The sequence below is a fragment of the Calonectris borealis genome, chromosome 19, assembly GCF_964195595.1.
Source record: "Calonectris borealis chromosome 19, bCalBor7.hap1.2, whole genome shotgun sequence".
NCBI classification, from domain to species: Eukaryota; Metazoa; Chordata; class Aves; order Procellariiformes; family Procellariidae; genus Calonectris; species Calonectris borealis.
This window is the reverse complement of record NC_134330.1, coordinates 13,011,426-13,116,366: the sequence shown is the minus strand read 5'-3', so window position 1 is coordinate 13,116,366 and position 104,941 is coordinate 13,011,426. Positions and strand designations below refer to the sequence as shown.

The window sequence follows — 104,941 nt, the reverse complement described above, 5'->3', positions numbered from 1 at the left end:
TGCTGAACAGCTCATCCCGCCTGTCCCCTCGTGGCACTGCTGTGGCCCCACGGCTCGGCTCTCTCCACGTTGCCTCTGCTCAGGATGCCGGGCAGATCTCCAGTACTAACATCAGGCTACCAGAGCAGGGACCCCTGCTAGCAAGACAGGTCAGCACCTTCCTCCATGCCAGACATTGAGCAGGACCACCCCGCCTCCATCTGAAGTACCCTACCTCGGTCCCATCAAAAGGCTCCCAAATAAACATTTTCCGCCGCTCCTAAGCTCCACAGAGTACCATGGAAGCCAGCATTCCCACTTCGCAAACTTCCCTGCCTGCTACACAACAGCCTTTCCCATTTCCAGTCCCAACAGCTTCTCACCTCCAGTGAGGACTGCAGGTCCCCTCTCCCTTCCAGCCAGCCCCCGTCCACGCGCCCTCCCTCCAGTGCTGGGTGCCACCACCCATCTTACACAGGGCACTAGAGAGGGCTGCAGGAGCTTTGCTGTGTGGTCAGAGCAGCCTCTGACCTCAAGAATTGAGACATGGCTGCAGGGAGACCGGCTCCCCAAGAACCCGGGAGATGCAGGGACTAAGTGGAGGAGGCTCAGACAGCTCTTCATTTGTGCTGCAAGCAACAGGGACTGCAAAAAAAAGAAGTCAGAGACACACTTCACTCTAACAGCACCTGTGTCTGCAGCACTTGATGTATTTACGAGCTTTCAGGTGAGTCAGGAAGCTGACAGCAACTGAAAATGCAGCACAGAAACCCGAGGAGTCACACATGCTCCACTTACACATGAAAAATTACAAAGGTATTTTGAGCGGAGGTTGCAGGATGGCTGGTGAAGTCTGCGGCTGATCTAAGATCAATCCTGCTGTTTCTGAGGATCTCTTCCATCAGGAGAGACTGGACTGCAACTGCTGATGGAAGGAAGAGCTCAGACGTGCACAACAAGGGGGTGCAGAATTAATCCTCACCAGAAATGTAGAGAAAAGCAAGCCCTTGGCCCCAAGTGAGGCTGACAGCGTGGACATGACTGAAATCCAGAGCTCAGCCAGGCTCCACGTGACACGGGAGCGGGGGCTGCAAGACTTGCAGCTTGACTACAGCTCAGAAACCACCTGAAGCTGTTCATTCATTTTGCAGCCACTGCTGCCACTTCAGGGACACTATTCCCTTTGGTGGGACAGGACAGAGATCCTGGAGCAGCTGCCAGAAGTAATATGTCAAGGAACAGACTGGAAAGCTGTTCAGGGAGGGCAAAGACCAGAGCCACTGAGCAGTGCTGAGGGAGCCAGGGAGACCTACTTGCTGCCAAGAACACAGGCCAAGTCTTGTGGCATGGGAAAGACAGGACCTCAGAGGCAACGCAGGGATGAGCTAATTAAGATGGGCTACTCCACACCACCTCCCTGCACGGGGAGCCTCACCCCAGCACCCCGCTGCCTGTGCGTGCCCATGTCAACACAGAGATGCTGGGGAGGGGAGGAGCGGTGCAAGGAAAGGCGCATATGACCAGCCGACAAGCTGCAGGTTCCCTCTCCCCGTGCTAGGGGAGCAGAGATGGTGCCAACAATGATTACTCCAAATGCTTGTCTCCATGCCAACAGTCATTAAAAAGTTGCTTTTGAAAAGCTAGTATAGTCTACTATCTCATGTGCCCGAGCAACAGGAGGACGCTTTGCCATCACTTCTCTGAGGACAGGACTCCTGTCTCCACACTGCCTGTGGGGCAAGAGTCCAGCCCAGCCCCGTAGGAGTGGGGGATGTCAGTAAACAAGGGAGATGACGTTAGGAGCGAAGGGAAACGGTGCTGTGACTTGCAGAGGCTGAGGTAGGGCACCCAGAAAGGCACCTGACTGTTGTGGAATACAGGGAAGAGCTGTGCCCTGTGCATGGGGGGTTTCTTCCCAGGCTGCAGTTTTGGCCAGCCCAGGTTGGTAGGGCACGCCGCACCCACACCACCCAGCTGTTCTGCACGCCTTGCACCACCTCAGGGTGTTTCTGCTCAGCCCAGCATGCCTAGCAAGGCCAGGAGCCCCGGGAAGGTGGGGATGGCACAGGCTGGTGTCATGGTATCACAGCTCAGCTCTGCTTTCATGGGGTGAAGGGCTGCAGGGGTGCACAAGGGAGCACAACAGCTTTTGTGCTAATAGTGAGGGGCAAGGGGCATAGGCGGGTGCAAAGAGAAAGCAGGGCCAAAACTACATCCAGGATTAAACTACAGAAAGGAATAAACACACAGATCTATACGCATACAGAGATCTGTGTGTGACATGCACACAAAGAAGAAAAAGTCAAAATGGGACAGGAGAGGGGAAAGGATGGAGAAGGAGAGGTGACCGAGGGGAAAAGGGAGGGAGTCCAGCCCTTGCAAGCACAACTGCGGTGGAAAATGTTGGACATTGCAAGCAAAGCGTTGAGAAGCAAGCTGGGCTCAGAGTTTCCAGCAGCAGCAGGAAAAGTGGCCATTCACTTGGGTCTACAGCTTGTCTGACCTCTCAGACTCCCAATGCCATCTCCAGAGCTGTAAAAGAGCATCATAGTGCTCACAAGGAGACCAGCAGTAGAGAACAAGATATTACAGGCACTGGCAGTGTGGGACAGGAACCCCCCAGAGAAACAATAACCACCTGGCAGGAATCACACGCTTCCTCCTCCTCACACCTCCAACAGTCGCCTGACAACAGGCTTTGCTCAGCTCATGCACAAGCTGCCACCGTCAATTGCTCTGTACAAGAAAATTTGCTACAGCAAAAAAAACTCCAAACATCTGGAAGGGATGATCTGTAGTCTCCATCTTCATGTAAAGAATAGGTTGAACAAACATCTCTCAGGCTTTGATTAAGTCAAGGTGATGTTGCCTGAAGGAAAGCAGTGGACTAGATCTTGATATCCAGCTTGACCTTTCTGGCTTTCTAAGGCTGGATTAAGTCACTGGAAATCCATCTTTCCCACCTGCCCAAAGGACCGATCCTCTCACTCTCAGATCTGGAAAGCTCGAAACAACTCGGAATCGCACACCTCCAAGACAATTTTCTCTTTCACACATTGGAAAAATTCTCCCAACTGTTTTGAAAGTCAGATATATTTTTTTAAGAACTTGTGAATAAATCATAGAGAAGTCTGAGTCTATCAGTCCTTTCTGAGTTTTTGTGTTACTCTAGAAAAGGATCTTGACAGATGAGAGAGAAAGGGAAGTACCTCCAGTCTACATGGCATTAGGGTTCACTTTAACCAAAGCAGTGATTTCAATGCAGGAAAAGGGGCACAGAGACACTTATTTTTTGACTGATCCGATGAAGTGTGATTTTGCTGGGGTCAGCTGTACCCTGCCTTGCATTGAAATATTGACATTAGCTCTAGAGAACACAGGCTGCACCTTGAGAAGACAATAAGCATAATAAAAAGGCAGCTGGGGGTGAAAGGCAAAGCAGCCCTCTCCTCCACTTCACTGCCAGGAGAAGGCCTGCAGAGAGCTTTCCTCTGATACTCCAACCCAGTGGCTAAAATAAAAATATATTGAGCCAACATGCAGCCTCCAGTAGTTGTTTAATAATGACCATTTAAACCCCACAGTGCAGATAAAATACACCTCTCCCTCCCCACGCACCATGCAGCAACAAGACAAATCTCTGTAGGACACACGCCTGCTGCAGCTCCTTCTCCCCCAGAGCTGGCAGCTCCGCTTCGCACGCAGCCCAACGTCCTTCCCAAACACACCTCCTCGGTGCGCATTCTCGGGCTGCCGGGACAGCAGTATGGAAGGTGGGCAGCACAGCCCACCCTCCCAGGCCAGAATGTCCCCGGCAGTCACAGCGCTGTGTCCCTGGCCCATCACAAGCACTGGAATGGGACCAAGCCAAAGGGGTGTTTGAGGTTTGCCGACAAGGCTCTAGTTTGAAGTTATCACAGCCCAAATCTTCCCCAGTTGAGAGCAAAACTCATTCCTGGGGTCTGACTTCTTTGGTGGAAAGCTGTTCCCCCAGTCACATGAATGACTCATTTCTAGGTTTTCTTTTCCTGTTACATTTACACTGGAATTTCTAATGGCTGCTGATTTGCATCATGCAAGCTCTGCCAACTGCCCACAGCCTTTTCGTCCACCAAGCCAACGTTTCTGCAATTACCCTTTGTTTGCATAGTTTATTTAATGAGACGCCCAGAAGGCCCCTAGGGACTTTCAGCTGGCTCCTGCCCCCATCCAGACCACATTACTGGTAAGGTTGCAGGATTCAGCCTCAGCATATGCCCGTGCAGCTGGAAGTTCAGCTGGCACTCAAAAAACCATCACAGCTCCAGTCTGCCCTGAAGGAAGAAACCAGCGACATTGCTGCAGCTGAGTAGCCAGAGCTGGGGGGCTGCCGGCCATGCACCGGGGACAGCACAGACCTCCGAGCCTCACTGCTAGACCCACTCTGGTACCCCCAAGAGTCTGCAGCACTGCCTCGCCTGCGCCTGCTGCAGGCTCCTCCTGCCCTCCAGCCTCCCTCCACCTTCAGTTCACAGCCTGCCAGGCACCCCGTCCCAACTGGTGCCCTCCCACCCCAAGCTCTTGTGCACCCACAACGGACCCTTCCTCTCCCTTCTCCCGCTGAGTTTCACTGCAAAGACACCGCTCCGGTGCAAACAGCAGGGACACTTCTGTACAGGGGAAATCCTCACGGCTCCAGGGAGATCACTGGCCTCCCCTTCTGCCTGTCCCCGTGGGCCATCTGCTATTTCATCTGTGCATACCTCGTGGATGCACGACCCCCATTCCAGCTGTCTGGGCTCCTTGGCAAGCTCAGAGCACAAGCCCTGCACCAAATGCCAGTTTTGATTAAAAGATCAATGACCTTTTCATACATGTACACGTATATGGAAATCTGCTAGTTTAATTTATAAAAGGGCATATTCAAAGAACATTTGCTGAAGGCTTTCTCCAAAACATCTTTTATGAGCACCACTTTGTCCTGTCAGGCCAAGGAGGCTGCAAGCACAAAGGTGAAAAACTGTTAACAATGTCTTATTTTGGAAGAATTGCTTCTTTGGTTATAATAATTTTTTATTTTAAAATTTTGCTCTCTTGAGTTGCTGTAACATCTTACACTATTCAGAGTTTTGACTAGCAAAACTAGCATCATTATGTGAACCTTACTGCATCTCTGTGTAACCTTAACACTCAATACACCAAATCCTATAAATGTGCTGAGCAACGAGGATGAGTCAGGAACCTGATCTTCTAATCAGAAGAGTCCACCCTCTAACAGGATCTGCCTTTGGCATCATCTCAATCAGAAAGGTGTTTTGTTACTTTATGGATAAAAAGAATATTCTCTTAACCTTGTAACTCAATCCTGAAAAAGGCTTCAGAGACATGCAATTCAGCTATTAGTGATAAGCACAACAGAAACACCCAGAAGGAAATTAAGTATGGCTTAGATAGCACGCAATAAACATACAGGGCCATGACGTGAATTATGTTAAAAAAAAAGAGAGAGCGAGCACTACATACTCACTGAACACTTTTCATCCTGGGTACTGGGTGGGTCAATCTCTGTGAAACGTGACTGTATCATTAAAGACCATGACAGCGCACACACGTCAATTCTGCTACTCCAGAACGGGGCGTTTGCCTTCACAGCCATCACATCAAAAGCGCAAGTGGAGACCTGACTCATGCACAAGACACATCATGCAGCTCTAGGCCAAGGACACTCTGCTCTGCTTACAGGCCACGCTATCTAATACATGCTGGCAGCCTCTTCCATCAAAAAGGAGGGGTAGCAGGCAATGAAGGTGAGCAAAAATCCTCTTTTATAATTGAAATTGCCAGACACATTCAAGCTGCCGGACAGATCTAGGAATTACAACAAAGGTAGAGGAACAAACCCGGGATTTTGGTTTTCCCAGTGAAGGCTGGGACAAGATCAAAATAGCAAAAAAGGGAGTGAGGAAGACAACAGAGCACCAGGGAAGAGGGGGATGGTTCTAAAAATCACACACACGGCTGCAACCGTGAGTCTCATGTTCCCTGTGAAGGAGGAACGTGCAGCGCAAGAGGAGGAAGGCCAATTCCTATTTCATATTCTCCCTGTGAATTCTAACTTTACAGACACATTCAGGCCTGCATGATCTCAACCTGAGATTTTTCTTCCTATCTCTTGTTTTGGGAGCAGAGGTGGAGAACACATGGAAAAGCGACTTGAGCACAAGTCAACACAGCACTGTCAGTCTGCAGGTAGCCTCGCTCCTGTGAACTTGAGACAGGAACAAGAACAGGGAAGAAAAAAAACCAAAAAGAGTCTGAGAAAAGAACAGAAGAAACTGGGTAAAAACTGGGTACACACACGGTTCCCCAGGAAGCAATGCAGTGTACTGCAATCAGAGGTGGAACAATGAACCATAGCTCAAATGAACAGCTTGAACAGTTCAAAGTTCAGCTGCTGAGTAAATGTTATAATCTGCTCTCGTTGTCTGCAAACCGTCCAGTCCAGCCAAAGTTCTGCTATCAACTAAGGGGAATGCATGTTTTCAGTTGTATTCTTGAACAAAGAATCCTCCTGCTCATCACTACAGGGCCAGAAATGTAATGGGCACATACAAGGAAATACAGAATGTAACCTTTTTCTCCAGTTCTCAATCTGTCAAACGTCATTCCCTTGCTTTGATTTTGTGTATTACTGGTGGCAGAGAGCTCTCTCTAGGAATGAATCATTCTTAAGGCACAGGTGGACAGTTTCATTTTACTATTGACTGACCTATAGCTACAGATGCTGACAACGATTATCAGCACTTCTCAAGAAATTATCTACTCATTAAATCTCAAACAGCATTCATGCCTTGACCTTCAACATCATGCTCTTCTTTAAGAAGAAAACTAAATTTACCAAGTCATGTAGACTTGAAATTTTTCTAATCATTTACTATTTAATTCCTGAAAAGGTGTTAAAGGGTTCACAGGTCAGTATTTCAGTCTGCTCAGCAGAAATGTGAACAATTAACTGTATTGTTAGGGCCTGGTAACAAAATGCCTTGAAAAAATGGGGCTCCTTCCACAGGAACCTGTGGAAATGCAAAGATTCTGGGTTTGGATGCGTTACAGACTCCTTCCCCCATCCAGGGAAAATGACAAAGGGCCAGGTTCAAAAGCTTCCAGGCACCAGCATGGAGACTCCTGCTGAACAACGGGAGCTCGTGTCGGAGAGAAGATGCCGAGTGCTCCCAGGCAGTGGAGGTGGTCGATCATGGTTCCTGAGACTGGTGCACAGTGGAGGCAGAGGTGCTGATGAGGTCTTGAGGAAGGCTCTCGCGTGCTTCCTGCATCCGGCGCCGTGCCCTCTGGAAAGCCTCTACAACACAGCAGGTGACAGCAAGCCAGAATGCATCAGACAGCCTCAGGGAAGGGGAGGGATGAGTCTGTCCAGTGAACATCATCTCTGCCGGAGCAGGAGTCCCACTTCCTATTACTAAGTTCCACCAACAAAGCACCTAGTTCTTGCTGCTCTCTTCACCTATTTCTAGCACTGTCTTTGCTCTGTGCATAACGGAATCAGAGGCAGAGCCTCTGCATCAGCGCCACAAGCGACGCTCAGTGCCATGCAAGACTGGGCAGCCCAGCCTAGGCTTTGCCCTCACAGAGTGGTTATCCCTCCTGCCTGCTGAAAGCTGATGCTTCCTGAAGTTTCCAGCTCAGATCAGAACATTTAACCTCTGCTATGGACTCAGAGAGCTCATGGGGGGGGCAATTATCCCCACAGTAATGGATTCTCCTGAAATATCCTGCCCACTCTGTAAAAAGGGGGCAAAAGTGAGCCAAAGGCTCACCAGGGAGAATGACACTGAAAGCCCTACCCAAAACGTTGTAGACAGAGCTCTGCTGGCTGAAGCCTCCAAGCCGGTCCAGTACACTCTGCATGCGCTGCCTCAGGGCACTGGTTTCCAGAAAGGCTCTGCACAGAAGTACAGTAGGAGTTCAGGGCTGCCAAAACACAGCACACAAGATGGAGCTCGTACTCACTTTGCTGCACTTACTTAGACTGCTGCAGGCAGTAAAGCCTGAACGTGACGCTCCCTGTTGTCTCTGTGCGAAAACCAAAGCGGCTCAGACGCTCTCCCTGCAAAGACGGCACAAGTTAGAGTAACTGCAGCCTGCAACCTGCTGCAGCAGGCTGACCCTAGTGAAAACAAGCATATCCCACCAGGAGCATGCACTCCTGTGGGCACAGAGTCTCTCCCTTCCCTGCTGCACACAGAAAGTGAGGTCAGAAAGAAGGGCAGACAGTTCCAGGCTGTGCTGAGGGCAGGACCAAAACACTAGCAAGCTGATAGTGCAGTGCTGGAGGAAGATTTAAACAACTGCATCAGGGCTCCTTCCCACACAAAGCTGCTACTAAGATCAACTTGCTTATTACACCAGCAAGCACCTCTTTAGAATGTGAAAGCTTTCTTTAGAATGTGAAATTTCTGCCTGCCTCACACCCATCGGCTTCTTGATTCGGGAAACTGTTCCAGGCACAGTACAGCCCAAATTCCTTACAAAAACACAGGAAGAAGTTTATAGCTGGTAACAAATGCTGACCTGACAGACACTTTTCGGACAGGACCAGCACAGGCATGGGTAAGTCAAGGCTTTTGTCCACGTTCACCCACTTCTCTAAGCGGCAAACACCTCAGAAGTCGAAAGAGCTCTGCCTCAGCGTTTGCCGTTCCTCTGTTCATGATTACAAGTCTCACAGAGGAAACATTTCTTTAGTCAGAGGGACAGGACCATCAGTTCATCCTTGTTCAAATCTGGTCCAGGCTGTCCACAGACGTCTGAAGCCAAGAACATAATCTACCATCTCCCAGCAAGAGCAATGCCCTGCAGCTAAGCCCACCTTGAAGGTTGATGGTATCCTGATGTAGGTTATGTCCTCCAGCTCAGGAGATCCACCAATGAAAAATCTCCTCAGCTCAGCGACTGTCCCCAGCTCCACAGGGCGCCAGGTAGGGATGGTGAGCACGTGGAGACCTGACCCAGGACAACAGGACAGCTTAGCAGCTATGACCAACAATCCATTCAAAGTCACAGAGGACAACGCGGTAGATGGATACCTGCTGACCCAAACCACAGTAGGTTGGAAATGGAAACACTGCACGGTATCTCTATAACATTTTCCCAATGAGTCAGCCCCATACAGTCTCACAGCAGCGCTGGAAGTACCCCCTGCCCATGAGGAACAACTCCTTACTATATGTGGGTGTCAGAATAGCTGTGACCCTCAGATTCCACGTGGGACAGAGAGGGCTATACTACTATTGTAAAGATGGATATGCAGCATCACCCCAGAGCTTTATCACACAAAATCTTGTGACAGAACCACTGAAGGAGCAAGGACAGCAACGCATGATGCATCTAAACAACAAGGAAGAACAGTGCAGGATGCATCAAATCCTTCTTTGCTGCCCCACAGACAGCTAACTATCCCCTTCAGTATGCAAAGGCAAAGCCTCCCCAGGACCAGCTGAATCCATTCCCAAGAGAACCACTCAACTCATTCTCCCAGACAATTAACATAATGCCCCGAGTATGTTTCACCTGGAGATGCTGGCAGCACCAAAGAACCATATCCTTCAACACGATACCTCTGCCAGAAATCCAGGGACAGGACCTCAAAGTAGAGAACAGGCCACTGAGGGAGACTGTCTGCAAGGAAGGGGAGCAGATCACAGCTTTGTGAGGGAGAATATTACAGAGAAAAAAAAATGCTGAATGCCTAATTCCACTAGTAGGAAGTCCCTTCTATACTTCTTCTACAATGACTAACCTAAATGTATAGGTGATTATTTTCCCTTGTAAAAGCTGAACCCTCAGATTTGAGGATGAAAACAGAATTACTGATAAGATGTTAAAAATTCGGGAAAATTCATTGTTTTGAGAGCAAGTCCAAACTGGTTCCTCAACTATCTTTGAGCAGACAAGATAATTTTTTGTGAATGATCTGATGCCAAACAGGGGAACCTTTTTATCTCTGACTTTTCCCACCGTTATTGGGGGATTATTAACTTGGACTCTCCTACAGGTCTCCAAGCATTTCTTTTCTCCACGGTGAAACAAACTCATTGTGTTTATGATGAAAATTCATTAGTGATGGTTGAATACTCAAATTCATTAGTGTTGGTTGAATACTCAAATCCAATGCGTACATTGGATTCAAGTGGCAAGGCATGCCACAAAGCTGTCCCTAGCAATTGCAATCCAAAGAGCAATGGGGTTGGTGAGGAAGCAGCAGTAGCGTAGTGAAGCAACAGGAACAGGCAGCAGAGAAGCCCAGCTTAAAAGAGAGCTGGAAGTTTCAAAGTGACATAAACTATACAAAGATTATACAGGTCACTGAGTCCGTCTACAAACATAAGACTCAGAGTTTTAGTTGTGTACAACAAAGCTGCCTGTTTCTTCTGCTGCAGAGTCCCAGGGTTTTATGCAGTACACCAGGCATGGCAACACGGACCTGCATGTCAGGCATTTTGAGACAGACAAGCTAAGATCCAAGTAGTTTTGCAACCGGATAAAGCTGACTACAGCCTGAAAGCAGAGCAACATCAATGAATCCATACAAATGCTAATGCATTGCTGGGCAGGGCAAATATAGCATGTGTCCAGAGGTTGTGTGGTGACAGGGTGAATATTTGCTGAATGAGCAACATTTCCCTTTGTTTAAATCTGTCCTTTCATCTTGGCGAGGGGCCAACGTGCCAGACAGCATGATGCTTACACAGTGATCAAAAGATTTCAGAGTTTCACATTTCAGAGCAACAAGGAAACACACCTTCTGATTCGTCTCCTTGGGTGAAAAACATCTCCAAAGTGAAGGGGTAGCAGAAGTATGCCACGTTATCCTAGAAAAGGAACAGGACAGAGAATCAGATTCCTGGACAAGAGAATTCATCACTAGCATTTGCAGGGGGCACAGAAAGCAGGGAGAAAAGAACTACTGGTGGAAAAGAGGTAATGATCCCCAAACAAGATCAATCACATCACACTAACAAACATCTGACTGCATGATGGACTTGCAAAATACGTCAAATAATGGTATTACCGAAATGCTGTATGATAATTAGTTTTGTAATATGCAAACTAGCTCACATAAAAGACATTAAAAAGTTGATAAAATTCAAATTTTGTAAGAGAAGAGCTGGAGACAGCAATGGAACCAACTTCCCAGATAGGAGGAGGGGTTCATTTTGAGAAATCAATTTAGAGACTGTGTGCCCCAGGCAAGCCAGAACAACGCTTCGTTAACTCTGAGCATTTGAGAACACAAAAATCAAAGCTCCAAAGGCAATCAATCAGCCAGAAGGAAGAAAAAAATGAGGTTCCAGAAACTGCTTTGAAGCAGTTTTATTTGGACACAGTGGCACCCTGAAAATGGCAAGTATAACTAGAATGAGGAGAATCCCAAACACGCTCTGTCCTTGAAAGGAGCTCTCGTCAGGACCTATGCTGAATATATCTGTAGCTTGTTCCACATGTTCCGCTTCAGAGAATGCCTGTTCAAACTGCTCTGCAGGTCTGAAAGCGTCCTTACCCAGCCCACTGTCTTGGTGGCACAGGTCTGGGTCACTCCTGACAGCTGCTGAAATGCGGGGCTTGACCACTCTGGGAGAAGAGAACATGAGCACAGTGGTGAATGCTTTGGGTGAGAGCGTGGACTCACCAACCAGAGCAGCTCAAACGAAAACTGTCAGTCCCAGATGACTGGGATAACAGATAACATCACCCACACTGAATTTCCCTAGGTGTGTCCCACCCCGTCTTGTTCTAGGCAATGGCTGCTCCCCAGAACACCCTGAACTGTCAATGAAAAGCACCAACTCTGTCTTAAGAGAAAAGTAGAACCTCATCTATATGTACTGAGTAGCAAAAGCGGTACTTCTTCAGACAAACATCAGGGTATAACCAGAGAGGGGAGCCAGAGCCACAGCTTCAGCGGAATTAAACATGCAGCAGGATGTGGATGTTAGTGCTGGGAACCTTATATATCAGTCAAAATTTAAGATGCTAGTGTCAGCACAAAACACGAGAACATGATGGTAAGCACTGAAATCAGACAAGGTCACTGCTGAGATGGAGAAGACATGAAGGCTTTTCTCTGCAGTATAAGGAATAAACTTTGGGTAAACTGCTGGACACCATCACCACTGGTTGAGAAGCCAATGGACCTCTATGTCCCAGCCTGATTTGGAAGAGACGAGGGGAAGATGCTACTTTCTCCCAGACATGAGTTTAGTTCGAACAACTGAGTTCTGCAATTTTAGCTCTGAAGACCTCTGACTAGATGCCAGCCCCGACACTAACTTTTACTGACTTTCAGCAGAGCTGACCTAAATGGACGAGCCAAAGTATGCTTCATTCCTTAAACTGCTGTAATATGGCTGGAAACGTGAATACTTACGGTTAGGCAGCTCCAGGAAGAAATGTACATAGAGGTTGTCATACTCATAGCCTTGAGCTGAAACTGAGAAGAGAGAATGAACTTCAGCTGCTTGTTTCCACACAAACTCCTCCAGTACTCACTGTAGACTTTTGGGAGAGCCAACACCAATAATCTCAGGGACAACCAGTTACTGCTGGAAGCTGGGCAAAGCCAGGGTCTTCAAAGTAACAGAATACGACCCTCAGAGAAGATTCCTTCTCTAGACTAGCCCTGTCCCATATCACTAACTAGATTAGGGAGGTCACACATTTAATTGCTTTCTTTGCTATAATCTCTATTAACTTCCCAATCTGCTCTCCTTTTTCAGATCTGTATGTCTTCCTAGAGCAGCTGCAGTATTTGTAACCTTCAACCTATAAACGCCACTGAAGGAGTTAGGCCGCAAAAACAGGGGAGGAGAAGGAGGGAGTAAAGGATTCTAGGGAAGAATCACCTACTCTGGACCGGCCTGTGATCCAAGAATCCTTGGACCCTTTATAGCCTCAGCCATCCCAGCAGACCCAGATTTGCCCCTATAGTTACTGTTTATAATAAGGATTCACCTATTTCTCCATTCACAAAAAGCCGCAGTGTACCAGGAAGAGTCTGTAAGAACAAGCAGATAAACAAGATAAAGAGCTCAATGACCACTGGTGGAACCTCATACAATCCCCTCCCAACAGGGTCTCACACAGATATTTCCCAGATGTTTGTACATGAATAATTCACTCTGCTGGCCAGGTAGGAGTCATGACTTCTCACATCACTTTCTAGAAGTGAACAGTCCCTCTGGAGAGAGGCTCTCTAGAGACACCAAATTCCTAGATTGCAGGAGTTTGCTATTCTGTAAATCAGTCTCTTACAGACTTCAAGATGTATATAAAATGTAGTGAGAAGTCACTTGCAGAAATCACAGCCCTGTTTCTCCTGTAGTGTTCCTGCACTTGCCCAAGGTGGGGGGAGCAGGGGGAAGCATAGGACAAGCTGAGACACTCTATCGAAGAACACGAAAGTACAACAACTTCCACACTTTGGCAAACAAGATTTGAGTAAAAAAGATTGCAGTCTAGGTAATTCAGTGAGAAGGGAAACTGTGCATGAGTTTGGGGGTGGGAGGGGCTGTTTACTTGAACAAAGTGGCACATAGATGTGTTTGACATTCAAGAAGTTAACAGCAATCACCATCCCAAAAGACAGTGATCCCGTTTCTTCTTAAAGTGTTATAGTCAAAGCCTTCAGACAATACATGCAGTCTCACAGAGACTGCAGCGTTCAGCACGCTCTGCTGCTGGTCCGACAGATGCAGGATGGATCTCTGCAGGCCCCATATCCATTGCAGCCTGTCCCTTTTGAGCCAATTTTCTATTGGAAGCCACAAGGTAAAAGCTGCCAACACACCCCCAGAATGAGACAGTCTTTGGAGACTGTGGTACAAACGGCAGCCATGCTAACCAGGTCAACAGTCTCCAAAGGCAGCAGGGCTCCAGGTCCCTGCCGAGTGCTGCTGGTACTCACCATTTCAAATTCTGAGCCTACGAGACCACTGAGGTATTCCTTGTGCCGACCATACAGCTGAAAACACAGAACAAGCGGATTAGAAAAAGTGTCCTTTTGATTACATATGTTTTTACTTATTGCAAAAATTGTAATGGATATAACTTAAAACCAATTTAAACTGTTGACAGGCTTAGCACACAGGGGTTTTTTAATTGTTATAGCAGATATAAAGAATATAAGAATCTAATAGAACAAAGATGCGTAACTGCTAACACTGCATGGAACTTCAGAGAAGATCTCGTCAAAGGCCAATCTAAGGGAAAAAGAAGCTCTGAAAAATCAGATCTTAAATGACATGTTAAAAACACAGGCATAAACTATTCCAATGAAATCAACAGATGGCAGATCAGTGTAGTGAAATCATGATTTCCTTCTTGACCACAAAAACAGTAAGGAAATGTACAAATGAAAAACTAAAACATTAAGTACCTTTATAAAACTGCCACAGCCAAAAAGGCAATTCAGAAAGATCAAGACATAAAATGAGATCCAAATATCCTAGGACATTATGGGTAACAAGAAATCATTCAATAAGTACAGAGGCAGCAAGAGGAAGACCAAGGAAAGAGTTTGCCCACTGCTCAAAAGGGAATGAAAACCATTGGCAGGTGACACTAAAAAGGCATGAATTTAGGTGGTTTCTTGCGTCAGTTCTCACTACATAGATCACTGCAATCAGAGGCCAACACACCTAATAACCAACAAGGCCTCTACCTAGAATAAGGAATGAAGCGGTCAGGGAGTATTTGTTGGAGTTCTCAAATTGCTGGGCATGAGATGAGACTCACTGCCAGTGACATTAATTTTGTCAACTTCGGGTGTCTACAGCACTAACATATCTACATGAGGGTCTGAGCTCCCCCTGTCAAATCAGGAGAACTAGTCAATATGATCAGTGGAGGCCGGTCCTTACGTCTCTGAACACACGCTGCTCGCGTTCCTCCTCCTCTGGCTGCACTTGGACAGACGCATTCTCAATGGTGTATTTCCACACCTCTCGCTTCTCTCCATCCAGCTCGATCCTGCAAAACTCCCCCATTATGCAAGAGAATAGGCACAGGCAGCAACAGCATCCACTGTGCCATCCTGACCCAGCAGTCCCCCCTCCACCAGGCCTGTGCAGTAACACAAGGGCGCTAACGGCCCTCTCCTCACTCCCAAGTGCCTGCCAGCAGCAATGACTCAAAAAGGGAGACTCGCTTGTGTCCAGCATATGCATAACCTGTATCCCTAGGGACTGGCACCAAAGCCCCACACATCACATATGCAGTGACACCAAGCACAAGTACACAATAATCTTGTCTTAGAAATCTCTGGAATAAAACTAAAAAAAAATCCCTCAATTTAAGTGCTGATCCTGAAGGGTGACCAGGAAACAGCCATTTCAGCCCCCTGTATCAGTCCCACAAGAGGTACCAGCCCTGTCCCACTCACCGGTAGGCTCCTTTGGTGCCAGTAAAATCAGGCTTCACTGTGATTACCCCATTACCGTCCACCTTGATTGTGCAAAGAACATGTTCATACTCCCTGTGACCAAGCCTAATGGAAGACGACAAGAAACAGTCTAAACAGAGAAGACGGATACTCTCTTGCTCTGGAACAGCAGAGCTGGTAAAGGCACATGGGGGTATAGAAGGGAACAAACACACCCACACTTTCCTACATTAGTTTAAGGAGCGTTTGGGAGGGCTACACTCAGTTACCTGCCAACTGAGGAAAGTGGCAGAAAGAAATAGCAGCCCAAGTTACTGAGCTCTTGGAATTCTCTCCCCTTAACTAATGAAAGAAACAGATTTGAGTAAGGAGGGAAGATGGGTTTCCTGCTGGGAAATTAAGATCACTTCAGGATTTTACTTACTTCCCATAAGGTCCCAAGTCTCCCATGATATACATGGTCTGGACAGGGGTGTTAATCACATGATTGTTCTTTATAAATTCTTCTGAGGGTTCCCAGGTGATGATTTTGGACTTTAGAGAACTTGCTTCTCTGTCAACAGAACAGCACAAGTCACAGCTCACCTCAGCAGCCCAGCACAGGCAGCACTGAACCCCCCACAACAAGGAGTCAAATTGCCAGATTCCAAGTGCAACACAGCTCAAGCCACCACCTTCCATGGACCAGGCTGCTCCGCAGCTGGGGCACCAGCACCGGAAAACCTGCATCAGCAAGCTCCGAGCCCCAGTTTGCACTCACATTGGCCTATGGTCTTGTCTTCTCCTCCTCACATTGGCCATCCTCTCTGCCAGATACGATGGCACCTCATGATCTGAGTCAGTTACCTTCTGGCAGTGCTGGAAGAGAGAAACAGACCGGAACTAGCTTAATTATAACAGGACACCGTTCCCAAACACAGCTCCACTCTTGGAGGAGAGAACAGGTATGTATGCACCCACGTGCAAGGAAAAACTGCTAAAAGACTGTAGATTTCATTCGCTGTTCTTGTGGCAAAGCACAGCTAAACTCCACCCAACAAGTTACCTATAGAGCAATGCTACAAAGCCAACTCCTTCCAAGCTGCCCTGACCATCGTTCTGAAACTGGGAGATCTCATCCCAGGTCTGGGGCACCAGGTGAAGCTGCTTTGCAGAAGCAGTATGTTCTCCTGCACACAGGATGTCTGGCTTGCTTCTGCATGGCCAAGAACTGACAAATGTTCCCTCTGCAGCAGGCCTGGTTTTGACAGACACTGCTACATAGATTATGTGTAACTAAGAGCTGGTACCTCCTCTAGGTTGGTGAATCGGTCATGATCAGTGTAGGTGAAGATGCGACAGTTCTTCCGACCTCCAGCTTTCTCCAGTTTCAGGATCTCCTCATGGTACTGCTGGTCCAGGGGAGTCTGGCAGGCTGACTCATTTTGGTACAGATCCACCTCAAACTGAGAGCACCACAGGTAAAGCGCAAAAGCTGCCTTCCACCAGCATTGTCAGAGCCACGAGCACTTTCAGCTAAGATTTCCAAAGCCACCACAGAGAAAGACAAGATCCTTTGGGAATCCCAGCAAACAACCCGAGCTCCGGAGCAGCTCTGACACTGCTCAGGCATGCGGTGGCCAACACCACCCGCCGCTGCCCATCTGGAGGGGCTCGGGCACAGCAGCTCACCGCGAAACAGGAGACCCTCCAGGGATGCGCGGCAGGGGGGCCGTCGGGCGGCACAAGGAGAAGAAACTCCCCCAAGCCCCCTCCCGGCCCACCCCCCGCTCCCCCGCGGCCCGCCCGGCCCGCCGCCGCACACCCACCTGGCTGAAGAGCTTCTCCTGCCACCCTACCTCGGCCTCCTCCTCCTCTTCCTCCGGGGGCCGCCGGGCACCTGCGGGAGAGGGCCCGGTCACCTCCGGCGGCGCTGCCCCCGCCCGCCCCCCCCCCCCGGGCGCCCCACGTACCGGTCGCGGCGCGGTCGGCCAGGCCCAGGAGCTCGGGGCCGCGCGGGCCGGCGAGGGGCGGCGGGGCCTGCGGCAGGAGGGGCCCGGCCGACGTGACCCGCTGGATGCGGACCCTGAGGGAAAGGAGGGAGGGAGCGTCACGGCCGGCCGGGGGCCGGGCCGGGCCGGGCCGGGGGCGGCCGCTCACCTGAGGCGCAGGTTGCGCACGGGGTCGCGGGAGCGGTAGACGGCGCCGCCCGCGTCCGCGCTCCACAGCGGCTCCGCCATGGCCCGCAGCGCCGCGCGCCTCACCATGGAGACGGGGCGGCGCGAGAGACACAGCGCCCCCCTGCGGCCGGAGGGCGCCCGCTCCCCCCGCTGGGCGGCCGCGGGGCACGGGGGGGCCCCGGCTCGGCCTCGGGTGGCCCCCGGCTCGGCCTCGGGTGGCCCTTTACCTCCGGTCCCCGCTGCGGCAGCACCGGCTGGACGCGGGGCTGCGCCCGGCGTCTGCGCCAGGGCGGCTTCCGCAGCACGGAGCCGCCCAGCCTCCACGTGAGGGGGGTTCTCTCAGATCCGTCCATGTGAGGGGGGTCCCCCACATCCCTCCGTGTCAGCGTCCCCAGGCCTCCGAGAGGGGGAGGGGGGTCTCCCACGTCCCTCCACATGAGAGTCCCCCTGGCCTCTGGGGGGGGTCCTCCATGAGCTCTGTGTGAGGGGGGTCTCCCACACCCCTCTGCGAGAGGCCCCCCAGAGCAAAGCCCCCCCGTCCCAACAGCCCCGTGGCGATGCTGAGGGAAAGGGACACGCTGTGGTGCCCCCAACACCCCCCGCACAGGGCTCCAGGCCAAAACCTGTGAGGAACCAGCTGTGAACCTGCCCCTTTCTCTGGTTTATTGCCTACCCCTTTCCTTATCTTTCCCAGCGTTTGACTGTTTGGCTGCCAGGGAAAGACGTCTTCATGGAGACCACCGCCACTGTCACGCCAGGGCCTCGCTCCCGAGCAGCAATGAGCCTGTCCCTCCACGGGCGGGCCAGGGTGGCAGCCCCTGTCCCCCACACACCGCACCTCAGCAGCCATTTTGCTGCCAGTCGCCGGGTGCCACCAGCTCTGCTGCATTCCCCAGCCCTTCCCTGCTGTGCCTCCTCCTGCGCGGGGTCTTGTGAAAACATTCTGGAGATCCACATGCACCGTACGATGCAACCTCTTTGCTCGAAGAGGTGTCCCTGGGAACGTGTATCCTTCCTCCTTGCACACCATCTCCTCAGCCAGCATCTTAGCGTCTCTGGTCCTTTCCCTGGAGCCAGCCCCCAGAAGGACTCCATTCCCCCCAGCAACCTGGTCGCCGCCTGGTCCTCTTTGGAGTCACTCCCCATAAGGTTGGTGTGCCCGACGGCTTTGCAACCCAGCTCTGCCTGCTGGGACACCCCCCCTCCGAAGGGTCTCCCTGCACAGGGTGCTCCCCTCCCATACCACTCCTGGGATGCTGGGCTGGGAATTGCTTCCCCGCTGCTACTCCGGGAATGTTTTGGTCAAGGCAAGTTTAAATACTGCAGGAGGGCATATTCACTTAAGTGCGCTGCAGTGCTGATGTTAAACTGGCACACTAACAGCCTGAAGTATAAAACCTGGTAGGAATTAGATCTTCCTCCTTCTCAGACCATTAGCTGCAGTGGAAATTCCTTGGCGGTCCTGCAGGTATGGCAAGGATCTCGCATTTTCAGGTCTGGAACACTGGCCGACACAAATACTAGAGATCCCAAAATCAGAAAAAGCCATTTATTACAGAAAAGCAGAAAGCTGATACAATTGTACAAGAGTCACAGTGAAATATCTTTTTTTTTTTCCTGGGCAAATATGACATTATCATGTCACTATTTATTGAGCTTTTCAAAAGCTAGTATCAGAGTAAGCAATAGTAGGAACTACATTACTAGACAAACATTGGCAAAGCTCTGGCAACAGCTGGCATCTGAGACAGAAAGAAAAAATGTAATTATGTGGTAGCTTCTCAACAGGTTTTTGCACAATCAGAGTCTGAAGAGCCATACTGCTTATGGCAAACTTGACATGACAGTAAGAATTGGGCTGTCAACATACACACTATATTGCAACAGCTTGTTGACTTCAATACTTCAATAGTCCTTGTCAGAATGAGGAAATCTTGGTGACCCACTGCAGTTTCTAAACAGCTTGAGTGGGTACAAATGTGTGCAGCTACCAAAAGAGAGGAGCACAAGGGAGAAGCATCAAGTGATGGACCTCGACAGGCTGGAGGAATGGGCTGCCAGGAACGTCATGAACTTCAACAAGAGTTGCAAAGCCCTGCCCCTAGAGAGGAACAACCCCAGGCACCAGTATATGGTGGGAGCTGACTGCCTGGGAAAAAGCTCTGCAGAGAAGGCTGCTGAGGGTCCTGGTAGACACCAAGTTGAACTTGAGCTAGCAATGTGCCCTTGCAGCAAAAAAGATTACCAATGTCCTGCATTAGGAGGAGTGTTGCCAGCAGGTCGAGGGAGGTGATCCTTCCCCTCTATTCCTGGTGAGTACACCTGGAGCACTGTGTCTAGTTCCGGGCTTCCCAGTACAAAAGAGGCATGGACATCCTGGAGAGAGTACAACAGAGGGCCATGAAGATGATGAAGGGAGTGGAGCACCTCACATATGAGGAAAGGCTGAGAGAGCTGGGACTGCTCAGCCTGGAGAAGAGAAGGCTCAGGGACATCTCATCAATCTGTATCAATACCTGAAGGGAGGCTGCCAAAAGGATGGAGCCAGGCTCTTTCCAGTGGTCCCCAGGACCAGAGGCCATGGGCACCATCTGAAACATGGGAGGTTCCCTCTGAGCATCAGGAAACAGTTTTTTACTGTGAGGGTGACCGAGCACTGGCACAGATTGTCCAGGGAGGTTGTGGAGTCTCCATCCATGGAGATACTCAAAAGCCATCTGGCCATGGTCCTGGGCAGCCTAGGTGTCCCTGCTTGAGCAGGGGGTTGGATGAGATGACCTCCAGAGGTCCATTGCCACCTCAACCGTTCTGTGATCCTGCACGGCCTCCTTCTCCAGGAAGCACATTCCTGCTACCCCTCATGCCAGCACTAGCACTTGGGCAGCTGCATGACAAGGTGGAGCTTACCTGGCTGAAGACTAATTCGCGGAAAAAAACCCAAAACCCACAAGTTCCCAACTCTCCACACTGTTGCACACCTGAGCCTGCTTATGAGAGGTTTGAGATTGTACTGCTGGGGACAGAACTGCCTCCATGGGCAGAAACCTGCGTTCAAGATGATTCAGTATGACTACAAAACCACAGCCCCATTCCCAGCAGAGGTGAAGACAGTCACCACCACTCCCAAAAGCAGGCTGTGGCTCTATGTTTTTATTGAGAAAAGAGATGATTTGGCTGAAAATTCACAAAAATCTCCCCACCATTGAAAAAAGCAGAATTTTGACCATTTGCACCAGCACCAGCAGGGACATACACAGGGATGGCCACTGTTGCGTTTCCAACCAGTGGTTCCACTCTGGTAGTGCTGAAACAACTCAGAATATGCAATCAGCTTAAAGAGCAGAGGAATTGAAAGGACATGTCTCCAAACTGTTCTATGATTTATCCAAGTAGTTTGTAATTGTTAACTTCCTTCTGGAATTGCTATTTTGAGCAATTTTTTCTCTCCAGGTGGCGATGTCCTTTAATTAAGATCAATTTTATGACATCCTACAGGCCTACACATGATGAAACATGTATGTGAAACTGCATAATGATTTTTTTTTTTTTGCATAGGCTACAGAAAGGGCACCAAAAAATCTTAAGGGTGCCCTATAATATCACCAAACAAAAAATTAGCAAAGCATTCTAGTGTCCATAGCTCTAGGTAAGACTAAACTGTCGTCTAAAGATGTCTCTCTCAAGAACATCTTTTCTTTGTGATACAGCAAATGGAATTTGGTGTTGGCTCTGGATGCCACGCAGAGCAAAAGATTGAGAGATACCTCCTCTTGTAAAGGGACAGGGTGGATGCCAAACACAATCCTCCTTTCTAGGCCTGAGAAGCGTCGGATGCTGTCAATAACAATAACATTTTCTAAAACATTCTCCGCTGTCCCCAAGACCAACCTCATCCTGCATTTTCCTTGTCTTTTTAGCTCAGGTTCCAATATCTGACTGAACACCTGGGCTGCATGCTGTGTACTGCACAGGATTGCAATATCTTTGAGGGTATAGCCTTGCTGGATATAGCTGGTGCACTGCCTGGTCACATACGTTGCCATTTCAGATGTTTCCATATTTTCTGTTATTACGTAGTCACCTGACAAAGAATGGGCACATTCAGCCTGTTCAAACAACTCTTCCAGCACCTTATAGGGCATACATGTGTTACGTACTTGGAGGATTTCCTCCATTTGCTTAGACATGAAATTGTATATTTGCTTGGCATTACGGACCACTTTGGTCAACCATTCCTGAGGATATAGCTTTGAAAACTTAAGACCACAACCATACGGGTGAGTGGACTGGAAGAAATCCAGGAAGACCCAGAAAATGCCATTTTTTTCCTTGACTAGCTTCCGGGCACGTTTGTGCCAGTTTTCTTCAGGACGAAAATTCTGAGCTTCATCAACCACAATGTGTTTCACTTCTGGGAAGTTCCCAAGTAAGAAGGTAACACGTGTCACAGACTGGCAGATCTCATTTCTAAAAAAAAACCAAACCAAAACCCAAAAAAACATATAGTAAATAAAAAGAAGATGTGACCAGACAAATCCGTATTGACTTCCTCCATTTCTCGGTGGGTTCTTCCTTGGAGGGCTGTTGCTGCTTACTGTCTAAAAACGCAAAACTGCCTATCTCAGCTGCAGCATACTATATTATTTTCCTGGTGGAAACATTTATTCCAACGGATTGGCTGTGCGCAGGCATTGCTGCAAGCCTGCACAGCCCCCACCAACTGGCTTTGGCTCTACCCTAAGAGAAGACTCAAGCCCACCCTTCCTACATGGGGACTCCATGGCAAGGCTCCCCAGGGGTGTCCCTCTGCCCTGCTCTCCCTGGCCCAGGGAAGGCAGCATGGTGCCTGAGCTCCCACAGGAAGGACGGGTTCCCTTTTCTCCCCAGGGTGAGCCGGGACTGGCAGCACTTCTGCCAGGACATCTGCCTGCTGGGGACAGGACCTACTGCTTGGGCACTGAGCTAGGCTGCGATTCCCTGATGCAAGGTGCCTTGTCCACCCTGGTGGCCTCCTGACCTCTCCGTGCTGACGCAAGTGGAAAGGCAGCGAGAACAGGACCAGGGAACTGCTCTGCCTGAAATCCTCTACCAAAAGGGCATTCGTTTCTGTTCTCTTTGTCTAGATGGCCCAGGTCCAAGGGCCAGTTCCTAGCACAGCTGCACAAGAGCTTGCATCAGGCCCAGCACAGGCAGTGTTGAGGCAGCAACACAGAAAGGCAGGTGGGTATTTTTGGTGTCAGCATCAGCCGTAATAGACTGTTAAACTAAGGCCATCGGCTTTTGAAGGTCTAACATAATCCAGCAATCACTGAACTGCAGTCAGTGAATGCTGGATCTGGGCCAGAGCTCAGCTCCATAATACTTTCAATACTAACACCTTTCTTGAGATGATTATTGTGTGTTTCTGTTAGCCAAAGTTACATATTTGGCAAATAGATGTAAAATCAGCAGGGCTTGTGCTGTATAGACAGAGGATGGAGTGAAAGAAAAAAGGCGAAATACACATTACTGCTTACCCCACAAACTTCTTCAAGGGTTGATTTTCACAAATGTAGAGTATCTCATTTGCAGAACAGTGAAAAATGTTTCTTATCCTCTCAATGATCTTCAAAGCCATGATTGTTTTCCCTGTTCCAGGAAGACCAAGGACAAACTGCTCCTTGACTTTCTGCAGGTTCTTAGAGAGCAGCTCATACTGTTTGAGAGTGAGAAGGTTGAAAATCTCACAGCCAAGATGGTCACTTAAGTAGGACTTAAAGCGCAGCACAACAATCACAAGTGCACGCAGGAACATGGGGATGTCCCTGGAGGTGAGGATGTAATTCTCTGGGTACAAGCTGGTGTAATCACACAGGTTTTCTTGGGTTTCTTGCTGGGGAACGTCCTCCTCTGCAACTTCCATCTGGTTCTTTGTGTCATTCAGGTGCAGTATTTGGGGAATCACACACACTTTTGAAGCGTATCCTCCCTCATTGACTAGTTTCTGCTTTAATGCATAAGCAGTTTCTCTCAAGTTTTTATACTCAGCAGAAGAGGCATCCTTGACTACAGTATACAATACTGGATATGCATTTTCAGCTACTAAGAGAACATCACACAGAACATCCTGTTTTTTCCACAATCCAATGTCAACAGCCCAACTCCTTGAAAATATCAGTACCCCCTTGTTAAGTGGATGGATTTGTTTTTTCATTAAATCCTCTAATCCAGGATACTCAGAGAACAGATCGGTGCAGATGGTTTCTGGCTTCCATGTGATTTCATTAGAACCCACTAGAAAAAAGAAATCAAAAATTAGAAGAACAAAATACAGCAAATAAGCTACTCAACACATCAGTTACTGGAGGAATATATGACCCATGGGGTCATTAAAGTAAATGATTTAATGTGAGTAAAAAATTCAGCATTCCCATGATACCTGATGGTAAATCTGTAAGGATTTTTTATATGAATGGAAGAGGTATAACCTCCATGCTTCAGGCATGCCTGACTTCTAAATGGAACAAGGAAAAGTCTCTTTGGAAGGATCTACCTCCTTTCTATCTGCCTTCTCTTTATCTAAGTATTCCTCTGAAGGACATGTTGCTGCCACAGTGAGAGACCAGCGGTTGAACCAGATGGAGCAGCCCGCTTGCAGCATCTCCTACACTCCTGACTGGTAAAACACAATGCATATAGGAAAAGGCACCCAGGAGCATCATCTTGATGTATAGTTACACATTGCTATTAAATATAGGGGAATACATAAAGATACCTCTCATCCCAATGCTAAACTTGGTACTCCTCCAAAATAATGAGTAACAGTAATTTTAAAAAATATTAACACAAATCGTCTCTTAAATTTACAGGTTAAAATTACAGCTATGCACATTCATAACACACAGACGAATCTCAAATGCAAGCATACATTTACACTGAGTGTGTCACAACCTTCCATTTAAAAAACACATTCTCATCAAGAAACAGCAATTGAATATCCTGTACCAAAACACTATTAACCGATCCGTAAATCAATCATCTGAGAGTAATACTGAAAATAGATGTGAAAAGATAGCAAAATTACAAAAATAATTAGAAAAAATAGCAATTAATACATACATCTATAGGTCAGAATTTGGAAAAAAAAAATCCATCGATTATGTTTAATGAGAAAGTATCTGTTTGCTCCTGATTGGAGTGGTTCTGATACTGGACAAGGACCTGGAATTCCATGTCCCTCCCGTGTGTCTCAGAGCTTGACCTCAAGCCACAGCCCTGCTCTGCAATTATAGGATTTACATTGTCCCCGGCTACTTCTATTCCCTTGTCTTTCAGGGCTTGGTATGTGGGAGTATTTGTTGCTCAGCAACCATTGCTGCTTTTATAGCTGAAGTATTTCTGAAATAATCAGTCTTCACCCAAAAAATAAAACGAAGACAAGGTTCTCCACCCCTGCATGGTAAGGGCTGAGCTTTGCTTTCCTTGTGTGTCCCAGCCTGAAGTTCCCCTCTATCAGTGAGCAGGGTGGCAGAATTAACTTCCTGGGCGAGATAAATGTCTAAGCTAATCAGACATCCGACACACAAATACTTGGCGCTTAGCCCTGCAGACCAGCCATACAGCACTGCTAGTACCAAGCCATGGGGAGTGTACTGAGCTTGCAAGGCCTCAGGTCAGAGGCTTGTCTGGGTGCTTTGTTTGGAGCTTTGTTCAACTGTTTGGAGCTTTGCTTTCACTTGGTTTACCTGCAATAGCATTTTTTCTAATAACCAGGTGGCTGTGGATAACAACCATTAATTTACACAGACAGCAGCAACAAGCAGGTCTTCTGCACAGGGTGAGATCTTTCTGCCTATAACATGATGATGCAGAGTGCAAAAATACAGATCTGGTAGGACAGAGAGGTCTTGAGATGTGGGGTACAGGATGCAGGGCTGAATTCAGGTGTGGGGCGGTAAGAGATGGAGCACAGGAGATCCCAAGACCAGAAATAGCTCTCAGATGGTCAGGTAAAGAAATGCAGCCCCGGAGCAGAACAAAACTGGTTTTAAGGGTAACAGAGAACAAGTAACGAACTTCTGTGAAACACACCGTGTTTACTGAACTCCACTGGAGCAGTGAACTTGCAGACCAGTGAAGAAAGAACAAGGTGTAAAAGTGCGTTAGCAAATGTACAGCAAGTGACCCCAAGCGGATCCTGGAGTAAAGAAAGAAAAAGAAAGAAAAAGAAACCATCAACATCAACTAGGTACTCCAGAGGAGAGAACCGGGATGCTCATGACTCTCCCTAACAACCCCCGGCAGACCGGAGCCATCAACAGTAGGATCCTGAGTGGCGGTGGAAGGCTGAGTGTAATGCCAGGAACAGGGGTGGATACTAGGAAATGTGCAGGTAACTATTTATTATTATTATTATTATTATTATTATTATTACTACTACTACTACTACTACTACTACTTTTTTCCCAGTGGTACTCATTTATTATCTTTTTCTTTCTTTATCTGTAATAATTATATCTTGACTAATAATAATTCCTTGATTAGCCTACTTAGATTTCAGTTATGCTAGAAATAAATTATTCTCTCTCTCTCTTTTCTCTGTCCATAAGAAGATTTTTGAGCCTAACGGAGGGCAGACAGTACTCAAATCCCTGGGACACTAGGTATATTCTCAGCAATTGTGTGCACTAGGTATTATACTTAGTGGCAAAAATGGGAGAAGAGATCGAAACACCTGAAAAATCAGGGAAATCAACATTCTTGGAGCAGTTGCGTCTTTTAAATACCCTAACAGTTGTGTACCTAAAATCTTATATTTGTATCACTTAGCTTCCTAGAAGTTCTGTCAAATACAATCTTAAATTCAAAAAAAAATCCAGAATAAACAGCTTACCTGGGTAGAGGCATTCTTGGAGTTCAGACACACAGGGGAGACCGGCTTTTGAATAAACTGGCTTGATAAGAGGAGGACCATTTGACAAACTCAGCTCGTTCTCAAATTTATCAGCCAGATTCGAAAGATCTTGGGAGAAGAAAAAAGTATGTTATATCCATCAAAATCCTTCCATATGAACTTTTAAAACCCAGCACTAAAGAGTAACTAAAATGATTAATTTAAAACCTCCCTTCACAATCCTACTCAAGAAAATGCTGCCTACATAGTTAAGAACGACAGTATTGCATCACAGAACGGTTTGCCGTTGGAGGCCAGTTACCGTACTGTCACCCCCCAGTGCCTGTGACTGTGCCACGGGCTAAAGCTCCTTTTCTAGGTTTGGTGAGAACACAGAACAAAAGAAGTTGGTCTTTCCTCCTGCAAGTTTACAAACCAAGGCAGAAATTAAGTTGGCACTGATGTAAATGCAGATTTTACCCGGGTCTGCATCTGTCATGAGCTCCGTCCATTTCCTGACGCTCAGTTTTTCGATCCTGTCACCCTCAACAATCCAGGATTCAGGTTTATCATGGAAAACAGCGCAGCAAAATGCTTCAACTCGCACAACGCATACGTAGCCCTGCAACTGGTCTGCTGTGCCATAAACGCTCAGGATGTAAGTCTTAAACTGCACGCCAGCCTGAGAGCCGCAGAAGTGATGGATGGGCATCGAGCCTATGGTATCAGCTACTGTTTTTTCTAAAGCTTCTTTCTCCACTTTACTATGGCTTCCAATGACTTCACTGTTGTCATTCACTCCAAAAAATAAATAACCACCCTGAGTGTTTGCAAAGGCAGAGACATAATTTGGAAGGGTTTTTCTAATGTATTTCAAGATATTCTCTGTAGAAAAGTTCTTAAATTCAATATGTGTTGTCTCTGTGAAATCCAGGACCTCCCCAACCATCAGTTTGTCTTTCTTTAAAAACCTGGCAGCGGCATCTCGGATGTTGCACTCCTCGGTTCTCCTCGTCTCCTGTGCTCCCCCATCAAAATTCAGCAAAGCTTTCTTAGCTCTTGGCCCATTCTCATCACGGTGCTTGGCACAGCTTTCCTTCTCCCTCAGAAATTCAGCAGCATCGCTTGAAGTCATAGGGACAACCGAAGTGAAAGACCTACGGGACAAACCAGTGCTCAAGCTACAGATACGCGGCTTTGTGGATGCACTTTTCTGCTCTGGACCTCCACAGCTCCATGTTTTAACAAAAAGCAGCAAGTGACTCCGCTGCTGCATCCACGTGAAGTATTCGCTGGTCTCGGTGCAGTCGATGCACCCCCTGAGGCTCTGCTCTATGTCCAGACCGATGCCGTGCTCCTGAAAGCAGTAATTCTTGTCTTCACTCTCCATCCTCACTACTCCTCCTCCTGAATTCAGCAACGCACACACTGCTATAGAAAGCTCCTTTCGTTGCCTTTTCTGATTGTCAGAGATCTTCTTTCTGGATCTGTCTCCTAAAATTATTTTCTTAATATCTACCACCATATCGGGATAGTTCGTTTTCAAATTAATCAGCAGCTGCCTTTCTTGTCTGGCCATCCTGATCCTGAAATGATAAATTATTAAAAACACCTAACGATTATACACGGCAGCATGACAAAGGAAACCATATGCCTTTGGCTTTGGCTAACATGCTAGATTTAAGAAATGAAAATGAAAATCGTTATTTGGAACACATAAGGAAATGAAAACACACTACTGCAAAGACACCCACAGACGTCATGTTAATCAAGCTAATTTATTGGGCTCTTTTGCATATTGGGCTCTAATCGTTATCTTGAAGCTACGTACAAAACATATCCCAGCTATCTCGACCAGGCGGCAGCTGCCCGGTTACCGGAGCCGTTCCTACCGACCCCCCAGTGGCACAACGGCCTTCGGCCCCCGCGCCCGCCGGCACAGCCGCGCCGCGGGCGGAGCCCCGCGGGCGGGCAGGGGCCGCGGGCGGGGGCCCGGCCGGGAGCGGGCTGCAGGGCGGGGCGGGCCCCACCGAGGGACGGCGCGGCCAGGCCGGGGGGTGCCCCGCTCGGCGGGGCCCTTGCAGATGGCGGCGGGGCCGTCCCGGGCTCCTCTGCCCGCGCCCGCCTGGTCCCGCCGCGCGCTGCCGCCGGGGTCCCGGGCCGTGCTCCGCCTGCCCGCTGCCGGGCAGCGCCGGGCACCGGCCGAGGGGGCGGCTGGGGGGCATCGGGCCCGGCCCTACCTTCCCGGGGGTGGACGCGGGCACCGGACTGGGTCTGGCGGGTGGCGAGTCCCGGCGTTGCTCTGCCCTTCACGGCGCTCCCGCCCGGTACGAACTTCCCGCCGGCGGCCCGGCCCCGCCCCGCCCCGCCCCGCCGACACCGGGCGCTGTATTTCAAATAGTTTAATTTTAAAAATATTCTATTCAGTGCTAAAATAACTTTCCACTTCCACGCGCGGCCGCGCCTTCGGCTTCGCCAGGCTCGATCACAGACTCTGCGGGACATGCAGTGGCGGCGGGGGAGGCCGGGAGGGGCGGCCCGGGCGCGGGGCGGCTGTGGGGCTGCGGGCCGGGGCACGGGCGGGGGCGGCGGCAGAGCCCCGGGGCGGGAGGGCTTCCTGGGGGGAGGCCGGCGCCCTGCCGCATCCTTCCCCGTCCCGGGGACGGGGGGTACCTAGACCGGGCAGGGGTCCCCCGGCTCTGCCGGCTCCGGGGGGCTGGGGCAGCCACGAAGGGAGCGGGCTGCAGACCGCGCCGGGATGGGGGTCTGTCCCGCGGGGCTTCGCCAGCGCCCGGCGGCAGAGCAGAGGCAGGCCCGTACCTGCCCTCAGCGGGGGGAGCGCTCCCGTCTCTCCCAACACTAATGGCTTAAACTAGCAGCTTATTGCACGGCGTCCCAGCGCGGAACCCTGCCGCGGCAGGGCAGGACTCGGCCGCTCCCCCCACGCATCCCACCTCCTGCCTACGCTCACAAGGGAGCGGACAAATCACTTCGTGCAGGTGGAAGTGCTCTCCCCTTCCCAGTGCCCAGGGGAGGGCGGGCAGGGGAGCCAGAAGCAGGCAAACAGCATCTGCCAGGGCCTCGGGGGCCACGGGGAGCTGGGAGCCCCGCAGACAACTCCCCCTGCGCGTGCAGACCCCGCGTCGGAGACCCCCAGGCTCTAGGACCGGTCAGCAGGGACAGAGGGAGCCAATAAATAGAGGCAAATTTGCAGGGACTGGTGGCAGCCCCATCCGCCCGGGCTGGCGGGAGGCTCCTGCCCCCCAGGGCAGGGCAGGGCAGGGCAGGCTGGATGGCGAGTGGCGGGAGCGCCCATCCCTGGGGAAGGGGCAGGCTGGAGGGAAGCACCCCGTGCCCCAGGGGAGGGCAGGCGGCTCTGCGAGGGGCTGGCGAAGGCGCTCTCCCCGGGACGGGCAGGCTAGCTCTCCGAGGCCGTGTGGCACACAGAGTTCTGATCGGCACAAAATCTCTTCAGAGGCGGCGCACCGGAGTCCTCCTCCTCTTCAGTTACCTGCAAGAGCCAGAGGCAGAGGTCACGGGCAGCGGCAGGAGCTCAGCGTGCCCACCAGGCCATGCGGACCTAGACAAGGCTGTCTCACGCTGTGGGGACACCCCAGGCTTTCATCTGCAAGGAAGCCCCAGGGGGCACGAGGAATGGGAACCCACTTCAGTCCCGGTGTCAGCTAGAATCGTTGTTTTACTCCACCTCCACGTCCTTTCTCCACACTTTTAAACACCTGAACCGAACCAGGGGACAGCTTGGGAAGCCGGGAGGTTTGGGGAGCGCCTGGAGGGCACTTTGGGACTGCAGAGCAAGTCCATCCATCGAGATGATTCTGCTGCAAAGGGCAGCAACGATGGTGAAAGAGCCAAGCTGGGTCTGTGCACATTTAGACATGGTTTCAATCCCCCTTCCCTTACCTGAGTCTCAAGGGGGACTGGCTCTTCCTTTGTGAGAGTAGGAGGCTCGTCTGCAACTTCCGAGGAAGGCAGGGAGGGCTCTGAGGAGAACAGAAGGGTTAACGAAACTGCCGACCCAGGAGCATGGCAGCACCCAGCTCAGTGCTGAGCCAGGAGAGGAGACCTCCAGCAGAAGACACAAGTCTCCCTGTCCACTTCCAGCAGTGCCTCAGTCACCCACCGGACAAGCAACGGCTCCAGCAGGGCCTTCCCCGGGCCCAGCCATCCACCTCCCCCCTTCCCAGCCCAGCACCCACCTTCCAGCGTCTCCTGCCCCAGTGTGGGTGGCTGCGAGTCATCCGTGCGGAAGTCGGACGTGTGGGCAGGACTCATGGACTCGCTCTGCTGAGGACTGGGGCTGGAGTTGGGGCTGCTGTCCACCTTGAGCTGGTAGACGTCCGACAGGGAGCTCTGGTTGCTGTTCTCATCTGCAGAAACAGCACCTAGTGAAGAAGAGCACCTTGACTCAGGGGCACAGGCAGCCAAGGGCGGCACCGAGGGCCGGGGTCTTGGGGAGAAGGAAGAGCATAGTCAGAGGCAGTTAGAGTACAGTGTCACCCGTCAACGTAAGGGCTGCCGGGCACAGGACTCCCTGCCAGGACACAGCTGGCATCAGATACACAACTGGCCCACAGGTGAGGGGGGGCTTCTGCCCAGGGAACAAGTCTGAGCAGACAGAGAGCAACCCTCGGCTATTCGGAAAGAACGAGCAGAAGGCACAGGGGTGATACAAAGCGCTGCGCTGCCAAATCACACGTTTGCAGCTTGCGAGGGCCCCAGGCATTGGAGGGCAGGAGACCTCTTGCCTGTGTACCAGGGTTTTGTGCCTCTCCTGTTTGCGAGGCAGCAATCTGACATCAGGAGCAACGCTCAGCACCTGCCTCCGGACAGGGAGGCAATCCTGGCACACATACGCTCCGGGCAAAGCGGTCCCAAACTGCAGACCTGCAACGCTAACCTTCTCACCGCATCTACTGGAAGTGCCAACGCATTTCCCGATTTTCCCTGGCCGCACCGAGAGCCGAGTGGAGAGGCTGGGGACAGGCATATGCTCTGCTCCAGCAGTGACTCTGTGCACTGTGCTGAGCCTTGCTCGGCTCCACCACAGAGCCTGGCCTGCTTGCAGCTGGCTGCAGTGCTCTGGGATCAAGAGCAAGGTCAAGGGGATCCTCTGCCCTTTCATCCTAAAGTCCACGCAAGTCACTGCTGGAAGCAGTGGGCTCAGCTGCAGGCAGCTACTGGCCTCTCCCCAGCAGGGACTGCAAAGTGGGAATGGGAACCCCCACTCCTCCAGTAGCATGCATAAGCCAGCAACATCCCAGCTTCTATAAGGCCTTAGAGTCTTTCCCCAGCTTGAAGGGGGCTCAACCAGACTCACCTTGGAACTCCAGGAGGAGAGAGGAGTTGGCAGAGGTGTCAGCTGGGAAGCCATTGGGTTCTCGGGCAGTGCTGCTACTTGATTTGGATTTCTCTTTCTTGAGAGAAAGAAAAACAGAAACAGAAGGTTAGAGGAGCCCATCACTGGCAAGAGGATGCAGAGGTGCACAAAATGCTCCAGAGAAGCTAATCCCCTTTCTCTCTCCCAGCAGCCCAGAGAGATGTGCTTGTGCAGGCTTCTTCCCTTTCCTCTTTGGGCACTTTTCTAACTGACAGGCAAAACTTCAGCTGTGAAAGCTTCGGAATCAGGAGTAAAAGGAGGAGTGAACACCTATCTAGGAGTACCACCGAATAAACGCAAGTCCTCTGGGGATTAAGGCAAAAGAGATCACAGGCAGCAAGAGGGGATCACCCGAGAGCGTGTGAGGTCAGGTGCAAGGGAGAAAACCGGCACAGATCCATCAGCACGGCTGCGCCGCTGCAGGGCGACGGCAGATGCAGATCAGTGGGAGACATTACAGCCCAGGCTCACGGGTGAGCAAGCCTGCCCCGAGTCACAGCCTTCGGTAGGCCCCAGCCCCGCTGGAGCGGCCAGGGGGTGCGGCAGCTACCAGAGCCGCCCCGAGCCTGCACCGGGGAGCCTCGGGCCTCTCCCCTGCGGAGCGACTGAGGCGACCTGCCCAGCCGGGGCTGGGGGCGGCAGCTCCCGGCGCAGCTCCAGCCCCTCGCCGCGGAGCGGGCCGGGCCCGGGGCGGCCCAGAGAGAAAGGGCCCCCCCCGCGCGGTACCCACCTCCTTGCTGTCCGCCACCGGCACCCACTTGAATATCCGCAGGGAGGTGTCGCCCACCGTCACCCACTTCTTCTCCCTGCGCGGACACAGCCGTTAATGGCGCCGGGCCCTGGGGTACCCTGGCAACAAGCCCCGCCCGCCCCCAAGGCTCCGATTGGCCCTGGAGAACGCCAATCCAGAACACGGCCGCAGCCCACCCCTTCACCCCGCACACCTCGTTGTGATTGGTCGTGCCGCCCGCCGATCACCCACGCTTCCGGTCCCCCCCACACTCCCGAGCCCACAGGGCGAGCTAATTGGCTGCTGCCTCGCTATCCCCGCCCGCTACCCCTCGCAGCACGCTGATTGGATACTCGCCAGAGGAGCACCTCCACCGCCACCCGTGTGGTGCGGTGATTGGCTGCACGCCGGGCAGGCCCCACCCCCCCCGCGGCCCCGCCTCTCACCATCTGCGGACGCGCTCGATGGCCGCCATCACTTTTTTGATGTCATCCTTGGCGCGGCTGCGGGTCTCGGCGCGCACCGAGCGGCCCGACATGGCGCCCGCAGCCCCGGCAGCCCCGGCTCCGCAGCACCCGCCGCCTCTCTCCGCGCATGCGCGCGCCCCGCCCCGTCACCGCCCCGCGCGTGCTGCGTCACCGCGCTCGCCACTCCCGGAGGAAGGGAGCGGGGGGGGGCGGACGGGGGAAACGCGGTGGCGCGTAGTGCGCCTGCGCAGCTCGCCCCGCCCTCCTGTGGGCAAGGCGGTGACGCGAGGGCGGGGGACGCCGCCGCCGCCATCTTACGTTGGGGCAAGTCCCGCCCAGCGCTGGGCACGACCCACGGGCCTCTAGTCCCGGTACAGCGGACCGGGGAGGCTGTCGGTCGCTGTACCGGGACTAGAGGCCCGTGGGTCGTGCCCATGCCGGTTATGCATCACCTCAACTCCCCGAGCCGGGTGGAAGGAGCCCTGCCTGTGTGCAGGCAGCAGCCTTAAAGCGCTGCCCGTTCCCGCGCAGATACCCCAACGTTTAGCATCAAAAATTGAGCTTGGGCAGCCTCTCTGCAAAAAACCTGCACAAAAACCCCCTCTCTCAGCCCAGAAAACTTCACTGGCCCTGTCTGAGCAATCACTCCCAGAGGATATCGATGAGGCAGCAGGTGGGGACAAGCCCTTGGAAGGAAACAACAGTGTCACCCCGGGGACCCCTGGATTGTCCCCCACCTGCCCCAGGCAGACGCGCTGTCCAGCTCTCCATGGCTACCGTCAGAAAGCACGCGAGGAACGCCCTGGGCTCGCGCTGTCTGCGCACTCTTTTATTACAAGTTGTTCAGTGTTATTAAAAAAAAAAAAGTCCCCAAAGGCAGAACGCGGGTGCCTGCGACTGCGGAGAGCCGGGATGTGCCAGTGTGGGGGGAGGATCAGTGCTTCTTTCCATAGATTGCGGCCAGCGCTTTGCGGGCACTGGAGATCTGCTGCTCCAGCCTCTCTCGGGTGGCTTTGTTCGCAGTTTTTTTCAGCATGGTCTCCATCTCCTCCACCACTGCCCTGTGACCGGCGGTGTTGTGGAAGACGCGGATGGCCCGGTCCCCACACGACACCAGGTAGCGGCTGTTGGTGTCAAAAGCCAAGTCTGTTATGCACTGTCCATGCACACCGAGAAAGCGCTCCTCCTCCTCTCCTCTCCTCGTGTTGTACACAACAATGTCTGTGCCGCTAGAGATGGCGACGACTCGAGCATCGGGGGACAGGGCGATGCGACAAGGCTCCGTCACCTCGCACTTCCCTGTCAGAAGCAGGTACGGATCCTGTTGCTTCTTATATTCCACGTCTGTGTCCCAGAACTTCCAGGTCCCGTCCTTCGAAACAGTCGCCATCCTGCAGCCAGGAGACAGAGCACAGGTGAGCACGAGGAAGTTGGGCAGCACCTCTTCCCCCGCTGCGCCTGCGAACCAGGAATCCTGTGTGGCCAGAGAGCTCTTTTGAGAAGCGTGAGTGTATACACACACGGTCCTCGTCCTCTTTCCAGAGCACGGAGAACAGTCACCCCCAGGAGGAAATCCACAGGGAATACGCAGGCGGCACGAGCCAGTCAAGGTTTTGCTGCCCTGGGCTCCCAGGAGAGCGCACAGGGCAGCATTCCCCCCCCACCGCGCAGGGGAGCAGCCCCCCGCACAGGCTGCTGCCGTAGGCTGGAAGGGGTGAGCGCACGTGTCCCGCGGGCGAGCCAGAGCGTGCTCTTTCAGGCAGCGGATCACACACTTACCTCCTCGAGTCATTAGAGAAGGAGAAGGAATGCATGCCGGCGGTGTGGCCTTTCAATTCAAAAGCCCTGGCCACCTCCCGGAAGTCTCCGTTCTTGCCAAAACACACCTCCCACACCTTTACATCAGGGGTAAAGCCACAGGATGCCACAAACCTGGGTGAAAGACACGGGGTATCTGTTACAGAGCACCTACCTCCTCCGGGCTGTGGGGCCAGCCCTGCAGAGCTCTCCTCTGGCCTCCCGAGCAAGGCAGGGGCCAGGGGCAGCCCTCCTGCACAGAGCGGTGCCTCAGAAAGGGCTCTGTGAAGGCAAACCTACCCAGACACCTACATCCAAATCTTTGCCTTGGTCAGCAGAAAAAGTTTTCCCTTTTCACTGAAACCAGGCTGGTAGAGGGAACACTAAGGAAGGCTGCCAGAGACCGGAGCAGCAACTCCACAACTTGGGCATGAGAAACTCCCAGGCCAAAATAAAAAAGCTAAGTGCTTTTGATCTCCAAACTCACTGAGCTTGGAGCTTAGCAAGTCTTCCTGCAGCAACAAGCTAGAGACAAAGCAGAGAACATGATTTTCCTGTCAATCTCTCAGTAATAAAGATTTTAATTTTATAATTGACCTTTAAAAGGTTAAAAACAAGTTAGAAATGCTGTTTGCTTTGCATATACAATTTGCGTTGTCCCACCTCTGCTGTCTGAGGCCAATGCTGTTCTCAGCTCTTCAGGAGACGGTTAACAGGAACAGCACTGCTGAGGCACAACAGCAACCCACTGAGTGTGCGAGACTACGTAGGCAAGAGTCAGCACTCCTGGAGGGGCTGCTCTCGGGGGCCGGAATCACTTTTTAAAATGTGAAATCCTCAGAAAATTGCATTAAAATAACAGCTAATTGCCTATGGTCTGAACTGATGACGTCCTCTGGGAAAGAGCGAGGTTCCTGTTCACTCCTGCAGCCTTCCACTCCGCAGCAGGAGCAGCCTGGAATACCTCACACCCCTCACCTTCCGCAGGGCGACACCGTGGCGTAGGCATTGTTCATCTGGTTAGTGTTAATGCTGGCCAGGACTTCACCCTTCGGGCTCCATATCAGGATGGTAGTGTCACTGGAAGCTGTCATGATAAACTTTCCTGGGGGAAAAAGGCAAAGATCAGGAGAGCTCCCACGCCTAACGCTGCCTAGGGACCTGGGAGGGTCCCTAAGCAGGGCAACCTCTCCCTGCACCTGGACAGCCAAGAAAACCAAAAGCTGCACCAAAATTCAAGGAGTGTCAATCTCCAAGGACAGAGCAAAAAGCAGTATCAGAAGACTCGGCTCCTGGTGATGCATTAGTGCACCCTTGGCTTCAGCAACCGTCAGCTGGCAACGGGCACTCAGAGACCACACGTGCATCTCGCCCTAGCACCCCTCAGATCCCACTTGCAGAGCTCGGCACTAAGCTGCTACCGCAGGAGTAACACAGCGGACTCGATCTTCCCCAGATGGTTAAAACACAACGCGAGGTATCTGTAGCTTTCAAGTCATCACTTACAGGCAGGTAGCTGACTTACAAGTCACACCGCTATTATCCCTGATTGCTGTTCGTGTCAGCATTTTGGACTCCTGCTTGTTTCCATTTGCAATGCCTTCCTTTTTCATCTCAGACAGGGAGTTGCCTGTTTACCCTTCAGCTACTTGTTGCAGGTTTAAGTTTTCACTTCCATGCTGAACAAAGGTCTCCGTTAACATTTTCTCTGCTCTACTATTACAGAGGTGAGCTCGTGTCCACCCACTTCCAACTGCCCGCTGTCACATACCTGAAACATTAATCCATCAAGCCCTCACCACTAACACATACCCACCCCAGCCTCTGTTCTAGAAAATCCCAGAAGTCCAAGATAGACCATATGAACTCACTAGAGATATTTTTGACTGGTTACAGACAGACTGGTGGGCCAGAGAACAGTGATCCTCTCAATATTGAGACCAGTCCTCTTTGCAGCAGCATCCCTGAAAATGTAAATTAAAAGACTGCATATCGGGGTGCTAATTCTGTACTTACAGGGATATGGTCTGTCTGAAAACGACATCTTTCAGTTCACTCAATAGTAAACAAAGGCTAAAAAGTAACATCTATCAAGTACTGGTGCAGAAACGGGCCTTGAGAATGCCAAACACTCCAACACTTTCAACCCAGCAGCTCTTGCTTTACAAGGAAATCAAAATCAATCTCGAGAGTCTCATCAAGTGAGCAGCTCTGTCATTTCCATACCTGTCTCTGCAATTCCTATGTTAATGACAGGAGCCTTGTGCTTCTTTGGGAAGTCCCCAGAAGTTGCAGTGAAGGTGAAGCTGCCATCATCCTTCTTAGTCATTTTGTAGACACGAATAGTCTCGCCATTCGCCAGCCAAACAATGAATGCCCTAAGTGGAAGGACAGACACTCTGAACCGTTAAGAAATGGGTGACCTCAGCTCAGCCCAGCTACAACGGGTAAGCTAATAGGTCATTCAGTGGCACCTGGGGAAAGGGATACACTGGCAGATAAAAAGCCACGTGCTTTATGAGGGCACCAAGTGCTCTCGCTCTGTTAGCTCAACTGCAACACTGAATGGAAAAGAACAGAATTTATTACTCCACATATGGAAACGAGATCCCTTCTTCTCTCTAAAAGAGGCCACTTCACAAAGTGCCACGGCATGCTTTCCAACCAACCTTCCCAGCCAGCCAGAGCTCTCTCCCCAGCTCCAGAGAGGCCCAGCTGCAGGGCCTCTCTGGAGACCAAGACCAAGACCAAGACCATAATAAGCCCCTTCCACGGGGGTGGCAAGCTGGGCACTGGGATATTTGCTCTGAGCAGGACATTAAATGCCCGCTGCTTTCATGAATCAGTGGTACTGATGAGACCCGATGAGGGGTGTAGCCTCTGCGCAGCCCAGGCCACAGGACACCCCAAGTGGTCCCCGGGCTGGGGATGGACAAGGCGTGGGGAGGCCTGGCCTGGCCCTACCGTGAGTCGGGGCTGAGGCGGACAAGCTCGGCGTGGTCCAGCCCCACGTTGGCGCGCAGACAGCGGTGCTCGCGTGCCGTGAAGTCCCGGGTGCTCCACAGCCGGACCGTGCGGTCGTCGGCGCACGACGCCAGGTACTTGCCACTGCTGCTGAAGTCCAGGCAGGAGACAGAGCCGCTGTGGCCCTACGGAGAGAGTGCGGTCACAGCGGGGGCCGGCGGGCACCGGCGGGGCAGGAGGCGCCAGGCCCGTCAGGGCACCGGTAGCGGGGCACACACGGTACCTTCAGGGCGGCGACCAGCAGCCGGTGGGCGAAGGTGTGCTGCTGCGGTTTGTCCCTCCGGGCCCGCGCCGGCAGCTTCGCCTTCCTGTGCTCCTCCGGCCTGGCGGCCGCGTCGCCGTTCGCGCTGGGGCCTGTGGGGAGCGGAGGGCCGGGTCAGGTCAGCGCCGCCCAGCCCGGCCAGCCCGGGCCCCCCCGCCGTGCCCGCGGTACTCACCGTCCGGCGGGGCGGCGGGAGGCCTCCGCGGGGCGGCGCGGCGCAGCGCGGCCGCCAGCAGCAGCAGGACGAGGAGGAGGGCGAGGGCGCCCGGCAGCACCGACCCGCCGAGCGCCGCCGCCTCCATCTTCCCGCCGCCGCCGCCACCTCAGCGGGGCGGCACCGGCCACCCCTCCCCCCGCCCGCGCGGTCGGACCCAGCGCGCATACGCGGCCAGAGGGCACGCGCGGCTCCACGCTGCTCCCCCTGCGAGCTCCGCGCAGGGCGGCCCCTGGCGGCGGAGGGGTGGTGCTGCCCCGCTCCGGGCCCGGCCTGGCCTGCCCTGCCCTCCCGCCGCTGCCCGCCCCTGCCCGCCCCCTGCCCTCCCCCCTCTGCCCGCCCCCACCGCCCGCCCCTGCCCTCCCCTGCCCGCCCCCACCGCCCGCCCCTGCCCGCCCCCACCGCCCTCCTCCTGCGCCCCCGCCGCCCGCCCCGCCCGCCCCTGCCCCCCCCCGCCCGCCCCCACCGCCCGCCCCTGCCCGCCCCCACCGCCCTCCTCCTGCGCCCCCGCCGCCCGCCCCCCCTGCCCTCCCCCCCGCCCGCCCCTGCCCTCCCCCCCGCCCGCCCCTGCCCCCCCCCCCCGCCCGCCCCCCCCCGCGGAGCCCTGCCTCCCCCAGCCCTGCCCCAGAGCAGACCCGGGCGGGAAGAACCACGCTGGGGCCTGTGGGCAGAGCGAGACCTTTATCGGGCAGCGGGGCCGGGCCCCACCAGGAGCTCCGCAGGCCTGCCAGGCTGCCGCTCTGGGCTCTGGCAGGCCCCGCGGTGCAGGACCGGGCGGCCGGCAGCAGCCCCCGCCGGGAGAGTAGCCCCGCGGCCCCGGGCTGCTGCCGGCCAGCGCTGCCCCGTGCTCCAGCGGCCTGGCGGTGCTGGCCCCGCCGGGGGCTCCTCGCTGGCATTGGTGGGCTCGTCTGGCAGCACCGCGGGTCTTGGCAAGGCTGGGGAAGCCCCCCCGGGGGCAGCTAGGAGGAGCCGCCGCCACGGCCCATCCCCGCCACCGCCCTCGTCGCCTGCTCGGGGATGCAGGCCGGGTCGCTCAGGATGGAGGTGGAAATGCTCAGCTGCCGGAGGGAGCTCAGGACGGCTGCGGGGAGACGTGGGGCAGGTCAGCTGCCCCCCATGCCTTGGGGGCTGGAAGGGGCCCGCGTTAACCCATCCTGGGGGAGGTGGCTCTTCGCGTCCCCACTCCAGCCCTGCCATGGCCCCTGGAACGGCACCACGGCTCCCTGCCACAGCCCTCAGCAGAAAGGGCGAAGGGAAACCCACCCTGTGGGGCTTCGGGGAGGGCTGAGCCCTGCCAAGCCATGACACAGGCTCTCGGGTCAGGGCAGCAGCAGCTCAGCTGGAGCCTGGGCGTGAAAGGAGCACGGAAAAGCACCGAGCACGCAGCCCCAGGACGTCCAGCGGGTTCTTCCCTCCCGTGTGGCAGAAGCGTGGTGCAGCGCCAGCCCCACCGCCCCCAGGACACCCCCGTCCTTTTCCCCTCTGCGTTTCTGTCAGTCCGAGCCAGCTGGCCAGCCCGGCTTCTTCAGGGTGCCATGGACAGGAGCAGGACCACCTACTTGGCCGAAGCGCTGGGAGGGAGCAGTGCTGGTCCAGCCAGGCGAGAGACGTCTGGGTGAGGCTCTCCATGCTGGCTGTGGAGACCATGCCGTTGAAAGACTCAAAGAGGGGCCGGATGATGATGCTGAACTGATGGGAGCAGAGGAGTTAAGGACCAGCCTTGCCAAGGCCATGGTCTCCCACCCGCCAGGTGTGGGCAGCACCCTCCTACAGGCAGCAGGACAAACCTCCTTGCCTGGCCATGGAGCAGACCTGCTGGGTGCCTTCCCCAGCGCAGCAGCACACTGGGCCCCAACCCGTACTGCTGGGGTGACAGGGACATGAGTGTCACCCGGGGCAGGCAGTGGGAGAGCTGCATAATCCCCGTCATGACTGGGACTGCCAGAAATGGTTGTTTAGACACAAGACAACTCTTCCACAGTAGATCAAGGAGCCAGCTAGTGCAGTGTCCCCTGAAGTGCCCAGGAGCAGGGCACGACACCCGTGTGTCCAGTGTGCTCCCCTGGTGCTCCCAGCCTGCAGGGACCACTGCTGGGGACTGGTGACTTTGTGCATGTAGTAATCCACAGCAGATGCCTCCACCGTGAGCATGTCCTGGAGCCCATGTTGGCTTTAGTATACCCAGTGTCCTGTGACAGGAGCTCCACAGCGCTCCCAAACTGTCAGGAGCCACCTCTGCCTTGCGCAGGCTGCCTGCACTGGAGTGGACTGTGGGCAGCAAGGCCTGCCCATCACTCTGCCCCTCGGGATTTTCTAGACCTCACAGTCTCTACAGGCTTGACGGTCCCAGTGTGTCTAATCCTTCCCTGCTCACAGAGAAGCAGGCCCAGCCCTTTGACCACCCCTCCATCCTCTCCACCATGTGGAGCCCTGACTTGTGCCCCAGGCATGGGCACACCTGGGTTTCCAGGATGTGCCACGCAGCCACCAAGGCCAAGCCATCATGTCCCCAGCTTTGTCTCTGGACTTTTCCTAATCTCTAGTTGATGGCTGCTGCCTCTCAGAGCCAGTTCCCATGTCACCAGGAGCTCTTCCCTGCATGAGCTCAGCTCCGCCAGTGACTTTCCTTGTCCCCGAGGACTGACCATTTAGTTCTACTCCGTTTGCTCCCTTGTAACAGGAGCTTCCTCCTAACCACAGCATCTCGGTGTGTTCCCACCATGTGCCCTTGGCTGGGAAACATCTCCCCGTTGGTCCCCAGAGCCTCTCAAGCCGGAAGGACCCCACAGACCTGGGAGCAGCGGGTAAACCAGAGGACCTGGTGTTTGGTGGAGGGGTCAGAGCAAGCAGCAGGCATTGGCTCCAAAGGATACGATCCAGAACTTCCAGTTCTGCAGTGTGGAGGAACGGACGTACTCGTCGAACATGCTACGCATCTGGTCGAAGCGCTGGCGTGTGATGGGCACCCCTGTGGCCGGCAGCTGCTCCTGGCACAGGCTGTGGGGCACAAGCAGTGCCGGTGGGTCCGTGTTCAGGAGGCTGGGAGCCGCGGGGCCTGCCGCCGGGGGGGCCGCCCAGAGGCTCTAGCAGGACCTCAGCTCTCAGCAGGGGTGGGCAGGCAGTGTCCTCCTCCCAGGGCAGCTGTGGGGCATGGCCCCATGCTCTGGTCCCACACAGAACAGTGCCTCTTGAGCATCCCCCCCCCGAAACAGGGTTTGAGGGGGGACAGAGGCAAATGCAGGTCCTGGGAGGTGCTCAGAAGACCTGCTGTGTCCTGCTGCCTCCCTGGTGCTACTGCTTGCCCTGTTTGGCTACCCCGATGCAGGTAGTGACTCCCTCCTGCCTCCCCCAGCCATGCCCCCCTTACTTGATGGAGCCATTGAGCTCCTCGATCTGCTCCCGCAGCCGCTGTGCCTCGTCCTGCAGGGCTGCCCGCTCCTGCTGCAGCTTGCAGATGTACTCAGCTGTCTTCTGCAAGGTGGTGGCCTTGCTGACCTGTGGGGCCACAGGGTGAGATGGCGACGGGACCCCCCAGGGTGGGCAGGGCGTGGGCCACCCAGTGCTTTGTGCAGCGGGGCTGGCAGCACAAGGTGCCATGTTTCCTGCTGCCGAGCCCTGGCAGCTTCTGCCACAGGCTGCAGAGCCCAGACCACCCTGGCACGGCTACACTGCACGAGTCTCCATGTGCCTGGTGTGGGCTCGCAGCCTCCTGCCCCATGGGCTGGGGTGCAGGGCAGGAGCCCCGTGCACGGGGGCGACCAGGGACGCAGCGTCCCCGGTGACACACCATGTCCCTGTGTGCCCAGGGCCGGTTCCACGCAGCCCTAGGCGCTCACCTTGATGCTGGGCTGGGCGCTCAGCGTGCTCACCAGGCTGTGCAGCGTGTCAAAGCCCAGCTTGATGTTGAAGCGTCTCTTCTGCTCGGCGGAGATGTGCGTGATGCGGCGGCTCTCCATCTGTGGGCAAGCGCTGTCAGGCACCTCCTGGCAGTGGGAACGGCCCTGGGCCACCTGCCCCATCAGAGACGGGCTGGCCCAGAGCTCGCAGCAAGGGCTGGGAGTTTGGGGGGCAGCAGGAAAGTGGCGTGCATGGAGGTGGTGCCCCCATAGCGAAGGCAGTGCTTGCTCCTGCCGTACCTTGCTGGACTCAGGCCTACCCTGACGGGACACGGGGTGGTGCAGGGAGATGCCAGTGCCCAGCCTCACAGTGGGTCCCGGGGAAGCCTGGCCGGGCTTGGGCCAGTCGCTGCCTGGAAAAGGAAAGGTGATGCTCTGGGGAGAGGGGCAGCAGCAGCAGCAGCCCCTCGTGACGGGCTGACACCAGGGTCCTGCGCTGGGGCAGGCAGAGAGGAGCAGCCTGCAGCACTACCCCAGCCCCGGGGCAGCCACCCCGCTCATCTGGTCCAGCATCTGACCACATCTTACAGTTTTGTCTTATTCCAAATCCCACTCATTTTACAACTGCTCAGAAATGGGAACATTTGGGATGTGACATTTTAAATTCCTGGCATTTCTTGGGGTGGAAATCACCAGGAGAGAGTCCCGAGGGCAGCAAGGCTGTGGTCTGCAGCACCAAACTGAAACTGGGAACGACACTAGAGCCTGGTTTCCAGCCGCTGCTCTGGTTTCTGCAGATGAAAGCAGGGTGCTTCCCACTTGAAAACCAAGCTCTGGGTTTTCAAAACCACAGTCCGACATTTTGCTCCTTTTTGTCTTTTCCTGTTTCTGCTTTTGCCCCTGTAGAAGGAGGCAGGTGAAGGGGCTGTGCCCTCCCCTGCAGAAAGAAATCATCCATGCTCAGCTGGGTAAATGTAAATAGCTGGGATTGAAGCCGAAACGAAACATTCCCACAACGTTTGGTCCAAGCTCCCTGCAGAAACGCAGTGTCCTGCGGAGCTCCTTGGGATGCCCCAGACTCACCACAAGCCGATGTGGGGGACAGCCGCTCTGCCTTGGGGACCAGCAGTGGGCCCGGCTGGGTGCCCGCCAGCGGCACGGACACCGGCACTGCTTGTCCTGGGCTCAGCTGGGCCATTCTGGAGAGGAAGGTGGCAGGGACGTCGGGAACAGCGCTCTGCTGCTGGGAGAAGGCAGAGGGAAGTGGGAGGTCGGGGGCCCAGTGCCCTGTGCATGCCAGGGACCAGGTCTTCCCCTTTGGTCAGTCAGTGCCCCGACACTGGCAGCCAAATGCCCGCGAGGGGACCAGGGAGGTGGACGTGCAGCCCCATCCCCATGGGGCATCCCACCATCTGCAGGGGCAGCCCCAGCCCCATCGCCCCAGGGCAGCATCGCCAGGAAAGGGGCCCTGCAAGTGGGGTGTTTCCCACCTCTGCCCTGTTTCTTTCATGGGAGAAAACATTCAGGTGACTGCTGCCACCCTGGCACCCCGTCCCCATGCGCTGTGCCTGTCCAGCCCCATATTGCAAAGGGTGACCCCAGAGCCCCATGTCCCCACCTGCCCCACCTTTACCCCTGCCCCAGCCACCAGCAGAAGGCACTTCCTGGCTTGGGGGGACAATTCCCAACCTAAGGCGAACGCTTACCGGAGAGACAGGGGACGCGGGCATGAGTCCTGCGCCCATCGGGCGTGGGGCATCCAGGGCTGGCTCCTGCTTGGCTGCAAGAGGGCGGGGAGCAGAAGGGTGCTGCTGCGTGAGGGTGCTGGGGTTTGGGTGACCTTTCCTGCCCCACGGGACAGCCAGCCCCCAGCACCGGCGTTGCTGCAGCCCCTTCCCTGCCCATCTGTCCCGGGGAAAGGTGAAGCAGCCCCTGGAGAGAGGTGCCTTTGCTCCCCGCAGTGGGGACGTTCTTGGGAGCCTTGGTGCAGGCAGAAGCCCCCAGCCCCTCCCCAGCCCAGCATGGGGCTGGACACGACAACTTCTGTGGGACCTGTCCCATCGCATGGGCAGGACAATGGTGACCCCTCAGCCCATCCATGGAGGGCCATGGAGACCAGGCTGGGGACACGGGGACTTTGCAGTGGTGCCTGTTGCCAAGCCCTGGGGCTGCCTGGGCCCCATCTCTCTCCTGGGGCTGCTGGAGCCAGGGGTGCTCCCCCAGGCACAGCTTCACTTCTGGGTGCTGCTCTGCCGTGGGGACAGCCACGCGCCCTGCTCAGCATCCCCAGTGTCCTAACCCCAGGGGGAAAGCGGGGTCCCCCCTCCAATAACCCCCATAGCATCCCCCCGCCACTAGCTCGCCCCTGTGCCCCCCCACAGCCCGCCGGCCCCGTTACCTGTGGTCAGCAGCTGGCTCAGGCAGGGGGTGGGCACAGCCAGGTGGGGTGGCGCGGGGGGTCCCGGCAGCCTCTTCGTCTTGGTGACGCTGGGCTTTGCCTTCGGCCGCCCGCCCTGGGGCAGCCCCTTGGGGGTGGCAAACCTGGGGTCGCCCAGCAGGACGGGGGGCAGGAGCTGGGGGGCGGCCGGGACAGGGTACCCGGGGGGCACTGTGCCTGTGGAATAGCCCAGCCCCGGGGCATGGGGGGCGAAGCAGGGTGCCGAGAGGGGGGAGGCGGGGTGGGCGAGGACCGAGGGGCCAGGAGAGCCAGCATAGGGGAACTTGGACCGGGGGGCCGAGGCGGGGGAGAATGGGGGGCCTGGGCCCAGCAGTGGTGCCCCCGGGGACAGGATGGGGGGGGTGTAGGGGGGTTCTGGTGGCTCCAGGCCGAGGCACTTGCTGGGGAGGCCATACTGCAGCAGGGGCTTGTGTCGGAGCTGGGGGCTGAGACCGCTGGGCGCCGTGGTGGGGGGCTCAGGGGGCAGGGGGGCCGAGGGGAGCTCGGGGCCCAGGAAGGCGCCGTGGAGGCCAAGCTGGGAGGCACTGCCAGGCTGTGGGAGACACGGGAGGGTCAGGGGGGGTGGCTGGGGCACCGGCAGCCGCGGGCCGTGAGCTGGGGTCCCGCTCACCTGGAGGAGGGTGCCGGGTGGGAGCGGGGCCTCAGGGCTGGTGGGCAGCCCCCGCGCACCCATCAGGGACCCCCCGCCGCCGAACAGGGGCTCAGCCATGGGCACGAAGCAGGGCGGCTCCTGGTAGCCCGGTTGCATCTGTAATGCTGGTGGCCGGTGGCCAGTGAAGATATCTGCAGGGCCAAGTGGAGACAGAGTGACGGGCATGAGGGGACCTTCCCAGGGAGGGGGTGGCAAGCCCCAGGGCATGCCGGAGGGAACCGTACCCTGTTACTGGCACTGCCGGGGACTTGCCAGTCCCACCTTCACCTTGCAGTGCCAGGGCAGCTCCTGGCTCCGCCAGCAGATTTGGCACCCAGGTTGTGAAATGCTGGAGTATGGAGGGAAGAGGCAACCCACGCGCCTGGGGCCAGCCTTGCCACACGCATGGGGACAGGAAAACCCGCCCGGGGTGCCACCCAAGGGTGGAGACCCCGTCTCCATCCCCAACACCCAGCTGGGAGCCACGTGCTCCGGCGCCGGGGCTGCTCCCAGGGGGGGTGCGTGGCTGTACCGCTCCTCCTGAACCAGCCCTGGGCTGGGGCAGCGACCAGGACACCCAGGCTGCGGGGCAGCCACAGCGGGGGGGCTCAGAGGAGCGGGTCATCCCCGCGCCGCGGGGGACAGTCCCCTGGGGTCGTGGCAAGTGCTCATCTCCCTGCCCCAGCGCTGCCGTGCGTGCAGCCTGCGGCTAACCACATCCCATGGCCTTCCCGAAGCCGAGCCCCGTGACCTTGCCACGACTCCCTCTCCCTTCCTCTCCCCTTTCCACAACCCTGCTCCTTCCGCAGGCCCAGACGCCACGGCGCAAAAGGCTGGTCTGACACTTTGGGCAGCCGCCTCCCCGGTGAAACGAGCTCCCTGGGCACATCAGCCCCTCACACGCCTTGGCTCGGTGCCAGCGTTGCTGCTGCCTGTGCCAGTGCTGGCTTGGGCACTGCCACCGGGAGGGTATTCCCTGCAGAGTATGACTGTGGGGCAGGGATGAGGCTGCCGGATGCTTCCCCGTAGGATGGAGCAGGGGCGCAGGCTGGGTTTGCAGGTAGCTGACCGACAGGCCCTGGCACAGGCTCTGTGCCCGGGCAGCCGCCTCAGGACACAGGCGCTCGCATCCCCTCTGGGGAGCACCCGGCCATGCTCCCAACCCCTTGGCTGGCACAAGCATCGCTGCCTCCAGACCCTGTGCTGCTGCCAGGCAGGGTCTCAGCCTCCCCAGGGCGTAGCGCCCAGCTCCACGCTGCCCCCAGCCCTCTGCCGTGCCCACGCCAGGCTGTCCCCTGCCACTGGCACTGAAGCTCTGCGGGTATTTATAGGCATTTCTGGTGCCCAGCTCTGCAGATTCGATTCCTCTTGTGTCTCTCGCTGTGCTGCAGGGATGGAAGGTGGCTGGCAGCCCCTGAGTGCCCTGTCCTCCCTTTCTCCTGCCCCTTCCCCACCCCACAGCTCTTGCCCATGCTCCTCTCCACTGTTGCATCACCCTGACCTGCTCCCAGGCCACGCAGCATGGCCAGGGCATGTCGCTGCTCAAGGGAGAAGAGCCCGTGCGGTCGGCACACCACACCTTTGGCATCCCGTTCAAACCTGGAGCTGCTCTCCAATGGGATCGGGGCTACAGAGACTGTTCCCAAACCAAGGACCCTCCAGCATTGGCCCCAGGCTCTGGGAGAAATCTACAGCGTGGCGGGACGATGCCACCCCGGGGGACAGCCAACTCAGCCCCCAGGTCCCTGGTGCCCGGCGCAGGTCCTACCTGGAGCACGGTGCCAGCAGGGCACAGGGCTGGGCTGCTCCCTTGCCTCTGCCATCAGGACTTCTCCATCCACCCCACACTGCGCTCCAGCACCCGCCGCGGACAGGAGGTGCTTCCTCATTTGGGGATTGGTTTGCACGCACTGACTGACAGGCACCGAGTTCTGCCACAGCCGCCAGACACGGTGACAGTCCTGTGACCCTGCGGGAGCCCTGCGCTGACTGTCGCGGTGCTCACCCCGCACGCTTGCACCGCAGCGCTCTGCAGGAGGCTGCTGGGGGGATCCCCGCTCCCGAGCCACAAAAAGCCATCGCACGCCCTGCTAGAAAAGTGGCCTTGGGGACATCATTGGGTTGGCTGGCACCTGCAGCTCTGGCACCCAGCACCCAGCAGTCATGCCCCATCTCCTCTCCCAACTCCTCCCATGGCCCTGTGGTCACACATCCCCAGCGCTGCCCATCGCATGGTGTGCGCACACCTCTCTGCTCCTACACCTCCACCCCGCACACCCTCGCCGCCCAGCGCACACCTGTGTCCCGCCAGCACTCACACGCAGCGCTTGGCTGTCGCAGGACTGTAACCTCTCATCATCGGGCGAGCTGCTCCGTGCAGCATCCCAGGAAATGTCACGTCCAGGACGAAACTCCCAGCCGGGAGTGCTGCCCTGCCCCAGGGCACACCAGCCTCTCTCCAGCTGTGCTCAGCAGCTGGCGCCTGGGCTGGCTGAGCCATACCTGGGCCATACCTGGGATGCTGTCCCTGACCCCAGCTGGGCTTGGGACCCTCCCCAGCCCCAGCAGTCCCCCCATGTGGAGCCACTGGGCACGGGCAGAACAGGAAGTGATGCTTTTCTGCAATTTAGTGGCTTGCAGTAAGACTCATCCCATTCCCAGGGAGCACCCTGGAGCAAAATGCAGGTCTTTTCCCCAGGAAAAAAAGTACAATTTGGCTGCTCATAGAAATATATTGGTTCAGATGGGCACTGCCGTGCCCCTTGCCATCTTCTGCTGAGCACGAGGCCGTGCCACACTGGTGGCACAAACGGCAGCTGGGCCCAGAAAGAGAGGTGCTGGGGCTGCTGCTGTGACACCGTTGTGGCGAGGTGCTGCTTGAAAGGGGTTGGTGCAGCTTTCCAGCACCATGCAGGACCTCTCGGGGGAAGGGACACTTGTCAAGTGTCAGTTTGACCCATTTGGAGCTGTCCCACCTCCCAGGGACTGATGCCCACATGGAGCACCTGGGGACAGGAGGCAAAGGGGGACAGACCCTCTTCCCAGCACGGCTCACGTTGATGGGACCTCTGGAGGGAACGAGCCGAGGAGGGCTGGCAAGAGCCTTCCCGCCCCATCCATCCCCGGGGCATCCCACCGCCTGCCCTGGCACATCAGAGTGCCCCAGCCTGCTCCCCGCCACCATCTGGTCTTGCGTCACCCTGCAGCCGTATGGCGCAAGCACCCTTGTTTCCTCCCACCGAAGGAAGTGGAGACCAGCCGTGGAGCTCGCAGGGCGCTCACAGATGCGCAAAGGGGTCTAGAGATGCTGGTGCTGCCCGAGGCTACCTGGCAGGGCTGCAGCCACCAATCCACACCAGCTCCAAAGTGTGCCCAGGCCACCGGCTCCGGCACGTTTGAGGGCAGAGCTGGTCCCCAGTGCAGCGTGCACCAGCGGTGCCTTGCCCTGGCATATGGAGACACTGCACTGCACAGCTGGGACCAGGACATGTCCCAGCTGACTCCAGGGCGCTCACAGACACTGATGGCTCAGAGCCTGCATGGCAGCGCTGGTGGCAGCCCCATGGGACGAGGCTGCCATTGCCCGCTTCCAGGCATTCCCCTTGTCAGCACCCTTGCCCCAGCTGGACACCATTGCCAGGTTTGTCTCTGGGTCAGCCTGGCAGGGACAGTGGCTTGTCCCCAGTGGATGTAGCACAGCCCAGCACGGGGTCCCAGCTCCGAGCCAGCCCCCTGAGCTGCTCAGCCTGGGGCTGGCCAGGGAGTGGGGTGAGGAGGGGGACACAGCAGCACAGAACCTGCTCTCTAGAGGTTTCCTCTTTCTTGTGGGGGACAATTGTCCGTCCTCTGTCTGTAGCTAAAATGAGGTGGTTTGGCACTCCTGGAAAGACCTCTGTTTGTAGAAATCCCCTCCTACAGTTCCTGTCCAGGCCCTTCCTGACCTGCCGTGGTCTGCCCCAGGTGCAGGCAGGCATGCCAAGCCCCTGCCCCGCAGCCAGCCACAGCACCCTGGCCCATGCATGCTGCTTTTTCCATGCCAGTGGATGTCCGGTGCTTTCTGGCTGCCCCAGCAGCTCCTACTGCTGCCTGGCCAACCCCATTTTGGCTGCCTTGGGGTGCAGAGCATGCTGGGCTGTGTGGGATGTGGTACCGCATCCAAGCTGGCTCTTACCTGAGATCTCCATCTCATCCAGGGTGGGCTGCAGGGGTGCCAAGTCCGGCTGTATCATGTCAGCATTCCCAATATACGCTGCGAGAGGGCAGAGCTGCAACGTCAGGGCCCAGCCACTGCATGCCCAAGACCCCTCTTCAGGGCTTCTCCCACCTCTGCCCTCACACCTGCTTGGCTGCCACCCCTCTATGGCACCCCAGAGTCACCCTGTGTCGCTAAACCCTGCCCTGCAGCCATGTACGGCAGGGAGATGAGTGCCCACCAGGGAGATGACCCAGGGCCATCCTGTCCCCACCACCCTGCCCACCAGCACCTCTGGGATGTCATCCAGCACCCAAGAACCCCAGGGAAAGGCTGATCCTTGGCACAGGACCTGCCTGATGCTGCAGGAGCACCAGGGACCTGGCCAGGCAGGGACAGCAAAGAGTGCCCGTGGAAGGCAGGACCTGCCCGCTGCTTCCCAGGGCTGGCAGCCCTGCCCTGGGGTCTGGTGCAAGGTCCTTCACGGGGCTAGCGCTCCCTGAGCAGCTCAGCCCATCCCACCTGGGACAGCCTGGGCTGGTCCATAGGGAGCCACCAGAGGAGGAGATGCTCCCGCCCTGCCCAAACAGTGAGAGCTCCATTTGGGCAGGGCGGGAGCATCCCCTCCTCCTGCCCTGGCAGGAGGGATCCTGTCTGCCTGCCAAGAGGCAGCAAGGTGCCACGGTGTGTGCTGCCCACCTGGACCTCCTCCTCCACATCCTGCTAGAGCATGGGCTGGGGCACCTACCATCCTCGGGGAGTGCCTGGTGGGCGCTGGGTGTCTGTGTCATGGTGAAGAGGGTGTCAGAGATGTCTGAGAGGAAGGTGTCCAAGTCGAAGTGCTGCCTACCCCCCGGCTCCTCTTCCTCATCCCCAAGCAGCATGGGCACCACGTTGCAGAAGAGCTGGTTGCACCATTTCTCTGTTGGTCTCCAGACATCCTCATCCTGCATGAGATGGAGCAAAGCAGCCAGGTGGGCACCTCTCATGGGTAGGGTCCATGCTTGGAGCTCTCCTTGGCAGCTCCCATGCTCCCTGCAGTATTTATCACTTCAAACCTTCACACCTGGCACGTTGGTGCTTCCAGAAGGGTGAATCCAGCATCCCAAGTGCTTGGCATCCCACCCCATTGGGCTCGTCATTCCCTGGGGCTTTTCTCCACCCTTCTCCCAAGCTGCCCAGTGCAGGGGTCTGCATTGCACCCCCCCTTCTTTCCCCCTCCCCACCCTTCCCCAGCGGACTCACCCGCTTTGGGCTGGAGAGCTCTCCCTCCCGGGTGGACTTTCGCAGCTGGAAGGAGAAGACAGCCTGTGTCAGCCCCCAGCCAGGGCGGGCACGGCGTGGGCCAGAGCCAGGGGCAGGGCAGAGGGGGGCAGTGCTCAGGAGGGGGGTCCCTGGGGGGCTCAGTGTGGCCACCACGGGTTCACATCCGCCTTTACTCTACAGGGTCTGGGCTGAGCAGCCGCCGCAGTGGTGGGACCAACGGTGTGTGGTGGTGTGAGGCTGCCAGCACCCTGCCCGCCTGTGGCACCCCTGGATTTTATCAGTCACGAGCGAGCAGCTGGGGAGGAGGCTGGACCACGCTCTACCCCCGCGTGGCAGGTGGCCAAGATCGTGGTGCCAGCATGCCCGACAGTGGGCATCTGGACTGATGCGGAGCCATCCAGCCTGCCCGGCAGCATGTGCTGCTGGGGTGAGAGTGGCTGCCAGCGGCATGCCCGCAAATCCCAGCCCAGCCGGAGAGCAGTGGGCGAGCCATGGCCCTGCTTGACCTACCCCAACATGTGTGCTGTGGGTGCGCTGCCAAACCCAGCCCCGGATCATGCACCAGGCAGGGCACAGTCCCAGGTCGGGCTGCCAGAGCACACCGCAGCACCGCGGGCGGCTGGTTCACACCGAGCTCCCTTCCATCCATGGGGGCAGCCAGCATCCCCCTCCCAATGGCAAGAGCCTGCCACAGCTGGTCAGCCACAGCTCCACATTGGGCACGCTGACGTCCCATCCCAACGCCAACACCACCATGGGACGGGGAGCAGCACAGGCAGGGCCACTCACCCGCTTCTTGTAGTAGATCCTCCACTTGTGGTACTCCCTCATCACCACCTCGATGCGGCGTTTCCAGTAGTTGCCCTCCAGTACGACAGCCTGGGGGGGCATAACAGGGGTCACCGCTGAGCCCCCCAGCCCCAGCACCCCACAGCCAGTGTTGGTTTCCTTGTGCCACACCAGAAACACCTTTCCCAGCAAATCTATGAAATACAACAAGCTCTGCCCCCCGCGTGTACCCAGCTCCCACCTGTGCCACCCAGACCTGCTCCTGGCCCAGAGAGCTGCGAGGGACCATGCCCTACCTCTGGTTTTCGATGCTCATCCGCCTCCGACCCCTCCAGCGGGGTGATGAAGCCACACACAGGGTTCTTCCTCCGCTCCACATCTGCACAGGGGAAAACACAGCTGGCTTTACCCGTGGCTCCCGTCCCTGGGCAGGGGAGGGTGCCTGCGCACCCATACATCGCAGTCCCAGTGCCAGCCCCATCCCACTTGACATTGCCCAGCACTCGGCAGATGGAGAGGGGTCTGGCCCTGTACTTACACTGGATGTACCATGCTCTCCAGATAGCGTTGTTGAGACGGATTTTGTCCCGGCAAAGCAGTCGCAGCCCCTTGAAATTCTTCCACTTTGGAGACACCAGCTTCCCACTAAAATATCAAAGGAGAGGCTGAGAGAGCCATCCCAGAGCCCTTCCAGTTTCGGGTCTCCCAAGGGGGCTGTGCCTTGAGAGATGCCCGGGGCCACCAGCCTGGTGGCAAGTCTGGAGTGGGTGCAGCCACGTGGCTCTGCTGCAGGCTGCTTTCCTGGCACCCATGGGAGCACCCACGGGAGCACCTTGAGCTCCTGTTCACCCTGAGAGCAGCACAGACCTAAACTGGGACTTCACAGACCCATGCGAGGCTTCTCGAGCCCCTGGGATTAAAGCACAGCACATGGAGGAATTGATTCATTGAGGCTCGAACCCTGGGTCCAAGGTGGGACCCCCCTGCCCTCGACTAGGACGGCTGCACCCTGGCCCCAGGGTATGGGAAGGGAAGTGTCCTGCCCAGGCGAGACACCTGGGGACACGTGTTGCTGTGGCTCTTGCTGCATCGCAGCATTTGGGCAGCTATTTCTGACCCTCCTTTTAATGCCAGGCAAGGCTTGGAAATGGTACCTTCAGCTGGGGGCAGGCGCAGGCAGCGGGGCGGGCAGGGGCAGCCATCTGCATGGGTCTGAGGAAGGCAGGACAGCAAGCTGGAGGATGTTAAGGACGTTAAAGGATGCTTGTCTGTGCCCCAAGAGGGGGAGAGAGCAGGACCAGCCCTGTCCGCAGCCCAGTGCTGCCCTGGGCTCCTCCCTGCACTCATCCCTGCAAACCTGTGCCCCTCGCCCCGGTCCCCAGCCGGAGCTGGGCTCCTTCCTTCCCGTTTCCTGGCTCCTGGAGGCAGCCGTGTTTGTTCTGCAGCTCATCGTGGTGGCGGTGATGTCCCTAATGGGGTCTGCAGTGCAGACAGCCTCATTTCACTGATCGTCTTGTTTCCTTCCAGCCGAGGGACACGACCCTCTCACGTGCACCCACCAGCGAGGGTCCTGCTACCCTGGGAGCTCCGCAGGGGAGGCTGGGGTCCCTCTGCCTTACTTTGGGGTCCTTTTCACCTCTCCCTGCGAGCCCAGTGGCTGCCCCGACTCTCTCACCCACCAGAGCATGGCCTCGGGGCAATGCTGACTGCACAGAGGGGTCCTGTGAGAGCAGGCTGGGGGCTGCACGGCATCCCTCTCTGGGAAGCCCACGTCCCTCCCCAGCCAAGAATTTGTCCCTTAAAGATCTCGGTGCTGCTTTGGGTCCCACTTATCCTCGGCACATGCAGGGAGGAAGAAAGGTAGCGGCTGGGCTGGGTGTAGGGGTGCCATACCCCCCATTGCCAGCATCTCCTCGGGTCCACCCCAAGGTGCCATCAGGCCGTGTCCCCAGGGAGGTGCTGGGGATGAGAGCAGTGCCCGGCTAATGCTTTAAGAAGCGCACACTTGTTCATTCAAGCTTGTGAAACCCTCAAACAAAAACTCTGGCCGACTCTGCATTAACCTGCCTTGAAATCTGCCTCCCGTTGCATGGCATGGCATGGCGTGGCAAGCGGGGCTGCCTCCCTCAGCGGCTGTGCCGGCTCGGCTCGGAGCTCGGCTCGGAGCTCTCTGCAGCCCAGCGGGCCGATGGCTTGTGGCAGACGGGGTGCTGTCCTCGACGTCAGCCCGAACAGGCAGCAGTGCAAGCAGCGAGACCCCTGTGCTGGTCCTGCACGGTTCTGCGGCTGGAGGGAGCGTGCTGGGGCAGAGGGGAGAGGAGAGCGCTGCTGTCCCATCTCACTGTGGGGGACAAGGACCAGGGACCCCTCCAGCTCCAGAGCCTGATGCAGGGACGTGTCTGGGGGCGGGTGCTCCCACCCGCGGGGGTGGACGGGGACAGCCTCCCCAGGGAGACCCAGCCTGACCATGGCCCCAGGGGCTGGGGGAGGACCCCTGTCCCCGTGCCTCCAGCCTGCAGAGAGTTAAGGACTTGGCTACGCACTGGCCACTCTGCTATCACCAGGATTTTGAACTTTCCCCAGTGGCACAAGGCAAACAGCGCAAACAGTGGTGCCAAGCAGAGGAGCCAATGGAAGGGACAGGATTCCCAGGCGCGTGGCCAGATCCTGCCGGTCAAGGCTACCTGGCCACGTTCCTCGCCAGTGCCACCCGCCCCGACAGCCAGCTCAAAGGAGCAGCCCGGCCTGCAGACCGCAGCCCCGCGGCCGCAGACGGGCACCTCGGCCACGCATGAGGCTGGTGGGGCCGTGGCCACGGAGCTGCCGAGAAGCCTTTTTTCCCCATTAATGATCCTTTCAGTTTTGGGGCTTATCAGGCTGATCTTTGCTCCCCGGTTTGCCTTGAAAATGGCCCCACCCTTCCCTGAAATTATCTCCCCAGCAAGATGGATGCAAACCCCACGCTGAGCCGTGAGAAAGGTTTGGGATGCCCCAAACAGGAGATCCCACTGCCCCACGCTGCTGGAGAAGTGGGGACACAGACCCTAGTAGCGGCTAACGGGTCTCTGTGGGATGGGGTGAGGTGGGAACAGGGCTCAGCCTGGGACCAAACCCGGCGTGGGTCAGCACTGACTCTGTTTTAGCCAGTCGCGGCTTGTTTGCTCCGTGATTCATTTAGCCCGTCCAGAAGTTCAAGGTGTTGCAGCCCCTGCTTTCACGGAAAAGGGAGTATTTTGCTCTCCATTAACAGCAAGAGGGGGGAGGAGGAATGATCTGGCGAGATGCAGGGCTGCACGAAGAGAAACGGGCGGCAGCCGGAGGGGAACAGCTAAGCTGAGGGTCCTCTGGCAGGGTCCTCCTGCTCGGCCTTCCCAAGTGCAGCAGGAGCAGGGTCCCCCGAGGGGATCCCCCCTCACCCCCTGGGCTGCCAGGACACAACCTGGCCCCAGACTGGCTGAAAGAGGACAGCCTTTCCTGGAAGTCCTAAAAGCTCATGTTCAATTTCTCACAAATTTTGCTACCAAAGTCATGTTTTTTCTTGAATTTTTATGTTTTAAAATCCAGAGTCTGGGAAAGAAAGTTAAAAATCTTACCACAATATTCCTGAAAAGTGCCCCAAACCAAAAAATGACTGTTCAAATCTGACTTCAAATCTCTACTGTCTGACTGAGCTTTTTTCCTTACCGCGTTGTGCTGATGAAACGGCTGCTGCGCCGGCTCGGCTGCTCGCCGCTGCCTCCGAAGGGAGCGAGCTCTGCCCCGGCAGGCGCTGCGGCCGGCATGGGTGCATCTGGGGTAAATTGAGGGCAGTGTTGAAACAAAGGTGTTAACAGACTGTACTGGGGATTAGATAGGGACCCGCTCTGTGTATTTACTCCCAGACAGGAGCGCCTCTGGCCTTACAGCTCTGCCTCTCGGGCAGCCATTTACCTCCGTGCAAAGTGAGCATGAAGTGCTCCGGATGAGAAGGGAAGTGATTTAAATCCTCTTGCAAACAGTTGTCTGGGAAGCTGGATAGCTGCGAGCCAAGCTAGGTACATCTCCACAACCAGTTATTTATCTCAGGTATGACCCTACTGTGCATCAGCATGGGAACAGGCTTGCACACCAGCCCAGCTCCTCTGCATGCTGCTTGGACAGGACCAGCCCCAAATCCTTGGGAAATGACAGAGAAAAGGCGTGCAGCTCCCTGCCACTACTGACAGCACAACCACGCTGTAGCGTGGATGGCTTTAGCCTGAGCGTGAGCCTTTCCCCCTCGCCAGACCCACTATTGCCCATTGTGCAGATAATTCATAGCAGAATTGCCCAGCCCGCCGCAAAGCCCCGAAGGGTTCTGCTGAGCCGGGGCTGCCATCGGCACCGAGCTCTGCTCCCCTGGCCGAAGTGCCCCGCTTCCTTCCAGCCAGGGCACAGGCAGCGCCCAGACGGTCTTAGGTCTGGATGAGACCGAAGGCTCATCAAATGGTGGGGGTGACCCAGCAATCGCAGGATGTGGCCACATCGGTGTGAGCCACTGTCTGAGCTAGTGCACAGGGCTGCGGGCAAATGCTGCTGAGCTGTAGTGAACTGAGGTGAGCGATTTGCCAGGAGGGCAAAGGAAAGTGCAGGCTAATCCTGAGAGAAGGAAATGGGGAGAGGGCAGCTCAGCATCACTGGGGTCTCTGCCTGGTGCCTGGTGCTTGCTGCCCTGTGCATGAATGTTTAAGGCACTGTGAATTCAAGAACCAATTAGAAAGTACGGCAAAGCTATAGCAGCAATTCCCTTTCTTCTAGGAAAGGCTCAGAGGCTGCTATCAGCTTGCCAGGAGGTTGAATTAGTACCAAATCAGCATGCAAGGGTGTAATTGAAGCCTACCTTGTTTTAAATAACGAGAGGGGCAGAGTTAATACTCCACATCACTTACCAGTCTGATGCCCCTACCTGCTAAATCTCCCCTCCCGGTATTTGCAGGGGAGAAGAGGAGGTTAATCTACATCACACTCTGGGAACAGCTACAGGAGGCTTCTTCTGAAGCACAAGATAGACATGTGCAAGATAAGGCCACGGGTGTCTGCAGTTTGCAGTTCCCACCTGCACCCAGTTTTTCTCCTTTCAGGAGGACAGTTCCCCAGGTCAGTCACCCAATGATTCCCTGCAGTGGGTGACAGGAAGGTGTGTGAGCCCAGGAGACCAACTCTGCAAGGCAGGACACCGGCGGATGACACTGTGGTGACGGGGAAAAAGCTTGCTCAGCTGGAGAGATCGTGCTAAGGCGATAGCGTGAACAGTTCCTGAAGGAGCTTGGGTCCACATGCTCAGCTTTTTGGGGGAACCTGGGGAGGCCATGTGTGCTGCAGAGAGGTCCACCCACGGGAGAAACAGCAGTCTAAGGAAGGGATTCAAGAAATGCAGCAGGTTGCAGGAGAAGAAGGAGTGGAAGAGAATCATTAAGTCTTTGGCAGGAATGCTGCTGGAAGGAGAGTAGTGTCCTGGAAAACGGGTACAAAGGGCCTGGGAACTGCTTCATCCCAACCTCCAGCACCAGGAGGAAGACCTCGGGGGGGGGAGTTGCCTCTCTTTGAGGGATCTGAAGAAACAAATTACTGCTAGAAGCAAGCCTTTATGTGGAGAGAACGTTTCTTTCCCAGTGAGGGGATGATGCACAGTCCAGCCCAAGCGAGGATAAAACAACAAATCCTCAGGGCGATTGCTCAAGCTGAGACAGCACTGCCATAAACGTCTGTGAAAAGCTGCGGAGGAGTGCTGGGGAGGGGAGGAATTACAGCTACCTAAATGACTGTTCAGCTACAGCCTTTGAAAAACAAGTGTTTAGAGAGAATTTAGTGTATTTGCCTTTGAAACGGTGCAAGCCAGGCCTCGGACAGCACGGAATGGGTGGCTGAAACAGTCACAGCTCAGCCAGCAGGTCGAGAGAAGTGATAGTCCCTCTCAACTCAGGACTGGTAAGGCCAAGTCTGGGTATCGTGTCCAGATTGGTCCGCCCCGGTAAAAGAGTGAGGTTCACAAAGTGGAGTGATTCTGGAGGAGGATGTTAAGATGGTTGGGGACTAATGTACCTGACAAAAGAGGACTGTGAGTGATGGGTTTGTTCAGCCTGAAGAAGAGAAGGTGAAGAGAGGATCTACTTACTGTCTTCAACTACCCAAAGGAGGCTATAGAGGAGATGGAGCCAGACACTTCTCAGACATGCACCATGAAAGGACAAGAGGCAACGGACACAAGCTGAAACAAGGGAAAATCCAATTAGAGCCATGGACAGCACTCTTCCCTGTGAGAGTGGTGCAGCTCTGGGACAGGGTGGACAGGTGGTGGGCTCACCATCCTTGGTCTCCATCCATCAGAGCGATGGCCCTGAGCAACCTGATCTGGCTTTGGAGTTAGCCCTGCCCTGCACAGGGCTTGAACTATGAACTGCAGAGGTGCCTTCCAACCAATACCTTTCTGTGGTTTCTGCTTTGTTAGGGAGTTAGTCTACAACATAACTGCGGATGCAGTCCTGACGACTGGAGGACATTTGGCTGGCCACTCCAATTGAGGCTGTTCTGCACCAACACCCCTTCCGAGGAACCTGGCTGGGAGGGAAGCTGTGAAATGGCAGATGATGCAGAGAAGTATCAAATCAGGTAAGACTAAAAATAGAGGTGTGCCAAGTATCTTTAAACTCCATTTGCGCCCTCTGATACCTTCCTCCAACTACCGCTTACAAGTCTGTCAAAAATGTATTAGCAAAGCTGCCATGGGTTTCCCAAGGGAGAAAAGAAATGCCCAAACAGCAGCTAGCCAGCAGAGCAGTCAGCTCTAGAACCAGAGTCCAGTCCCACCTGTGGAGAGGCATATCCAGCACTGCATCGCAGGTCCAGGTTCACCTGAAACTGATCTCTGATCAATAGTTGTCATCCTGTTTTTAGGGTGCTGGCAAGCTGCAGAGCATGACAGCCGAGAGGTGGAGGGGGAGAGAGTCTAAGGACGGAAGGAACTCTGAGAGAGAAGAACCGAGCATGAAGTTTGGAGAACGTCCAATGTCAACGTTTCCCTGGTTGGGTCCCACGGCCTGCAGCTACCCTGGCTCCATGGCAGATGAAGAACTGCTTCCACGGGTGCTGAGCAAGACCTATTCTTGCACCAAGGCAGCCAGGAGACGTCTCTAGTGCTCTGGACTCTGGGGTGGCCATCAGTGGTGGCACTAATGCTTTGTAGCTGATGTGGATCCTCCTCACTGAGGGCTATTGTCCAACTGCAGCTATGGTTTGCCATGGTGCTGGTTTTGGGGCTGGTGTGTGCATTATCATGCTCAGTGCAGGAGGGAAACAAGGCCCTGAAAGAGTCCAAGGGGTAGAGAGATCTAGAGTGATGGAGCCCTGTCTGCAGTGTAATGGCCAGCATGGGTGGCATACTGCTGCTGTGGTCGCTCCACCTGCCAAAGCACTTGCACCCTGCCCCTTTCCCCTCTGCCTGGGGAGGACCAGAGTTCAGGAGCACACGGAGGCTGTGGTGCATCTCAGGAGTCACGAGCTTGAGCACCCTGAGGTGGAGAAGTGTCTGCTTCTCCAGCCCAAGCTGTAAGGATCAGAGTACAGCAAGTATGGAGCTGGGAGACCAAAAGAGAGTGAGGCCACCAGTGCCTCAGTGTCCCCTGTGCATGGCACTCGGGGTGACTTGCCTGACCACAAAGCATGACCCTCAGCTGGGTCACCCCACGCTGAAGCTCACTGAGCTCCTGTGGAGCGCCAGCTTCACCAGCACCTTGGAGGAGAGCTGTTCCACACCGGCTGTGAGCAAACCATGCAATCTGGGCTGTGGCGATGGGCCAAATGTACACAGCTGTGTGGCAACTAATACCCTTGGAGTGCTGTCCCAGTGCCCGGTGTCACGAGGGCTACTCTGGCAGTGACGACGTATTCCATTGTGTTGAGCACTCAAGGACTTCAAGGCATACCTGAGAGGTCAGCAACTGAACGAGACCCTGTGTGGAACAAGGCAATGGGCAACTCTTCAAGGCTGTTTTGCTGAGGTTTTGTTCTCATGTGGCATCAGTAGGACATCATCATTCCAGGTTTTCACCTGGACATTTTGGGAAAGCTATGCAAGCAGTTTTGCACCGGTGCTAGTAGAGCAAGTCACCCTGATGCTATGCTTGAGAGAACTCAAAACCTTGGGGCCTTGGCAAAAGAGGGGAGCTGCCTCCAAGAATGTGGACCAAGGCGCTAAGAGACACGATGTAGGCTCTCCTGTTGTCACGGTGGAGCTGTGGGATGAGCAGGTCCCCAGCATCCTGAGCTTGGGTGATTTGTGTAGTTGGGGGAACGATGCAGTCAGCTATCTGATTTTGCAGGAGAGAAGGGGGGAAGCTTTCAGGAGGCCCTGTGCAGCCATCCAGCCCTGAGTGCTGCCCAATGTCCTGGAATAACCTTGGGACATGTGGGCAGAGTCAAGGACGAGAAGACAGGACGACTGTTCTGGGCTGGATTGCCAAAGACTGAGCGTTGGCTGCCCACCGGGTTATTGCTGCTCTATGAAGTGTACAGGACCTGGCCATGAGGGTGCTACAGCCAGGTGCAGTGACTCCAGATCTCATGGGACGGTGGAGGAGGGTTAAGAGAGGAGGAACTACACGTGAAGAGAGCAGGAACTTCTCATCTGTCTCCATGGCCAACAACCCAGTACCAGCTCTTTCTCCCTGAAACCTCTCAGGATGGTGGTTTTTGAGCAGATTGCACATCACAACCCAACGGACAAGAAGACGAGGACACTATCAGTTGGCAATTAGCAGCAGGTTCCTGGAGGGGCAGTGGGGCTCAGACAGCCTCATGCCTTTGAAGAGCTGGGGCGGGTCTGTGAGATGCATGCCAGCAAGAGGGATCTCGTACTCACCTGTACTCCAAGCTCATGCACTCAAAGAGCCGGGTGAGGGTCGGGTCGATGCTCCGGGGATCAGCTGGTTCGGGCTCGGTGTGGTGGTGGCGCCGGCGGGGCAGCGAGTCGCTGTGTGGGGATGACACCATGAAGTGGCCACTGTGGATGACCTGGGAGGGGTTCTGTGCCCCGGTGCCAGGTCCTGTGCCACCTGCAGCCGCGTCCTCAGAGTCCGAGTCCGAGTCAGAGACGGGGCATGGCCCAACCGGGGGCTCCGGGAAGGGACCCGGGAGCCCCACCTGAGGTCCTGCCATCTCCTGGCAACTGCTGGGGAGCCCTTATCAGCCTGCCCTGGTGCTGTGGTCCACGTCCTGGTTGTGCCGGAGCCCTACGGGCACTGCGTTGGCATCGAGCACATGCCGTTGGGCTCCCCAGCACAGGACACCCACACCACACCTCCTCCTTGGCGCCGCTCGCCCTGCTCCAGACCACACCGTCTCCTCCACGCTCCGAGGTTCAGCTTTCGGTTTGCCGGGGCGGCTCGCCGTCAGCCCTATTTATAGTGGTGGCAGCTGGTCCCGCCCATGGCACACCGTCAGCCAGGCCATGGCACCCTGCCACCGGCCACCGGCCACGGGAGCTTCAGCTCCACGCCACCATCCTGCTCTTGCAATGCACCTGACGGCCCTGGCTTTTATTTCCTCTGCAAACCCGGGGAGGAGTGGCTGCGGGTCCCCTGTCCCCTCCGTCACCAGCGGCCACGGGTTCGCTGGCAGTCAGCTCTGTTTACCCGGGGTTAATCGCTGCTCCCGGCGCGCCGGCGGGGAGAGGAGCGGGCGGTATTTACCTAGTGCCTCTGTCCTAATGTATCTGCCTGCACTTCCAAGGGAACAAATACAGATTAAGGGACACAAACAGGTAAAATTATAGCAACGGGCACTCAGCTCAGCACAAAGTGCGCCGAGGCACTGAGCCGTGTGCCAAGCTGAGAAACAGCCCAGGCAGAAGCCTGCTCTGACATGTAACCCCGCAGGAGAGGGGATGCAAACGCTGAATACAAGAGAGGACAATGATGAGCTCAGGTGTGGTGTGACTTACACACCTTGTAGTCATGCAGTCCTTAAGATGGATTACCTTCGCCTCTGAGGTGTCCTCAGAGATGCAGGAAGGCAGGGCTCGCTGCACCAGCTCCCTTCCCTGCTCCGTGCCAGCTGATTTTTGATAAATACTGAGAGCTCTTGCCAGGGCTTAGCATGTGCCATGCCAGCCAGACCTGTGTCACAAGCATCTCCTCGCTGACCAGAGCCGCAGGGGGACAAAGTGGATATAATTTCAGGCTTAAATCAGACTTTCTAGTTTCTGGCAACTTCTTCCCCAGCTCCACAACTTGGCACAAGCACAAAATGCCCGGAGAGCACCCAGGCGCAGCTTTCAGGCATCTCTGATGAAAACATGGGATGAACGGTGGCATAAAGCTGACATAGATGACTGCAGGCATCTGAACTTTAATCCAGCTTGCAGGTGAAGCAGAGCACCCTCCGTACCACACAGGTGGGTCCTGCTGGTGATCCGGAGGAGTGAGCAGCCATCCAGGGTATTTTTCAAAGCTGGGGGAAGAAAATGCACAAATAGCTCTTTTGGATAGTTTTCACACTGATTGGTGCAAACCTCACTTAGGAACCATTTCTTCATTTTTCAGCCAGATTTGCATTGCTCCGAAGGTCTCTTTCCCCGCTCTGTGATTCATTACAACCATGTCAGCCTGTCCCAAGCTGCCTGTCAAGATGCTTGAAGTGAGAAGTAATTTTAAAAGTACTGTCTGCAGACATTTTAAAGCAATAACGGGCATGTGGGTGTCCTGGGAGACTAAGAATTAGGCAAGCCACAAGAGAAACAAAGATATCAGAGATACGCAGGCTTTCTGGGAGCACTCCTCTGCGCGGGGTCATGCCACACAAAAGGGACTTTGCAGGTTTTTGCCCAGGATCATTTGCCATCTGTTCACCGGCTGCAGGCAGACTTTGGTCCCCTGGGCCAACGTATGTCTGAGGGAAGCTGAGAAATACATCAGTGAGTCTTTTAGGGACATCATAACTCCCTCATCCCCGGTCCAGCAGCTCTTGTGCTGCAGAGGAGGGAAATTTCATGGGCGAAGGGCACCCAGCCTGGGGAAGGGAGTGGCAGATCCTGCAGAGGAACCTTCCCCAGCAGACAGTGGACCGGAGCAGGGGTCCCACACAGGGACAGCAGGATGCAGCGCTGAGGGATTTCGCAACTGGCTGTTTGGATCCTAAAACGTGTGATGACAGGTACATCCATATGGATGCAACACAGTCTCGGAGAGAGCGCAGCAAGGGAGTTGTGGTTCTGAGTGCAAGACAAGATGGATGTCCCAAAGGTGACCCAAAAGGTGCATTGTCATATGGGAGGTTAGAGGTCAGAGTCCCCAGAGCAATTCTCCAAAATTATTCCAACACCGTGCACAGAGGCAGAGAGAAACAGTCTCTGTGTCTGGGACAGAGAGGTTGGATTATTAGTAGCTGAAGAAACTGGGAGCCGACAGGATCTACACAAGCACGGAAATCTCCATTTGACCCAGGCAGAGCCAGGACGCTGGCATGTGCGGTCACAACAGTGATGGATGGGTTGGACTCAAACCTGAAGGGTATTCAAGAGATGCAGAGGAGCACACAACTCCCAGCTTAGTCCCTCGAGATGGAGATCCTCTGAAGTCCTAAAAATTCAAAATCCTGAAAAAAAGGACTAGGACTGAAACTGCTACCTTTTCTACCAGGAATAAGGTAGAGAGGAGAAATATATTGTGAAAGCTTTATTATCAACCAAGCAGCAAAGTTGGTGGCCTGAATATGTCATGTTCAGGGAGACCAGAGAAACTCTATGGGTAGGAACAGTGGGAAACATCCACTGAGAGCTTGATAAAAGGAGGTTAAAAGGAGCAGGCAAAAGGGTAAAATGTAGGGAGGGCATTTACAGGCACTGTGGTGACGGTTTGGAACAAATATAATCAACTTAACCACAGCCAGATACCGAGAGGGTCAAAAGAGCCAGCAGGGACATCAAACAGAGGAGATGAGACTGTTGGATGCCATTCAGAAGGAGGAAATCACCTTCAAAGAACAAGAAAAATAGAAAACATTATGAATTTCAGCAAGTGGAATGTAAAACCACAAAAGGCGGGCCAAAAATAATTTTACTAAGCAATTTGAGAAAGACAAAAACTAATATTAAAACCTTGTTCACAGCTATCAGAAGTGGAAAGTCTGCCAGAGCATCTGTAGGCTCTGTGGAAGATGCACCAGGGATGCTGAGGGCAGGGAATTCATGGTGGTGCTGGCAGTGGGGAGCCTGCCGAGCCGAGGCTGCCATGCCACGGGAGCAACGGTGCGGAGGGTTTCCACCTCCAAGCCCTTGTGGGGTTGGTGGCAGTAATTAAAATTGAGAAGTCGGGGCACAGAAGTTGCAGACCTCATCCATCAGATGAATAGCTCCAGACCTCCAGGACCAGAGGCCGTTGCCCAGGAGCCCTTGCCAAACTCCACCAGGACATTTCCAATCTGCTGACAGCAGGCTGTGACCTGTTACTTGCCTACCAAGGGAAAGGAGGTGGCACAGACAGTGTCTGTTTTTGAAAGGCTCAATCAACTCATCTAAGGATCTCCAGAGTTAGAGGTCTCATTTCTGCACCCAGTGAAGTGGTCGAAATTGTAATAAACATGGAATTTGTGGGAACTCATGGATAAATACAAAAACTTGAGGAAGAGTCAATATAGCTTTTTAGAGGAAAGTCGTGGCTCAGGAATCTGTTACAGTTGTTGGAAGGAGAGGCAGTGTATGTGGACAATAGTGATCCGATCAATATAATGTAATCCAAAAAAGCTTTTAAAAAGCTCTATCATAGAATTTTCAAAGACACTGAGCTATAACAGATCAATAGCTTGCAAAGCTGGGAAGCAAAGATAAGACTAATTGGTAAATTTTCACAATGCAGACAGATTGCCTATTGGATGCTACAGGTATCTGTACTGGGGCTGGACCTTTCAGCATATTCATAAGTGATGGAGGAAAGGCAGTAACTAGCAACATTTTCTGGTGGAGAAAATAGTCATATCTAAAGGTGGCTGGAGAAAGCTGCAGAAGGATTTCAGGCTGCAGAGTGAGTGGGTGATAAAATGGCAAATGAAATTCAGTGTTGATAAGGATAAGGTGAAGTACATCCCTAACTGTACGCAGTGGTGGACTCTAAATTAGCTACTCAAGAGGCCTATCTGAGGGTAATTGTATGCATTTCTCTGAAAACATCGGCTGAAGGTTCAGGAGCAATTAAAAAGTAAAAAGGCTTTAGAAAAGGTAAGGAAAGGAATGGGCTTTCACCAGAAAACATCACTTGCCGCTGTACAAACCAGAGGGTGCTAATACCTGTGTGCAGTTTTGGTGCCTGGCTCAGAAAAGATGTAGAAGAACTGAAAAAGGTCACAGACATGAGGAAACTGGGTGATCAGAGGTGGGGATGGCATCCCTGCAAGAAAAAGCTGAATAGATCAGGACTGTCCATGTTAGAAAAGAGACGAATGAGGGGTAAGTGCTAGGATGTAGACACTGATGCATGGGAACAGACAGCGGTTAGAGAATGGTTATTCAGCACTTTCCACAACAGAAGAGCTAGGGGCACCTGGCAGAGGAATGGCCAGCAAATTCATCTCAGGATGTTGTGAAACCAGAAGTCTAAATGGACTCAACAAGGAATCAGGTAAACTGATGGAGGACTAGAACTATTAAAATTCATGGTCCACATACTCTGTGTGTACAAAGAAGAGCTCACTCATGGGAACTCAGGACGCGGGTACAACTCACCCTCAGCATCCTGTTGCACAGATGGGAGTTGGTGAGCACAGGATGACACCTTCCAAACCCTCAGGGTGAGAGGCATCTCCAGCTTGACATCTGCACTGACCATGGAGATCTGTTCCACAGGTCCATGCAAGAATCTGCAGAGAAAGTCTTTGCGCTTTCCTTCTTTGGCTGCAGATGCATAAAAGATCTGCAAAAAAGCAATTTATATCTTTCTATCATTCCCTTTTTCCCTGTAGAAGATATGCAGCCTGCCCTCTGTCTCACACAGGACATGAACAAATAACGGTGCTGTGGAGGCTGTGGTCCTTCAGAGCTTGTCCCACCCTTCGCTGCCTCACTGAAGAGAGGGGGATGCCTGGGACAAGCAGCAAGGCACTCCTCCACCTCCTGCTTTGACTGCTTTAGTGCTGCCTCCCCCTGCCAGCCACCCGCTCCCCCTCTCCCTACCCAATATAGTAGTAGCAGAAGATAGCGTACGATCTGTATTCCTGAACCCCATCATCCCCGCTTGTGCAAGCTCACCGCATTTCCTAGGAGATGATTCTGATGCCCACATTTTCCATCAGGAAGCAGATGAAGTTCCTGTAGGTAGGCACCATCCAACAGAGAGGACTGGATTAAAGCTAAAGGAATGGACTGCAGGATGTTGGCACATGAAACACGGATGCAGTCCAACTAGCAGTGTGTGCAGTGGTCCTTACTTTGCAGGGGTGGGTGAAGGAAATGGTGCCATGCTGGTGGTCTTGCCAGATTTCCCTTGGGGTCACTGGCTCTTCTTCGTCAAGGCAGTTGAAGAATGGAGGAAGAGACTGAAATCTCTTGTCATGGGCTCACTGTACCCACTTCCCTCTGGAGCTGAGGCTTTTCACCAGGAGCTGGCATGACCATTCCTTAATTTCTGGGAACACCCGAGCCCTCCTCAGTGCTGCTGCATGAGGCCACAGGTGGTGGCAGGAGGGAAATCCTGACAAAGGCGTTACTGAGATGCAGCCCCACCTTGGAGGTTGAGGACCCCTAAGTGATGGCAAGTTCCAGTGTCACGATGGTATGGCCATCTGCAGTCTTGCTGCGAAAATGTTCATTTGGGAAGGCTGGATCTGCAAATTGCTGCAGCAGAAACCACACACACCCCAAACGGCTCAGAACAGATACAAGGTGCCTGTTGTTGCCTGTTTCTTAGGATTTTCTGTAATCAAAAAAATGGCAACAACTATCCCAAGAGCCATTATTGTCCCAGAGCTCAATTAGTAGATGTTGGAGGAGGTGAAGCAGGAGGTACTGGTGCAGTTTTGCCACCTAGACTGCAGCTTGTTGGCTCAATGCTGTGTTACAGGGGTCAGATTTAAGGCTTTAATCTTACGACACACTCCAAAGTCACTGAAGGGTCCAGGTGCCAAGGCAAGCTCTGCTTTGGTGTGGCCAAGTCCCATGTACGTGAGAAGGTGACTTCACATGATCTTTGCATATCACCAGAAAGGGCTCCAGGGACTGCTTGGAAACGCATGGCTATAGGGTCCAAACAAAGCACAGCATTCCTGCGAGGAACATAGAGCTTGTAATTACGAGCAGTGAAAGTGAAATATGGCCTTAATGAGAATTAGCAGGCAAAGGAGAACGGCTTTGTCAGAATCACTGGTGGCTTTTGCTCTTAAAATGTGAAGATGTGTGACTCACCATGGGGATCTGGCCCTGTTTGTCTCTGTCTGCTGCTAGAAGCGCTCCCTCCTCTGCAAGCAAGGCCAGCTGGGGAGGACTGCCACTTGTCACAGCTGTGACAGCCCCAGTTGTGGCGGTGCTGCCGGATCCTGCCTACAGTGCGTCGCTTCTCTGCTTCCTCTGCCTGCAAGTGGGGCCAGTCCTTGCTTGCTCTGAGCGCGCAGGTGCCCATGGAGCTGGATTTATCGATCTGGGCAGGATTTCACCAGGGTGCTGTGAAATGAAGGAGAGAGACGACCCACAAGAGGCAAATTTAGGAACTCCAAATTTAGGAAACAGCTCTGTTCCCAGCAGGCAGACAGACACAAAGAAAACTGAGCAGCCACTTCAGCCATGCCAGGAGGCTGGGTATTCCCGCAAGCCCACGACAAGGAGACCCTGGGGATGGAGTCCCTGTGCACAAGAGCACTACGGCAGACACAGGCGGACGCACGGCACGAAGCATCTGCATCGCTGTGCCTCCCTCTGCTCGGCCGGGTGCCAAGAGACGGTCCTCGCACAGACATCACCAGCAGAAACCAGGGCCAAGGGTGCGCTCGCAGGGAGAGGCAGTGCCAAGAGCGGAGTGGAAGCGGGTCAGATCACAAGGGAACACTAAGGGAAAGTAGCAAAGGCTTTTGGGGGAAGGTAGAGTATCAGTTTCTTTTCCAAAAGAGATGGTGGCATCCCAAATAATTAATCCTTCGGAAAAGGTTGGAAAACACTAGTTCAGGGAAAGATGATTGAATTCCCTCTGCCTGGAAAGAAATTTTCTGCTGTATATCCATGCAATGAGATTCTTGGTGCTTTCTTCCTCAGATGGCCTTGCTCACGCTCTCCCACGTGTACAGCCTGTGCTGATGGGCTCTCAACACTCCTTGCAGCATTAGGACAGAGCAACGAACATGGAAGAGAAAATTGCAGCCTGCAGCTGGACTTCTTAGGCAATATTTCTGGGTTCTCCTTGCTTGTAATGCTTCCTTCACGCTGGAAGCTGCCTGGCAAACCCTGGGGCAAGAGCACCCTCTGGCACCAGGAGAAATGTAAACAATGAGACTCTACATTTCTCAAATCACTTCTTTTCACATTGCCTTTCAATTTTAAGTGCATTTCATGATGGTGACGTGTGCTAGCTTGCTTGCCCAGAAAGAGGACCCTGCTGGAGAGGGCTAGCTTGCCACACCGCGTCTCTGTTACTACAGGACAAGCTGTCTGAGCCTCTCCGGAGAGAAGAGAAGAGACCTTAGGACACACAACAGCCTAGAGTTTGTAGAAAAAGCAAAAGTCACACTGTTTGGGGATAACAAGTGGACATGATACAAAAGAGACTTTTCTGCATCTAGCTAAGGAGACTCACCGTGAGGGTGGTATCCTCCTTTCCATCGTGGAAGGGGAAGGTGCTGATGGAAACACAGTGCAGGTGGGTGCTGCTGCCTCTTTGCTGCCTTCCACCATATCAGCGGTGCATGGCGGGTACACAGCCATCAGGTCCTGGAGGGGAGGGCATTAACAGAAGGTCACTTTAATCACACATCTCCAAATCTATCTTAAGACAAGAGAGTTAGCCAAAAAAAGATTTCTAAATGCATCAAGAAATTCCCAAGTTTGACAGCTGAGAACATTTTATTTAAGTTATTATCTCCTACACTGAGTAGAGTCTTCGTCCTCTTGCCTGTCATGCACCTCATGACTCACTGCAAAGGGGGCCTGAACAGGAGGTGGTAGGAGGCAGGAAGAGAAATACCACTGTAAAAGGCAGACGCGCAGACCCAGTAAAACCATAGTGTAAAAAAATCCCACACAAGCATGACAAGATAATGAAAGATTTATTTTCACCAATTTTTATTTGCTAACCCATCGTTCTCCATTTATGAGGAAGGCAGCTCTCATCTCACTGAGCCAAAGACACTCTGAAATTCATATGCTGTTGTAGGCATTTTTAGCACGTTAATACCACAGCTGGAAGCTGAAATGAATGGCATCTGCTGACGTGCTTCTTCCCTCAAAGAAGGGAACATATCATAGAATCATAGAATCATAGAATCATTAAGGTTGGAAAAGACCTCTAAGATCATCGACTCCAACCATCAACCCAACCCCCCCATGCCCACTACACCACGTCCCTAAGCGCCTCATCTACACGTCTTTTAAATACCTCCAGGGATGGTGACTCCACCACTTCCCTGGGCAGCCTGTTCCAAGGCCTGACCACTCTTTCAGTAAAGAAATTTCTCCTAATGTCCAGTCTAAACCTCCCTTGGCGCAACTTGAGGCAAGTATCGATCCTTTCAAGAAAAATGTAAAGCCATGATTTTTGTGGGAAACATTGTTTTGCATTGGTGGGTTGATGGTCAGTGATGGAATCAGTGTGTCCATAGGCTTGATCCTGGCAGAGATGATAGATCCTGCTTGAAGACTTCTGCATTTTCTGAGCTGTAATGTTGAGTCCTGACATAAATCAATGCAAATGTTGGTGTGTTCACTTACCTTCTGAGACCTTGTGCCAGAGCTCTTCTGAGCCCTTCCTATGCTCCCTCATTTTGCTGAGATCTGAGTCCCTCCTTCACAAACAAGACCTCTCACACACAGTCTTAAAATCCCTAAAGACATAAAATACCTCACATATATCATCTTTCCTGGGACATGTTAGTTATGCATGAACTGTGTTAAGCCTGCAGCCTTTTGTGTGCTTCAGCTCTTGGAAAGCCCAGGCAGTGTTTTGGGTGTGCTGTTAGAAAGTCCAGGCACAGGAACGAGGGGCCATGCAGATGTTTTTGAGGCAGGCGGCTTCCCTTGCTCACCTTGGGCTTGAGGGCTTCCAGGTGACATCCTCCTGCCAGGGGAACATTAGGGCACCAGTGGACTCATCCTGCTTCCCCTCTCTGCAGGCGGTGACGGTGGAAGTCACCCTGTGGTAAGCAATGGGAGCGCAGCAGTGCCTGCCTGCAAACCACGACACTGGCTGACACGGCAGCAAAATCCCCAGCCTGTGAGGAGCAGTCCTGCGGATGCCAGAGGGATGGACTGCAGGAGACGGGGGGTCTTTCCACACAGAAATTTTACAGCACTTTGAAATCTCTTTTCAGTTTCAAAATAGCAAAGGCAGGATGGTGCCTTCCCTCCATGCTGTCATCTCTTGGAAGTCATCGTGGCCCTGGCTCAGGAGATGGACTCCCCACAGTGCTTAGGGATGCGAGTTGCATGGACAACAAAACCTAAAACTCACTGTTGCTGAGAAAAGTGAAAACGTTTTGACATTTCCTATGCTTATACAAAACTACTGTGTGCAAAGGCAGAAGTCTGCATGCAGTATTTCAAGCTTTATCTATGCATTGCTTTTGCCCTGCAGTCCCCAATGTCTGTCCAACAGGAAAGCTGAGCTTCAATGGTGGAAACCTTGGAACACTTTAACCTCTGTGAACATTTCAAAGATTTGAAATAGACTTTTACAACGGAGACAATTTTTTGAATACAGATTTATTTGAACATTTAACAACTGTTAAGCCTGAAATGTAGAAGGTGCAGAGTGGGAATTTGACTGTGCACATTAATATCTTGAGCAAGATCTTCAGCAAGTGAAAATTAGTTTGCCTGAAGTTAAGGATTTATTAACTTACACAGCCATATAGATCTACTGGTGTTTGGCTGTTTCACATTTTATCTGAAGCACAATACATGTCTGGAAACTCCAGATTTTGCAGGAGACTGTTCTGATTATTAACATAATTAAAATAATCTGACTCTGAACAAAGGGATAAAGACACAGAAGAAGAGTAGAGGGAATCTACAGGAGGGAGAAGTGGAAAATGCCTTATTTTCTTCAGTACCTAGGATATGACCAACCTCAGCAAAGACCCCTAGGACACTAGGTTTGGCCATGACATGTTTTGCCTTTTTCTGGCAGAGCCAGAATTAGCCTTAGGTTGGACAGAAAGGAAATGAAAATGCAACTAGCAGTAGGAAGCTGGTTTGATGAGGATGGCAGAAGCTCTGCAGTTCCCGTTGCACAGGCTGCCCCACGTCATGCCCCCCTTGACGTTCAGCCGTACAGAATAACACGCCGAGTACCACCACCCGCCCCCGTAGCTGGAGGCACAGTTCCCGCTGGAAGTGTCCTGATCCAGATCTTTAGCAGAGAACTTCATGTTGTCGTGGAGGCTGGAAGCACTGTTTGAGGTCATGGCATCCCCTGCCAACCCCGAGTACGTTCCCAGCCTCAGCCGGTAGCCCTGGGACTCATCTTCCACACCGAAGAGGTTGTAGTCTGCAAAACTGATGTTGTTTGCAGCATCCCAGATGATAAACCTGACCTGGTAGACCTTCTGCTTGGAGATCTGATGGATGTACTCGGTGCCCAGCCAATACTCGGTGTGCACATTCCCAAAGCCGTACTTGTAGGTGCTCCAGGACTCAGCCCAGGTGATCTCCGTGCTCTGCCGGTTCCTCTGGATGACCGTCCAGCCCCCATCGGTCACGTTCATTTCGCAGTACACCACGATGGGGTGCAGTCCTGTGGGGTAGATGACGTAGACGCCGCTGGGGCTGCCAGCAGAGACCTCGCTGCAGTCCTTGGGCCAACCTGGGGCAGGAGAGAACATGGAGGACCAACAGGCACAGCAACACCCCAATCTGCTTGTCTGGCCCTGTGAGAGGGATTTCTAGAAAATGGGCATATGTGGGGTTTTGCCAGGGTAGTAAAAAGTCTGTTGCTGTGTTTCTTACTGTAAGTGTAAAAGCAGAAAACTTCTGTAAGGGAAATACAGTGATTAAGAGAATATGCATCTATTTTGAAGGTATAAACATAGAATTTGCTTCTCCTTCTGGCTCAGGCTCTTGCTTCCTCAGCCTTTCCCAATGTTCAGATGTTTCTCTTCCCTCATAACGATACACGGGTCCAAGCTTGGTTTGGTGAGGGCTCCTATTACATAGTTATGCAGAAGCTTAAATGAGCAAGTGAGCTGTTCCTGCAGCCCTGTTCCTGGCATCCACTGCATCCCTGGGGTTGGGAAGGAGAAAACCTCATTCCCTTGGCATTGGGCCCCTTGGCCAGCCGTGAAACCCCAGCAAGCGTTGCTTGGGAGGCACATCCTCTGCTTGCCCATTGCAGAGCTTCACAGCAGAGGAGAGGACTTGTGGCATATAAGTAACGGTTGCAAAGTCCTTTGGGATCTTGTAAGGTTCAGTGTGAAGCTATTGCTAGTAGCGAGTGATGTCTGCATGGCCTTGGCACATCGAGTCTTGCCCCTGGCACTGAGCTGGGTTATCCCCAGGCTCATTGCCCACCACCGCTGTTCAACCCTCGTTGCCTACACCTTTCCAAGTTCCCTGCGGGGTGGCGGGGGCACTTACTGCGGTCTGTCTGCTGAGGGTCACCGGCTCTGCTCTGCTGCATGTTCTCTCTGCCTTCACCTGCATCGGGAAAAACAGAAGGAGTGAGATGAGCCACCCTGTGCCACAGCACAGAGGTAACTCCAGCCTCCACAGGCTGAGTTTTTTGTAGGGCACTTCAGCAATTCCACTGGGCTCATTTTTCTTCCTGTATGGTAGTTTTTGGTTGTAAACTCCTAAAAGGGATAAGATACTAGGAAGGGTAACACTGCAGTCATTGAGCCGCTGCCTATTTGGTCCACTCAGCGTTATGGCTTTACAGAGTTGCATGGAGCGGACTGCGTATCCAAGTAGTAGCGATGAGTACCAGGAGATACTGCTAGAGAAGAAGGATCAAAAAAGAAACAGACTGTGTGTGGTTTCAGAACAAGATTAAACTGTTGAATGATGTTGCTGTAAGCCTGCATTGCTTTTCAATGGTGGCTAAAGGGATTCGTGTGTTCATTCAATTCATAAAGAGCTTCAGAAACCTTCAGAGAGAAAAGGAGCTCAAAGCATATAAGATAGCAATGCTCTCTTCAAAGAGAATCACAGCACCCACCTTCCTAAGATAGCATTCCCCGAAAGCCTCCGGTGGTGTGACCTTTATCAGCGGTGTGACGAGTTTTTTATATCATTTAGCCATGTGCAAGCTTCAGAAAGCATTTTGATTGCTGACATTCAAAATTTCTCTGAAGTTTCAGAGATATAGATAGATTATAGATGGACTATAAGTAGCAAGAGAAAAGGTCTTCCTTTGAATATCTACAGCTCTCTAGAAAAAGCTGCCACATATGGTCTTGTCAATAAAAAAGAAGGTTGAACTACCAAATCCTAGGATGTTTGGTTAAGATCTGAAATTGGAGGAAGATTTGATCAGGTTCCTTTTATTTCTGAGTGTGACTGCCCTTTCCCAAGATTATTTTCCACGTCTCCAGGGCTCCTGATGTTTGGATGAACAGAGTATAGGGATGTAAGAGAGAAAACACATACCATGATGGGGCTCATCTGAATGGAGATTAATGATTTCATCTAAATTTGCTTTCAATCTTTCCAGGTTTTCAATGTCCAGAGCAAGAAGAGGGGCTAGCAGGGCCAGCACGGAGGTGAGGAACAGAATGGACTGATGAGCAGCTGGAGAAAGAAGACACACGGTGAATCTGGAAATGCAAACCCTCTGAAAGAGAATTGGCTAACTAAATTCAGCAGAAGTTAAAATAAACTTACAGAGTAGACAAATCCACAACATTAATTATGCTTTTGCTGTATTGAAGAGCAGAAATATAAAGAACAATTTCCAAAAATAAGCATTCTGCAAAGGCATACATCCCCAGAAAGAAACGATTTCTTTGACTACAACCTACAGGTCTAAATTTGCAGCTTCCAAGAGAGGTGTCATCCCCTTTGGCTGTGGTCTGAGCTAAAGCAATGGGCTCTGGGCCCCAGAATCGAGATGTTAAGCCAGCATCAGTGTGCGTGTCTTGAGAAAAATATCTCCTGCTAGTGCAGGATGGCATGCGGATTTGTAGGTACTGCTGTTAGCTGAAGATAATCAGGAGCTACTACAGCAGTGATAAACAAGGTGCAGGGACCTGAGATTTTGGAAGAAAAGGAGCTGTTGTGGCCACAACGCTGATGGTACCCTGAGGGTCAGGAGCTTCACTTAATTGTCCCAGAACTGCCCCCTCCCACCAGGGCATCGTGCAGAGACTGGAAGCTGCCCACTGCATGAAATGCCACAAAGAGAGCATCCTGCAGGGAGCCAGCAGCACTGATCCAGCATCAGACCCCTGCTACATGTCACGAATGGGCCTTCTGCAGGGACATGCCGAGGGTCCGTGCATCCCAGCTGACATCTGGGCCAGGACATTCTATGCTTTAAAGGATGGTTTCTGCCAGCGTCTGAAAACCTGAGCAATTTGACTCCTTTGGACCATACCAGATCAGGACGTTCCCCAACAGTTTGTTCATGGCCAGCTCCATAGATTTGTGTCTACCCAGCTTCAGTACGCTGAAGGACTTATGAGGATGATGGGTGATTAAAGCATTAACTAGCTTCCATTCCAATTTTTTTTGTTTTGGGGGTGCTTTCGGCTCTGGCACAAATATAAGTTAAATAGATGTTGCCTTTACAATACCACCCAAAACGGAATGGTTTTGCCTGTGGTCAGGAACGGAGGAGAGAGAGTGAGGAGCAGGACAGTCACAGAGTCCTGGGGGGTACAGCAGGAATAGGGTCGTTCCACCGTCCTGAGGCCAGAAACGGTCGGTGGGAAAAGCAGAGCTGCAGCGCGGGCAGCAGAAGCCCAGAGGCAGGCAGAGGAGGCCCAGCCACAGGCAGCAGTGCCGTCCCCTCCCATCCCATCCCACACTCACCCATGCCGTCTCTGCGGGGACCCTGCGGAGCGGGAAGCGGCGGGTTTGGCCAGGCAGCAGGGTGGGCAACCCTGCCGTTATATAGGGCTCAGCAGGTGAGGTGGGGCCTCTACAGCACTTGCTCTCCAGTTGTCATCAGGGCTGGAAATTTATGGTTTGTTTGCCCTCCGTCCGTAAGCGCCTCTGCTCATGCACCAGCTGTTGCGCTTCTGTGATAAGAGGTCCCAAACGAACCTCAGCAAACAGCACCTGATGTTCATACAAAATTCCACCAAAATGACAAATGCTCCTGATAAGGATTTTTCTTGAGTTTGTTATTACTTACGGGATTTGATGCCAAACCCTGTGGGGACATTCAATGACCTGGGCCATGCTGGAGAGCTCTGTTAGACACCCTCTAGGGTCTGCCTACCCTAGCATGGTGCATCACCCGAGAGGGAACCATGCTCTCTGACACTGCATCCTGGTTCCCATGCACACCAGGGCAGCAAAGGGGCCTTGTCGCCAGCCCCGACCCCGCCACAGCGATGCAACTGCCCAGCTTGGTGCCAGCCCTCCAGCAGTGAACCCGTCCCATGAGGCAGCCATGCATGCGGAGGTGCTGCTGCTGCCCCAGCGCCGATGCGGGGCAGGACCCGCAGCCCTCCCAAGAGGTCCAGCGCTGGCACCTCAGGAAGCCGAGGGGTCTGCTGGAGGGTTTAGCTCTGACTTCACAGCTCTGGGTAAGCTGGGGAGCAGACCTCACCACAGAGCTGGTTGCAGACTCAATTAACAAGGTGGCTGTGGGTTAAGTGGAATAAACACTTAACGGATGTTGAGTGGTCCAGTCGGAAGCCAGCCTGGCAAATGGCACAGGAATGGGGGGGGAGTGCTAAGGAGGGCAGTGGCATAGCCTGGCAATGCTGGCTTATAGCTCAGTGACACCAATCTGGGACTGCAGTGAGGTATTTACTGATGGCTTGATACCAGCAGCTGCTGAGCTGCCGGAGTGCGTCCCTGCGCTGGGCCCGGGATGCTCTGCTGGGGACCCGCACGGGCTCTGCTGTCCCGAGGCTGGTGCTGGCTACTTGGCCCCATGTTGCCTCCATCCTCAGTCCTTCATCGCCAGGTGGCATTACCACCTCTGCTGTCATCCAGGAGACCAGCAGGTGGTGGTGAAGGTCCCAGCACCAGCACACGCTGCCACCGTGCCAGCACCTCGCTGTGCCCTGCCTGGCCCCTGCTCTGGGTTACTCCAACACTAAATGACTCTCCTTTCAGTACAGCGAGGAGGACATTTTTCAGCAGGGGACTAACCTTCCCCCGCCCTACACCAGCCCCTTGTAAAGTTACCAGCTCCAAAATTACACATATATTCACAGAAAAAAGGATTCTTGCCAACTCCACTTTGCAGTAATATTTGTTGTGCTGTTGGACAGCAATGAATGATCCAAGACTGTCCTCAGCAGTTTCCTCTTAATGAAGCACCTTTCTTTTTACAAGAGCTTCCCAAAGTCCCTTGATAGATAACCTGGGGCTGTAGCATTTGTCTTTGATACACTTCTGGCAGCCAAATGTCAAAAAATTGAAAAGGGTCTTCCCAGCCCTTTCAGCCAGCCCCCCCATGCCGTGCAGGAGCAGGGCTGGCTCTGCACACCCACCGGCGCATCAAGTGTCGGCACCAAAGCCGAGGTGCCAAGCCGTGGCTGACATCCCAGTCTGTCACTGTGTGTGACCCCGGTGAGCACTGGGGTGGCCCTGCCTGCCGTTGCCCTTCAGTGCCTCCTGCCACCCTCACTCAATAGCCATAAAAGAGGTTCCTGAAGCAGGGACCCCATCGTGAGCTCTCCTTGCGCTGCTGGCCCTCGGAGGAGCAGCGATGGGGCACGAGCAGCCTTAGAGCAGCGAGCCCAGCCGAGGCAGGCAGAGGTGGCAACTGGAGCTGAATTACGGAGCGAGGGAGGCGAGGCAGAGGAGGGGACTGAGCCTCCTGTGCGGACGGGGACAGGCATCTGCCCCCTCACTCCTCCCCTGCCCTCACTCCCCCTCACTGCCAGCGGAAGCATCACCTTCCAGAAGACAGAGTGTACCGCAGCCAGACAAAGACCCACCGCTAGTGACACGCAGGACTGGCCCAACAGGACTGACGCAACGTGGGTCCAGCAGAGTCAGCCGGCAGGTGATGGGTGAGGACCTGCTGATGCCTCCCAAGGCACTGTATGAAAAGAGGCATTGAAAGAAGAGGAGAGCAAGGAGGAGACTCTAACCCAGTCCTGAGGGTTTGCCAAAACACCCTGCGGCAGTGCGTGAAACAAGTTAAACCTCCCCTGACTGATGTGGCTACAGCTGCAGCCACTGCTTGATGAGCTGGCCACGAATGCATTCAAGATGCTCCCCCAGCCAGCACCCAGCCTGGACCCAGTGGGGTGCAGTGGGGAAGAGCAGGAGGTCAACAGAGCCTTCCTGAGTCTGTTCCTTCCCACCAAGACGTATGGGCCAAGGAAGAGAAGTGTAGGGGAAGGAACACTGCGTAGACACCCCACCGACCTGTTTTTGCTCAGAGCTGCCTCAAGAATCTAGGGGACAGGGATGGCCCCTAGGAAAGGCTGCTGCCTTCAGCCCTCAGCCTCTAATGATCGCGGGCAAAAAGGCATCAGTATTTGCAGTCCAGCTCTGGGTCTGACTTCTTGGCAGCGCTCTGCAGGGAAGGAGCCCAAGACAGACCTCCGGCCATCGCAGAAGTGTCGTGACATGCCGGGAGCTGGTAACTATTGACAAACCCTTGCCCATAGGTTTTACACTCTTTGATCTCTGGATGATACAAATCCCCCTTGGTGTTCACACTCCTTTCCTTCTGTTTGCCTTTCCTCTCTTCTTTAGCTCCTTTATTGCCCTGCAGCAGTTGGTAGATCCCTAGAAAGATTTAACTTCCTGGCAGGTCCAGTATATTGCAGTTGATAAACACCCCACAGCTGGGAGGTTTGGAGTACTGTATTTTTTGTCAGAAAAAAAAGCTTAGGGCCTCTTTGTGTAATCTTGAGCAAAGAGAAGCCACCAGATGGGCACACAATGATTAACTTTGTCCATGCAAACAGGGGGGCTGAGATCCTCACACGGAGGAGGTGTGTATAGGGAGAGACCCAGGTATAAAGGGACAGAGGCCAGCATGGAGTTGAGAGCAGCGGGACTGACTGCTCAGGCTCCCGACGTCCGCTCTGCAGCACCGCGGCGATGGGTGAGTTCTCCTCTTCCTGATGGCTCCTTTTCTGCAGCGCTCGCAGCTCTGGGGGATGCAAGTAAAAAACCAAGCTAAGTGACAGCAGTGGGGGACCACGGGAGCGGGAGCTGATGAGAGTGTCTAGTGTCCATCCCACTCCTCCCCTTTCCACCCAGCTGTTTCTTTCTAGTTCTCTGCTGCTGCTGCTGCTGGGTTGTTTCCTGCATCCCCGTGAACCGCATGCTCTGCAGCTGGAGCACCAGGTTGTATACACCAAACTCAGCTGCAGTGCTTTGAACTATTTGCTCTGAATGCCCTTAACACAGATTTACTTCTTTCCCATAAAAATATCCTTTTGCATCTAGAACTGTAGAAAAACAAATAAACCACATTTAGGAGAAACATGAGAAAATGTGACCGCAGGTTGCTGTCTGGTGCAGGGAAGGGGCTGACCAGGAGGGTGACAAAGCCATTTCTCACCTTGCTTCAGCCCTGCAGGGCAGAGCCTGCACTGAAGCTGCAGCTCCCACCACCCTGGAAGCCCCCTGCTCTGTGCGCCGTGGCTCTGCCTTCCCTGGTCTGCGCTCCCCAGGGGCTGGGGGGCTGCCCAGGGATCCTGTCGGTGATGGGCACTTTTCTCCCCAGAGCTCCAGGCTGGGACACATCGGCTCCATGGGGACCTTGTCCTCCTGCCTGCGGTGATGGCAATGCTTCTCCTATGCGTGAGCCCAGCACATGCTGCCAGCTTCCAGGGTGGTGAGTACGGGTGCCAGGGGGACAGTCAACGAGCTGCCAGGTTTGGGTGCAGCCAACGCTGCCCATCACTGAACGCGGCCAGGCTCCGAGGTACTGGGTGCAACTGTCCCCGTACCAGCAGCCACATAGAGAGCAGGTCTCCACACTCAGACCTAAGCTGCAAAGTAGGGTAATCCTTGCCTCTCGTTACCAGCAGAGGTGTTCCCAACATGTTCCACTGGTTGCGGAGCACCCAGTGAGATCCAGCATCAGCAGCGTCAGTACAGCTGCCCCACAGTAACCTGCCAGCACATTCTCCAGTACAGGTCCCTCATGTCTTGCTTGATCTGATGCCACAGGGTTCCCCGCAGACTGCAGCCACCTCACCAGCAGCAGCCCCAGCGGGGTGTACGTCATCCAGCCGGCAGGGTCACCCCCACGGGTGGTGTGGTGCGACATGGACACCGAAGGCAAGGGCTGGACTGTTGTCCAGAGAAACACTTACACCACCGAAATCACATGGAAGGAGTCCTGGACCACCTACAAGTACGGCTTCGGGAACGTGCAGGGCGATCACTGGCTGGGCACCGAGTACCTGCACCTGCTGACGCAGCAGGGCACCTACAAGGTCCGCTTCGTCGTGCGGAATAAAGCCAACGTCACCCATTACGCTGAGTACGACATCTTCAGTGTGGAGAGTGAGGCTGGCGGGTATCCGCTAAGGCTGGGCCGGTTCCTGGGCAGTGGGGAGGACTACCTGACCAGTTATCACTCCAGGTACGGGGGCATACATGACAACATGAAGTTCAGCACGGCCGACAGGGACCAGGACCAGCACAGCGGGAACTGCGCCAACAGCTACGGGGGCTGGTGGTATGACAAGTGCCAGAACGTCCTGCTCAATGGCAAGAGGTACATCTTCTGGCCAGGAACCTGCTCAAATGGTGACTGCACGTCCTCCCTCATCCTGGTCAAACCCACAGACGTGTGCTGACCGTGCCGCAGCGTCCAGCCTTCCAGGAGCTTGTGGGATTGCCACTGTCCCCATCTCAGTGCTCTGCTCCCGTGCCTGCCAACAGCCCTGTGCCATCTCCGGTGCACGTCCTGCACTACCCACAGCTCCCGCACCATCACCAGCTGAAACACAGCAGCTCTGGGGCTCAGGAGCAATCGCTCGGAGCCCCGGGCACGTGGGCAGCTTTGCCCAGTACCGTGGTGCTGGTCGGCACTGGGACACAGGCACTGGTTTGGGGTGGGTGCTCCCTCTCCTGTCCTGGGGAGGGGGAGACAGTGCAAGTTCCCTTCCCTGTGCAATCGGTGCACCCCTGCTTTGCTCAGGTCCTGCTCCTTCCCTGGGCCCCATACGCCCCACAGCTCCGCTACCCATGGTGGGAGAAATCAGCTGCAATAAACCCTGAAGCCAGACTTTGCTGCCTTGTGTCTACCTGCTGCCGCAACACTGCATACACACACATGGGAAGAGTCGAGTTCCCAGGGTGGTGGAGGATGCTGGGGGGCGTCGTGTTCATGGGGGTTCCCATTTGCTGCATCCCCTGCCTCAGACTCACCCTCTCCTTGCTCCGCTCCGTGCTGCAGCCGGGAGAGCTGGCGCCCCAGCCCCATCCTGCAGCAAGGGCTGGGGGGGGGGGGGTCAGGGTGCCCCTGAGGGGCATCAAGTCACCAGGAGGGGGATTCATGCCATGGGGGATCCATCCCTGGGGCAGTCCCCAGAGTCCCTCGGCAGCCCAGGGCTGGGGGGTGATGGGGGATGATGCTTCGAGGCCCCAGGAGGGTGGGGAGCCCTGGAGTGAGCTGGGGTCTTGGGGCAGCCCCACAGCCTTCAGCCGGGGCTCCCTGCAGCGGCGGGCCAGAGGCTGCAGGGCTCCCGGGGGCGGCAGGGCATTGCATCATGGCCAGTGCTTTCCCACCCTGGAGCGGGTGATGTTGGGTGGCTGGGACCCACCAGGACCCGACTGGCCACAGGCGACCCATGCCTGCGTTTTGGCCGGAGGCCAGGGAGCACACGGGTCCTAGGGACGGCACCTCCTCCCCAGTGAGCCAGAACGGTGTTTGCACAACCCACCCTGCGGCGATGGTGCAAGCCGTGGTGGGACTGTGCTGGGACGGGCAGTGGGAGCACTGGGCACTACTGGGAGCGCTGGGCGATGCCCCGTGCAGACGGCCAGGCTGCCCCGCAGGCACCGACGGCCCCTCTCCCCTCAGGGCTGGCAGTGCCGTGCAAAGCACCTGGAGCTACCTGTCCTTCCCAGAAGCTTCTCCCACATCAAAAACTAGCAGTTTCTTTATTTAAATGTAGCTGTGTTTTATTAAAATTAATTCCCTATTTGATATTTTCCCTGCAATCCCACAGATTTTTTTTGTAAGAAAGACGGCTGCTCATTCCATATTGGCCTGTACAAAGATGCTGGAGACAGGGATATGCAGGTTGTAGGTGTTGTTTTAGACACAGGGTTTTACCGCAGATTTTAACAACCACTGAGCCGAGAGACAGTGTGGGTGAAAACACCTCTCCAGGTGTAGGTGTCAAGGCCACATCTTCAGCCAGTGGGGTTAATTCAGATTTACTAGGAAATAAGGAATCTTTATCCTTCCCCCACCCTAGCTAATGAGGGGCTGACGGAAACCCTGAAGAGAAAGGGACTGATTATTTATATAGCTAAGAATAAGGACATTTTCCTGTGATGCTCATCCAGACATTATGTTTCTAAAGCACATTTTATTCTCCAGAGCAGGTATGTTTCAGAAGTACAGGGTTTGATTATAATGCAATTAAAATGAAAACGGCTCAAAGGGGAAGAACCCAGCAAGGGAAACAGAGGAACTCTGCAAAAGAGGCGAAAGAAAAATCTCTTGGCAGCCCAGGGTGTGCCCCGCTGCCACCCGCTCCACTCCCCCCAGCAAAGGGGCCCGGCAGGGCACTGGTTTGGCCACGTGCCCAGTGCAGACAGGCAGCGACGAAGCCCTAGCAGTAGGTAATGGGTTTGATGAGGATGGCAGAAGCTTTGCAGTTCCCGTTGCACAGGCGGCCCCACGTCATGCCCCCCTTGACGTTCAGCCGTACAGAATAACACGCCGAGTACCACCACCCGCCCTCGTAGCTGGAGGCACAGTTTCCACTGTAAGTGTCCTGATCCAGATCTTTAGCGGAAAACTTCATGTTGTCGTGGAAGGTGGAAGCACTGTTTGAGGCCATGGCATCCTCTGCTGTCCCCGAGTACATTCCCAGCCTCAGCCGGTAGCCCTGGGACTCATCTTCCACACTGAAGAGGCTGTAGTCTGCAAAACTGATGTTGTTTGCGGCATCCCAGATGATAAACCTGACCTGGTAGACCTTCTGCTTGGAGATCTGATGGATGTACTCGGTGCCCAGCCAATACTCGGTGTGCACATTCCCAAAGCCGTACTTGTAGGTGCTCCAGGACTCAGCCCAGGTGATCTCCGTGCTCTGCCGGTTCCTCTGGATGACCGTCCAGCCCCCATCGGTCACGTTCATTTCGCAGTACACCACGATGGGGTGCAGTCCTGTGGGGTAGATGACGTAGACGCCGCTGGGCCTGCCAGCAGGGATCTCGCTGCAATCCTTGGGCCAACCTGGGGCAGGAGAGAGGGTGGTTTAATGAGACCCTTGTGCAACAAGACACAGGCGCATCCCATGGTCCCCTTGTGGCTGGTTCTGCAAGACCAAGACGTTAATGAGACCTGGATTGCTTGAGGAGCACAGACCACGCGAACACCATCCTCACCTGAGCACACAACGCCTGCGTCCTCGCTGTGCCTGCAGTTGTGCTGTCCCCAAGCCTGCAGCGAGCACTCAGTGAGGAGCTCCTCCTCCCCATTGCAGTTAACGTCGTCCAGCCAGATAGGCCCAGATCCGCTCCCGAAATAAGCATTACTTGGGGCTGATACTGCCTCTCCACAGCCGAGCTGCCTACACACCACAGAGGCATCTCTCATGTCCCAGTTGTCATCACACACCGTTCCCCACTCATTGCGGTACCAAACCTCCACCCGTCCAGAGCACTGGCTGGAGCCATTCACTAGCCGGAGCTGACCTGGAACATGGAAAACAACGGTAGGGAGGAGATTTGGAAATGGCGGGGGGACGTCACCAAAGAAAGCTGAAACCCAGATCAGGAGGTACTTTCTGGCTCAAGAAGTGGAGTCCAGGCAGTAAGAATGTAAGGCCTTTACACCTCTGATCTTGCTCCCGGATGGGGAAGGTACCTAGGAGCCATTGTCTTCTGAAGTTTCCATTTCCAACTATTTTTGGTGTGTTGTGGCCCCAGAGGCTGGGCACAGGTTTGCCATGTGTTCCCTCAGCCAAGTGGGCATCAGCCATCCTCTCCCACCACTGCAGGAGCTGTGTTTCACCCTCCTGGGACTGTGAGTACCCCAGGAGCAAGGCTGAGGGTGAGATAGGAGATGGTCCAGTCTGGTGAAGTACCGTCAGACAAGGGTATTTCACAGGAGAAGACCACTTAGTTCTTAGCCATGGGACAAGCAAAATAGCTGGGGGTGCTGGTGGCAGGAATCATAGAATCATAGAATCATAGAATCATACAGGTTGGAAAAGACCTCTAAGATCATCGTGTCCAACCGTCAACCCAACACACCATGCCCACTACACCATGTCCCTAAGGGCCTCATCTACACGTCTTTTAAATACCTCCAGGGATGGTGACTCCACCACTTCCCTGGGCAGCCTGGTCCAAGGCCTGACCACTCTTTCAGTAAAGAAATTTCTCCTAATGTTCAATCTAAATCTCCCTTGGCGCAACTTGAGGCCATTTCCTCTTGTCCTATCGCTTGTTACTTGGGAGAAGAGACCAACACCCACCTCGCTACAACCTCCTTTCAGGTAGTTGTAGAGCGCGATGAGGTCTCCCCTCAGCCTCCTCTTCTCCAGGCTGAACACCCCCAGTTCCCTCAGCCGCTCCCCATCAGACTTGTGCTCCAGGCCCTTCACCAGCTTCGTTGCCCTCCTCTGGACACGCTCCAGCACCTCCATGTCCTTCTTGTAGTGAGGGGCCCAAAACTGAACACAGGATTCGAGGTGCGGCCTCACCAGTGCCCAGTACAGGGGCACGATCACCTCCCTGCTCCTGCTGGCCACACTATTTCTGATACAGGCCAGGATGCCGTTGGCCTTCTTGGCCACCTGAGCACACTGCCGGCTCATGTTCAGCCGGCTGTCAACCAGTACCCCCAGGTCCTTTTCCTCTGGGCACTTTCCAGCCACTCTTCCCCAAGCCTGCAGCGTTGCCTGGGGTTGTTGTGGCCGAAGTGCAGGACCCGGCACTTGGCCTTGTTGAACCTCATACAGTTGGCCTCGGCCCATCGATCCAGCCTGTCCAGGTCCCTCTGCAGAGCCTTCCCACCCTCCAGCAGATCAACACTCCTGCCCAACTTGGTGTCGTCTGCAAACTGACTGAGGGAGCACTCGATCCCCTCGTCCAGATCATTGATAAAGATATTGAACAGGACCGGCCCCAGCACTGAGCCCTGGGGAACACCGCTCGTGACCGGCCGCCAACTGGATTTAACTCCGTTCACCACAACTCTCTGGGCTCGGCCGTCCAGCCAGTTTTTTACCCAGCGAAGAGTGGACCTGTCTAGGCCGTGAGCCGCCAGCTTCTCTAGGAGAATGCTGTGGGAGACAGTGTCAAAGGCCTTACTGAAGTCCAAGTAGACCACATCCACTGCCTTTCCCTCATCCACTAGTGGGTCACCTGGTCATAGAAGGAGATCAGGTTGGTCAAGCAGGACCTGCCTTCCATGAACCCGTGCTGGCTGGGCCTGATCCCCTGGTTGTCCCGGACATGGCTCGTGAGCGCCCTCAAAAGGGAGAACCCTTCCTTTCTTCTGCATCTTTCTCAGTGACTGTCCCTAGTGCGGGGCAGGGGTTGTGCGGGGAGGGACAGCCTTGGCTTTGGGAGGAGATCAGAGCAAACCCTCTGGCTTCTCCACACCTACACACGAGCAGAAAGGCCGGTGACTGCAAGGTCCCACCAGACATTTGAGGAAGGGCAGGTGACTCAGGCTGGGGCATGTATCTCTCTTGAGGGATGCTGGGGCTCTGCTGACGGCTTGGGGGGAGCACCAGGCTGGAAGATGCCCTCCCCGCCAGCCCGCTCCAGGGTGGTCCTAGCCGTGTCCTGCTGGCAGAGGTAGAGTCCCTCCACGTACCTACCATTCACTAACGTGTTCAGAGCAGATACGGTGTTATTCAAGACGGATGGACTGAAGAGGGACAGGCTTTGGATGCTCTTGGTGAGATGTGGGGCAGGCAGGGCCAACAGACAGGCAAGGAGCAGGAGGGGAGCGCACTGGGCAGCTGGGGGAGGAAGAGAGAAGATGAGAGTCAAACAGAGCATCCCACTGCTGGTGTAAAACACGCAGCGAGGAACCAGCTGCAGTGAGGTGAAACAGCTGCAAGTCACCCCAAACCTGCGGGGTTGTCTTTCGGATACAAATCCTGTAGCCGGACTCTTTGCTGTCCCCAGGCTTCCCAGCAGAGCCCGAAGTGTGCAGAAAATTTGGGGAGCAAAATCAAGCAATCACAGGAGATTCCTTTGCAGATCAGAAGAAACTTGACCAAAGTGTTTATCTAAGCACAAACTTTAACAGAAACCTTGCAGAATATTTTCTGCCCCTCCAACTCACTAAACAGCTAGATGGTATTTCTACACTCTGGAAAATCCAAATAAAAAAACCCAAGTTATAATCAAATAAATATAATAATGTTATTAAGCTGCACCTCTGGGGGTTACAGCAGTGCTGGATTGCGAAACATCTGGAAAGGGACAACTTTTCCAATAGTGCCTCTATTTTGGACACCCCACAACGATGGACCCTTGGTAGCAATTGGAAACCTACGCTTTTTATACACTTGTTCAATCTTACATTTTTAACACATTTACACTTAGATTTATGACTCTGCTGGGCTAGAAATAAAGCGCAGTGACTATCTGCTAGAGATGAGCCTGTCCCTTCCTCTGAACCTGTCCCTGCTCTGCCGGGACAGAGGGGTACTCCGAGGAGATGAGTTGCTGCAATGTTTTTCTTTGTTCAACGTCGTCTCTGCCCCCACTGTCCCATTTGCATGGGGAAAGGCCCCTCTGACCTTCCCTCCGTAGGTTTTGCCCTCCTGCTCCTGAGCACAGCCCTGGGTAGACCCTGTTTGCAGGAACCTGCCCTCGCTTTGCCTGGACCCTGAGCCTCGCTGAAGCTCTTCCCGATGCGCTCGCAGCCATGCGAGGTGCGGAGAGCCCCTGTCCCTCTGGCCAGAGCGGCGCGGTCACCGGGTCTGCAGGACTGCCAGCAGGTCTGCACCCCTCGAGTATGACCCAGCGCTGGTCTGACCCTCCTCTGCTCCCCGCTCTCGGGACAGGGTGGCACGCAGGTTCCCTCTTCCCCCACCCGACCCCTCCCGAGCTCTCCTCTGCCCTGACGCTGCCCAGGGAGCTGCTGGGCTGGGCTGAGTACAGACCCAGGGACTTGCACGTCCCTCTCAGACTTTCTCCCTTGCCCTGGGAGAAGCAGCATGGACCTTGAGTCTGCCCTGCTTTGTGCCCTGTGTCATCTCCTGCCTCTGTGGTAAGTCCTCCATCCACAGGAGCAAACGGACAGCACAGCTTCTGGGGGTCCGCAGGCCGGGGAACCCACCCTGCCCCGCTCCCAATGCTCACACTCACCCATGCCGACTCCACAGGGACACTTCGAAGTCCAGAAAGTTTCTGTAGATATGCTTTGAGTCACAAGATTTATAGCTGTGCCGTGCCAGGGGAGGAATGCAGCTGACACCGCTGCCGCTGGTCCCGTCCTGTTGTCTTGGGGCGTGTTAATGAGCTGCCGGCACCAGGGCTGTAACCTGAAGGGCACTTCCCGGCAGCAGGGATGTTCATCTGCTCTGATAAAAGCCCTTATCAGGACCTGAGCAAATACAGCCCAGCAGCGGCAAAGGCACCCAGGCACTTCCCATGTGTCAGGCAGGACTTTTCCTGGATATGCCACCACCAGGTGTTTGGAGACATTTGCTGAGCTCCCTCCCGTCACCTCCACAGGGCACAACCCTGAAGATCCAGCCCCACTCATCACCCAGCTGAGCAGGGTCCAGGATGCCTCCTACCAGATCCGTGCCGAGGTGGACAGGAGCTGGATGCAGCAAACCAGCACCGTGGAAGACCCCAGGGGATGTCCCTGCTTTCTTCTGGAGCAAACACACTGCATAGCTCAATAGCGGTCGCAGGCACAAAGCAATGGTGGCAACCGCCCAGCTTGTCACGTCTGGGGCTCATGTCAGGAACAGAGGTAAAGGGACTGGGCCGGTTGAAACATGAGACTATTTCTGTCTGATTCTCAGGTGAAAGCAGGTATTATTCCAGGGAGCATCTGGTGCTGGGAATATCTCCTGCATCTTCCAATTGGGAGTGCAGAAATTGTGTGGTGCACAGCATGTCCTCTGCATGGGGCAGCCACGTGCCACCAGCCATCGCTGTGCGAGGCCCCTGCTATCTACAGTACCACCTACAGTGACGAATGACACTATTTGCCCAAGGGAGCTTTGAGCTACGGTTGCAAAAAAATACTGAGAAAAACATTTTCCAAAGTTTCACATTTGAAAAACGACTGAGTAATATCAGCAGCTGCAAAATGTCATCTACTGAGAGAGCAAGAATTTCAGGAGAGAAGGGGCTTCCCCCAGCAAGGCTGAGGTGAATGTGAAGGTGAAACACAAGTTGTGTTGCTTGCACAGAGAAGTTCAGGTTACCCCAAGACACTTCCAGAGTTACTCTTGGGCACTAACTTGCAGCTCAGCCATTGGAATAGAGCAAACAGGGAGATAAACTGGATTTCCAAAAAAGTTGATAAGTTAATCAAGAAAATAGGAGATTTTTTTCCCCACGTACACTGCCTGTTACATGATGTTTCAAAAATATTTTGTCTCGTAACTCATTTCTGCAGAGACGTGATGCTTGGACCATTACCCTGGGAGGGATGGGATGTTACCCCATTCCCCGCATTTCTGTTTCATGACAGGTCCATGTAAATGCCACAAGTCAGCCAGAGCTGCGGCCCCTGAGGTGGCCACGAAGCCATGCTGAGCTCAGAGGAGTCCTGTCTGAGAAGTCGGGGGTGTCTGACCTGTGAAGTGGGGTATCGCCAAGCAGACGATGCTCTTTCAGAGCTCCGAACAGACACTGTGGACCCACGACCGTTGATCACTGCCGGGGTGGACTCGCACTCGCAGACCTCCCCTGCACCTCCTGGCTGCAGAGCCCACCCTGGTGTGGCTGGAGCGGCTTCGTGGCAGTGTGGAGCTGCCCTGATGCTGATAAAAAGCAGCCCCCAGCAGCCACAGCCTCCCCAGCCCTCCTGGGGCACAGGCATGGAAGAGGGGCAGCCTCGGTGCTGAGCAGGCAAGAGGCAGCTGCCACCACCGCAGGGATGCCCTCGTGTTGGTGTGGGCTTATTGAACAGCTGCTGCATGCTGCTAGCAAGCTGTTCTCCGCCAGTTTTATGGGCATTTGTTTCTGAGCAGATATTTCTACCTCTCCCCTCCTTGCCTTTTTTCTTTTCCGTATTGGCCTCTGGAGCATTGCAAGACGGGAAATGTTTGTCTCCCAGCTGTGAGGTATGAGTAGTGTTTTCTTTTCCCAGCAGAAATCTCAAAGCACATCCTGAGTAAAGAAAACACTAATATCTATTCTGTCATGTACCTGTGCACACACATAAAATTTTGCTGCAATGAATGTGTTACTTTTGGTGCCTAGTTCCAGCATCATAAACTAGGATTAAGTTTGTGTAAAGCAAATATTAATGTGTTGGGAAGACTGAACTCAAAAATCTAATATCATCCAAGTATGGGCAAGAAAGAAATTCTTGTAATAGCTGATAAACTCATCTCCACGTTCACCAGGAGAAAGGGGCCTTGGGTTTCCATCTTATTGATGGAGGAACCTCTTCCTCCTTTTTAGTTTCAATGGCTTCAATGCCTGCAAGTGAAGATACCAAAAAGCACCATTTTATGAACACTTTCCTGCTTGCTGAACCCTAATTCAGAAGCCAGGACCTTCCTGATGAATTTGCATTTGTTTTTGCACAAGTGATCGTGATCTTTCCTCTGACCGTCATCCTTTCCTTCTGCCGCTTGGCCAGTTCGCCCTGCCACTGCCTGTGCCTGTGCAGGAGCTCCTCCTTTCCTCCAACACTGCCGGGGAATTTGAGGCTCTTCCAGGATTTTGAGCAGTGCAAGGGTGGCCCCTGCTTCTCAGGGATAACACACCGGCCAAGCCGCTTCCATTTGCTTTCATCCAGGCCTGTTACAAGGATTTTGCTTTCCCCCTCCCATGTCAGATCGAGCCAGTGGCTGACCATCTCCCCCTTCCCACCCTGTTGTTGGGACCCACGCAGGCACTGCTGAACCCTGAAGAGTTCACCGGCGTAAACGAGACTGTCGAGGTGACAGACCACTGGTGCAGGGCAGAGCACACAGGAGGACGCTGATGCTCTCCTGCATCCCTCCAGCAGCAGCCAACACCTGGGGTGACATTTGCTGCAAAGCAGAGCAAGCCTGTAACAACCACCTGCCCCGGGAAACTGCCTCCTGACCCCAAATCCGCATGCAGAGGGGATGGAGCAGGTGAAAAGGATCTTCCTGACCACTGCCAGTGGGATGAAATGTGGGATTAATTAAAATCCATCACGTACGAAGCAAAGAAAGATGGTCAGCAAAGGCTGGGACACTCCCAGCCTTTCTTTTCCCAGCCTGCATGGGCTTACTGCTTCCACACGGAAATCCCAGAGTTGCATCTGGCCATTAAACCAGGAGGCTATCGGCTTCTTCCCCTACTAAAAACCCAGTATCCCCACCAGGAACTGCACCGTCCTAGCCCCTGTCCCATGCGATTATGGATTAAAGGTTCATCATGTGAACAAGGCTCCTGCAGCACATCCCACCCCTCCTGGTTGTGACCATGGTGCTCTGCAGGGAGGGAAGAGGCACCCAGTGGTGATCAGGAGATGCCATGGGGAGCAATGCTGACACCCACATGGCGGAAAACCCAACCCTGCAGCCTCAGTGGCAGCTGGGGGCAGGAATGAGCAGAGGGACCTTGTGCAAGGTGCTCCTGGTCTGACCTACGAGACGGAAACATCTCACGGTTGTCAGCAGGCAGAGCCCCTTCCCCATGGCCAGGGCTGGTGTCTCATTCCCCTGGGAACCCAGCATGGCACCTTCCCGCATCAGGGTAGCTCCTCTCTCCCCTTCAGAGCATGTCTTCTGCTCCCGTGAGCCCAAAGGACAATGTGAGACACAACAGGTAGAATATAACCACATGTCATCTACCTGCAATGTCCCGATTTCCTCCTGAAGGCTCTCAAGACACAGTGTGACCACTGATGGGCACAGGAGTGAAAAGCAAAACAGATATGCATAAGCACTGGACTTGTGTAAACTTGTCATTGAGAAAGAAATTGCTTAAAAAGGAGGGATTTAATGGCTAGCAAATGTGGACCGAGAAATATAGTCCTCTGAATGGCTTCATGGCTGCTGGCGAGGAGCAGGCGTGTTGTGCAGCAATGCCATCTGCTGCCTCCAGTTGCCGGCGAGGAGAAACCTGGGAGCCCACGGCAAACAGCCGCAGCGGGTTCGGGGATGGAGGGACATGCTGCTCATTACTTTCCATCTTCCAAAACCTGGACTTTATTGCCACGGCTGAACTGATGAGCAAGCCAGAATGAAATTAAGTGTTTTTACCGCGCTGTTCATTTAAACCACTGCGATGATTTAACACTTGATCCTTCCTGATGGGGAAGGAGAGTCCCTGGTCTGCCATGGGGACTCTGCGTCCATGACATTTCAGCCTGGGGAAGGGCTGGGATTGCTAGGAGCCACCTTGCAGGTAGGGCAGGTCATTGCTGATCTCACCACCACTTTGTGCACTGCAAGTACTGCAAGTCCTCAGAGAAAAACAGGTTCAAGGAATTCACAGTGTGTAGACACAGGTATCATGGACAGTCTTTAGCAGAGGGACAGGCTTGAACACGGCTTTTGAAAGGTGGCATTGGCACTGGACTGAGTGTGACAAGTGCTGTTCAGGGGGAATTTTATTGGAGTTAAAGTTAAAAACGTTAGCCAAATTCTCTAATTATATCCTTTTTTCTCCCTTATGCGTACCCTTATATAACAGTTGCGCTGAGCTTTGGTACCTTCCCAGTGTCCTCAATACCTGCACATCAGCCGCGCTCTCCCTGCACGGGGGCCAAGCTGTCCCCTTGGCCAGGTCCATGAGCGTTGCCCCTCGGCACAGCGTGCACAAGGTCACTGCAGGGAGCCAGGTTCACAGGGACGAAACACAAGGACATTTGAGTTTGCCAGTGTTATTGGTAAAACCCAGCTCTCCAGACGAATCCTTCATATTCCAAACTCAAGGATGGAAGAAATAAGATGATACAGATGTCTTCATATCATCCCGGGGCCATCCTCCAAAGAGGCACTTCTAACACCCTTTTACTTTCAAGCCAGTGAATTTTCATATGCACTCACGGCGTGTGCAACCCCACAGCGACGTGGATGCCAGGTTTTATCAGTTCAGCAGAACATCATTTGCTTTACAGTGCTACAACACTTGATTACAGCATCCTCTCCCCTCTGCCTACGGATAGGAAATATTTTGAGGTCAAGGCTACTTGTCTCATGAAATACCTTCCCAGGTGTTATGCAGCAAAGTGACTTTTCTTCCTACCCTGTCCTAATAATTTGGCTATGGCTACAGGCTTGGCAGGGCTCAGCCAAGCCCCAACTGCAGCAATTAGTGCCCTATCCTGGTTCCTGCATCTCAGGAGCCCACAGGTCCCCTCCAGGCCCGGGGTGGTTTCAGCAGTGCTGTGGTCCAGCCCCGTGGTCCTGCAGTGGTGAGAGGTGGTGGGTGGCCTGGGAGAGGCTCTGGCTTCTGGGGGACCTGAAGCAAAGGGCATGGACACCATGCCAGGAGGAGGCACTGTGTCCATTAGCTGGGGTCACCAAGCTTCCCGCAGAAGGGAAAACTGGTTAAACAACAGCTTGACACTGTCTCCTCTTGGCCAACACTGAGTGCTATAGTGAGAGCTGTGCTAGAACGAAAGCTGTGTGACTTGGCCCTGGGATGGGTGTCCCCTTGCCCCTCTCAATTCCCTGGTCATGGAAACACCACGACAACCACATTTGGAGGAACTTCCCTGCCAACTTCCCAGCCTTCTTTTAGGCCACAGCAAGTGGGGATCAGCAAAGAGAGGGGAGAGGACCCTTTCTCAATGAGACCCTTGGGTGCCAAAGGAAAGGTGCTGTGGTTGGGTACAAAGGCCACCTCCAGGAGCAGAGGTGGCCACAGCTCCCGACTTCTTCTCCACGTGGATACAAAAGAGGCCCCACCACCTGCAGGATGCCCCACAGCTGCAACTGACCCCAAGGCAGGGTTTTCCCCTTGGCAATGCTCAGCTGTGAGCAGATATTTCCTGGCCAGGACTTTGGGAGGGTTGAGGTTGAGCTGTTGAGCGGGGTTTGCCCATTGCACACTTTTGTGGTGCGGCTGCCTGTGCCGCGGTGCCAGCCCCGAGCCCTCGGCTGAGGAGCTACCGAAACCTTGTAACAGGGATGGCGTTATTGGCTCCATTACTGAACCAGCAAGTGAAAATATGTAAGTATGTATATTTGTGTCTGGGATGGCCATCTACTGCCATCTCCCTCAAAACAGTACCTGAGGACTGGCACTTTGGCACCAGGGACGGTGCTGCCCCCAGCACACGCTTGTTCAGAGGGAAGGCTGCCGACAGCCCCTCCTGTTTTAGCAGAACTGCCGGCCCAGAAACATGCTCCAGGCTCAGAGGTACAGAGTAAAGCTGGAGCCTTTTGGTCCAGTTCAACAGCTCGCTGATGTTGGAAAGAAACTAACAAGTCCAGCTGGATTAACTCCAGGCTGGAGCCAGAAAAGGAGGGGTGACACTGGCACACCTGGGGGATGCCTTGCCATTAGCAGCAAAGAGAAAGAGCATCTGTAGGTGTCTCCATGGGATCTGCACCCATCGCACATGCTATGAGCCAAGAGCCAGGCAGCGCTTGCTGCCACACTGGGAGAGGGTCAGTGATGCTGGTGCTGTTTGGGGACATCCCCTGGCAGCCCTGTGTGAACTGTGGCACATGATGGGGTTGAGGTTTTCCTGCAGCTGGACCCCTACGAGCTCATCAGGTGCTGCTTTGCCCACCCCAGCAGGATCCTGCCTGCCTGGCAGGGGCACGGACGTCACCGCACCACCAGGCAGGCGGCCGTCTCCATTGGAGGTGATTGACTGAAATCAGTCCCAGAAAACTGTGACAGAAAGTTTCGCACAGTCTCCTTGGAATATATCAGAGCAGCGTCAGCCATCTAATAGGATAAGTAACGTAAACTGTATTGCACAAAGAGGAGCACTAATGAGGTATCGCTTTATGCAGGAGGCTGATGTATCCGGGCCACTGCTAACTAAATCCTCCCTGAAGTCCCCTCTTTGTGGCTCTTCTGGCTCCACGATTACTCAGCTCTCTCCTTTTTATCTGAAAGACACGAGGCCATCAGTTGCCTGCAGCTCCCAACGTGAAGCACCACGGGAGCCCACGTTACCCTCCGGGGAGCATTGGTGGGGACAACACAGTGGCAGCCTCGGCCACCTGCCCAGGGGCTGTGTCCTGCTCTCAGGTCCTGCTTTACTTATGGTGGCTCTTGCCTGCACGATGCCCAGGGAGCCGGCGCTGAGCCTGGCATTGTGTGGTCCAGTGGGCACGGGGGGCATGGCAAGCCCTCATTTTGGTTGCTGACAGCTACCTGGGGTGCAGGGGAGAAGCACGACATGACCCATATGGCCAAAGTTGCATTTACGGTCATAACTCAGGCTCGTCCTGACTTTGGACACTTGGGGCAGGATTGACTTCTGCTAGTCCATGAATCCTCCCCGAAACCAAAAGTCTTCCTTGCAGAGAGTCACAGGGCAGGAGAAAGGAGCAGAAAAAAGACTCACAGAGAAGGATTGAAATGCCCTTCAGAAACCCACAGCAACCACAGCTGCCTGTGTCTCGGGGGGGATAACAGGCCAAGTGGCCCCAGAAGGACCCAAATGTCCTTCAATTTTGTGCAGCTGAGGCACGAACCAGAGAAAGGCGCCCTGTTTTACACCAGTGCCCAGTTAAGCAAGGCCCTGCACAGAGACAAGCTCTGAGAGCAGCTGCCGGACTTTCCACGAGCAGAGACGTTTGGGTCCTTGCACTCCCCCTTACTCCTGTGCACGCATCTCATTCCATCAAACCCTCGTTTCTGCAAGGTGCAACATCCCCTTGCAACACCAAGACTCACGGCCCAGCAGGGCTTTCTGCTGCAGCCTGCAGTTTCGGTGCAAGCATTGAGGGCTCCAGCTGGGAGGTGCTAGGCTCTGAGCTGGGTCAGGGTCCTCGGGCCAAGCTGCAGTCACCCAGGAGGGCGGCGGCAGCAGAACGTGCACCAGCCTTGCTGCCACAGGGCTGTGGTGCTGCCACCAGCCTGGAAGAGCAGGATGGGGTAACTGGGAGGTCTGAACAGTCAGGGGAGATGATTGAGGAACATCATTGCTCAAGGTGTAGGAACACAAGAGGAAGTAGTTTCAAGCGCAGATCCCATGAACAGCCAATAGGTCAGCAGGACGCTGTGTCCAGGGATCCTGTGTAATTAAAGGTCCATCAAGGGAGGGAGGGAGTGACTCAAAGAAGGGCTTTGCAAACCAGCAGGTCAAATGTCTCCAAGTCAAAGCATGTGTTTGGAAGCTGCCGGGAACGTCACCAGTGCGGCATCTCCCCGGGTGCCCTCAGGCCAGGCAAGCCGGGGCACAAGCCCCTGCTCTGCACTGCCTGGCCATGAGCTGGACCAGCAGCACGGCCAGCCTGGCAAGACCCACGTGTCACCTCTCCCACCACTCGCCGGCTCCTTGCTCCTGTGGGTCACCAGCTCCTCGAACTCACTCTCCAAACACGCATGTACCAGACTTGTAAACCTACTTTTGTCTCTGAAGAGGGAAAATCTGAGAACATCAGAGAGACAGTTTTATCTCCTCCTTGTATTCAACGCATTTTCTCAGATAAATCCCCTTAGTTCCACCAGGGTTTAACAGGAGTGGAAGGCTGTTTCAAATGAGTCCAAACACTTCTATTTCCTATATGTACATCTTTCAACTTTAAAACAGCCTTTTTAAGTGCCAGTGCTTCTTAAACAGCCTTCAGCCTGAGACAGGCATCAAAGGAAGAACTGGCCGGTCAGGAGAGCAGGCTGCCTTCTCATCCTAAGTTTGCAAAGGAATCACAAGATAACAAATTAATTCCCCAACTAATGTGAATATTTCATGCTGAAAGGGTTTTCTACAGCATCCAGCCTGAGGAGGTTTTTGGGTGTGCATCTGTACATACTGAGATGGCATCTGGCATCTATGATGTAAAGGCACCCATCTTCTAAATTCACAAAGAAACATTTGTAAAGAAGCTCTTAGGGTTGCAAAAGTTTGAAGACGAACAAAGTTTTCCATCCTTGAGTAGAAAAGTGACCAAGGAATAACTGACAACTTCAGTACAGTATTACGTAACAATAAACATTTGCAAAGTTTAAAAAATAAAGACTACAAAACATCTACTAAAGAACAGAATTTCAACAGGGGGATTTTTAGAATTGCTTATGTGATTTTAACGAGAAAAGGGATCAAGAGGCTTCATTTCCCAAAGGAGTTTATGGCTTTGCAACAAGATTGCAACTGTCATTTTTGGAGTTCTGAGCAGAGTGTTGTGACAGCAATTTTCCAAGTTCTGTTTCTACCCTAAATATAATCCTGAGAAGTTTGCTTTCTTGCTTTGAAAGTCAGATCTTTCCCTAGCTGGTTTCTCATGCCAGGGATCTTCTCATTTGAGAAGATGCTCTTTTCGGTTGACTCTCTTTGGGCCCAGCTGTCTCCAGATTTACAAGCTCTATTTGCAGTGTATTTGCGGTCTGAAGTCTCCTTGCAGGTGCTCTGTGCAGCACCACATCACTAACACTCACACTGATGACCGTCTTTCAAGAAGAACAATAAAGGGAAGAATAATTTTGACACTGCAGCCCAGGACAGGCACCTGGGAGGTGAGACACATCAGCTTGTGCCCAAGGAGATGGCATTGACTGACGCGTTTGTTGTTTGTCCCTTGTTGAGATAGAACCTAGATGGGTTCCAACAATGGTTTCCTTGATGGGTTCAACGTTTTGTTTAGCAAATCATCATTTGCCTTCATCCCAAGTGTAAAAGTCATTTTACGTGCCTCCTGATCTGTAAAGGCAAAACCAAGTTTGCAGTAACCCAGAATTAGATCCCAAGTTGTTGCAGGTTATGTCCAGCAGGGCTGTGCATCGAAGATGGCTCCTAGCATCCTGCCAGCAACGGTGCCCCTTGCTCAGCTCTGCTGTTCCTCCTTGGAGCAGAAAACTGCTCCACTGAGAATGTCACCTCCCACAGACCAAAGGGCAAGAAAGGTGAATGAGTGCGGGACGGGAGATGGAGAGAGGGCACAGCCCCTGAGCCGGGCTGGAAAGAGAACAGAGAGCCCTGGGCGGGACAAGGGGGCCTTGGGGATGCTGGTGCAGGCGAGGGAGGATGAGGACCGAGGGGAAGGACGACAGTGGCTGAGGGCTGGAAGTGGGAAGCAGGGAGACAGATGGGCCTCCTGGTAGGGGTAGGGGTTGTCAGTGGTGATGGTTTCCATCACGCACTCCCCACTTGAATGCTAAAGGCACCAGCCACGGCTCCACTTGGGAAGAGGCAGCCAATGGTCAGGCTTCGTTACAGTGGGCTCGATTCTCCCAAGGATGCTTTCATCTGGCTGTGATTAAAGCCTTCAAACCTGGAGGAGCTGAAGCCATACAGACCTGCCATCTCCAGGTCATCTGTGGTGATACCTCCTTGACAGCGACACTGTCTCATTGCGGAGATTTGCACCATTAATACATACACTTTTCTGCTGAGCACAGACTGTCCTCATTGCTGATGGCTCACCATCCCAGTTTTGGTATCTCACAGAAGAGGACAGACCATCAGTCCCTGCAAATGTAGCCTTTCCTTCCCTAACAGAGCCAAACATACAGCCTACAAACTTGGGTTTCCTTGCAAGCCTCAAACAGCTCTTCAGGCAATCTCTGGTGCCGTCTGGGGACCGATAGCACACATTGTCCAAATGCAGGACTGCCATCTCCTGGGCAGCTGGGAAACTTGCTGTGCAACAGCCCCAGAAAACCATCCCCGAACAACTCAGAGGCAACGTGGCTGAGAAGCCGCTGCGATGGCAGGTACTGCCCATGAAGACAAACCCAACCTTTGGGTACTTCAAAAGCAGCTGCAGCAGGAGCTCCAGGGTCAATTAACAGCTCTGTGGCCAGGACGTGTTTAACCCGTGCACTAAGCAGAGCACGATTCTCACCACTGGGTAATGCATTTTTACTCTAATGCGAAACTTAGCAGGCCATCATGTAGTGAAAGTCCCTGGAGAGCCAACTGGGCTTGAACAGAGACCCTTCACCGTCCCACAGCACCTTTGGTGCAGTTTCTTGCACACCCTTTCCCAGCCTGAAAAACGAGTGGGTGAAACCAGACCTTCACCAGCTGGTCCTGCACTGATGCCGGAGGCTCGCCGTGCCTCGGAGCCCACTGGCTTGCCACGGAGGAACATGCACATGGCCCAATGCTGGACACAGGGGAGACAGGCAGCTCACCCTCCCACCCCTCCCATGGGTCCTGCCTCCCTCGGCCCCCTGCCCTGCCTCTGGCTCCCCTGGGGCTACTCCCTGCCCAACGCTGCCAGGCCTCCCTGCCTGCACACTGTCATGCCCCACGGCCAGACCCCTCCTGTGGCCCCACAGTGTCTGAGCCCGCAGCGGGGCCATGCTTGCTCACCTCTGCCTTTCAGCCAAGCACCTCCTCCCCAAACTACACTGCTCCCCAGCTCTGTACCTGCCCCCCAAAATCCCAACCTCCTCTTTTCATTACACTCTGGTTTTCCCTCTCCTCTCCACCTTCCCCTGCAGCCCAGAGAGGCAGGCACGAGCTATGGGGAATTTCAGCCCAAGCAGTTACGGTCCGACAAAATGACGTGTAATGAAGCCAAGCCTTATGGGAAGCACCATGCAATCCTTTTTCACTGCCTGTGACCTGCCTGTGCTTTGAAAACGACCCCTATAGCACCTTACAGAAGCAATGGGAATCCTCAACAGCCGTTCTTAAACTCACCGCTAGATTTATCCAGCGGCATTAAATCTCCATTCTGGTAGCAGCAGTAAATAAGAACAAGTGTGACCATAATAAAGCTTTAGATACCTCAGCATTAATTCTGTGGTCTATTCATGTGTGCAGAAATCAGGGGAAGATGCTTTCTTGGAATAGAAAAACTATGGAGGCATTGGCAGTGTTCCCAGAGAATCATTTAGGGCAGCCGGGTGCTCCCCACCATCCGTGTTTGCTTGGCGTGGTGGGATGACAGCGGGAAGCCGGGTAGCCTGGTGGGTCCTGCCCCTGCCCACACACCAGGCAGGATGGGCAGGGGCGGTTTGGGCAGCACCATGGCAGGATACAGGAACTGCCTGAGAAATGAGGGTCAAGGAAGGGCATTTGTTGGGACAAAGCCAAGCAGAGGATGCACCATGGGAGCAGACAAGGAGGTTCTAATTGTGTGGACGAACTTGGAGGTGCCTGGTCTGAGACTAAGCCAAGCACAGCAGGACACCAATGTGCCTTTTCATGTAGGAAGGACAAGCCCAAATTTAGTCCAAATGTAGAAGCCAAGTTAAAGATACCAAGTGTAGCAATGCAGTGGAAAGAGAGAGAGAGACTGTGTCTAGCAGCCCTATACAGACTGTCAGAGAAGCCGGTTAAATACCCATTCTGTGACTGCATTTCTCCTATTACTGTGAAGTAATTTCTTGCTGCACAACATCGCACTTGCACAGGAAAATAACAGGAGATGAGCTTTGTCCTCCTCAGCAGCCATGGCCAAGTGAGGTCCAGCAGTCATCCATACGTGCCGGTTCTCTCCTGCACCTTGGAAGAAGCATCCAGGGTGCAGCTGATTTCTGTTATTAGGAAAATATCTTCTCCTCTCTCTAAGCATACTGTTGGATCCATACATTGCATCATGTGGAGAGAGAGGGATGGATTTATAGCTGCATCCATTGGTAGGCACTCTTATTCTGTTAATTAACTTTATCCTCATATTACAGTATTACCACTATCTCCTGCCTGTTAAACAATCATTTAAAATGCCATGGAAAATACGGTTGACTTCTGTACGCCAACAGACACTATGTTCAGTATGTTAACTGATTTGTTACAGGGATACTCAAAGCACAAACCTCTCTGTTTCCAGGATTACAAACACCTCAAACAAATAAATGCCCTGTGAAGTTAAATGTTTTTATTACTCCACCAGCAGAAATGTGATCTTTCTTCTACTAAAGCAATCCGGTAAATACATGATAATAATCTGGTAATTACATCTACAATCTGGTAAATATTAAGTGTGAGATCCAGATACTCTCATGTCTGCTACAGAAATGAATGATGCCGTTGGCTCTGTCACTCAGGAGCAGAACTAGTTCCAGTTTGTATGTCCACTCGTGCCAAATCCCCAGGGCAAAGAGCACCCGCTGCAAGTGGGTAACGCGGGTGTACGTGTGCCTGGCAGACAGCAAGTGGAAAAGGCCAAGGAGCGGAGGGATGGGCTGGAAGAGTGACGTGGACAACAAGTGGGCTTCAGAGTGGACCGTAGCTCCCAGGGCTGGAGACAGGACAGAAACCTCAGCTTTGCCTTGGGACGGCTCTTATGAGCTGTTCTAATAAACTGTATTTCTTAATAAGCTTCAAACACATTTTGGGACAGCTTCAGGATTTAAACAATACGTACTTTATACATAAAAGGGATCACTGAGGACCAAAAGTGCCTGGAAAAGCCATGAAAATATCAAAATCAGGTGAGTCCTGCTCCTGTTTCTCAACAGACATATTTTCCACAGAGACATGAAGACTTGTCAAACACAAAAACTGCGTATTTATATTTAAGTAGTGATAAAGTTTTCCTTGTTATACATATTTGTAGGAACAAAAAATTGTCATCTCCTGGTATCTTGGGTTACAGCTGAGGCCTGGGGACACAGCATGAGAAAAGAGATGGGAAAACTCAATGAGGGAGTACTCACAGCAGTTTAAAACAGTAATATATCAGATTAATCATCTTCTGCATTACACCCAGGGAAGTTAGCAGTGAGTTACACACACTCTAGGGCCCTTTCATACCGTTAAAGTGATGGGAAAAGGCCTTTGTGTTCCTGAGAACCGGGCTATAAGTGAGCACCACTGAAGAGATCTCCATCAAACCAAAATCGGTTTTCGTTCATTCAGTCCAAAGGGAGAGTGCAAACTTTAATTAACTCAATAGCTGTCAAGAGCTCGGAGACCTCCAGATTAATGGTGCTAGCTGCAAAACTGCAGAGCATCAGCACCATGCTGAAGACTGGCAGGGAGGAAGAAGAGCTGGGTAGGAAACTCGCCTGCCCTCCTGGAGATGTGCTAGAGCTCCTCACCACAGCCGCAGAAAAATGCCAAAGCTCAGAAAAAGCACCAGCCCTGGTACATGACGGATGTTACCAGCTGCCCGGTACATGACGGATGCTAGCCATTTCCAGTGGGCTCCTCACACGGAGCTGCAACGTGGAGTTTGGGAATAGGAGGGGAGATGCAGTGAGCTCTGGGGGCTGTAGGGCATCTCTCCTGGGAAGTGATAGTACAAACGGCACAAAACTTGCCTTTTCCCACATGCACAGTCAAGCTTTAGCTACGCAAGGTTGTAGCAAAGCACAATTTCTGCCACGCAATATTCAGTTCCACCCAGCAGTAGAAAACCAGCAACACAGGGATGTCGCTCAGGGAGGACACCAGAACAAGCCTGCTCTGGGTCCACAGGAATAGACAACCAGAATGCAAGTCACTGACAACCCTAAATATTTTTCTGCATATCAAGCACTGCCACCTCTCCCGGCTAGCTTGCAGGTGACACAGCTGAGCTGGTGTACAGTTATTTCTGACCAAGGGAGGAGAACCCACATCACCCAGTAGGTGCCAGTTTCTCCAGTAAGGAACATGGATTCTTAGCACACAAAAACATGGGCCTTTTCAGGAGATACCTTCGCTATAGGCTTTGTGACCCTCAGATGACAAATCCCGTGTTGGTGCAGAATATCTAATGCTCAACTGTCTTAACTCACAGTCCTTGTCCTGAATCCTGGATTCCCTTTCCTGTGCTTCTCTGGGAGCAGGACTGTCAGGACTGCCAGTGGCCGACTTGCTGCCAAAGGACACATATCGGATGGATCTTCCTTCCCTTCTTCCTAACACAACTAGGGCACATGAAACAAAACGCTAAAGTAAAAATGCTGTGATGGGCAGAGAAGTCCTCCCGGGTTAGAAGATGCAAAAACTGAAGCAGTAACTGGAGATGTAGTTCTGTCTCTATGTGCATTATGATCTTGGATTTTGCAGGTATTTGGAGGCACTTCTGCATGAAATATGAACCTGCCACAGTGCATTTGTTCCCGTGTGGCCCTCCTGTGCATGACCAAAAAGCAAAACCTTTTGGCTTTTGCCAGGCCAAGAATGGCAACCTGTTGCCAATTCGATGACATCGGTCCCCAGCAGATCACTCTTGTTTCATGTCCCCAGGCACAGCTGCTTCCCACCGCATACGCCCTGGTCTGCACCGAGGACAAGATGCATTTTTCGTCACCTTCAGACTTCATGCCCTTGGTTTGCCTATGGGATCTTCTCAACTCTCATTTCCAAACCCATCTTCTTCCTGTGCCCAAGCCTCTTGCCAGGACAGGCAAACTGAGCTGTGAGAGGTCTTGAAAGAACTGAAGTACAGCCACAAAGCCCCTGCTGCCCTGGAGGACATCGTCATGCAGCCCAGAAGGGAGGCAGAAGCCTGGAGGCTTCACGGTGTCCTCTCTCAGCAGCCCTGGGAGAGGATCAAAGACAGCAGCGAGCAGGCCCTGCCAGAGAGGGTGGGTGTGAGGAAGGTGGATCTGTAAGTGGAGGTCTTTGCTCCCGGCCAGCCACAGGGGAAAACGGCCATCGTGAAAGTTGTCTGGCAAGCATCAGAAGTGCTAAAGCAGGAGCACCCAGGTGTGGAGAAGAATAGGACAGGTATGAAGATCCCAGTGCATCTAGGGGGTGCAGTGCTTCGTACAGCCTGAAGGCAGAGGGTGTATATACATTACTAATAAAGGGCACTTTCCCTCCTCAAGTCATTGCCTGGCCCCTTTAAACATAAGAACAGCTGAACTAAACCAGATCAAGGGTCTATTTAGCCCAGCATCACCTCTGTGATAGCTGCCCTGAGTCTCTAGAGAAGAGCAAGACCAGGGCAATGAGATGTTATAATTTCCATGAGAACTTTTTAGCCTCCAGATACCTTCAGCTGAGGGATTCTCTGGGCTGGATGTGTTTCTGTCCTCCCTCGCCAGCTATTAAACCAGTAGGAATGGTTTCTTGGCTATCACAGACTTTCCTGTGTTCTGGGTAGCACATGACATCATTTTATAGAGGCTCATAGCAATGGGTCTCCCATCATTACCAGGCTATCGAGTGGGGTGCTGGCAAAGATCCTCCTGCTCTTCGGGGCTCCGTTTGACTAACGCTGCAAACTGCTGCCTGTGGCAGTAGTGCAGCGTGAGCAGCAGCACTGCACCAAAGATGTCGGGGCTGAGAAGGCAAGGGGGAAGGTGCAGCGGCGGAGTCTGCTGTTGTCCGGGGACCTGGAACCTGTAGGGTGTGAAGTTGCAGCTGCACCAGCTCCCATATCCCTGGGTCAATACGGCAGGATTTCCCCTGAGCACCAGGCTGCTGGCTCTGGTATCCAAAAGGTTTTCTGCCACTACCACTGTTTTTAGAAGCAGCAGTGGAATTACTGAGGTTGTGGATAGGCAGAAGGCTCCTGATTCTCGCTGCTGTGATAACGGGAGGGAGCCTTTGTCCTAAGACAAGAGTCAAAGATATCAAACATTATCCTAGAGGACAATTTGAGTTTTGTATACTTGGAAGGTGCTTTGGCTAGGCATATGAAAGAACTTCAACTGGAAAAGGAAAATTCTTGATTACTAAGAATCATTTTACTAAGAAAAATTTTGAAAGAAATGAATGTTTCGGTAAGTAACTCAAATATGGAAAAAGAACAAGCTCTGCTCATGCCTTGGCGTCAGGGATGTGAAGAAAGTCACTTTGCAGAGCACAGCGAAAATACAGAAGAGCTGTCAGTGTGATTTCATCTGGGAATAAAATGCAATTTCAAAGCTTTTGGGAGTGTGCGAGGAGCTAAAACACCTGCTAAGCATATTCTGTGAAGTACACACAGGAAATAGTGTATCTTCATTTTGGCTAAGGAAGCGGGGACTGGCACTGCAGGGATCAGGAGAAGCACAACTGTCTTACAGCGACAGTAACCAGGAAGGCTCTTGGCAATGCAGCAAGATAGGCGGGTCCACTTCTTGCACCTAGAGGGCTGCAAAAAACATGTCACAGGCTTATAGAGATGGGGTAACATCTACCAACACAAGGGGTTTGTAGCTTCTTCGAGGGGCTATCTGTTCCTTGAACCCTGCACAGATGCCATCCACCACTTTAGGCATATTGTACAGATATGTACACGAGGCATTGACCTTGAAAATGGGGGGACATTTGATTTGATGGACTTATGAGAGTTGCAATTGCTCTCAGAAAGGAAATGGGCCCAGAATAAACTTTACTGCTTGAGCTGAGGGGCTGAGCACAGATACACGCGCACCCAGGAGAGGTGTTTGTGAGTCAGCGGGGCACAGCCCTTCAGCACACTGCCTTTCCTTTCCTGCTTGAAAGTGTGTGTTGCAGGGCCCAGCATCATTTCTTCAGCACAGAGGAAGGAGCTCAGCCTCCAGCAGAAGGTGCTCTAGAAGTCTGCAGTGGGGTTAGTCAAGGCTCCAGGCTGGCCCAGGGTGCAGAAGTCTACAGAAGGAAATGCCTGGAGTAGATACGAGTATTTATCAGATATTTTCTGCCAGCTGGAACATGAAGTGTTGGAGATAAACACGATAAGGGATGGAAATCCCTTAGGGATAGCATACTACCCGCTTTTTGCAGTGACTGTAGAGTGCACCTGCTGAAAAACTGACCGAGATGGAAACCAACTTTCAGTAAGAAACTAGGCTTCGCAGGCTGAGAGCAGCAGTCACCAGCACTCTCACTCCCAGAGAACTTGCAGGGTCACTACCAAACAAAACAGGAAAAACAGAACCAAAGCCAATCTCAGAGCAGCACCTGTGTAGAAACACCTTCCTAAATCCATTCAGGCCAACAACCTCCCCAGCCTCTGTGCTGCTGAAATGAGATCACGTTTGGAGCATGGTTCAGCATGTTAGATACACTGAATAGATAAGGAGGATGACATTTTTAAACCAATGTTAACTGCACCCCTCCAGCAGCATGGATGCCCTGGCAAGTGGACATGCTCTGGGTGTACCTGATGGATGACTTTCACAGCGATTGATCCCCTTCACACCAGAAGAGAGAGCATCTGCTCACGGCTGAGCCATGCGTTTGCCCTGTGTGTGTCACATCTGCCCGCTCTTCCTGAGGAAAGAACTCTTCTTTCTAGTAACCTGCTCAGAAATGAAGAAAGTCACTTCAGAAGCAAAAATCATGCAAGAAGGCAATGCCTCTGTTGGTCTGAAAGACAGGCATATGGAGTTTTTCCTTGGGTCATTTAGGATAAATGGAAAAGAACAAGCTCTTTTTAGGTCTTGGGATTCACTTATTTTTCCCTGTGCTCAGCTTCAGCTTTTTAAAAGCAATTGGCAGTGTTAGAAAGCAGGTGCTTGTCTCCAGGGAAATCCCTGAGGCCCATCAGGCTTCCCTCCAGATCAGTTTAAAGGTCAGTAACACCTGGCACTCTGCACAGAACTGTCCTCAGGCAGGACGCTTCCGTCTGCTCCTATTCTACAGTCCGGGAGTGAGTCACAGAGAGAAAACACAGCACCCACCAGAGGCAAAACCACCACTGTGCACTGAGGGAGAGGTGCAGCAGAGGCCGCCACGGTGCGACAGCTCCAGCAGCAGGAAGGAAGCCAGCCGACAGCAGGACAAGGTGGAGGTGACAGATGATGATAGCCACGAGCAGCAGGCGCTTGCTGCACTCGGCAGGTGACTGCAGCAAGAGGAACCGCGCAGATACCCAGAAGGACGGTGTT

The 104,941-nt window shown here is 53.9% G+C and overlaps 7 protein-coding genes across 16 annotated transcripts; 1 reads left to right on the top strand and 6 right to left on the bottom strand.

The window, feature by feature from the left end:
- Positions 1-5,042: 5,042 nt before the first annotated feature.
- MKS1 (MKS transition zone complex subunit 1) lies at positions 5,043-17,661 on the bottom strand. The gene is made up of 18 exons (XM_075169087.1): positions 17,555-17,661; positions 17,368-17,480; positions 17,224-17,294; positions 16,705-16,860; positions 16,176-16,273; positions 15,840-15,968; positions 15,416-15,520; positions 14,895-15,003; positions 13,940-13,996; positions 12,988-13,030; positions 12,404-12,466; positions 11,537-11,607; positions 10,778-10,847; positions 9,547-9,654; positions 8,846-8,979; positions 8,001-8,083; positions 7,821-7,918; positions 5,043-7,318 (listed from the first exon to the last, which is right to left on the bottom strand). Exons 1-18 carry the CDS (start codon positions 17,659-17,661, stop codon positions 7,212-7,214), a joined length of 1,722 nt encoding a protein of 573 aa, XP_075025188.1. The 3' UTR covers positions 5,043-7,211.
- A 1,249-nt stretch (positions 17,662-18,910) lies between these two features.
- Positions 18,911-33,176, bottom strand: BCL7B (BAF chromatin remodeling complex subunit BCL7B). Of its 10 annotated transcripts, none has more exons than XM_075169079.1 (8): positions 32,575-32,733; positions 31,785-31,881; positions 30,664-30,849; positions 30,368-30,447; positions 26,927-28,032; positions 26,447-26,575; positions 23,091-23,847; positions 18,911-19,094 (listed from the first exon to the last, which is right to left on the bottom strand). In XM_075169079.1, exons 3-8 carry the CDS (start codon positions 30,703-30,705, stop codon positions 18,983-18,985), a joined length of 2,226 nt encoding a protein of 741 aa, XP_075025180.1. In that variant the 5' UTR covers positions 30,706-30,849; positions 31,785-31,881; positions 32,575-32,733; the 3' UTR covers positions 18,911-18,982. The 10 variants fall into 10 exon arrangements, 9 of the variants coding, with proteins under 9 accessions (XP_075025180.1, XP_075025181.1, XP_075025183.1 ...); XM_075169077.1 differs by lacking the exon at positions 18,911-19,094 and adding an exon at positions 19,128-22,041 and having other exon boundaries at positions 32,575-32,734; XR_012676626.1 differs by lacking the exon at positions 18,911-19,094 and adding an exon at positions 25,645-25,750 and having other exon boundaries at positions 23,781-23,847; positions 32,575-32,732.
- A 665-nt stretch (positions 33,177-33,841) lies between these two features.
- TBL2 (transducin beta like 2) lies at positions 33,842-38,486 on the bottom strand. The gene is made up of 7 exons (XM_075169088.1): positions 38,300-38,486; positions 38,086-38,216; positions 37,803-37,987; positions 37,065-37,216; positions 35,817-35,943; positions 34,821-34,973; positions 33,842-34,432 (listed from the first exon to the last, which is right to left on the bottom strand). The coding sequence occupies exons 1-7, from the start codon at positions 38,424-38,426 to the stop codon at positions 33,976-33,978; spliced, it is 1,332 nt and encodes a 443-aa protein (XP_075025189.1). The 5' UTR covers positions 38,427-38,486; the 3' UTR covers positions 33,842-33,975.
- A 519-nt stretch (positions 38,487-39,005) lies between these two features.
- MLXIPL (MLX interacting protein like) lies at positions 39,006-60,881 on the bottom strand. Its single transcript, XM_075169076.1, has 16 exons — positions 60,386-60,881; positions 52,049-52,155; positions 51,807-51,889; positions 51,511-51,600; positions 50,701-50,745; positions 50,204-50,402; positions 49,435-49,512; positions 44,573-45,415; positions 43,881-43,954; positions 43,258-43,414; positions 42,475-42,587; positions 42,175-42,294; positions 41,706-41,833; positions 41,212-41,335; positions 39,898-40,027; positions 39,006-39,419 (listed from the first exon to the last, which is right to left on the bottom strand). Exons 1-16 carry the CDS (start codon positions 60,679-60,681, stop codon positions 39,298-39,300), a joined length of 2,709 nt encoding a protein of 902 aa, XP_075025177.1. The 5' UTR covers positions 60,682-60,881; the 3' UTR covers positions 39,006-39,297.
- Positions 60,882-70,810: 9,929 nt separating this feature from the next.
- On the bottom strand, positions 70,811-74,681 carry LOC142090779 (fibrinogen-like protein 1-like protein). Its single transcript, XM_075169139.1, has 4 exons — positions 74,678-74,681; positions 73,295-73,435; positions 72,284-72,343; positions 70,811-71,513 (listed from the first exon to the last, which is right to left on the bottom strand). The coding sequence occupies exons 1-4, from the start codon at positions 74,679-74,681 to the stop codon at positions 70,885-70,887; spliced, it is 834 nt and encodes a 277-aa protein (XP_075025240.1). The 3' UTR covers positions 70,811-70,884.
- Positions 74,682-77,887: 3,206 nt separating this feature from the next.
- LOC142090778 (fibrinogen-like protein 1-like protein) lies at positions 77,888-79,602 on the top strand. Its single transcript, XM_075169138.1, has 3 exons — positions 77,888-77,891; positions 78,519-78,629; positions 78,968-79,602. The coding sequence occupies exons 1-3, from the start codon at positions 77,888-77,890 to the stop codon at positions 79,600-79,602; spliced, it is 750 nt and encodes a 249-aa protein (XP_075025239.1).
- A 1,828-nt stretch (positions 79,603-81,430) lies between these two features.
- On the bottom strand, positions 81,431-86,525 carry LOC142090793 (fibrinogen-like protein 1-like protein). Its single transcript, XM_075169158.1, has 4 exons — positions 86,324-86,525; positions 84,820-84,963; positions 82,373-82,681; positions 81,431-82,220 (listed from the first exon to the last, which is right to left on the bottom strand). Exons 1-4 carry the CDS (start codon positions 86,325-86,327, stop codon positions 81,592-81,594), a joined length of 1,086 nt encoding a protein of 361 aa, XP_075025259.1. The 5' UTR covers positions 86,328-86,525; the 3' UTR covers positions 81,431-81,591.
- Positions 86,526-104,941: the final 18,416 nt, after the last annotated feature.

Bases quoted from the DNA above. Each gene is read 5' to 3' on its own strand.
- LOC142090779 (XM_075169139.1), bottom strand. The intron at 72,344-73,294 runs GTATGTGTTTTC...TTCCCGATGCAG, and splicing joins TTCAGATGAGCCCCATCATG to GTGAAGGCAGAGAGAACATG. The intron at 71,514-72,283 runs GTAAGTGCCCCC...CTCCTGCCCCAG, and splicing joins CCCTCAGCAGACAGACCGCA to GTTGGCCCAAGGACTGCAGC.
- BCL7B (XM_075169077.1), bottom strand. From the start codon at position 30,705: ATGACTCGCAGCCACCCACACTGGGGCAGGAGACGCTGGAAG. The intron at 30,448-30,663 runs GTGGGTGCTGGG...TGTTCTCCTCAG, and splicing joins GGGGCAGGAGACGCTGGAAG to AGCCCTCCCTGCCTTCCTCG. The intron at 26,576-26,926 runs GTAAAATCTGCA...TCTTCTCCCAAG, and splicing joins CATGACAGATGCAGACCCGG to ATCTTTCGAATCTGGCTGAT.
- LOC142090793 (XM_075169158.1), bottom strand. The intron at 82,682-84,819 runs GTAGGTACGTGG...TCCATGTTCCAG, and splicing joins TCTGAACACGTTAGTGAATG to GTCAGCTCCGGCTAGTGAAT. The intron at 82,221-82,372 runs GTGAGGATGGTG...CTCCTGCCCCAG, and splicing joins CGCAGGCGTTGTGTGCTCAG to GTTGGCCCAAGGATTGCAGC.
- MKS1 (XM_075169087.1), bottom strand. From the start codon at position 17,661: ATGGTGAGGCGCGCGGCGCTGCGGGCCATGGCGGAGCCGCTGTGGAGC. The intron at 15,004-15,415 runs GTGAGTGGGACA...GGAGTTTTGCAG, and splicing joins GGCACCAAAGGAGCCTACCG to GATCGAGCTGGATGGAGAGA. The intron at 7,319-7,820 runs GTAGGGCTTTCA...GCTGTGTTGTAG, and splicing joins CTCTGTCTACAACGTTTTGG to AGGCTTTCCAGAGGGCACGG.
- LOC142090778 (XM_075169138.1), top strand. The intron at 78,630-78,967 runs GTGAGTACGGGT...CTGATGCCACAG, and splicing joins TGCTGCCAGCTTCCAGGGTG to GGTTCCCCGCAGACTGCAGC.
- TBL2 (XM_075169088.1), bottom strand. From the start codon at position 38,426: ATGGAGGCGGCGGCGCTCGGCGGGTCGGTGCTGCCGGGCGCCCTCGCC. The intron at 37,217-37,802 runs GTAGGGCCAGGC...CCTTCCACTTAG, and splicing joins CGCCTCAGCCCCGACTCACG to GGCATTCATTGTTTGGCTGG. The intron at 34,433-34,820 runs GTAAGTGTGTGA...TCCTGGCTGCAG, and splicing joins TTCTCTAATGACTCGAGGAG to GATGGCGACTGTTTCGAAGG.
- MLXIPL (XM_075169076.1), bottom strand. From the start codon at position 60,681: ATGGCAGGACCTCAGGTGGGGCTCCCGGGTCCCTTCCCGGAGCCCCCG. The intron at 42,295-42,474 runs GTACGGCAGGAG...GCTTGCCCACAG, and splicing joins GTAGGCCTGAGTCCAGCAAG to ATGGAGAGCCGCCGCATCAC. The intron at 41,834-42,174 runs GTGAGCGCCTAG...GTGGCCCCACAG, and splicing joins GCGCCCAGCCCAGCATCAAG to GTCAGCAAGGCCACCACCTT.